The 142,532-nt window shown below is 38.4% G+C and overlaps 12 protein-coding genes and 4 pseudogenes across 17 annotated transcripts; 7 read left to right on the forward strand and 9 right to left on the reverse strand.

The window, feature by feature from the left end:
* The first annotated feature begins 2,950 nt into the window (after window positions 1-2,950).
* LOC121770541 (protein EXORDIUM-like 7) lies at window positions 2,951-4,112 on the forward strand. Its single transcript, XM_042167265.1, has one exon. The coding sequence runs from the start codon at window positions 3,036-3,038 to the stop codon at window positions 4,038-4,040; it is 1,005 nt and encodes a 334-aa protein (XP_042023199.1). The 5' UTR covers window positions 2,951-3,035; the 3' UTR covers window positions 4,041-4,112.
* A 106-nt stretch (window positions 4,113-4,218) lies between these two features.
* Window positions 4,219-7,920, reverse strand: LOC121770540 (annotated as a pseudogene).
* Window positions 7,921-9,550: 1,630 nt separating this feature from the next.
* On the reverse strand, window positions 9,551-14,724 carry LOC121772677. 2 transcript variants are annotated; one of them, XM_042169870.1, is made up of 3 exons: window positions 14,517-14,724; window positions 13,294-13,706; window positions 9,551-13,189 (listed from the first exon to the last, which is right to left on the reverse strand). In XM_042169870.1, exons 2-3 carry the CDS (start codon window positions 13,696-13,698, stop codon window positions 10,034-10,036), a joined length of 3,561 nt encoding a protein of 1,186 aa, XP_042025804.1. In that variant the 5' UTR covers window positions 13,699-13,706; window positions 14,517-14,724; the 3' UTR covers window positions 9,551-10,033. The 2 variants fall into 2 exon arrangements, with proteins under 2 accessions (XP_042025804.1, XP_042025803.1); XM_042169869.1 differs by having other exon boundaries at window positions 13,294-13,770.
* Window positions 14,725-19,903: 5,179 nt separating this feature from the next.
* Window positions 19,904-22,181, forward strand: LOC121769988 (annotated as a pseudogene).
* Window positions 22,182-23,194: 1,013 nt separating this feature from the next.
* LOC121770648 (chaperonin 60 subunit alpha 2, chloroplastic-like) lies at window positions 23,195-27,238 on the forward strand. Its single transcript, XM_042167406.1, has 8 exons — window positions 23,195-23,334; window positions 23,424-23,601; window positions 23,962-24,083; window positions 24,171-24,378; window positions 24,459-24,604; window positions 24,877-25,183; window positions 25,435-25,886; window positions 26,043-27,238. The coding sequence occupies exons 1-8, from the start codon at window positions 23,281-23,283 to the stop codon at window positions 26,328-26,330; spliced, it is 1,755 nt and encodes a 584-aa protein (XP_042023340.1). The 5' UTR covers window positions 23,195-23,280; the 3' UTR covers window positions 26,331-27,238.
* A 1,443-nt stretch (window positions 27,239-28,681) lies between these two features.
* Window positions 28,682-37,588, forward strand: LOC121771197 (protein NAP1-like). Its single transcript, XM_042167978.1, has 24 exons — window positions 28,682-28,914; window positions 29,270-29,719; window positions 29,824-29,898; window positions 30,047-30,127; window positions 30,362-30,442; window positions 30,542-30,624; window positions 30,886-30,970; window positions 31,134-31,259; window positions 31,410-31,517; window positions 31,675-31,719; window positions 32,241-32,383; window positions 32,923-33,055; window positions 33,225-33,335; window positions 33,492-33,570; window positions 33,875-34,068; window positions 34,195-34,340; window positions 34,527-34,608; window positions 34,723-34,833; window positions 34,960-35,085; window positions 35,174-35,313; window positions 35,395-35,491; window positions 35,572-36,563; window positions 36,629-36,841; window positions 36,920-37,588. Exons 2-24 carry the CDS (start codon window positions 29,315-29,317, stop codon window positions 37,407-37,409), a joined length of 4,146 nt encoding a protein of 1,381 aa, XP_042023912.1. The 5' UTR covers window positions 28,682-28,914; window positions 29,270-29,314; the 3' UTR covers window positions 37,410-37,588.
* A 481-nt stretch (window positions 37,589-38,069) lies between these two features.
* On the reverse strand, window positions 38,070-39,607 carry LOC121771198 (annotated as a pseudogene).
* A 401-nt stretch (window positions 39,608-40,008) lies between these two features.
* On the reverse strand, window positions 40,009-48,675 carry LOC121772397 (ankyrin repeat-containing protein At5g02620-like). Its single transcript, XM_042169485.1, has 6 exons — window positions 48,514-48,675; window positions 48,298-48,391; window positions 42,002-42,472; window positions 41,758-41,907; window positions 40,992-41,455; window positions 40,009-40,839 (listed from the first exon to the last, which is right to left on the reverse strand). The coding sequence occupies exons 2-6, from the start codon at window positions 48,380-48,382 to the stop codon at window positions 40,234-40,236; spliced, it is 1,776 nt and encodes a 591-aa protein (XP_042025419.1). The 5' UTR covers window positions 48,383-48,391; window positions 48,514-48,675; the 3' UTR covers window positions 40,009-40,233.
* An 11,094-nt stretch (window positions 48,676-59,769) lies between these two features.
* On the forward strand, window positions 59,770-65,716 carry LOC121771567 (probable serine/threonine-protein kinase mkcC). 2 transcript variants are annotated; one of them, XM_042168385.1, is made up of 9 exons: window positions 59,770-59,887; window positions 60,737-63,749; window positions 63,822-63,902; window positions 64,141-64,293; window positions 64,395-64,558; window positions 64,627-64,774; window positions 64,900-65,022; window positions 65,166-65,253; window positions 65,324-65,716. In XM_042168385.1, the coding sequence occupies exons 2-9, from the start codon at window positions 60,888-60,890 to the stop codon at window positions 65,521-65,523; spliced, it is 3,819 nt and encodes a 1,272-aa protein (XP_042024319.1). In that variant the 5' UTR covers window positions 59,770-59,887; window positions 60,737-60,887; the 3' UTR covers window positions 65,524-65,716. The 2 variants fall into 2 exon arrangements, with proteins under 2 accessions (XP_042024319.1, XP_042024320.1); XM_042168386.1 differs by lacking the exon at window positions 59,770-59,887 and adding an exon at window positions 59,920-59,966.
* Window positions 65,717-65,941: 225 nt separating this feature from the next.
* Window positions 65,942-70,328, reverse strand: LOC121771568 (potassium transporter 10-like). Its single transcript, XM_042168387.1, has 8 exons — window positions 69,566-70,328; window positions 68,717-68,942; window positions 68,356-68,601; window positions 68,209-68,259; window positions 67,871-68,131; window positions 67,615-67,782; window positions 67,164-67,418; window positions 65,942-67,012 (listed from the first exon to the last, which is right to left on the reverse strand). The coding sequence occupies exons 1-8, from the start codon at window positions 69,689-69,691 to the stop codon at window positions 65,985-65,987; spliced, it is 2,361 nt and encodes a 786-aa protein (XP_042024321.1). The 5' UTR covers window positions 69,692-70,328; the 3' UTR covers window positions 65,942-65,984.
* Window positions 70,329-81,839: 11,511 nt separating this feature from the next.
* On the reverse strand, window positions 81,840-83,634 carry LOC121772326. Of its 3 annotated transcripts, none has more exons than XM_042169380.1 (2): window positions 82,462-83,634; window positions 81,840-82,094 (listed from the first exon to the last, which is right to left on the reverse strand). In XM_042169380.1, exon 1 carries the CDS (start codon window positions 83,418-83,420, stop codon window positions 82,467-82,469), a length of 954 nt encoding a protein of 317 aa, XP_042025314.1. In that variant the 5' UTR covers window positions 83,421-83,634; the 3' UTR covers window positions 81,840-82,094; window positions 82,462-82,466. The 3 variants fall into 3 exon arrangements, with proteins under 3 accessions (XP_042025314.1, XP_042025313.1, XP_042025312.1); XM_042169379.1 differs by having other exon boundaries at window positions 81,840-82,118; XM_042169378.1 differs by having other exon boundaries at window positions 81,840-82,115; window positions 82,462-83,633.
* Window positions 83,635-84,317: 683 nt separating this feature from the next.
* Window positions 84,318-85,381, reverse strand: LOC121771321 (annotated as a pseudogene).
* Window positions 85,382-87,595: 2,214 nt separating this feature from the next.
* Window positions 87,596-88,579, forward strand: LOC121771936 (serine/threonine-protein phosphatase 7 long form homolog). Its single transcript, XM_042168836.1, has one exon. The coding sequence runs from the start codon at window positions 87,596-87,598 to the stop codon at window positions 88,577-88,579; it is 984 nt and encodes a 327-aa protein (XP_042024770.1).
* A 2,137-nt stretch (window positions 88,580-90,716) lies between these two features.
* Window positions 90,717-95,273, reverse strand: LOC121769693 (UDP-N-acetylglucosamine diphosphorylase 1-like). Its single transcript, XM_042166428.1, has 15 exons — window positions 94,988-95,273; window positions 94,653-94,707; window positions 94,412-94,563; window positions 93,674-93,713; window positions 93,285-93,377; window positions 93,100-93,209; window positions 92,950-93,024; window positions 92,649-92,688; window positions 92,461-92,543; window positions 92,290-92,367; window positions 92,056-92,199; window positions 91,567-91,634; window positions 91,377-91,491; window positions 91,120-91,276; window positions 90,717-91,030 (listed from the first exon to the last, which is right to left on the reverse strand). The coding sequence occupies exons 1-15, from the start codon at window positions 95,129-95,131 to the stop codon at window positions 90,933-90,935; spliced, it is 1,452 nt and encodes a 483-aa protein (XP_042022362.1). The 5' UTR covers window positions 95,132-95,273; the 3' UTR covers window positions 90,717-90,932.
* A 1,850-nt stretch (window positions 95,274-97,123) lies between these two features.
* LOC121769694 (protein RGF1 INDUCIBLE TRANSCRIPTION FACTOR 1-like) lies at window positions 97,124-100,649 on the forward strand. The gene is made up of 4 exons (XM_042166429.1): window positions 97,124-97,398; window positions 99,494-99,568; window positions 100,032-100,172; window positions 100,262-100,649. Exons 1-4 carry the CDS (start codon window positions 97,231-97,233, stop codon window positions 100,499-100,501), a joined length of 624 nt encoding a protein of 207 aa, XP_042022363.1. The 5' UTR covers window positions 97,124-97,230; the 3' UTR covers window positions 100,502-100,649.
* Window positions 100,650-124,601: 23,952 nt separating this feature from the next.
* LOC121772132 (thioredoxin O2, mitochondrial-like) lies at window positions 124,602-128,846 on the reverse strand. Of its 2 annotated transcripts, none has more exons than XM_042169123.1 (7): window positions 128,495-128,846; window positions 127,869-127,934; window positions 127,742-127,792; window positions 127,593-127,672; window positions 126,179-127,494; window positions 125,843-125,987; window positions 124,602-125,717 (listed from the first exon to the last, which is right to left on the reverse strand). In XM_042169123.1, exons 1-5 carry the CDS (start codon window positions 128,745-128,747, stop codon window positions 127,399-127,401), a joined length of 546 nt encoding a protein of 181 aa, XP_042025057.1. In that variant the 5' UTR covers window positions 128,748-128,846; the 3' UTR covers window positions 124,602-125,717; window positions 125,843-125,987; window positions 126,179-127,398. The 2 variants fall into 2 exon arrangements, with proteins under 2 accessions (XP_042025057.1, XP_042025058.1); XM_042169124.1 differs by having other exon boundaries at window positions 125,843-126,001.
* Window positions 128,847-142,532: the final 13,686 nt, after the last annotated feature.

The raw sequence follows: 142,532 nt of genomic DNA on the forward strand, positions 1-142,532 counted from the left end.
ATATGGATAATATCAATATCGATATCGTATCGAATACCTGTATATCGAAAATTATAATTTTAAATATGTTTCGATATATACGATATATTCGAATATTCGATATAAAACGTTATATCGAAAATATCGATATATTTCGTATATTCGATATAAAACGATATATCGCGATATAATGAAATTCATATCGTTATCGTATCGAAAACTTACGATACGGTATCGTTTCGTATCGAAAATTACGATATATCGAAAATCCGATAATTTTTTGATGTTTTTCAATACGATGCTAGCGATATATCATTTTTTCGATATTTTTCCCTAGCCATAGTAAAACCACTAAACTGTAAAATAGCTAAGCTAGATTATAATTATCTTTTCGATGTTCAGAATTATATGCAAGATAAAAATAACGGAAGTTCTTGGGCCTGCTAGATTCAACCCATCCGAACCTTGCAATCGGTCCCTGATTCCCGAAGGCCCAATAATATTTCAGATAGAGCCCAATATTAGCCGGCCCATATTTAGGACCAATTTTAATTTTATAGGAATAATTTAGAATCTTAGATCAATATACAAATAAGATATAGAGTATAGACATCAATTTATAACAGGATGATTAATTATTTGTACCAATTTACCGATTTGTATATTTTTGAAGACGTTAGCTAGACTTAAAAATAAATAAAAAATTATTTCTTTTGGCAAAATGGGTTGTATACCTATTAGACTATTACTCGAAATGAGGCTTTTCTTCAACATATTCTATTAAGTATTAACATTGCAGGAGTATCAGTTATTACTGAAATTCCCAAATAACTGAGTTTTTTTTTCTTTCTATTTTGTAAATTTTGGAAGAGGAAAAGAAACAAAGGAAAAATAATCATCACGGATTAAGGAATCACATGCAGCGGCGCTGAATGCTGTTTGTTAATTAGTTACGTTTCCATAAAATATTATCACAAGAAGATATTTTTTAGATCCTCTAACTAATTCAAATAATTGATGTTTTTCTAAATTGTTTGGTTGTTTCTTAATATTCTCTCATTCTCGTCTGAATTGTAACGCGATTTGGGTTAATATTTATAACTAGACAAATTGATAGTTCAAACAATACATTGATCAAGCCGTTTATGCACACAAATCATATACTTATAAGAAACGAAGATCAACGCAAATAAATTGTATGTATTAATGTATAATTAATACGGATGTATTTTAAATCAAACTGGATCGATTTTATTTAAACCAATTTGATTATTTCCTCGTCAAATTAGCTTCATTATAAATATATCATTAAAATTTAGTTTTAAAATTGGTTGTCACACTCGTCTAAATTATTATAAGGAGTAATTTATTTAAGAACCACTTTGTAAAGTAAAATATCTAAAATAACATCATTCATGTGAATCACAGACGCAAAATGCGGGGAGTGGTCCATTTATTTCTCTCATTTTGTCTCTTTTTTTCTTTATATAATAAAAATCTCACATGATTGAGCATTTACCTTTCCTCACTTGGAGCATTTTCAGCCATCTTCACTTTTTTGTTCTCACTGTGTCTGTCATTAAATATCCTAATTTTGACAAGAATATTAAGCATAATAAATGGAATAATTAAAAAACTGATCCACTAAAAAATAATAGAAACTGAACCACAATAAATAAAAAACTATAGAAATGGTCAAGAATTTATAAATCTAGATATAGAATCATTTCTCATGAAAAAAGGGAAGATTTATGGGAAAAAAGTAAGTAACTTTTGCTTAACCATCATTTAGATATACTAGTAGTATTACTCCCTATTTAACGCTTTTTCAACGCTTCTATAATTATTTATTTCTTTCTTAGACATATCTCATCAACTTTGCTAAATTGTTTTGCCTAAAAGCATGTCTTTTTTTATTTGATATTTTTACATATAAATTGTATTTAGTACTTATAGAAACGAACCAATATAAAATAAAATAAAAAAGAACAAAAATTAGATCTGTGCATGTCGATGTTTTATTTGATATTTTTATGAAGAATGTATAATTATCCATAAGTGCTAGATCACTGGTGTTAAGTAAATTAACAATTTCTGGTAATTGTTCATTGCTACTCCTTAATTACTTATTAGTTATTACTGGTGTCGGATAGTACTATCTAGGTATTTACCGTTGGTAATTAAATATTTTTATTGATGATCTACCAACCCCATTGATTAATTGATTAATTAAAGTAGGAGTATTAATTTTATGGGAATTTACACCCTGTCTAATTTTTGGACACTTATTACATCTCTCAACCGACAAGTTGTTGACTAACTGTTTATTCTTTATGCTATCAAAATCAAACTGATAAAATAATTGATAGATTTTTAATTGCCTTAGCGTCTTGACATGTGTAGTATCTATCATTGTCTTAAAAAATACTACTTGTTCTTGCAAAAGTATGCTTTAGGACAAAATATATCGAATCAATTTAGGTCAAATAATTCAATAGTTTTTTTTCAAGGAAAAGAACACTTATAAACACAATTAAATTATGTAGTCCTTTTCAACAAAAACCCTAATCTCAATATATTTTGTCTCGACAAAATTTGGTGGAGAAATAATGATTAGGTTTAGTCTGACAAATACCTTAATTTTGTTCATGAGGTCAAAATTACCATTTAATCATTACTTCATTAATCATGAAAATTTCTACGACTTCAATCTAAATAAATTTCATTTTCATACAATATAATAACTCTTCGAATCACATGATCACAAGTTTAACAACTCCTAAATCACCTCAAATTAGTGAAGTTTAAAATTCCCACTTTACCATTATTTCAACTGTGGTGAAAGGAATAATTAAAGGTGAAAAAAGTGTAACATGGTCATCAATTAAAAGTAGGTAATGATGAAATATGATTTATGTTGAACATGCTCCCATTAGCCCACCAAAAGAAATGGAAGAATCCTTTTTCACCACCCTGTATTTATATGAGATATTTGTAGCATAATTTAAGCCTCAATCTCTTTATTCCCCTAAAAAAATTTCAAGAAGAAGAAAGAAATGATGCAAAGCCTACATCTCCTAACCCTAGTGTTCTACACCTCTCTCTTCCATTTTCTTGCAATTTCAAGAAGCCAAAACCAACCAAATTATTTGTACAACCAACAAAAGAACTATGAGGGATCATCAGACCTCATAGACCTAAAATATCACATGGGACCAGTTCTTGCATCCCCAATCAACCTCTATATAATATGGTATGGGAGATGGGATCCCAACCATCAATCCACCATAACTGATTTTATATCCTCTATTTCATCTCCAGCCCCATATCCATCCGTCGCTGATTGGTGGCGCGCTGTCACCCTCTATACCGACCAAACGAGCGCAAATGTGACGAGAAACGTGGCCCTCTCCGGCCACTTCCATGACGCGTACTCCCACGGAAGATACCTAACACGGCTATCCATGCAGTCCATAATCAAGAACGCTGTCACATCGAGTAATAAAAGGCGCGCACTCCCCCTCAACTACAGTAACGGTCTGTACCTGGTGTTGACCTCGCACGACGTGCAGGTTCAGGAATTTTGCAGGGCAGTCTGTGGGTTCCACTACTTCACTTTCCCGTCCGTGGCCAGGGTCACTGTGCCCTACGCGTGGATAGGCCACAGTGGGGCCCAGTGCCCTGGGATGTGTGCCTATCCGTTCGCGTGGCCCGGGGGCGGGACTCCCCCTAGAGGAAGTGGAATTATGGGCCCGCCCAACGGGGATCCTGGGACGGACGGGATGATCAGTGTGATTGCGCACGAACTTGCTGAGGTGTCGAGCAATCCGCTGATCAACGCGTGGTACGCCGGGGACGACCCTGTCGCACCGACCGAGATAGCTGACCTGTGCTTGGGTGTGTATGGGAGTGGTGGTGGTGGAGGTTATGTGGGAGTTGTGAGTAAGGACTCATGGGGGAATGGCTACAATTTGAATGGGGTGAAGGGGAGGAAGTACCTTGTGCAGTGGGTGTGGAACCCTGTGAGGAGGAGGTGCTTTGGACCTAATGCATTAGATTAGATCATTTTTATTTTCGGCCAACTTTTGGTAATAATTAAGTTTGTTGAATATTAATGATTTTTAATGGTGTTAGGTGTTTATGTTGAATAGTTGTACTTGTTATAGAGTAGTAGGTTTATGTATCCATTTTGTTTCTAAAGCATTAATCTGATTCACTGAGGGTTCGTAGGTGGAAAACTATGACTCAGAAAAATCACACACATTCCAAAATTGTTATTAGGGTTCTTGAATATATACACACAGACATCAATATGCCAAAAGAGAACAGTAGATCATCATAATGCATCAGTGCAATGGATACAAAACTGATTAAGCAGCCTGAAAACAAGGCTGCCGGACTCTGGTATCAGAGCAGACGTCGGGCTGTTCCATAGATGAACGGTGACTGATTGATGCATAATTTTGTTGAAGAGATCATCTTGGTCGTGTTTTTCTATCTCTGTCCGCGGAGCAGTGAAGTATCTGAGAATAGGTTCCGAGATGTTAAGAAGTAGCAGCGTGCAATGGAAAACTCTGAATAGCTAGTGTGAGAAGATTAAAACAGCAAAGAGCTCAAACTAAAGGATAAGATTCGCATCTGGATAAATGCAAAATGGAATATATTCTTACTAGAGAGCGTGTCATCTCAATATGGGGATTACTAAAGGAAATGTTGAACACTTAGTTTTCTGGCATTTCGACACCTTATGCAACTCATCAGCTTTAATAACGATACAAAGAAACAGATTTTCCACACTTACGCAGAGCTGAATCTAATCAAAAGACGTGTTTCAGAAAAGATCATAAGAAGCGATGTTGGCAAGTAGGATGAAGTCTGAAGTAAAAGCAGTGCACAAGATAACGTATATACCTTGAGATTGTATTACTGTCGAAAGGGAAGAAGACAGAAGCTGGTTGCAACAGGAGTTCATCATTCACATCAGCAATGCCTTCGTTACTGAAAAATTGGTTGGCCACTCTTGTCAGAAGATCAGCTCCATTCCACCTCAGCTGAGCATCATCGTATGATGTGTAAAACTCCTCCAAGCACGATAAAACAAAAGGACTGTAGAAATAAGAATGTCAATTAAGAATCTATGCACACAAGTGAGAGTTTCAATTAAGGGCCTTCTATGCAATCTAGTGTTGACCATATAGTCCTTTATTCTTATTAATTTGAAGTACCAACTTTATACAGAGGATGCCAATATAAGAAATAGATATGCTGTGAATGACAGTTGAGACTAAGATACATAAGGAGCCGGAGCAAGATGAAAACTCAAACGCATAGAAGCAGAACCTGTGCTTTCTGAACACCATTACTGCACCATTCAAAGTTTTGCCACTAAGCCCGTCCTCATATACAACAGTGTTGTTGAGTTCAGGTAGAGGTTTCAACATTACAATGTCTGAATCAAGATAGATTCCACCATATCTGAAGTTCATAAAAAAACAAGATATAAGTACAGTGGCATATCATGATCTTATCAGAATAGTTGGCATGCTCCATATTCTTGTTGTCTAATATTATGTGGATAATTGTCAACCATTAAACAAACACAGGTATAATATCAAAAGTATTAAGATCATAGCACCAATTACAGGTCTTCATAATACTACATACATCTTGAAAGAGTGATCTATGAGAAAAGCAAGTGAACTTGCTCAAGATAGTATAGTTAAACGTATGCTTTGGAGAAAATAAATCCCATGACCCTAACATGTCATTAATAAGACCCAGAATTTCAAACGGATTAGGCTGAACAGTTCACTTCATCCACATTTATCAAGAAACCATCATGCACAAATTCAAGATCTATATCTTTCTTCATACGCATATTTAATTTAAGCAGCATTATTGAACAGGGAATTTAACCTAATTCCTCATCCTAGCAATTCAATCGAACTAGTTAACTTTACATACATGATTCAGTCTCAAATCCAATTCAGTCACTCACTTGTAGATGGCCGCGAGCCTGATAAGTTCACTGTAGTGAACTGGGTAAAATTTTGTCTTCTTCCACTCATGCCAAACTGAAGCGGATATATGTGTTGGTGTATCTCTCAGCAGCTCGTCGAGATTTGGCATCACAACAGACACTTTATATCTTCAAAGATTTGAAAAAAAAACTTTAAATTACACGACAGAGGAAAGAAAGGCGAAGCTGCACACTTGACCAGTAAGAATATGTTTTAAGATAAACATGCCACAGACAAGTAGAAGCTTGAAATATTAAGGACTTACCCATCTTTCACAAATCCATTAAAGAAATTGAGTTCTATTGTTTCAGAGAACACCACGACGCATGCATCTGGGTGATGATGTAGAAGACTCTCCAGACCCCTCTGCTGCCGAATACCAAACATCCATGGAGGCGAATTCCACACCATGAATACTCTCATATTGCATCTCCCCCTTCTGAAAAACGCATCCATAAAATTCCCAAACGACAGCCTTTCATCCAAACCTGGATAGTAACCCCACCTCTTGCCATCTGCATAGTAATCTCTCTCTAAACCCTCATTCCTCCTCACAATGCAAATATTGTCATTGGTCAAAGCCCTTCTCCCCACTCGACTGACCTCCGTATCATGGTCAGCGCCTTTTTTTGCCTACAATGACATCTTGTGATTCAGAAACAGCCAATGGCTTCTTAGCCAAGAACGGAGTTCGCTTAAATTTGTTCAGTAAACCCTTAAAGAAAATCCTATCGCCTCTAGTTAATCCGGTTACACCAGTTCCATCAGGATCCTGCAAAATTGGGTTATTCAATGGATTCAGAATCTCAAAATTTGGCTTGTACATCCTGTCCCTCCTCAAAAAACACCCTTCTTTTCGAACCAATCTCCCCACCCTTCCCTCAACACAGACCCCTTCAACAGCAATGCATCCTCAATTTTCCTAACTTGACTCAATTTCGTTCTCAATTTATGGTCCACCAAAACATCGTCCGATCCAAACAAAGGTTTAGACTCACCAACGACAAATCCTAATTCAGACCTATGCTTCAAATCAAAAGGAACATAGTCTTCCCATTCATCAATAGAACGCCGATTGAAAGATCTCCGAACCACGCCGCTCACATGGTCAAAAAAGTAACTAGACTTACTGGCGGAGCCCTGATTCTGCGCGGTGGAGTCCTCATCCTCTTCGTCGGCGAGGATTTCCTCGTTACTGTTGCTCCCGCCCTCTTCCAGAACGGCGTCATCGTGCTCGTCGATGCGATCGTCGTTGGGATTGGTGGTGGCGAGGGCTTCGGAGTCGAGATCGTCACGGAGAGGGCTGAAGGAATTGTCGAGTGAGTGATGGAGGGAGTGTTGCACTTGTGGTTGCGAACTGAAGAAGGACAGGCGGCTGTAGAGGAGAGACACCGAGAGGAAGAGGAGAACCGCCGCGATCAGGGCGCAGATGTGCGCGCCGTAGCGCTGGCGCCGCTGCGTGCGGAGTTGACGAAGCATATCGATTTTTCTGTTCCGTGAATTTCATGTGAAATGGGACATGATTATCATCAAACTGGAACAGAAACAGAGAAATGCAAAACAAAATACTAGTAGAAAATAAGTGACCTTGAGCTTTGTGCTTGTTGGTTGAGCCTTCTGAGCTGATCCGATGCCTTTGGATCCGGAGAGAGAGGACAGAGCGTTTTTTCTGTGAATGGAATTGAGAAAGTGAATAGGTAGAGAGTGAGACAGATAACGAGAATGAGGTAGAGAAAGGACGAAAGCGGCGATGAAAGCAAAATCGGCTTCCCGGCGATCGATTACGGCGAGGATGTCGCCGGAATCTGAGACGAAGTAATCAGAATTTGTTTTTCTGCTTGTATCGGAGAGAGATGAGTTGGGCTCAAACTTGGGCCATTTGAAAGTTTGGGTCATTTTATTGGGCTTCAATAGTTAAAGTGATTAGATCAGTTTAGAAGCTCACATAATTGAATTTTCATGGCCTATATGGAAATTGATTTACTTCATTAGAAGGGTGTAATTATTTGGATGTTTATTTCAGTTAAATTAATTTGTTTTGTTGAATAATTAACATACAACTTTAGTTATTCCATCTGGTGTTGACTGATCTGTTTAGTCTAGGGATGCCACCTGGTTTGGAACTTGTAGTTAGGGCATCTGCAGTGGTGGACATCCATTCCCAAAAACACCTCCTACCATATCATACGGACTTTTCAATGCGGATGCCACGTCATACGGACATCCCACTGCACAGTGGCGGACATCCCCAAGGACATCCCGACGGACTTCCCATATTAAAAAAATTCACAAATTCACCAATTTAACAATTTGCGGAATTAAGCAATTTACGGAACGAAAGTAAAATTTCGACACAAATATGGAGAAAATGAGAACACTTTATTTTAAAAAAAACATACTTAATTAAAAAAATATATAAAAAAATTACATAAATATAAAAAAAACCGTCTTCTCTCTCCTCGGATTCCCCGCCGCTGATAGCCTCGTCGTCGTCGTCGCCGCCGCCACCCCCCTCGCCGTCGCTATCCGACATCTCGTCGAACCCCAAATCGCGCCGCATACTGTTGAGGAGGGGTTTAAGCTTCCGCTTGTAATGGGGGTCGGTCACTTGGCGCCATTCAACCATCGCACCGTACGTAACAAGATTTCATGTGCCGCAATGCGGGCGAATGAGAGGTTCTCGGGATCGTTTTGGGTGGGTGCTGCCGATTGGGCCTCGGCGGATCCGCTGCCGCTTCCCCTCGGAGTCCCCGCCGCGGCCTTTTGCCCAACCGGGCGACGGCGGCGGTTCGACGATGTGGGTGTGGGGAACTCTGCCTCGGCGGGGGGAGCTCGTAGGAACCAGCACTGCTACTATACTCCCCGGAGGTGCTGATCCTCGTTCGCTACGGCCAGCCAGATTCAATGCCCGCAGTGAACTTGGCCGAATCCTGCACCACGAGATAGACATCCCAATACTTGAATTCCCCGAACCACGGGAAAAAAGGCGACGGTGAGTTGCTCGAAGCGGGGGAATCGTAGTGCTCCATTGTTCTTCGAAAGAAAAAGTGTGTTAGAGAGAGAGAGACTTGTTAAAACAAGTGGTGCGATTGAAATGAAGTGTAACGAGACGTATTTATAGAATTTTTTTAAAAAAATTAATGCAAAAATCGGGAATTCCGTGCCGACGTCCGTGGAAGTCAACGCAATGGCGGACGTCCCAACGGACGTCGGCAAAAAGGTGCGGACATGCGGTGTCCGTATCCGTTGAACAGTTGCACAAGCGCGGACGTCCCGCGCGGACGTCGCGCACGCCGGTCTGACATCCGCGCGAAAGTCCGCCATTGCGGATGCTCTTACGATTTCACTTGTAGTTCTGTTTTAAAAAAAATCACGTCAAAAATCGTTGCATACTGTTTTAAAATATCTGACCGGAATCAAACCGGTATGACAATTCGATTTTCGATTCAGCGCATGAGAGGCCGTTACAAAGAATTATTACCATCTCTTCACATATCTCTCTCTCCTATTTGCACACACAAATGATCAACGGACACGGCGCCAACATTATGTAACAAAAACATCTAAATTATAAAAAACTTAGCTTAAACCTTGGCCGATGAGGTAACTACACAGTTATCCACTGTAATAAACAGGGAATGTTGAATTGTGCGTTTCACAGCCAATTCTGGCAAATTCACCATTAACACGAAATGAATGACAAGATGATTATGCGGAGAGATGCATATAATCAATCCCACCTCATCTCACCAAAATCATTCAAAAAACAAAAAAAGTGAAAGAAAAGAATGCAAGAGCAAAACCATCTAGCAAGGCAAGATGAGCGTGGCAGTGGAAGAAGCCTGACCAATCAGCTGCAGTGCCGGAGTAGCTTTCAAGAGAAACAAATGACATAGCTTCCATCACTGGCACATCCATAAATAGATGCTTAGTACACGGATTCTGCACACAGATGAAGGAACGGGAACCATAGCAAACAGGGGGCGGGGGTTGTTGGATTTAAAAAAGCAATTTCCAAGGAACATGTGTGGGCTTCACTGAGAAGAAGCAGCCTTCACATCTTTCTTAGGAGTTAGTATGATTTTCATTGTCTTTAGATGTTTCTCCCTGTTGTTCTTGCAACCAGAAGAACCAAGTTCGACCCCTTCAAAAGATGGTTCTGGAAGGTCCAAGCTGGTGATAGTAGTACCATCATTATCTTTGGCTAGACCACCTTCAACAGAAGTTTGAATATCAGAAATCATCTGTTGAGATGTTTCCCTTGGAACCTCCTCGTTGTTCTTGCAAACCGAACCAAGTCCGACCCCTTGAAAAGATGGTTCTGGAAGGTCCAAGCTGGTGATGCTAGTACCATCAGTATCTTTGGCTAAACCACCTTCAACAGAAATTTGAATCATCTGTAGAGATGTTTCCCATGGAACCTTGGAACAACCCACAAGGATGTCATCTTTTACATGCTCAACACTTGGAGTTGGCAATACAGGAGCGAATGCATCTTTTTGCTCCTCAGAATATGGGGGTTCTTTATTACAATCCATAACTTGACAAGTGTGTGGAGCCAGCACATGGGTACTGTCACGGGGAATCTCAGATTCAAGTACGTTAGTGGCTGTCTCACTACTCTGTTTGTCATCCTTTTCGAGGATTGGAGCATGAGGCTGTGATGTTTCATTGCCACATGTAGCAGCATTACTAGCAGTATCAGTTTTACTGAAAGCAGGTCTAACCAGCTTTTTGCGTCTTGAAGTTGAATTAGTGGAGTTTTTTACCACTTCTCTAGCATCCGTGGGACTACTATGAGAGGCTGAACCAGAACTAATCCCGACCAATTTCTTTCTTTCACTACGACGCTTGAAATTTAAAGTTCGAGTCTCTTTAGGGATTTCATCCATGCTATCTGCAGTAGCTTGAGTTGCGCTGTTCAGCCTTTTCTTCTCCATTGAACAATGCTCTGTTTCCAGATGACGCTGGGTTTCCTTTTCATGGACTGCACTTTCTTTAGGTTGTCCAACAACTCCAGATTTCCTGAGCTTTCTTGGTGACAGATTATCATCCTGCTTCAACATCTCCATGAGTTCATCAGCTGTAGCATCAATATAGCAGTCTTGATGATTAAGATCAATATCATTTCTCTCTTCACTAAACCGTGATGGCTTAGAAGACAAACGGCTAAAAACACTTCTCCTGTTAAGGGTGGAATTAGCTCCAGAACTCTTGTGGAGTTCCCTGGGATCCATATTTCTAGAGAATCTGAAGTGCTGATTCCCATAAATTGCCAAGTTTTTTTCTCGCAGACAAATATCCGTGCCCAAATCTTGTGATTCGGAACAATTGGAATATTTGCCAGCCGACATGCCTATCCCATGCTTTCTCCAATTTTCTGATGCCTCAGGAAGATATCCATCAAATGCAAAATCATGGTCTCTTGATTTGGGGTAACAAGCTAACAACCCTCTTTGGCCTTCAAAGTTTTCAGGATCAGTGCAGTGTGGAGAGAGCTTTGAAGACAATGAACCTCTGTAATTAACAGGAGCAGAGGTATTCAGATCCATGTCAGTAGAAAAGTCCGGGTTTAAGAATGAATTGGAAGATTCCCGAAGCAAAGAACTCCGGAGGCATGATGTGCTCATTTCAAAACCATTATTCCTATATTCACGTGTGGCATCTTGAGATCTGCCAAAATTTTTCGACTCCGAAGGATATTGCTGCAATCTATTTCTAGATAGAGGATACAAGTTCTCTAAAGAGCTATCACGCAGGTGGTTCATATGCATTGAAGTGGAATTTTGGTTAGCTTCCTTTGATGAAGAGCATCCATGAGAAAGGTTAGGGTGGTCAGGCGAGTAAGGGACAGTCCTTGTAATAGTTGCATCTTCATAAATGGATGGCAAGAGGTGGAAACCATGAGAGACGGTAAACTGAGAGAACTGTTCCTCCGGAAACTTGTCAGGAAATGAAGATAAATTTTGTTCCGACTGGGAGAATAAAGGGTACTTCATCGACATGACGGGATCAGTATGTGTTTGACTAGGGTCTCTATAATCTACTCTATCACTCTTTCTATACCTTGCACTATCTAGTATTTGAATGTCTTCATCCGCAACATATCCAGCATTTGTGGCCACTGTAGGTGACACTTTGTCCACCATATTTTCAGTTGATCTTCCTTCCACAATTGGGTACTTCCTACCCTCGATAATCCTGTAACCACAATGCCTAGGATGTAAAACAGTTTTAGAAGAGAAGCCTTCGGCTGAACATGTTCCAAAACGAGGTTCATTCCCGTCGATTTGAAACCTCCCAGTTGCATCTGTTTTTCTTATTTTATATAAATGGCTAGCAGGGGGATCAATGGCACTAATAGTGCTACCAAGACAGTCCAAATGATATCTATTTTCCAATTTCCTCTCATTCAACCACTCACGATCGTTTACCATTTCTCTTTCTTGCCTACATAAATTCAGGTGGTGATCATTAATAGCCACAGATTTATCCACATTAATAACACAGTCTCTTATCACGCAATCATCTAACAAGAACCTATTATCATCACTCAGATGTTTGCTTTGAGCCATGGAACTCTCATAGTTATCACTTGCAAATGCCTGTTGGTGACCACTGTGTATGTTATAGTCATCCCGCAATGTGCTCCTCTGCAAATAAGTATAATCACCATGGGCTCTCACATCCAAAGGCTCTATAGAATTCTCAGGGTATTGAGCACGGGTTTGCATCTTATTCACTTGATCTTCATTTCCCATTTGAACGGACAAAAACCTGCCAGCATTGGCTGATGTTCTTACCTCATCCAAGGAATCTTTAGGGGAACCAGTGCGAAAGGCACTTTGGTAACCATGGCAATATAAAGCATTTCCTGCGATATCATTGGTTGTGAACCTGCCTTCTTTTCCTATTCTTCTCCTTTTAGCCAGAAAATCATCGCGAGTAAAAGGATATATGTTCCCTTCAGCATTGGCCATATTATCTATCCAGAATTCATCTTCTTTGCCTCTAGTCAATGAGCTCACATGGTTATCATATTCCAAAGGTGCCATGTACCGTTCATGTCTGTCATCACCTAGCAGTCTGCTCTCCTTAGCAGATACTTCAACAATAGCTTCAGATCGTGGCTCAGCAGGCATCTTACTTTTGATCTTTCTTGAACTGAACAAATAAAGAAGACTGCGAACCTACAAAAAATTGAAGGAAATTAAACAAACTAACATGCAGCTGCTTTAATCTCCTTGGTAAGTTTAATACTATAACATTATCGTAGGATAGCTGCTTTCCAAACCTGATCTTTAGACAGGCCGATGTTGAATTTCCTTGCAGAAAAGTAATTCTCTATGATAGCATCTTTAAATTCATTCTCGGAGATTGGATCACAATGCCATATTTGTCTGAAACGAACCTGTGCGGGGAAATGCTGCCCTGAATAACTAAATGCATGGGGATTAATGTCCACTGCGCCATCAGAGGATGCCTGATAAACTCCAAAGAGTTCTCTCTTCCTAGTTTCAAACAGGAACAAAACCATTCCCTCTTTGACATGTGTCACAAATTCAGTATGGGAAGATGGTAGTGCAAATATATTCCGTTGCAAGCACTCTTTCTTGATCTCAATGTTTGAAAAAAAGATTGCACCAAATTCAGGAATATTCCCAGAAGCCACCACATTATCATGTTCATGGTAGTCCATTTTTCCACCTGCAAGTGGATTTGCAATTGTTGTAGAAATTAGCATACACGGAAGGGGCTAGTTAGTATTTATCTGCATTAGAAAATAAAGTCTCAGTTTTCTTTTGAGGACTCGGGAAATTGAGGTTGAAAAGTTGAGAAATCCAAGACGAAAAATCAACAAACATGAAGAAAAATGGTGATATCAAGTCTAGCGAAGAGTATTTCTACAGGTTCAATGAAATATCAATCTATTTAATGGAACTTCAAGCAAAGCACATAAGCAAAAATTGATTACATTCTAAAGTTTAAAGCACTATATTAAACCAGTTTTGCTGATAGACATAACTTTTTATGTGTTACGATTACTTTTCCAATTGCCAAAGAATCACAGATGTATGTTTTCTTATAACCTACCAACTAAAACCACTGATCTAGATACAAGGAAACGAGAAATCACTGAACCACACGAATCATATGGAATGGAGAAACACAGTACTATAGCTGCTATTAAATTGTGAAAATTCTCCATGCTACGCAATACAGGAAAAATCTCCCTCCAAATCAAACAGAATGTTGCAGCAATGTAGCAATATCCAATCAACACCACAAAATAAACTTCAACAACTTCATAACTGCGATAATGAAAGTCGCACTATGACGATTAAAACACACTACCGAACAGCAATAAACAACAATTCTATGCAAAAAAATAAAAACAATAACATCCAATGCATATAATACTTCACGAATTCCAGAACTGCCAAAATGCATATTGCATAGACGATTCAAAGATTAAATTATAAACCACAAAACAACAAATATCACAACAACGCTTACTTAAAAGAGAATCTCTTTACTCTTTCAACCAAAAAAATAACGATACGGAGAAATTTCACCAACTCGCTAGGGTTATTGAGATATCATATAACCGGCAGAGGATTTCGTCAAAACTATCCCTCTTTTTCAGCGCGTTGGCAGCCAAATCGTTAGATTTATAATCAGCTGCAAAATCCTTTTCTTCTTTCTAATCAAGTTTTTAGCATACATAAATAGATGGAGTGAGCGTAAAGAAGAAAAAACTTGGGAAGCGCCTATACATATATATGTGTATAGGTTGGTGGGGATGGGAACAGCGGAGTGGGGCCCGTTTGGATAGCAGTGATATTATTTTATCTTACTTTTTAGGCGCCGTTTAGAGCATCTCCAATGCTGGCGGACGTCAAATAGCCGTCAAATAGCCTTCACACTGCCACATCATCAGCACTACAATTCTCCTGCCACATCAGCTTGCCACATCAACTGGACATCAAATAGCCATCAAATAGCCTTCACACTACCTATCCACATCACTAATAACAATTATATAATTTAATTTACAATTGTATCAACATACATAATTTAATTTACGAGACAAATACGGAAAATTCGAATAATAATATTAAAATTTAAAAAGTACATTACTTTTAAAAAAAGTACAACAATTTAAAAAAATTACAAAAAGTAAAAAGTACATTAATTTAAAAAAGTAAAACAAAATCACTCATCGCCGCCGTCCTCGTCTCCGTCGTCGCCCAACGCTTCTTCACTGCCGTCGCCGCCGCCTCCGTCGCCACCTACGCCGCGGCTATTCCCGTCGGTGTCCCTCCTCATCGCCTCCAGTTCTTCACGCTGGCTCTGGAGCAATACGCGAAGAAAATCCTTCACCTCGGGGTCCACCGCCGCTTGGAAGTCGGCTAAGGTCTTCACCATTTGAGCGCGCGTTTGTTGGCGCGCGAAGAATTTGAGCTCCTCGGTAGACCTGCCGAGGGGGGATGCCGAATGGACATCCTGGGAACTCGGTGTGCCCCCCCTCGCAACCTGCTGCGCCCGCCTTTGCCCAACCGGGCGAGGTCGGCGACCGAACGACCGAGGAGTCGGGACCTCCTGGGCCGTCTCGGGGAGGTCTGACGAACCACCGCTGCTGCCGCTATAATCTCCGGTATAGTTCAGTCTCTGCCTCTTCGGCCAGCCAGCGTCGACGCCTGCCCGGAATTTCTCCGACTCGTTGAGCACAACGTAGCAGTTCCAGTAGGTGAACTCATAGTACTTCTTATCCGGATCGGGGTAGGCTCTTTCCGCAATCCTCCTGCAGTCTTCCTCTGTTTGGCCACTGGTCTGCATGCGGAGGGCGTTGGCGTACAAACCCGAAAATCGAGAGACGCCAGCCCTGATTCGGTCCCAGCACTTCCGGACCTCCTCCCCGGTGCACGGTCTCCCTTCAGGGCAAAATGCCCTGTAGGCTGCAGCTATCTTCGCCCACAAGTTGACGATCCTCTGGTTGTTTGAAACGAGAGGATCGTCGCAAACACTCACCCACGCCTTGGCAACCGCAACGTTCTCCGCGTCCGTCCACTTCCTCCGGCCCCGGATTTCGGCGCGGGGCTGCGACGACTCGCCGACCTTCTTCGCCTTGCCCTTCTTCTTACCCCGCCCTACTCCCTGGCTTTGAATGAGAGTTTCAGAAACGTCGTTAATATCAAAACCCAAGTCCGCTAAGGAGAAGGTCTCCGAATACTGTGCATCCGTTGGGGTCGATGTGTGCGAAGAACCGGTGGAAAAATCAAAAGTCGGCCGATAGGCGTTGTCCCCCCCGTGCGTCGCCTGCGACTGTGGAATCATATGTTGCGCCGGTGGCATCATCTGCTGCGCCGGTGGCTGCATGCCGGGTGCCCACCCCGGCATCATCTGCATAGGGGGCTGCATGCCGGGTGCCCACCCCGGAATCATCTGCTGCCACGGGTACACGTTGTAGTACCCGCTCATTGGAGGCCAACCACCTCCCCCAGGAGCCGGGGAAGTATGGGACCCTGCCCCGGGAGTCGGGGGCGTCTGAGACCCTACACCGGGAGGCGGGGGAGTCTGAGACCATCCCCCGGGATTAACTGGAGTACCTTCGTAGTTGTTCTCCATTGCTCGTTATTGATCTTGTACAGAAAGTAAGGTAGAGAGAGAGTACTCGTTAAAACAAGTGGTGCGAATGAAAATGAGGTTCAACGCGCGTATATATTGTGTTTTGCGAAAAAAAAAAAAAATATTTAAATCCGACGCCGGTTTGGCGCCGATCCGGGAGCCACAATGGCGCCCGTGAGGATCGGCGTGGGAACCGGCGTCAGCGCGGGAATCGGCATGGCGACGCCGATTTTGACGCCGATTTCGCCCACGCCGGTTCCAATGGTTCGGCGTCAAACCGGCGTGGGCGAAAAATCGGCGCTCCGGTGGTGACGCCGACCATTGGAGATGCTCTTAGAGCATCTCTAATAGTTTTACGCCTAGTCATAAGCTAGCCATAACTCCTCCTACCATATCATCAACACTAAAAACTTTTCCTGCCACATTATCAGGATAAGTAACTGGACAAACAATGACTAGCCACAATAAACAAAATTATAAAAAATAAATAATTAATAATCACACAAAATACAGAATTAAATTTACGATACAGATATGGGAAAATTCAATAATAAAATTTAAATTTAAAAAAGTACATTAATTAAAAAAAATTACATTAATTAAAAAAAATCTAACGACGTGCATTCCTCCGTGCCCACAACTCTTCAATTAAATCCTTTTGTAGTCGAATATGAGCATCCACTTGACGCAAGTCGGCATGTGCCTTGAGGCGGCCGACTTCATCGTGAGGTACCCCCTTTCGTACGTTGGGGGCGGCCACGCCGTGGCTTGGGCCGGCTTCATTAGCATCGTCATTGGCCCAACTAGTCAGTTGTACAACTTCATCTTCGACAATCATGTTGTGCAGGATAATACAGACGTACATTATATCAGCAATGCAGTCGACATGTCACAAACGCGTTGGACCCCTAATTGTCGCCCATCGAGACTGGAGCACACCAAATGCGCGCTCCAAGTCCTTGCGTGCTGACTCCTGCCGTTCCACAAAGTAGGCCTTCCTCTCATCTGATGCGCATCTGGTCGTCTTCACAAAGACGGGCCACCTAGGGTATATCCCATCCGCCAAGTAGTAGCCCATATCATGCTGGTTCCTGTTGGCGATAAAACTGGTGGCCGGACCGACGCCCTGGCACTGCTAGTTGAAAATGGGCGACGAGTTGAAGACGTTGAGGTCGTTGTTCGACCCGGCAAATCGCGTATATAAAGTGTTTCGAAAATTAAAAAAAAATGTGATGGCCGATCGCCGCCGATCGCCAGCCTACAATGGCGGCCAGCCGACCGGCGAGCGGATCGGCAGCACCCGAGAATCGGCGTCCGCTAGCCGACCCCAATGGTTCGGCGAGCGGACCGGTCAGTGCTGGGAATCGGCTGGCCGGTCCGCTGGCCGCCATTGGAGATGCTCTTAGCCATGACTATCCATCTAGGATTAAGTTTTGGATTATTTTAGTTGGAGGGGGAGACATTGAGACTATCTACATCTAGGAATAAGTTATAATAAGTTATAGGGTTCAATCTAATCAATCAAATATGATACATATTTAATCATGAGATTTAATCTTGTTAACTGAACACCCCACAGTATTATTTTATCTTACTAAGTATCCGAACTTTGATAATTTTAGTATATATTTTTGGACTTTAATAGTAGTACTAGTAGTAGTATTTATCTCAATGATTTTTATTTTTATATCAATTTTATCTCGATCTTTCAATTTGTATTAATTTAATCAACTATTTTTAAATAGTTTCTGAAGATAACAACAAAACAGTAATTCTCCTGTGCAAACTATTGATGGAAGAAAAGTAATTCTAGATCTCTTTTGACGATTCTAATGCATAAACTAAAATTTATTAATTAATCAATTACATTTAAATAATTTCCGAGATAATAATAAAATAGTAATATTCTCCTATATAATCTATTGTTGGAAAAAAAAATCTCTTTTGACGATTCTGATTACAAAATTTTATATAAGTTAAAAATATTAAGAAATACTCCCTCAGTCCTGTCACGCTTTAGCGGTCCCAGTTACTTTTGAATACTCATTTTATAAAAATAATAATAAATAGTAAAAGTTGATAAATGGTAAAGTAAGAGGGAGAATAATTATCATTTATCCACTTTAACTATTTATTATCATGTTTATAAAACGAGTGTTCAAAAGTAACTGAGATTGCTAAAGCGGGGCGGAGGAAATAGTAATTGGTAAGTTAACAAATTTGAATATAATTGACATATTTATTAAAAAACGGAGATAAATTTAATGGAATTCTAAAATTGAGATAACATGTGATTCATCGTTGGCCATGCTTGAATTAAATTTGGATATACTTTCCAGCCTTGATTCTTTGAGCACGTTCGATTTGTAAAATTATATCACATGATTGTATATATATTGGTGTCGTTCGGTAATCTTAAATGGATACTCATATGATAATAGTAAGTCATAGGCACCCCTCCATAAAATAATATCACAACTCAATTTTAGGTGAATAATCTTTCCTCTTTAACTAAAATAATTTAACCACTTATTCTTAGGGTGCCGCTTGGTTGCTACGATTCATTATTATATGACTATCCATCTATAATTAAATTATGAAATTCAATTCTATAAACAAAATATAATACACACTCAGTCATGAGATAGTATGATATTTAAACAAAATCATTAGATGGATACATATAATAATAAGTTATAGCAAACGGATGACATTTTTAGCGATAAACATACTATCGATAAATTTGATGGATTTCTATACTGCTATAAATTCTGATTTCACCGTGGGTTAATTTGTTTGATTTTTTACCAACTGATTGAGGTTATCTCCTTTAATCGAACACTAGAACATCCAATTATTATTGTTGTGTATATTTTGTTAAGTATTTTATATTTTGGGTTCATGGTAGGTGATTTAATTCACTTCCCCACCGCACTTAGATTAGGTGAGGTTTAGCATAATGTAGTTTCACCGAGGCCGTCTTAAAATATGGAAAATTTAATTATGTACACACTACTTTCTCACTTAAAAATAAAGTTATTTCCTCTATTTCTCACTTAAAAATAAAAACTTTTAATTTAAGGAATTTTTTTTAATGAGATAAGACTTATTTTCCAAATATACACTTTTCTTTCTCTGATTCACTAAAAAAAACTAAAACAGTAAATATCTGAAAATAATTAAATTAGAAAATGCAATTCCAATATCGGCGGGGACCGGTGGATAAATGTAATTTCTTTTTTGATTAATAAAGGTCGTTTTAGTGTAAACTCAAATAGAGCTCGATTTTACCCTACCAACCTTCCATTAGAGTGCAATTTTTCCTAAAAAATCGTGATTAGAAGGAATATTCCACCGAAAAACACACACTAAGAGCTGCGAAGCGGTGATTTCAGGTGTTTGTGTTTGAAAATGGCGACGAGTTTGTGGCCAACTAGAGCTGCTTCGTACCTAAGGATCAATGTTCCTTGCAGAGGCTTTGCTACCGGTAAGAGTGTGCGTGTATTGATGTGTACTTTGATTTCGCTTTTTGACTGTATTAAATCCGTGTGCTCTATGTGTTTGGTTAATTAATGGAAACATTGTGATCTGTTGTTCTATGAAGGATCTGATCTTCCAATATGCGGTTTGGTGGTATATTGTTACGAGATCGCTGCTGCTTTTATTAATTGCTGTTTATGTGTATAGTGAAACGTCTTGCTCTCTGGAATTTCTACCGGATATGCATTTCTAAATATATGCTAAATTACTTGATATGCTTGTTTGATATTTGTAAATTAGATTGAGGAGCTAGGACTAATTAGAGCTGCAGTGTGGCTTATCGAAATGTGGAGTAATGTTTTTGATAGTTTTTCTTCATCGTTAGGCACTCATGTAGGTAGGGTGAGCATTGGGGATGGACCATACAGATTTCATTGCAATTTATGCTGATTTTCCAGTTGTTTAGTGATGTGTGTGACATTCCAAATTTATCTTCTATATGTGAATTGTGAAAACGATTTTCTTTCAATTAATGCAGTTCTCAAGGATCTAAAGTATGCGACTCTCATGAATGGGTGATAGTGGAAGGTAAATCGGCTACCGTAAGACCAACTAGGTGAAATTGTCTACGTTGAACTACCCGAGGAGGGGAGTAAGGTAGAGCAAGGTGCAAGTTTTGGTGCTGTTGAAGTGTCAAAGCTACTAGCTATGTGAAATCGCCTGTTTCAGGGAAAGTGGTCGAAGTTAACAAAAAGCTCAGTGATTCTCCTGGTTTGGTGAGCTTTTTTAGATCAAATTCTTGTTCTAGGCTTAACTTGATTGTCACATTGTTAACACGATTGCATATTAGTCATAGATTGTTCCCACTCCCCCAATTCTCGCAAAGGTACTATTCATTTGTTTCATGACAACTATTTAGGTTCTATGAAACACGATTTTTCTAGATACGGAACTGAAACTCTGTGGTTACAATTCTTCCTTCTATCCTATTATTGGAGCTTCATCTTATTATCTTGGTAGTTCGATTATTACCATTTCCCGACTCCTTCCCTTTTGTGGCAAAGACTATTCAATGGCTGACTAAAATGAGAGCTGGAAAGAGAAGTAGCTCATGTAGCTAATAAGAAAGGAATGCGATACCCTGAAGTGGAATTTGCAATTGATTCCTTTCAATCCTCCTAACTAGCCTTGTATATTTTATTACTTTACTGGTTAGAACTACGGAGTAGCACCAAACAAGTGGAAATTAATCTTTCTACTTTCTCATGAGTCTTGAAGAGGACCAACAGTAATTGGAATCCAAAACTAGGGTTGCAGTTATCAGAGTTCATGGTTAAATCCGAGTTCATTTTGCGGATACTTATTAGGAATTTAGGATATCATGCTCCTTAGGTCCATAAAATGATTAAGGAAACGATATGACAGTTATATGCTTCTTGTCAGCCATGTGTTGCCGCATTTTTTGTGTTGTTGTTGCATCATCCACATATTCGTTTCTCTAACACACTATCTTTCTGGAAGTGCTTCACCTTGATAAAATCTTTATTTCACCATTGGTAAAAACAAACATATCTTGCACTTGCTTCTGAGATCCTACTTCTTTATCATGTCTCGATTTTGCTCTGATGGTAGTTTATATATCCGTTTCTTGAATTCTTGATGAACGGTGCAAAAGAATTATGCATATATGCAGCTCCCTGCGCTATATTGTCTCCACTTTCTATTCAGTCCTCATACTTGTGTAAACATCTTCACCTCTTATCTTCATTCAGGTCAATTCGAGCCCTTACGAAGATGGATGGATCATAAAGGTAGAGCTGGAGGATGACAGTGACGACCCCTGTTTAATGGACCCTGGACGCTACACCAAGTTCTGTGAAGAAGAAGATGCTAGCCACTGAGAAATATTATTGCCACAACAATAATCACTTTCTTTGAAGGAATTTTTGGATTTCTACATTTTATTCCCTCTTTTCAATTTCCGTGTTTATTATGTATGCACATTATTTGGATGAGGGTGATAAATGGTTGCAGTTATTACCCTTTTGTTATGCAAAATATTTCATTGAGTGATACTGGCTAGTTTTAGAATAAATGTGTTATGCCGCATTTATATCATGCTTGAATTCCAGTCAGCAAGTTAGTTTTTTGAGCACCTAGTTATTTCTAGGGCTGACAAAATATACCGTAATACCGAAATACCGCACTTATCGTACCGAAAAAATACCGAATTTGCGGTATACCGCAAGTTGCGATACGGTATGATACCGTACCGATAGATTTCGGTACGGTAAAGGTATAGATTTTCCTATACCGCGGTATACCGCAATCTACCGCATTTACACTATTTGCCAAAAATTTGATATATATGTTGTATTTAAAATTTATATAAAAAATAGTTAATATGCTAAAATTCCTAACCCTACTTTCATATTTTAGTTCAACCGCTCCCAACCCCAAACACACAGATACAAAGATGCAAATCAAGTCTCCTGTATAGATTTGCTTATGGTGTAGCTTTAATCTTTTGGATATTATTTAAATAAGTGAAATTTTATTTTAAATATTTGGCTATAATAGAATTTTTTGGGTATGAAACACAAGTATTACGGTATGTCATACCTTATTTTGGTATACCGTACTCGGTATGCCATACGATATTTCGGTATAATGTAAAAGTACGGTATACCGCATAGACGGTATGGTAACGGTATCGAAAATAATCATACCGAATCTTGCGGTATACCGCAATGAGGTATACCGAAAAATTCGGTAAGATATAAGTATGACATTTTCTCATACCGCAATTTACGGTACGGTATGCGGTATGACATTTTGAGTGCGGTATACCGTACCGTGCCACCCCTAGTTATTTCTTGTTTAAATAGAAGGAATACAGATATATATTTGGATATGAAACATGAATATTAGATTTATTTTTCATCTAAAAATTGTAATGCTGGGAAAATATTGATATTCATAATTAAAACATGAGTTAAAAGAGTATAATTATTTTCTTTGAATATCTTCAAAATATAACAAAGAAAGATGGACCGACGTTCTAAAAATCTACAAATAATCACTCACGAATTTTTGCGTTATCAATAAAAATAGAAATTAGAAAACCCTCTCCAAAACCCTACTGCTGTTTACAAGCATCAAATTCGAAACTATGTCGTTGCCATTTTCTTCCCCGATGTTCTTGCATTCTGGTGTTTCGTTCACCGTAAGTTATACGTATTTCGTTTTCGCTTAATTTTGGTAGGTTAAATTTCTGCAGAATATCAGCTCAAGCTGCTTTCAATTTTTGTTTAGGGATTACGTGGAAAATCAAATCCAAATGGATTGTGGCAGAGAAACAGCGTGAGGAAGGTGATGGTAGTGGTGAGAGCAGGTCCGAAGAGAATTGAATATGACAAAAAATGCAGAGATGCTTTACTTTCGGGGATCAATAAGCTTGCCGATGCTGTTTCTGTGACTTTGGGGCCGAAAGGTTTACTTCTTCGTTTTTTTTTCGATTTTTGAAATATCTAATTTGGATATTTTGTGCTGGTAATGCCTTTTCCTAGCTGTTTGGAGCTGGATTTTTGAACTATTCGTTGTTAAAAATGTCGCCGTGAAGTTATGGAGATGCTTTTGCCCAGTAACATAATTTCATGTGTTTCTTCAGTATTTTCGAAATGCAAGTCCGCAGTAATCGATCCTATAACTCTGTTTTTGTTGACTGATTTTTTTTCGTGAAATTATGCCTTATGCCTTTTTTATTACTTAGTGAATTATCCCCATTTTATGGAGGGTTGCTGATAGTTGGTATTGATTTACTTCTTATTTGCATTGTTGTGTTAAACAACAGGCCGGAATGTGGTCCTTTCAGAGTCCGAGAAACTCAAAGTGATAAATGATGGTGTAACTATTGCCCGGGCCATAGAGCTTCCTGACACAATTGAGAATGCTGGAGTGCTGCTAATCCAAGAGGTCAATCTCAGTGTCCTTGCTAATGTCACGCGATAGAATATGTTGCACCCGATCTTCTGGCTATCACATTCGTTGTGGGTTTTGCAGGTTGCAACCAAAACAAATGGGTCGGCGGGTGATGGCACGACAACTGCGATTTTGTTGGCCCGAGAAATGATTAGATATGGGTTATTGGCTATCACCAATGGGGCTAACCCCGTATCCTTAAAGAAAGGAATGGAGAGGACAGTGGAAGAATTGGTTAAGGTATTGAGTGAGAAAAGTTATGCTGTAAGGGGCAGTGATGAAATTAAAGGTTTGATTTGTCTTCTTCTATCCAACACATATGTCATTGACTCATTATGCATCTCTGAATTGTTATTCCCTTTTATACAGCCATAGCTTCATTGTCTGCTGGAAATGATGAATATATTGGAAACTTAATTGCTGAAGCCATTGAGAAAATTGGCCCTGATGGTGTGATATCAATTGAATCGTCTTCATCATCTGAAACTTCTGTGACAGTCGATGAAGGAATGAAGGTATTCTGCATAAACTGACTTGTCCATAACGCATTAATCTTGAAGACATTGGGAACCTAGAATTCCTTGCTTCCTCTTACTGCAGACGTAAACCGACCACTTTAACATTATTTCTTCTTTTGGTCTTTTTTTCTTCTTCTTCTTCTTGAAAGAATCTGAATATAAGTTTTAGTGAATTAATGTCCAGTTGTTTTCGTTGTACACATAGCATTATCTTTTGCCTTAGTTTTCATTATTTCTTTAATTTTTGTTTAGGCAGTCTTTTCTTGCAGATAGATAAAGGATACATGTCGCCGCACTTTGTCACAAATAAGGATAAATCGATAGTGGAATTCGAGAATGCCAGAGTTCTGGTGACTGATCTAAAGATATCCAGCCTGAAGGAGATTGTTCCGTTACTGGAGAAGTCTACACAATTGAGTGTCCCTCTACTGATTTTTGCTGAAGATATATCTCGGCAAGTGCTGGAAACTCTGGTCTTGAACAAAATGCAAGGTGTGCTTAACGTAGCCGTTGTAAAATGTCCAGGTCTTGGAGAAGGAAAGAAAGCTATATTGCAGGATATTGCTCTTATGACAGGTATGTTTAAATGTTAATATTCTAGTTACAAATTAAAAAAAATCTCAGCCAAAAGGAATTATGAAAATTGATGGAGCAATTTTCCATGCCTGCTTTGTAGTTTCTCGAAACTTTTACAAAAGATATAAGTTGAAGTTTCAAAGTAATCTAGAAGATGGGAACTTCAAATTCCTGTGCTTCTTCTTGTAATGTTTATGTCTACGTCGTTTCTAACTACTACTTTCATTTTGGTATCAATTATCTGAAATCAGGAGCTGACTTTATATCGGGAGATTTTGGGGTGGCTCTTGAAACAGCAACTTCTGATCAGCTTGGAATTGCTCGGAAAGTAACAATTACTTGCAATTTTACCACTATAGTGGCGGATCCGTCCACTAAAGCTGAAATTCAGGGCAGAATAATGCAGATAAAAAAGGATCTAGCTGAAACTGATAGCAAATATCTAGCAGAAAAGCTAAGTGGGCGGATTGCAAAGCTCTGTGGTGGGGTCGCTGTTATTAAGGTTGGGGCTCATACAGAAGTTGAACTTGAAGACCGAAAACTACGAATAGAAGATGCAAAAAATGCCACATTTGCGGCCATGGCTGAAGGAGTGGTTCCTGGTGGTGGAGCCACATACATACATCTCTCAAAGCAAATACCTGTTATGAAGGATGCCTTTGAAGACCCAGATGAGCAGATTGGTGCAGACATTGTTGGAAAGGTTTGTGACCTTTGCTAGTAACTTCAATTGGAGACGAGAATGCTATTTCGGTCCTTGGAGTCATACACTAATTTTGCTTTTGTAGTAAATGAGATTTGTATATCTTGCGTTAGTTTGTTTACAGTTCTAAACATTGTTCTTTGGAATAAATTTCAGGCACTTCTTGCACCAGCAAAAGTAATTGCAGCAAATGCAGGGGTTGATGGAGATGTGGTTCTGGAAAAAATTAGAGCTTTTGATTCGAATTTCGGGTATAATGCAATGACTGGGAGATACGAAGATCTGATTGCTGTTGGTGTCATCGACCCTTGCCGGGTTTCAAGATGTGCGCTTCAAAATGCCGTCTCTGTTGCTGGTATGATCCTCACCACTCAGGCCATACTAGTTGAGAAAATCAAGAAGCCCAAGCCACTTGTTCCCCAGATTCCCGGTATATCCCCCTGAAGGAAGACCAAGGTTGTAAGAAATCACGACATACACTAGAAAATCAAAGATCAGCCAAACTGATTAGATTATTCACCATTCTTTGAGACAAATGCCCTTCCTTTAGTGTCAACGAGAGGAGATCGTACAATGTTGGATGGTTGAAATACCAGCGTTCCATATTAGAAGCCAACAAGGTCAGGTCTGTCACTAGCTCTTTTCCAGTTAAAGATGATACGTATAATTTATATGGCTTATCCTTGTTGAAAGTGTTGAAGATGCTTCTTTGAGTGCCACTGATGATGAAGTGTTGATCTGTTGTGCCACGATGATTCATAGCCAACGTGGCACTCGAGAAACCTGGGCAGTACCTAGGATTTGAATCTGAGACAGTGGGAATGCAATTTTTGTTTCATTAGATTATTAGTACCAAATTGCAATGAGTCAAGAAGAAAGTGACTCTTCCTCACTTTCTAAGAATTTAAATATTATCATATGCTAACCAACTCCATACCAATTATGATGATGAAACTGTGGACTTTTCTGGGTCAGGTAGAACAACCATCTACATAACAACTTATATATAGTATACTTTTGCCAATGCATTCCTTTTCCAGGTGAATAAAGTCATACTACTTCCTGTCCATTTCTTACACATGTTACATCTGATCAACTTAATCAAAATTCCAATTGATCATCTTTGGACCATAATCATTCTCTTAGCCGTTTTTGTATGTCGTAGAATGTTAGCAATCTTCATATTAAACACCCATTTTAAATTTGTAATTATTGTTCGCAATCTTCATCAAGTAGTCATTATTTCTTGTTTATATCTCTTGCAACTTTTGAAAAGAAAGTTGTAAGTATAATTTTTTTTTGCGTGTGTAAACAAATATAGGCGCTTTTTTGGCTATAATACTTTTGATCAAGCCTAGTATGCTATCTAATTTTTGCTGTGTGTGACAGTAAATATATAATGATTCAGGCTTGATGTCAAAGTTAAGTATGTTGTCCACAATTTGGCTTAGGCACCTTATTCGGCACGCATGAAACCCCACTTTCTAATTTAGAATTATGATAATGTTATTGGCATCATTTTTACGTCATTGTTTTTTATTCATCCAAGCATTTATCGAAGGGTGACGTAATTTGGTTCGAAATTAGTATACTTAGCTATTTGAATATTTTGGAACATCATAATAGTGCTATTAATGCAGTATTGATTAGGTATAATCATTCAACGGCTAAAAATTAATAGAATGAGAGCTACCTTTACGAGTGTGATCAACGACGTGATTATATGGTTGTTAAGGCTTCAGCTTCGCGATTCCTCTGATTAATTGAGTGGTAACTAATTTAAATATAGAATTAAATGACTTACAAAATTTAGTTACATCCAGGTGTGTTCTGTTTCTGTATACATGAAATTGTAGAAATTCACAATTGTCTCATCATAAATTTTTTCTGGGTGAATGCAATGAATGTGTAAATTTTTAATACTCCTGGATGAATAGTAGCGCAATTTTTTGAGTCAGAGCACGTCACAGTGTTTAAAAAACCAGACCGGACCGGCCGGTTCAACCGGTTCTGTCGCGAATCGGTGTGCTGTCCGGTCCGGTTGAGCATGTTAAACTGTGTTGACGTTGAGCCGCCTGCTTTGGCCGGAAATCGGTTCAACCAGTACACTTATGAATTTGCTGCACTCCTGTAAGCTGCTCCAGCCCCGGATACGATCGCCAGCCCGCTCCAGCACCGTCGGTCTGCTCATCGGTTCGGTTTTTAAAACATGACTGAGATGTGAACCGTGAACCGATAATTTCACCGGTTCGCTCATCGGTTCGGTTTTTAAAACATGGCTGAGATGTGATAAATGAAACTTTTTGACAATTTTTTGATTTATTATTTAAAATATGATAAAAAGTAAGATAAATCATAATTGATCTATTTTTAATGATTTTATAGAGTACTTCCATTTATAAATAGAGTTACTACTATTTTCATAACTAAATTTTAGTATTGTTAAGTATTTTGCACACCTTTTTTATTCTTTTAGCTACTCAAAATACTAGTATAAAATTCAATTGTAAAAAAAATAGGCAAAAATATAATATAAATTCATAGTATAACCTACGTCGTCTGAATTTATTTATCATTAAAAAATATTAGTAATAATAAGAAAATACTAGGAGTAATAAAGAGAGAGAAGCACCAAAATTTAAATACCCAGTAGTACTACTAAGAAAATAAAATTAGTCTGAATTTATTCATCATAAAAAAAATATTAGTAATAATAAGAAAATAATAAGGATAGAGAAAGAGAAAGAAGCACCAAAATAAATACAGTCATTACTAAGAAAATAAAATTACAACAGAGAGCATCCTGTTTCTCGCTCATTGGCAACTTGTCTCTATTTCTCTCTCATCGTATTGGAGCGTCTGTAAATTCAATACTCTACTATATAGTTGGAGTAATTTCTGCTACTACCGCCATTTATAGCGTAGAGAGTAATGGTCGAAGTTGCAGTAGCTAGATCTGAACTCGACGGACTCGCGCTCAATTTTTGTAGCGGAGCTCCTCTAACTTCCTCATTTCAACTTATTAATGGTATTGTTATCGTCTCTCTCTGTACACCTAAATTACTATACGATACGCGCAGAGACAGAGAGATTTAGTAGTAACTTATTGTTTGTGTAGAATTACCAAATGCGTTTGTTTGTGGTTGACGGCGAGGACCGGTCAATTGCTTCCCGTGATCGGGAATTAGGTGTTCGTTTATACTTTTTTATTGTTTGTTTCATGCGCCATTTAACAATGAGAATTGGCGGATGTTTAATTGTTCCAAATTTCTAATTGAGCATTGGAAATTAGGAATTCGAGATATTTTTATGCTGAAGCTAGTTCTTATGCAATGTGAGGTTTAATGAGAGTTTATTTTGTTCTTCTTTGAGAAATTTGGCAGGAAGCAGAGTTGTTTCTTGCTGAGAATTCTGATTGAGTGATAGAGATGGCAAAGTCGAGGCTGAATTTCCCAGCTCAGGATGTTTTATCAGCTGGACAAGGTTCAGTGAGGTCGAGAGAATGGGAGGGTCCAACTAGGTGGACTGAGTACTTGGGTCCTGACGCGGCAGCCAGGAGTAATGGCGGAGCTGAGGGAGCGACTAGTCAAAGCGCGAGCAGTTCTTCGCAGAAGGGTTTGAACATGCAATGGGTTTATCAGCTCACTCATGTAGCTGAAGGGCTAATGGCGAAAATGTATAGACTTAATCAGATTTTGGATTATCCTGATTTGGTCAATCATGCCTACTCTGAAGCGTTTTGGAAAGCCGGTCTGTTCCCTAACCAACCGAAGATTTGTATTTTGCTAGAGAAGAAGTTTCCTGAACATCACAGCAAGCTGCAGCTGGAACGGGTAGCACTTTAAGATCCTTTTAGTTTGTCTGGAAAACATTTTATGCAATTTTCTGCCATTTGAATCGGCTTTAAAGTGTCAGTGTTACATGGAATTCTGCGTAGGTTGATAAGCTTGCTTTGGATGCTATGAATGATAGTGCTGAGGTTCATTTACAGAGTATGGAGCCATGGATTCAGGTAAGAGATTGCTATTGTTGCCTTTTATTTCTTAGTCACTTGAATGTTATTACAAGAGACTTCAGAAGTATTTTTATCGTGTTAGCTTGTCTAATATCAACTTACTGCACATTACTTAATTCATGGTTATTTCCATTTTCTGGATCAGCTACTTCTTGACCTGATGGCATTCCGAGAACAATCTTTGCGGCTTATTCTGGACCTAAGCAGTACTGTGATTACGTTGTTGGTATGGAATGGAAACAGTATTAGTTTTCTTGTTTAAAAGCTGGAGATGTATGAATGTTATATTACTCATGTGATGGTTATGTATATTTTATTGATTACTAGACAATATATTTATAGAAAATATCTTTTCTCTACAAAATGATAAACTCATGATGATAATCTCCAAAAATTATTATTATTGACACTGTATTATTACCAATAAATATTTTTAACTGTTTGCCCACTTTCCTTGCAGCCAAACCAAAACTCTCTCATACTACATGCTTTTATGGATCTCTTTTGCTCGTTTGTTCGTGTTAATCTATTTTCTGAGAAGGCAAGTCTGTGGAAGGCATAATGATCAGTTTCCTTTCATATTTTCAGCTGAAAATTAAGTTGATTTTATCTCTTACATGAAAAAATATTTTCACTACAGATACCAAGGAAAATGATGCTGCAAACATACAATCTTTTGTACTCCATGGCACGGAATGATCGTGATTGTGACTTTTACCATAGGTGAGATAACTTCTGATCTAATATACGATTTTTTGGGGTGGCCTTCGTGACATGCTTTAGGTGTTTTCCCACCTCTAGATGTTTGATAACATATTCTTTATGAATATATATGCTATTGTAGATGATGTATGATTAATCGTACTACATAAACGTACATGTTCTTATAAAAGGTCTTACAAACTGCTAATCTGTTTTCTTTCTTGAATGCCAGGTTTTTCATATTACATCTCTGCTAATCTTATTTTCCTTTTCCACTTCCAGATTAATTCAATTTGTTGATTCTTATGATCCACCATTTAAGGGGTTACATGAAGATCTTAATTTTGTCAGTCCTAGGATTGGAGAGGTTATATTCTCTTTCTCAGCCTACATTTCTTCCTTTGAAGATTAAATTTCATCCTTAGAGCCTTTCTTAGCTCTTCAAGGAGTGTTCATTAATTATCTTCATTGCACTCTCAGTAATAAAGAGTTTGATTGTGCTGTTTTTGATTCTGTAATTCTTATATCAGGTTTTAGAGGCTGTGGGCCCAATTATCTTTTTATCTACAGATACACGGAAGCTGCGGAATGAGGGTTTTCTAAGCCCATTTCATCCTAGATACCCTGACATACTTACGAATTCTGCACATCCTATGGTAACAAGCCATCTTTTTTTAATGCTGATTCATTATTGCAAGGTCCAAAAGGTTGCAGAATGACTTAACATGGAATCAACGAATCATTTCTACAAAGAAAGCTTTTTAATAAACACAACTGATTTTTTATGTCTTTTGCAATAAACGCAGAGAGCTCAGGACCTTGCACATGTTACTTCATATCGTGAGTGGGTGCTCTTTGGATATTTGGTTTGTCCAGATGAGCTTCTTAGAGTAACCAGCATAGACATTGCTTTGGTACGCTATGTTTCTATCCTCTTTAATTTTTTTTAAGGTACTATTATGTTCTCTGATATTTTGGTTGCGTGGTACAATTCCCATACTTTTGATTTACTGTATACAGTCCTCTATTTGTAGCTAAAGTCCTTCATGTTGTTTCTCATTCTCATATCAGGTTGTGCTGAAGGAAAACTTAGTTCTTACACTATTCAGGGATGAAGTAAGTCTTATCTCTCCTACATTTAGACATATTTATGTCTTTGTATTTTGTTGCATTCTGCAATTTGCTAGTAATATAATGACGTTGTAAACTATGGGAGCCTAGTCCTTCAAACCTATTTCCATTAGCCATTCCTAATGAAACTAAATGTTCTATAATTTCTATATTCGTTGCTTCGAACCTGCTTATCCCCGACGCTTAAAGGTTTGCATTACGGTGGCTAGTTCTATTCTGTGTTGGTAAGGAGGCTTTTTTGGTCAAAGTAATTATCAAGTTGGGTTTGAGCTGCTAATTTTAATTAAACTTTAAGCAATGCAAATTTTTGTTGTTTTGCTGGTAATGTGGTGAAGAGGATTTTACAACTGGGTTTCTCTGTACCTCCCATGGGCCATGACCAGCTATATAAAAAATTACCAATCTTGTCATCTATTTTAAATCCCAAACTAGGCAATCATGATTGCTTTCTTTCTTTAGGATTAGTAAGAACAGCTTCTCTAAATCTTCTGTTTTGTTTGTGACAGTATATATTATTGCATGAGGACTATCAATTATATGTTTTACCACGAATATTGGAATCGAAAAAGATGGCAAAGTTTGGACGGACAAAGCAAAAAGAAGCAGATCTAGAATATAGTGTTGCAAAGCAGGTAGAGAAAATGATCAGGTATTACATGCAGACAGGGGCGAATCTACTTAATGTATATAAGGGGCAATTGCCCCACCTCAATTTATTTTATGTATACTAATTTCTTATTTAATTTCTATTTTTTTTAATTTCCTTTATAAATGCCCCACCTCAAATTTTAAAAAAAAATTAATATATTTTTTTTTGCCCCCGTTGAACTAAATTCCTAGCTCCGCCCATGCATGCAGACTTTCTTATTTAACTCGTTGAATCTGCCTATTCGGGGAGAAGCATAATCTGATTCTTTGCATATAAAGAGTTGAAAAAATGCCAACATTGCATCTCTAGTATCCAACCTATATCCCATATCGCTGGAAAATCTGCATATAACACATAGAAAGACGCACTGGCAAGTACTTGTGTTTAGAAACATCTACAAGTAGCTTCATTACATTCTCAGCACGAACAATTTTCTTGTTTGGACATAGGTTCAGCTCAATTTTATTGTTTGGAACTTTTATGAATTATGACTTATAGCTCTTCAAATTACCTTTTGATGTGGTTTTTGACTGTGCCAGTGAGGTACATGAGCAAGCACTTTACTCCTGTGATTCCATACACCATGAAAGGAGAATAATGTTGAAGCAGGAAATAGGAAGGATGGTCCTGTTTTTTACCGACCAACCCAGTTTATTGGCTCCTAATATCCAGGTGTGCATGTTTATGGCATTATGAATTTTCTTTTTACCCATTCCTACCATTTGCTTGTTTGAGGAAGTAAGGATCAGGGAAAGAAAGGAGCAACTAATTCACTTACATTATGCTAGATGGCAGTGGATCAATGGTATATATTAAGTTCTATCTGCTGCTGGTTGTGCAGATGGTTTTTTCTGCCTTAGCTTTTGCACAGAGTGAGGTTCTATGGTACTTTCAGCACGTTGGAGTAGCATCTTCTAAATCCAAAACAGCTCGAGTTGTGTCAGTAGAAAATGTAAGAGAAGTTTCTTTGAATTGTATTTTTGTTATGGGATAGTTCTTTATTTGATCGTTCTTTGTATTAAAAATATAAATATATTATCTTTCTCCTTTTTTAGCAATTGGTCTGCACCTAAATGCTTCAACTTTGTCACCTGCTTTACAATTGCAGGATCCAAATGACCCAACCATTGGTTTCTTATTGGACGGGATGGACCGGCTTTGCTGTCTGGTCCGCAAATATATTGCAGGTTAGGTTCCTTGCCAAGGAAGTCTTCAGACCTTGAACCCTATGTTGGATTTGCATGAGACTGTAAATATTTTGTCCGTGTCTGCTGTGACCTACCCCATTGAATTTTTACAGCAGAATGGGACTGATAATACCTTCAACTTACATTAGATTGTAGCTTTCCAGAGCCCTCTTGAGACTTAAAACATGTATTGCAGCAATAGTTTTGTCAATGCTAACACTGTTTGCTGGAAAACAAAGTGGCATAATCTGAATATCTTTTTTATTTGAGTTATTACTGAACTCTGGAACTTTATTTCTCTCAGCCATTAGAGGCTATGCCTTATCATACCTATCATCCTGTGCTGGTAGAATCCGTTTCCTGCTTGGCACTCCTGGAATGGTTGCACTTGACCTGGATGCTACCTTGAAGGGACTTTTCCAGAGGATTGTTCTGCATCTAGAGAACATACCAAAACCCCAGGGAGAAAATATTTCCGCAATCTCATGTGATTTATCAGTAAGTTGTTTAGTCCTGTGTTGCACAGTGTATCAACCTACATTTTTCTCGAGTTCAGTTCTAGAATACTGTTACTTCACCACTTCTCTTACATCATCTAATTACTGGTTGTTTTCTGACATTCAGGACTTGCGCAAAGATTGGTTAACCATGTTAATGATTGTCACTTCTGCGCGTTCATCAATCAACATTAGACATTTAGAGAAAGCTACTGTATCCACCGGCAAAGAGGGGTTACTGTCAGAAGGCAATGCCGCATACAATTGGTCCAGGTTCTCAATTTAGCCAAACTTCTCCTGAAAGAATATTGTACATGCAATTTGATCACTCTATAATTTAAACAAATTTGTCGTAGTTGTGCTGGCAACTTCTTAGGTTTGATTCTCTAGTTTCTTCATACATAGTACAGTATTCCAAGGTTGTGCATGTAAAAATTGACACATTTTGCACGTATGCAGATGTGTGGATGAGCTAGAAGCTCAATTATCAAAATTCGGGGGTCTGAAAAAACTTTACTTCAACCATCAGCATCTTACAACTGTAAGTTGCACAGTGTACAGATTTTATAGTACAAGAGACTAAGCTAGACTATGTCACATAACCGATGGAATATATATGTAGTATAATACTAACATGACTCAACTGGTACTGTAGGTTTTCCGCAACACCATGTTTGGGCCTGAGGGCCGTCCCCAGCATTGCTGTGCTTGGCTTGGTGTTGCTAGCAGTTTTCCAGAATGTGCCTCTCCAATTGTTCCAGAGGAGGTATCTTCAAAACTCAATGCCTCACATTAGTTAAAGTTGAAGTCATCAAGTGTTGTTATTTTCTTACAGTGTTCTTAGTGCAAGAAAACCCATCAGAATCCATAACTTCAACTCTTTTATATATAGGTGACTAAAATAGGCCGCGATGCAGTCCTATATGTTGAGTCCCTAATTGAATCTATAATGGGAGGATTGGAAGGTTTGATAAATATACTTGACTCAGATGGAGGATTTGGTTCCCTGGAGATGCAGGTTGCTACTTCTTCTCTGTTTGCTTTTGAGCTACGAACCATAGTTTTAGCATATTGTTCTTCGTGTATTAATTCGGCGTAAGTTTCAGCTTCTCCCAGACCAAGCAGCGAATGTCATGAACTTGACATCCAGATTATCCATTCCTTCAGCAAAGTCTCCAAAAGCTTCGCATGGTTTTCATTTGCCAGGCTATGAGAGCTATCCCGAAAATAACAGCTCTATCAAAATGTGAGTTTCTTCTTGTTTTTCTCCTCTTTTCTTTTTTTACCATCTAGGTGCCGAATTTTCAATTTTCTGTTTTAATGACAGGTTAGAAGCTGCAATGCAGAGGTTGACAAATCTCTGTTCTGTCCTGAATGACATGGAGCCTATATGTGTATTAAACCATGTTTTTGTTCTCAGAGAGGTAACCGTCCCGTTTCGGTTGTATAAGTTGCTCAATGGATACTCCTCTCAATCCTCAATTCATTTTCATTTGTGATGCAGTATATGAGAGAATGCATCCTAGGGAATTTCAAAAGGAGATTGCTCACTGTCCTGAAAACTGATTCTGATCTTCAGAGACCTTCTGTCTTGGAGTCACTTATTCGTAGACATACTTCCATAGTTCATCTCGCAGAGCAACACGTAAGCATGGACCTCACCAATGGCATTCGTGAAATCCTCCTGGCAGAGACCTACTCAGGTCCTGTTTCTTCTCTACAGTTGTTTGAAAAACCCGCTGAACAGCAGACAGGCTCAGCTACCGAAGCTGTATGCAATTGGTACATCGAAAACATTGTTAAGGATGTGGCTGGTGCCGGAATCCTCTTTGCACCTCTTCATCGATGCTTCAAGAGTACAAGGCCAGTTGGTGGATACTTTGCCGAGTCAGTAACCGACCTCATGGAACTGAAAGCATTTGTTCGAACTTTTGGGAGCTACGGAGTTGACCGGTTAGATCGGATGCTAAAAGAGTACACAGCAGCTCTCCTGAACTGCATTGACACAACGTTGCGTGCAAATCGTGAGAATCTGGAGGCAGTTGCAGGGAGTATGCATTCTGGTGATAGGATGGAAACTGAAGCAAATATCAAGCAGATAGTCGATATGGATACGATGGTCAGGTTCTGTATTCAGGCGGGGCAAGCCATTGCTTTTGATTCCCTTTTAGCCGAAGCTTCAGGCATTGTGCTAAAAGAAGGCGCTCCTCTGATTCATTCACTGCTAACGGGCGTTGCAAAACACTTACCTGATGAGATACCGGAAACCAAGGAGATCAGGAGAATGAGAAGAGTGGCAAACTCTGTAAACGTGTTTGGTGATCACGACTTCGCATGGATTAGATTGATTCTGGAAGAGGTTGGGGGTGCCACTGATGGATCATGGAGCTTGCTACCTTATCTCTTTGCAACTTTTATGACATCTAACATCTGGTATACAACTGCTTTTAACGTCGAAACTGGAGGCTTCAGCAACAACGTTCATTGTTTAGCCAGGTATGCAATAATCAATCACATATGAATGATCTTGGAATCTTGGGACTAAAAAATCTTTTTATCAGGTGCATATGTGCAGTATTCGCGGGAAGTGAACTTGTAAGACTCGAACGAGAGTATCGACAGAAGCACTCTCTTTCTAATGGCCACATTAGTGAACCCTTGGACCCTGAGGCACCAAACTACTCTTCCATAGATGCAAGCATAAAATCCACAATGCTGCTTTTCATCAAGTTCTCTGCAGGAATAATTCTGAATTCTTGGAGTGAAAGCAATAGGTAATTTGAAAATGTCATAATTTGAGAGGAGAGAGAGAGCTCTGCATATGCTTATCTCGATTATACTGGTTTCTGCAGGTCTCACCTCGTGGCGAAGCTGATCTTTCTCGACCAAATCTGCGAAATCTCGCCACACATTCCGCGGAGCACGTTGGAGTCAAACGTGCCTTACACCATTCTCCGCTCCATCTACAGCCAATACTACTCGAATTCTGCCACTCCCTTTGCACCAATAAGTGGTTCGCCAAGGCATTCTCCGGCCATGTCCCTGGCCCACGCCTCCCCTTCGCTGAGGCAACCACGTGGTGAATCAACTCCACAATCCAACACACGCGACTCGGGCTATCCCAAACCGTCGTCCACCCATGGCCAAGATCAGTACGAGATGGACAATTTCAGCATGAGAAGCATTGACAGCAGAAATCGAAATGTCAGGCGATCCGGGCCCTTGGACTACAACCTAAGCCGCAAGTCAAAATTCGCCGAAGGGTCCACGTCAACTAGCACTGGTCCTAGTCCCTTGCCAAGATTCGTTGTGTCAAGATCTGGTCCTTTATCATATAAATGAAGATTGATGATTCGTAAAGCAATTTTGTATATTTGGTTCAACTCAGATCATCATTATTATTCCTATTTCAAGGATGTAATAACATTGTTTATCTTATTCGGCCTATGTAAAAATCACAGTAGTAGTGTTCAGACTTCAGAGAGATAACTAATACTAGTAGTCTGTTTTTTTACTACAAATAACGCAGTGAAAAAGTAAGGATTTTAACTTCTTTTGAATTTAATTCTTCATAGTAGTAGTATTGGAATAGGCGTAGTAACAATTATGATTGCACATGCATTTTAGAATTTTCAAAACAATTAACTCATAATGTGGTAATACCATAATTCTACTACTGCTGCTGCTACTACTTCCGCCGCCACCACCACCACACCACTAGAGCGGCAGTCGGAGCTCACACTCGGGGCGGCTCCGCCTCTGCCTCTGCCTCTGTCTCCACAGTCGTGGCTACGTCTTAATTTAGCAAATGTTGTAGCCTGTCAAGATTGATGAAAAGGCTCTATAAACGCAACGCCCCGCACCCGCACAACTCACTCTTAGAGCTCGTGGCTGCTTAATTTGGTACTCCTATAGTTAAGATGGAATTTCCGTTTTTGTTTTATTTTCTGGGATAAAAATCAATTTGATTATTTCACTATCTATCTTCTTTTGGTTTCAAAGTTGAGAAAGAGAACTATATTATTCTACTACAACATAAGATGACATCTGGTTATAGTTTACATCCCACCATAACAGTGAAAACACTTTACATTACTATCGAATTTGTGCCGTCAGCGAAGGTGATGCCTAAAACATAAAAATGAAGCAGGATTAAATGATACCAACAAGTTGAATGATCGATAGAGAATACCAAAACTCAGGAGTACCTTAGTGTTTCCTTTGTCCCACGTCGAACTTTGCAACGTATGGTCGGCAGCCCTAGCCGCTGGTGAGCTTCATACCGATGGCAGCCGGAAAAACCTCCAGAGATACAAATAATCACAGGTGAATAGCTAAGGCCATAACAAAATATCTTGAGCGAATGCAATACATACCATAATATTCACCATCTACCTGAAGCACATCTATCTGCACATGAGGTAGAAAGATTATAATCTAATGAGATGCCTATACCCCCAAAATCCACAAGCCCTACTTGAACAAAAACTCGTCTTCCTCATCGTGGAATGTGGATACGAAACTACTACTACTAAGATGCCTATATATGAGTATTATCTCTAAGGCTACACTACCATCGAGCAAGATCTTTTAGCATAGCCTCAACGTGGCATGCTAAGGCGTAAAAAGGGGGAGATATCGAGCTTACAGGTACTTGAAGCCCGATTTCACTAATGCTATCCATGAGTTCCTTCACCTTTCGAGGGTCGTTGGATCTCGTACGCATGAGGGGTCTCCGGATTTTATCCAGAGGAAGTTCAAGAATCACTGGCCCTCCCTGTTGAGGCACACTAGGAGGTGATCCTAGAATCCACAAATCACCGACAAATTAGATTCACAACACTTAATTTATTACACAACAAATCAATAATCCCATTTTTCTACCATATGATAAACCAACTAACTAGCATTGCATTGACCTCAATTTCCAGTGCAATGTGAAATACAACTATACCTAGAGACTGCAAAAATATGAAATTGTTTCCCTTGCTGAAGTCATAATAAAGGAACAAAGAATAGTTTTTTTTGCAAAACTAATGTAACAATATGAAACAAAATTCAGCAGCTCATGAGTCACTAGAGAACATCAATGCAAGCACTTCACCCCAAAATTGAAAAAGTATGTAATTCTGGCTAAATCAAATTAAGGGAATCCCTAGATTTAGATGACTACAATCTTGCAATTAGGATATTAAAAAAATTTATGGGTCTAGACAGACAAGTTGCCCAGAATCTAAAATGTGAAAATCGAGAAATCCTTTATCTAAGAGTCAAGAGATGAGAAAATCGATTGGGGATGATAATGTGAGATGAGAGTTACCATTAGAGGAAGTAGAGGCTGAAACGAAAGTGCTCTGAAATTGTTTGGAAGATTGAGTAGAAAATTTGCCATTGTTTCTCTGCTTGATCTTTACATACACAAGTTGTAATATTTTTGATTCTATGTATGTATATGAGTGAGTGGATACGATTAGCTACAACTTTGAAAAGGAATCTTTAATTTAGATATGAGAGAGAGAAAACGATTTAAGTATTTAACGCTTGGCTAATTACTGTGTTTCCATCCCATTCCTAAACCTCAAAATCAATGGATTAAGTTATTTTATTTTAATCTTTTTAATATTATTTTAAAAAATCAAAGGAACAGATTTCGACATTAAAAAGCAAAATAATTAAAAAAACAATTATAACCCCCCGACAAAAGAAAAATCTAACCGCCACAATTCATTGATCGGTTGAGGATCTATTTCTTTTCTTTTTCGTTTTATTTTATTCTAGGTCGTTTTTGTTTTCACATAAAGAGTGAAGACCATTTTAGTAGGAGAGAGATTTAAGAAAAAAGTACTAGTTGAAGTATAATTAGCTTAGTAGAAAATGAAGCTTACCTTAAAGAGAAAAATGTTATCAAAAATAAAAATATCTAGTAATAAATATAGTAGTGTAATCTAATTAAGTGCAGGGAGCTAGTAGTATTATTTAATTATCTAATGCATACAATTACAAACACACATGTATACATCTTCAACATCTGGAATGCCGAGTTTATGTTATACACACACTTACATTATGCTGAGCTTCATAAACCATAATCTATCACGTGCCCTAATGTAACGACCGGCCGTACGGTCAAAACAACCACGTGCGCCGCCAACGCACCAAGATATACCTACGAGTGCAGCCGTCCGTCCGAGCGAAACAACCACGTGCAGCTATACGTGCACCTGAAGATAGTCCTCAACAAAGGATACTTCAACACCACAAACATCGCCGGCACGATCCCGAAAAACAGCAGCAGCAGCGCCACCGCCACCCACCCGTGCTCGAAAAACAGCAGGCACGAGCAGAACGCCACCATCATCGCCACGATCGAGAAGAAGAGCGTCGCCACCCCTACCACCATCCAGAACGGCAGCTTCACCAGGAAGTCCTTGTCCGAGTATCGCGACGTCAGGATGGACAAAAACATGAGCATCGACGTCAGCGACGACAGCGTCGCCACCGCCTCCGAGACAGGGAACACCACGAACATTTTCCTGTTCTCCAGGGTCGGGGCGCCCCTGCCGTCGTACCCGCCGGGGACCGTGAAGGCTGCCGTGAACACCACCGTCGCGATCAGCATCGTCACCAGCATGCACGATTTCGCAGTCTGCTTCATGTATTTCTCCGCTTCTTCCCGGAGCTTTTTGTGCTCAGACATGAATAGCTCGTGGGGCGTTTGGTTCGCCGAGTTCTTCTTGTGTCGGAATGCGGGCTGGACGAGCTTCTCCACGACCTGACAAGTATGAACCACCGAAATATCATGAACTGATATTAATGTATTTACGAACTGATATGATTTTCAATTTTCATTTAAAAAAAATCGTAATTACTAGAACTACCCCCTATATATATGTATATAAATTAATGTAACGAAAAATCTCGTACCTTGAACCACAGCACTTCCCGCTGCATCTGCCAAGGTGCACCGGGAATGCTGTCGAGCTGATTTTGAGGTGCTAATTTTCCAGCCAAGTGCAATATGTTGTTACCTTCGGCATCTATGTATGAGGCTAGCAAATCTTTGGTACCACCCAACTCAAACATCAAGCTGAACACTTTGTTATAGCGACGCCGAACCGCAACATGAAATATGCTATGCGAATCTTCATTTACTTTGTATAGTAAATTATGGTCCTTCTTGAATAGCTCCACCAAGAATTCATCATTTCCTGCTTCCGCCGCTATAAAAAATAATTGCGCAGAATCTGCAGCATCTACACCTACACCTGCTTCAACATCTTCTTTACATGATTCCACAGCATCCCACAAAACATCCATTAATGTGTAGGCAATATCCCACTTTTCTACATTCACGTCGTTGGTCTTTGACATATTCATATACTTCAGTACTGAAAACATTAGGTAAGCAACATCTTGTTAGAAAACTGAAGAAAAAAAGACAAAAATACTCTCTCTGCCTCAATTAATTTTGCTCATATTTCTCTTTGGTCCATTCAGGAAAAGTTGTTTTTCACCCAGAATTACACACAAAAGTTAGCATTTTTGGAAGCAGATTTTTTAGTTCGTGCACAAGATCAAAATTATATTTAGTTAAAATTTGTGTATTCCACACAATAATGCATTTATACTACTAGTACATAAATATTATCTACGTCAACTATGCAAGGATATTAATAAATTAAACACTGACCATTTCTTGTAATGTTGTCCCAAAATCCTTGGCCATTGTCACTAGAAAATGCCACGGGTTTTCGCGCAAGCACTTCCAACGGTGTCAAGCCATTTGCATCCTTAGCCAAAGCTAACGTTTTATCACCGACCACAATTTTTATAGCCAAATCTAATTAATAAACACAAATAATATTATATAATTATTTAAAAAATAAAAAAAACTAAGAATTACCCACGATCACTACTCGTTTAGTGAACGTTACCATATAGCCCCGAGTCGATTGCTGACGTTAGCAAGTCAGCCTTTTCTAGTTGGGTCCAAGATACAATATCAGAGGGAATGAGGAGAAGTTCAGCCATTTCACCAAATCCTTGCAATGCAGCCATGTAGAGGGGCCAAACTCCTTCATCACCCTTAACTTTTGCCAAATTTGGATCTTTTTCCAACATTAATTGAGCAATTTCAATGTGGCCACCAGCTGCAGCAAAGCATAGTGCAGTGCACCCTTTCGCATTCTGAATTGCCAAGTCTTCTCTTTCCATAACCTCTAACAATTTTGAGACGAAATCTTGACGGCCTTCTATAGCAGCTATGTGCAGTGCGATTTCACCTCCTTCTGTTATGGGATGTTTGATCAAGTTTTCGTCTCCGAAGTGATCTTCGGCGGCAGCGTAGTCACCCTTGCGTGCGGCTTCGTGCAACAAAACTTCCGGGCTCAGTGGTTTTCTTCTGCCTGCTCAAATATTTGAGAAGGATTTGTTAAATTACATGAGATTTTAGGTGCTTGTTGAGTATGAAAAAATAAATATATATTTTAATGAGGAAATAGAATCGACTAATTAACAATTAAAAAAAAGGGAGCATCCTTTCCATATTTAGAATAAATAAATATTTTACATGAGATTATTCTAAATATGGAAAGGAAGCATCTTGGTTGAAACTAATTAACAATTAAAAAAGAGGTGATGCTAAATGGCCATAATGTGGCCGGCCATAAAGAGTTAATTTAGGTCATTTACATGTATAAAAAAATTAGAATTACCAATATAAACTTATATGTGTGTAAATGGACTTGTGGGTTGATACTTATCTTTGAATTCCATTACGTAAAACACATTAATATCACGAATTACTGTATACGTTGAGCAACAATCAAGAAATGACAGTAGTAATAAGTTGAGCAAAAACTACGAAAGAACAACACTAACATGTTGAGCAATATATAATAAAGATTATATAAAAGTAAAATAAAGTAGTATTAAACTAAAAATTTGAAAAAAAAATCAATTTTTTTTGTTATTTAATTAATTTATGGCTAGCCATAATGTGGCCGTGTTAAGAGTGCACCACTCTTAACGAAGAATCTCCGTCCAACGATCGAACAACACACAAATCCGGCGCCCCTAACGTTGGGGTCGGCGGTAAATCAAACGAGCGGCTGGCGCGGAGAAACTCTCTCCGTCGGCAGCAAGAAGGTTCAATTTCGTATTGCTCAAGTTTTGTGGCAAAATAATTCTTCATTCAATTCCTCGATGGATTTTCCCATACAATGATATAATCTCTCCTATTTATAATACTAGATACTAATACCCTAACTTAATGACCAAGAAAATAATATAAGAAAAGAAGATATGCAAATCCCTACTATATCTAAACTAAATAATAATAGGCTCGTAACAACTCCCCCACGGTTAAAATCCACCTTGTCCTCAAGGTGGGAACCACGACACAATGACGATCTTCGCGAAAATATGCTTTGGTGAGGCGTCTTCTCCTGGATCAAACACATATCGAACAACTAAACGTTTCCCTTCATCACCTCCATCAAAAATCAACAAAGGAGACCCCATGTAGTCCGCAAAATTCCATCCCAAAACGAAAAGCTCGTCCATGCTTCCAAGAATGCTCAAACATAGCGTGTCATTGCGCGGAGGGATCAACCTAGCATCGGTGTCGAGTGATGTTGATCGAGGATTCAGCCGTGTAGGATCCCTAACATGCAAATTCCCACAGATAAAGACAATCTCCTTCAAACGTATTGGAAAGGACGGTGCAACTTTGTTTCCAACTAATGCACATCGATAAGCACCACAATTTTTGCTTAAACAATTCTCAACAACATCGTTAGATGTCATTCGAGCAGCATCGAGAGATGCGACGACCTTCTTCACTTTCTCAATGGAATCAACCTCCTCGTCGTCATCTAACAATGTTTCTTCCTCTCCACTGATATAGGGGCAGCATGGCGGAGAGATCACAGCGGGTGGGGGCAGTTCATCTAACAATCCGCTCTCCTCTCCGCTATCGTCGTCGGGGATGCAAGATGGAACTGTTGGGGGATGATTCGAAGATGGGACAGCAGCTACAGCGGGTAGTGGCGCTGCCGAATGGCCATGGCTTGTCATGCTCAAGCAAGATGGTGAGCGTTGTGGTGGTGGCGGCGGGACAACAATGACAGTTAGTTGTGAGTTGCTAGATGGGTCATGGTCGACATCAACGTCTTCATCATATCCCTCAGAGTCACCATCATAATCAGGGTAATATATAGAAGCGTTGTCTTCATAATCCCGATTACCCATCGACACCCGAGCACCCGGCAGGTCCCAACAGGATGGTTGGCGAGAAGGCCCGTGCTGCGGCTCCAGAAATTGACGACGCGGGAACCCCCTGTACGTGGGCGGCGGCCCGTAACGAGTTTGGTGGAGGTGGTGCGGCCGGCGTCTATCCGGTTGATATGGAGGCGGCGGTGGGTACCTATCCGGCTGGTGGTGTTGTGGCCGTCGGTACGTAGGCTGGGTGTAAAGCCGACGCTGCTTGTCCCAATCAGTGCCGCCACGATCAGGAAGACCGTTAGGTGGTTCTGGATCAGGCCGTTGTGGTGGTTGAAGCTTCCCCCGTCGTCGGTCCTTCGCGTCCAAAAGCGACTCCAATTTGTCGAATCTAGCCATGATCTTCTCAAACCCAAGGGACAAGGGGTCGCCCGACCACGCCACGTCGATGCAGTTGTGTGACATGATAATGGAAAAAATTGGATGTTGATGTCCTTCCACGTAGAAATTGACCTCTAATTAGGGTGAATGGATGCGGAGGGTGAGAACCGATGAAAGCACCAGTTGTTAAGAGTGCACCACTCTTAACGAAGAATCTCCGTCCAACGATCGAACAACACACAAATCCGGCGCCCCTAACGTTGGGGTCGGCGGTAAATCAAACGAGCGGCTGGCGCGGAGAAACTCTCTCCGTCGGCAGCAAGAAGGTTCAATTTCGTATCAACTCCCCCACGGTTAAAATTCACCTTGTCCTCAAGGTGGGAACCACGAAGCAAAAAGGAGAGTTGAAATCAGAAGCTTCGGCGTGGCAACTCCTCCTGGATCAAACACACATCGAACAGCTGAACGTCTCCCTTCTTCACCTCCATAAAAAATCAACAAAGGTAGACTAATGTGGTCGTCCAAATTCAACGCTAAAATGGAAAGTTCTGCCACACAGTCATGAATGCTCAAACACGGCGTGTTATTTCGCAAAGGAATCAACCTTGGATCGGCGTCGAGCGATGTTGATCGTTGATTCAGACTTGTAACATCACCAACATTCAAATCCTTATAGACACAAGCACTTTCGTGGAAAACAGTGTAATCACCAATAGAACCATCCTCCTCTTTATCTTCTAGCAATGTCTCCTCCTTTTCACCAATCTTCTCATCATATACCCCAACGAGCACTTGCAGTGACTTGTTGTCGTTCATGACAATCCCTTTGTTCGTGACGAACTCTCCAGGGGACTCGTTGTTTGGAACATCAAGAGGAGCGCCATCATTGTGAACATCGGTAATGTCATTGGGAACATCATCACCGAATCCTATCGTGGGAGTACTATTAGTTTTCTCTTCGGCAAAATTCTCATCTTGAATGTTCTCCTCAAACTCCTCCCCATCATCCGCATAACAGAGAATGCGTTGTTTACACACATGTCCCATCACCCATTTCTCGGGACAGTGCCAGCATAGACCCAACCTGGACCGTTCTGACTTCTCCGCCTGGGAGACCCGTATTAGCGGTAGGCGTGGCTGCTCCGGAGTTTGACTGGTCACACGTGCGGGCTGACTGTACAGGTCCCGCGTTGGCTTTTCGGTGAAGTAGCGGGGCTGGTGGGAGGCGGGCTGGACTCGCGCTCTTACCTCCTCCCGAGGGCGAGGTCGGTCCCAGCACGTCTCCGAGCGTCGGGCCCGGTCAACGGTCGGGTAGCCGTGGTCTTGCTGTTGCGCTGGTGGGTCCCAGCACGTTGGGCGGTGCCGCTGCGTTGCGGTTGTCGGGTAGCGATCAAACCCTAATTGGGTGTGATGATCTCCGCGATCAGATAGGCGGCCACCCCCCTCGACGTAGCCACCGCGGTGTCGGGGCCAAGCGTCTTGCGTGCGATCGCGGCACCCGATGGCCTGGTATCTCGGCCGTGGGCGATGATCAGGTGGATCCAAGTGGTGTGATACGTAGGGTAATTCTGGATCAGGCCACGACGGCGGGCGGAGTACTTTCACCCGGCTGCTCGGAGGGTCCCAACTGGTTACACGGCGAGGTTGGGCCTGCTGGTAGGGACGGAATGGCTGTGTGGCCTGAGGGAAGTCGTATTGACGACGGCGATAGCCGGCGTAGTCGTATGACATGTTGACGGACTGAATCGTGGTTGCGGTAGAAATGGTGGTGATTTATTTGGGGATATGGATGAACGCAGACGGAGGATGCTGAGCTCTCAATGAAAGCACCAGTTGTTAAGAGTGCACCACTCTTAACGAAGAATCTCCGTCCAACGATCGAACAACACACAAATCTGGCGCCCCTAACGTTGGGGTCGGCGGTAAATCAAACGAGCGGCTGGCGCGGAGAAACTCTCTCCGTCGGCAGCAAGAAGGTTCAATTTCGTATTGCTCAAGTTTTGTGGCAAAATAATTCTTCATTCAATTCCTCGATGGATTTTCCCATACAATGATATAATCTCTCCTATTTATAATACTAGATACTAATACCCTAACTTAATGACCAAGAAAATAATATAAGAAAAGAAGATATGCAAATCCCTACTATATCTAAACTAAATAATAATAGGCTCGTAACAGGCCGCATAGCATTATTCATTAAAAAAAGGCAGACCTGAATGAGACGAATGGAGTAATAGACAAGGGGCATTGTCCGTCTCCACATAATGAAAGTGTTGTTAGAAATAATAATTTCACATGGTTATAAGAATGAAAAGCCAAATAACATGGCTTTTCATAAACACAACTTTCCAGTAAATGTCTTATCCTATGTGGTGAAGTCGTAAATCTTTGAAAACGAGTTATTATAATTTAGGATTTGGAATTGGGATATTATATGTATGAGCTTTTTCTTTATCATTGCAAATATGCCACTTAAGTTAAGGGGGTCCATGTGTAGGGTTTGTTCATTTGCAAAGGTGCATACTTTTTTATTTTATTTTATTTATTAAATATACAAATTTAATTTTTCCGATTCAAAGTTGTTCAGAATAAAGATATACGCTTGTCCCTGTTTAAATTAACATGTGGTTGTAATGAAATCGCTACCTTTCAACAAGATATTATTCACTATTTTATTTAATTCTCAACTTGTGGAAGTCTACTTTAACATGAAAATATAACCAGAAATGAACTTTTTTTAATTATGCTACGTGAGTTTGCATACAACAGAAAAAGAATTAGATTATCTTATAAATTCCAATAAAAATTAAAACTTTACCAAGTTGTACTTTGACTATATATATCAAGTGAATTATGAATGGAATCTTATTTATCAACTTTTTGAAACAATGAACTCAAATAATCATTTTAACTATAATATATCGCAAATACTAATTCATGGAGTATTATATAATTGTAAGAATAAACTACAAAGTTGAGTGATCAAATATAATTGGTTTTACGGTACCCATATATATAACCTTTTTTCTTAAAAAAAGATCAACATCATTCAATCATTTACGATAAAGTCTGCGTAAATCCGATTTGCAGAGTAAAAAATTAGTTAAATTATGCTTGAAATTTTCCATTCAGAACCAACCAGAACATGGAATTTAATTTTCAATAACGGCGAATCAACTTAGAAAGAATAAATATAGTTAGTTCAGTTTTACTACCTCGAATTTCCAACAACCAGAATAAAAATCAGTGTATGTTGTTGACTCCCAGTCTAAGTTACCATAATAATTCCACTAGAAAATGTCGACAACTATATGCAATGACAAATCCATGACATGAAAAAATATCGTCATGCGTAGATTCGTAATCAACTTGTCACTTTAAAAAATAATTATATATAAATAAATAAGTATATTTTTGTAGGTACAGTCGATATACACACACATAAATAACTACTACTACTAGTACATATTTTTACTGCTATCATATTTTAAATTTGTCATGAATTGGAAAGCAGATTTCGCGGTTAAAACTAGTTACCAGAGATCAAATTATGTGCTTTAAGAATATGCACATAGTAGATGAAAATTATGCGTGGAAATACCATAAATCATGTTAAACTACTTACCACGAGACGAGGAATAACCATTTTGATTCAGATTTATTCCGTCGTGTCTCGATCTTCTCCGGGTTTTGGAGACAAAATTACCCATGGATTCGATCTACAAAAGGTTGAAGGGGGAAATTAATTCTTATATAATAAAATAATTCACAATTAATGCATAAAACCTAAATTATTCTTTGAAAATTTCTCTATCAAGAAGAAAAGAGAGAAACTGCGTACTGCTTTCAAGAGAGAGAGGAATTCAAGAGGGTTTTGAATTGAAGTTTACTTGAGAAGAAGGTGGAAAACTTCTCACTAGTGAGTAGTGAGATGAGATGAAGTATTGTTGCAAAACCCTATTAATTATAAATAGTGGAAAAATTCATTTATCTTTTTTAATATTTTCGAGTGAGCTGAACTGAAATCTCCTCGTAGTTTCTCACTTTTGTCGAGATATTCATTTTTCATTTTTCCACAGGGTGTGGAAAAATCGTAAGTTAGCAAAAAGACGATTCCAATAGAAATATAGTGATAATAAATCAATAATTAATTTTGCGTTCATTGACCAATGCTATAATGCGTTCGTAGACTTTGTGAATTAGTTTAATTGCATCAACTTTTGTCGATTATTTGATCAAATTAAGGGTAATTTACAATTTTACATACACTTCTGATCAGTTCTAAGGTCTATGATTGATCTACTGCCAATTAATTAATATGTCCTCAGAAAATTAAAACAAAGGGATTCATTAAAGTATAATTTGTGTCCTAATTTTTAATTTTCCAATCAAACTTCCTTCTTTTTAAAAAAAACTCTATACTCAATATTTTGAAAAATGTCCCAAAGTCGAGAATACGACACCATATTCTCGATTTTGGTATAATTTTCAAATATTGCAAGAGATTGTAGCATTCAAAAAAATAAACAAAAATAAAAAAATATATATATTCATGAATTTTTAAAAACAATAACATCATCCCCTAAAATCTAGTATTTCAAAGAAGAAAAGGAAAGGTTTTCATGCAGAATCTTTTTTCTTTCTCTATCTACTAAACCCACTACTCGGGATTGCCAGCCTCTCTTTCCATTATATACCACCTTTCCTGTTTTTCCAAGGACAAAAGTAAGTCAAAAAATTACCTAAATTTGTTAATTAATACTCCCTCCGTCAGCCATTAAGCTTCTCATTGGCTTTTCTGCACTCGTTTTGTAAAAATGATAATAAATAGTTAAAGTGGAGAAATAGTAAAATAAGAGAGAGAATAACGTAGAGAAAAAAAACTTAGACTTCTAATGGCGGAATATATTTATTCTAATTTCTTGTTTATTTAATATGGTAGATAAATGACCGGAGATTAATGATTACAAATCTCCTTTTTCATATTTCGTGGAGACTATAGAAATGACTATATAGAATGATTCATTGACTCCTAGGTCTTTAACTAACAATACATTACTAGATGTCATTAGCATCTTGTTGTCACTTATCTATTAAATAAAACTATAGGTGGAATTCGGCTTGTAATTCAAATTCGATCATTGGTGAGATGCATATATCTTCATTTCGATATGATATTTCAATATTTTAAGTCTAGATTTAATCAGCTGTATAGACAAAATAGGGATACTATATCAACCACTGGTGGTGGACATTGCACAATATGATATTTCAATATTTAATTTGAGTAATTATATACTCCCTCTGTCCCACGTTACTTGAGGCGTTTCTTTTCGGCAGAGGATTTAAGAGCATCATTAACCCCGGCCCGGTTTCAGGCCCCAAGTCCCCTCCACGTCATCATTCCTCTACAATTGCGGCCCAGACCCCAACTGCTCTAACACTGCAGGCCACAACCCGAGTCGCAACTAATAAATGACACTATTCACAACTTCGACCTATTTTACGTGTAAAAATTGAAAACGTTGAACAATTATAACACGAGAAATTCATTCTTAATTCAAAAATAATAAATTATAAACTAAAAAACTAAAAATTATAATATAAAAAATGCAAAAAAATTTAAAAATTAGAAAACTGATGTCGTCCCTCTCCATCTTCCTCCCTCTTCTTCCTCTCCCCCTCCCTCTTCTTCCTCTTCCGAACTGTAAAAAATCAGAAATTGGTGAACAGTAGCGGCCCGAACCCCCTCCAACCGGAAGCTCCATCGCTCACCAGGCCGGACCCCGGGATCGTCCCCAGGCAGCAACTGCGGCCCCGGGACCGGCCTGGGCCGGAACTCCGTCGCCTCCAACGCGAGTCTCGGGTCGGGACTCGCGATTTGCGGCCCGGCCCCTTGCGTTAACGATGCCCTAAGAAAGTTGTGTTTAGTGAATTAAATAAAGTAGATGAGGGAATAAAGTAAGAGAAAGAAGAGAGAGTAAAGTAAAGGAAAGAATAAAGTATGTGTGATTAGATGTTTTGTTTTTAGTCAAAAAAGAGAAATGACTCAAGTAACTTGGGACAACCCAAAAAGGAATACGACTCAAGTAATTTGGGACGGAGAGAGTACTACTACTGTATTATTTAGGTCATCAGACTCGTCAGCAAAAAAAAAAGTTAATTTCTCTAAAGAGCGCCAAGTACAAGCGTGCATGGAGTATTTTCTACTTATCCAATCAATAAATATATATGTGGACCAAAGTAAAATTAACAATAATACCGACCAAATAAAATCAATTTCAACCAAGAGGCAAGTATTTTTTGATGGAAGGGGGGAGGAAATTGCATATATGTACGATTTGTCGATCAAGAAAATATCGATTTGAATTAGTGATTCTGTAATTATTTGAGTGGCCCCAGCGATTTTTATTGCGAAGGGGATGGTGCACTGGGTCTCATTAAGTCACAATGACTTAATTCAAAAATTAAGATTAGCTTTAAGTAGTTTGGTGTCGATTTAGCAATGAAAGCAGATAGATTGTTGTTAGAATGTCTCGAATTCGAATCTCATCAAGGTTTTATATGTCGGAGTTTGTCATACATACATGATTTTAATTTCTTAGTAGTTTTTTTCCCCTCTTTAGTGATTTGCATGGTATAACAAAGTATATACTCCAACGACGATACTAATATTAATAGGGCATCCGCAGTGGTGCGGATGTCCCGGCGGAATTCCCACTGCCAGTCATAAGGACTTCTCACTGCTCTGCCACGTCATAAGGACTTCCCACTGCACCACTGTCACGTCATAAGGACTTCTCATTGCTCTGCCACGTCATAAGGACTTCCCACTGCACGGTGGCGGAATTCCCCTGCGGAATTCCGGAAGGAATTCCCACATTAAAAAAATTCACAAATTCACAAATTAACCAATTTCGGGAAGTAAATAATTTACGGAATTAAAATTTCGACGCGAATACTGAGAAAACGAACACACTTTATTTAAAAAAACATACTTCATTAAAAAAATACATAATTAATTTAAAAAAAGTACATTGTTTTTAAATGCAAAAAATCAAGTTCCGTGCAAAAAAATTAAATGCAAAAAACGAATACGTATTTATAGAAAATAAAAAAAATTAAATGCAAAAATCGGAATTCCGTGCGGAATTCCGTGACAGTCCACGCAATGGCGGACGTCAGGACCGAAGGGCGCGGACCTGCGACGTCCTCATGCGAATTCCGTATCCGCGCGTGTGTGGCCTAATAGCGGACGTCCGCCACGGAATTCCGCCAAATCCGTGGGAATTCCGCGTCGAAGTCAGCCATTGCGGATGCTCTAAGTGAACTATGAGTAATCCAATTTTGTTAAATTAAAATGCAAGGAAGACATGACGTGGACGGTTGAGGATTTCTTGCCATGGTTGATTTTCACTCGTATATAGGGGCCCTCTCTATATTTTGATGTCTCACCAATTATTTGTCTATATATTCTTTAATTTTGGAATTATTTTTTACCCTCTCGATATTTTGATGTCTCGCCAATTATTTGTCGATATATTCTTTAATTTTGGAATTATTTTTTAGATGCTTGTCATTAGGTAGATCACTCTTGTCTACACAAATTAACTGTATTTGAAATTGGGAAACTAAAAATCATAAACCCAGCATTAATCTATCGTAGATTTATTTACCAGTACATAAATGTTTAACACAATAGTGAACAATACTGAGACACTATTTACAGAGACACTAGAATTACGATAGTACTCCACAAATGCGGACCTTTTTTAAGATCTAAATTTTAGCTATTTTTAAAAATATTTCTAACACAAATAATTGTCTTTAATTTTATTTCCTTATATGATTAATTTGTTGTAGTATCACAACACTAAGCAGACTCTTACAAATAGAGTAGAAATCAGTAGCTACAATATTACATGAAAATAGAAAAAAAAATAAAAAAATAGTAACAGTTACAAGAAGCCATTTTTGTTATATCAAGAAAGTGGCGGTTGAAACGGTACAAAATGTTGGTATGTATGTATTGTGTGCGTGAATTGGAGAAAGTGGCAGTTGAGACGGTTATTCCCACTTCCCCCACCAAGACAAAACTACTCTACAAAGTCTCATTTAAATTTTGGGCTTTACCAAATTGGGCCTTACAACTTTGATCCGTCTGAGCACCACCACCAACATCAACACCGACATCGACACCTACCTCTTCTCCGATTTCCCCATCAGCTGCGGCGGCGGCGCCCCCAAAAACCCTAGAAAGAAACGCCACAAGCTCCTTCTCCCGCCGCCCAAACCCGCCGCTAAAATGACGCCGCCGCTTCTGGTCCGACAAGGCACATGCTCTGCCACCCCGAGCGCAAGTGGCGCGGCATCATCCCTCCGCCCGGCCCCGACCCCGTGACCTCCCTCACCGAGGAGGATCGCGACGTCGCTGTTTGCTTGCTCATGCTCGCCAACGCCCCTCCGCCTCCGATACTTATGCAATTACCAACAATGATGAAGAGGAGTGACAAATTTTACGGGGCTGGCTACGGTCTAATCGTTTCTTAGCTATTTGCTTTGATATATTTTAATTAGTTGACGATGGGGTATTGCTGAATTTATACAGTACTACCTCATTCCCACGTTAAGTGTCCATATTTGACTCGGCCCGAATTTTAAGAAATGTAAATGAAAGTGGATTGAAAAAGTTAGTGGAGTAAAGGGTCTGGTTCCACTTTATATATTAGTTTTATAATGAAATGTGGGTGGAATGAGTTAGATCATCCACAATAGTAAGGACTTCCCCGCAGACTAACACTAGGACTTCCCAAAAACACTCTCAGCCACATCACTAGGACTTCCCACCACACTGCCACATCACTAGGACATCCCACTATACAATAGTGGACAAGCACTAGGACATCCCGGCGGACAAACACAATAATAAAAATTCACAAATTCACAAATACGCAATTACGGAATTAAAATTTCGACACGAATACGGGCGGAGAAAGTGCAATAATAATTTTATTAAATAAAAAAATTAAAATAATACAATTCAACAAAAAAAACAACAATTTAAACAAAATTTAGTATGCCTTGAATCTTTATAGTTTGCCGCTAGCCGAATGGGGGTCTCGCTGTGCATGATATGAAGTGCAAATGAAATGAAGTGCAACGAGTAGGATATATAAAGTTGAAATTAAAAATAAAAAATAAAAAGTCAAAAAAAAATCCAAAAAATGCTCTCGTCCGTCGAGGACCCACAATAGCGGACGAGCGGGCGTCCGAGACGACGGACGACCGAGAAATCCGACAGACGAGAGGCCGTCCGTCTGGCTCGTTCTTCACGCGCTCGTCCGCCCCAATAGTGGACGTCCTGGACGGACGACCCGCTCCCCGATCGGACGTCTGTCGGGACGTCCACTATTGTGGATGCTCTTAGTGGAATGTGGGGTCTATTTACCATTTATAGTGAAAGTGGACTCTTATTGTGGGATAAACTAAAATGGCAAATGTGGACATTTAATGTGGGACGGAGGTAGTACATATTTTTGACTGGTCTTTCATTTCTTTTATTATGGGAAAGAACTTACATAAACTAGCTGCTCACTATTATTTCTCAATTTGTTGTTGTTGCATGTTAATAGCTAATCTCTGAATGTTAATATAGTATGATTTGGTGTTGTATATATGCTTGTACTCATATTTCAAGATATAATTGTTTTGTTGATTCAAGAACTAATTCATGTCTTGGACTCAATGGTTCAACATTCAATTCAACTAATTAATTTAAACTGATTCTCTCTCACACATTTTCATTTTTAAAAAAGCCATCATATTTCTCTACCCACAAACTGCACTATAGATCTAACTTTTAGTGGGCACTCATTTTCTGAGACTAAAGGAGTATAAAAAAGTTTCTGATTAAATTGTTTTTCATTCATTGTCTATAAATTTATTGGCTTCAAACACTTGGAAAACAATTAACTTTATTATATTTATTAATAATTTACCTTTTCGATTTGTGTTACCTCATGATCATACAAGTGTATCGAAATATTAAGTACATGCAATATTACTTGATTCATGGAGTAGGAAACAATTTCATCAAAATCCAAACCTTTAGTGCTCCTAAAATTGAGGACACGGTCGTAAAAGTTAGTGCTAGCAAATGATGGAGTAACATTGATTCAACTTAAACTCACAACTCAAGAAATAGATCACAAGTGCACAAATTACTAACAATTAAAGTACCAATACATCATAAAAGAAGTGAACTCATGACATTCAATGAATTAAATAATACAAATAAATTTTTTATCAAAGCTGACACTTTGTATTAGAAAGTAAAAGAATCAATAACATTAACTAAATATATTCTAATGATAAATTAAACTAAAATTCATATGAATTAATAAATTTTAATTAGAACAATATTGAAATCTTAACAATCCCTACAAATTAAAAGCCAAAAGTAGTTATAAACCAAAATATATACTCCCTCCGTCTCAATGTAGTTTGGGGTTTTCACAAGATAGTTGAGTCATTTTCTTTTTTGACAAAAACTTTATTCTCGCTTATACTTTACCCTCTCCATATTTCTATCATTATTCTGTCTCTTACTTTACGCTCTCTACCTTAACCTTTAATACATTAATTTCTTAAATTTTGTGATTAAAAGAAATGACTCAACTAACTTGAAACATACGAGAGACGGAGTATATAAAAAGAAATCAACATAGAAAAAGGTAAATAAAAGGCAAAAAACCGTCAACGACATAAGGTAACTGGACACTTCCGTCAAAGTCGAGTTTCATGAACGTCCAATAGAATTCATTGACAAGTAGTATGCTACTCCAATCAGTCGCACTCATAATGTGGTTGGCCATAAAATGATATTTTAGTAAATATATCAATTAGATGATATTTATTTTATTATCTCAGTTAATGCTCAAATATTTTTACATTACTACCATTTCTTTTTCAAAAGCAACCGCTTTTTTGTTTCAGTTCTCTACTTGAATTTTATTATGTTCTTTATCTTTTAATAATAATTTTTTTCACCATTTATTTTTATTTGTTTCGCATTGTATAGTTTCAATAACAATTTATATAATTAAAGTGTGAGAATTTAGATAAGAATGAAATATAATAGTTATTATCTCATTTTTTAAATAAACGGATTCAACATTCACTTTTCCATACTTAATAAATATTACTAGTATGACTTAGATTGATCAAATTTCCGAGTCATCCATTGAATTCATAGTTATTCCCCTTTTACATTTAATCGATTAAACATCAAATACTCTTTAAATAATCAAATGAACCTCCATTTGATAATTGAGAATTCTATTCAATTAATGATACTAGTCATGTAACTATTCTTCATATTAAATTGTGACACAACGTTATATAAATTCCACAATACCTGAATATAGATTAAAATATATCATACTATTACTTAAATAATTTGATATTTCAAATTATCTAAAATTCAACTAATATATTTTTGTATGTATGGTATGGGATGTGATCAATTTTGGTCTTGATTTTAGATTATGATGCTATAAGATTTAATCTCATCCACTCATTTTAAAATCTAAGGGTGAAGATTTGATCTTGATTTTAGATTATGATGCTATAAGCAATATAAGAGAACTATATAGTACTACCCCATCTGTCTCACTAATTATTACTACTATATAGTAAATTGTTATATTATGGCATCACTATATATTTACTACTTAATACTCCATTTGTCTCACAGACTCATTATTACTTTTATATGATTAAAATTTTAATTATCAAAGAATTTCAAGAATTATTTTGAATTCAAATTAATTTATATCATAATTGTTCAGTGGAACCTAATATCAAATAAAATTACTTTTAAATCTTCAATTATTTTGAATTCAAACTAATATAGATCTCAATTATTCAATTGAACTTAAGATTAAATAATTTTCCAATTGATCCATGATCAAACCGAATTTTAAGAACAACTGAAATTTCCAATCCAAACATTAAATTATTCAACTACATATTGATTTAAAACTAATTCAAAATACTAAGCTATTTAATTAAATCTAAAATTTATTTGAATTTCTGAATATTCAATGAATTTACAATTAAATTAATTCTCCATTTATAAAATTGAATCATACTATATCAATTAACCATGCAATTGTAAAATTATTAGTGTAGTGTACGATAATTTGTTATGATATAAAAATATAGAATTGATATGCTACATATCTTATATGAGCATCATCTTTAAAGTATACCATCCTTGTCCTATATTTTAAGCAGAACACATCTAGAGGTTCTTATAGTAATATTATTTCGTGTTATTAGGTCTTTCTACAAATTTTTTATTTATTAGGTTCTTGTACAAATATATTTTGTTTCATTATGTCTTTTACAATTTTTTTGTTTCATAAGTTTATTTTTTATAATTTTCCATTTTCAACAAATTTTTAGTAAACATTATATTTGGATTAAAAACCAACGAATAAAGTAAATTTAACTATTTTTAATATTCAAAATATGATAGAGTAACTGAGCATTCTAATATGTTTTATATTTAATTAAATAATTTGATATTTCAAATTATCTAAAATTCAACTGAATAATTGGTTATATTAATCTATCTTATACTATAATAGTATTAATATTATTGTTGCTGTAAATTTTTATTGATTTGCAATTTCAACCGTTCACTCTATTCACACTAGTATTTTTTATTCGCAAATTATCTAAGTATTATTAAATTTAATTTTATATCCCTCAATTTTCCGCCATCATGAACTGACATACACCGTCGCCGGTTTCCACACATTGTTGATTAAATAAGAATGAATGTTAATTTTCAGATATATTGGCTCATATAATTATATTTTACATAAAATATTTATTATTATTTAAGGGTACAATAGTCATAAAAGAAAGCGTATACTTCTAAGGCCAGCTGATTTCATTAAATGAGCATTAATTATACCATTTTTATTAATATTTTAATATTAAATATTATATAATATGACCATTTAGCATCAGCTAAAAATAAATCAACATAGAAAAAGGTAAATAAAGGGCAAAAAAGCGTCAACGACAGAAGGTAACCGGACACTTCCGTCAAAGTCGAGTTTCATGAACGTCCAATAGAATTCATTGACAAGCAGTATGTTACTCCAATCAGTCGCACTCGACCAATAGGATTAATGCGTGGTTTACACGTACACTAAACTGCGCCTGCAATTTAAAAAATTACGAACATTCGATGCAAATAGATGCAGTAATATTTGTCGAGCGAATTATATTAAAATATTCGTGTGGTTGAAAAGAAATTTGATTGGTTCCATCAAATGACGAAACTACCCCTTCCATCCTGTGATTTTTTTCCAGTAATCGTTCTATAATTGCGATTCTGATATTACTGACCCGAGTTTAGCCTGCACTGGTGACCTTTCAGTAATTTAGGCTTCAATTCGCTGACCTTTCAGAATATGAGATCGATACATGCGAATTTTTCAGAATAAGGGATTTTTTATTTTTTATTATTTTTCTCTAATTTTTTCTTATTATTTCTCTTCCACCATTTATCAAGTGACTAAACTACCCCTTCAAATTTTTACCTAAATTCTAAAAATCAGCCGCTTCTGTGAGGGGGGACTCCCAAGCTATCCGTCTCTTTATTCCAACTGATTCGGAGACCAGATTTCAAATTAAACTCATGAAATACTTAGGGGTGAGCAAAAAAACCGGAAACCGAATATCCGAACCGAACCAAACCGAAATTTTGAAATTCGGTTCGGTTTTTCAGTTTTTCGGTTCGGTTCGGTTTTAAAAATAAAAAAAATCAGTTTTTCGGTTCGGTTCGGTTCGGGCGAAGAAAAAACCGAAAAACCGAATTATATATATATTCTATTAATTTAATATATTATATTATATTATATATATATTCTTTTAATATATTCTACTATATAATATATATTATATGTATTATTAATTTTATATTATGTATAAATATTCTATTAGTATATATAAAATAAAATAAAATAAAATACACATATATAAATATATATTTATATTATATTTGTTTTTTTCAGGTTTTTCGGTTTTTTAAGTTCGGTTTTCGGTTTTTTCGGTTTCGGTTTTTCGGTTTTTTCGGGTTCGTTTCGGTTTGGATTTTGAATTAAATTCGGTTTTTCGGTTTTGGTTCGGTTTTGGCAAAAAACCGAACCGAAACCCGAATGCACACCCCTAGAAATACTTATCTGAACCAGAAACAATCTGAATTCTAGGTTATTTGGAGAAAATTGCTAAATGATATTAGGAGAAAATTGCTATATGGGTTAGGTATAATTAATCAAACAAAGAATCATCCCAATATGTGTTTTGAGTTTGGATTCGATCTGCAAGGTTGGATTTAGTGTGGGGAAAGGAAGATTAGTTGTTCATTTACACCATTAATTTGGAAGTTGGAACTATCTCTGATTTTGCAATTGCAGATGTGACTTTGAGATAAATTGATTCAATGTGCAAAATCAATAAATTATTGACTGTAGGATGGCAGACTCTTCTTGATCAAGATATCCAAAACTATTGATTGCACTTCTTCAATCATTTATGGCACTGGCATAATTGGTGGATTGAAGGGGCACAAAATTCAATTTTAAAAAGCGATGAAAGTTTAATTGATGGTTGGAAATCTATATTGATTAAGCAAGAACAAAGGATAAGGTTGTAAGAAGTGAATTTGATAACTGAAAAATGGTGGAGCAAAGATGAAGTTGTGGAATAGAGATGGAGCTAAAATAGATAGTACATAAAGAAAAATGTGGAATAGAGAACACAGAAGTGTGGAGAGAGGAAATATACCGCTGAAAATTTAGAGATGGTAGTTTAGTCGCTTCATAAATTGTAGGAGATAAATTACAAGAAAAAAGTAGAGAAAAATGACAAAAAAAAAATCCGAAATCCCTTATTTTGAAAATTTCACATACCTAGATCCCATATTTTGAAAGGTCAGCGAATTGAAGCCTAAATTACGAAAGGTCAGCAAAATTAATTCATTTTTCCGAAATTTCTCTTCTATAAATAATTGTTTTTATATAGAGAGAAGACTAGAGCGAGAAAGAAAAAGACTTTTTGGTGACGATCCACCACTTTATAGTTTATACTGCTATTAACGGAGGTGAGGGAAAACCTTCACTTTACGCTTGTCGCAGGTATATTTTTCTTAATCAGCTAACTTTTTTGCGAAATTTAGGAATTTCAGCTGATCTGTCTCGATTCTGTGCGAACTGTGTATGATCTATTATTTCGCTTCTCTCTTTTTTCACAAGTTGTGTGGATCAGTTAATTTTCTGATTGCGAACTTCTAAGAGGAAGTTGCGATTGATTTTGTTGTTGTTGAGAAAATGAGCTTGCTAGTGTGTTTCAGATCCTTGTTTTTGTATGGATGATATCTGGATTGTGATCATTGGCTTTTTATATGACGTGATTTATTTTCTGTATTTGACTGTGAATTGGATGGTTGGATTGGTTATACTACTAGTTATGGAGCTGCGGCTAGGTTGGTACTGCAAAGAAGTTTTGCTGTATTCGTTAATGTAATAGTTTAAAAACCTCTCATTAGGAATGGCGAACAAATGTGAAATAGGCGATTTAGGTTGATGTTTTGTATTTCAATGCATTTATGTGAGAACTATTCTTCTGAATGCATATGCTCAGAATCCTATACCACTATTTAATCTATAAAGTTAAAGTAGAATTTCTGAATGTTTTGCTGAACTTTGTAGTCAGTTACAAAAGGCAAGTTATCTTTGAGGTGCGTCGTGCTGGGCCTAAGCTGCAAGTTAGTTGTTTAATATACTCCTACTGCTTTATTGATTGTTTGGGAATCTGCTAGATCAAGGAATAGCGAGAGGTGGCTCAAAGTATCTTAGTCTCTCCTTTAAATTTGTAAATCTTGTTGTAGTACATCTCTGAATGTTATTTGTCATTTTTCTTAACTTCCTTGTCTTTTACTAGTTTTTATTTCTCGTGGTCTTCTGAAGGATCTATAAATTTTGCAGGGTTACATCCGGTACGCCATTGTTCTGTTTCAGTTTGAAAACTGAACTGAGAAATGAATAATAGTGTAGTTCTTATTATGGAGCCGGATTAAGAACTATAAGTTCATTGATTGGGGTAGTTTCCTGCCCCGTTAAGTAGAAGGAATTGAGAATGGAACAAATGAAAGGAAATTTCCTCAAGGACCAGCAGCAGATGCCTGAACATATTAGTTATAATTCTGTGGGGAATAGGAATGAAGGTGTGGGTAACCAGAGATATAGTCAGGATCCTTCCAACTATATGAATATGAATATAAGACCTGCCAATCTTAATTCAAGTACTGGTGCAACACCTGTTCACTACTCCTTTCAGACTGGTGAGGAGTTTTCTCTTGAATTTATGTGGGAAAGGGTGAATCCCAGGCAGCAGTATATTCTGAATCCACCTGTTGAGGCTAATACTGAAAGTAGACCTCTTGATCTTCAAAGCATGCATGGATCATCTCGTATTGGAGGTGCTGAGCGGGGACCCGAGGCTTCCTTGTTACCATCTATCGAAAAGGGTGAAAATCCTTCAAGCAATCCTCCCATTAGTGAAGAAAAAGCTATTGGCCAGCTGCCACAATCAATGAGTAGAAACTCATTGAAATATTCGAGGTCTCAAAGTTTCCGTAGTCGTTCTTCTTTGGGATCGTCTAGTGGCTCATCCAGGAGACTGAAGCTGCTTTGCAGTTTTGGGGGTACAATTATGCCTCGACCAAGTGATAGAAAACTTAGATATGTTGGAGGCGAAACACGCATTCTCCGGATTGACAAGGATATTTCATGGGAGGAACTTAAACAGAAAGCATCTGCAATGTATAATGAACCTCATTCTATTAAATATCAGCTTCCTGGTGAGGATCTTGATGCATTGGTATCAGTATCCTCTGATGAGGACCTACAGAATATGATGGAAGAATGTAAGGCTTTTGGTGATGGTGGATCCCAGAAATTAAGGGTTTTTCTCATTTCAAACAATGACTTGGATGATTCTCAGCTTGCTCTTGAAAGCACAGAAGGTGACTCTGAGATTCAATACGTTGTTGCAGTAAATGGTATGGATTTCGGTTCAAGAAGAAACTCAATTGCTGTGGACTTAGGAAACAATTTGGATGAGTTACTGAGTTCAAGTGTTGTAAGAGAATCCGGACAAAGTGGGGCCAGCTTGGCTACAGGAAGTACTGTACTTCCAGAGCGCGTCTCATCTTTACCAGATCCAACTTCCAGAGTAGAGCTGCCACGTTCATCATATGCTTTCGAGGCTAACGCAGGAGGTCACCACATGCATACTGTCAAGCCTGAGCAGCAGCCTGAATGGAATTTATCACGTGGTTTCCAGCAAATTAACATCCTTCCTACTGCAGAAGAGAAAATCAGAGTTCCACCCTCTGCCACATTACATTATGATTATGGTTTTTCTACTTCAAATCATGCACCACTTGCGGAGAACACACTCCAAAGTTCTACCATTGGCCACATGGGTCCTCAGAAGGCACTTAATATGGAGGAGCTCTATGGGAGTTATAACGCTAAGGCACCAGGAGTACCAGGGACGGAGAAAAACATGGATTATAAAAGTGCTCTCCAGAAAAAAACTGAATCTCAGAAAGATCCAGATGTCTCTCTGATGGAAACACAGATGAACAGAGGGAGTGCAATCAGCAGAAGTAGTGATTTCACTAAAGTTCAGTCTCCTGATGATGGGAAGACAGCGTCTTCAGCTGAAATATCTGTTCCTAGTGCAGCTGCAGACAACGGTACTTCAATGATGCTAACAAAAGGCAATGAAGAGAACCATGATAACACAAAGAACTACATGCCTTCAAATACTGTGCAGTACTCAAAGATGAATAAGCTTCAAAATGATGATAATGCTTACCCATCTGCTGCAGTGTCTGGTCATGGCGAACATGAGGCATATACAAAAGACATCAGCCACGATCCAGATGTTCTTCCTCAACGCATCTTCCATTCAGAAAGAATACACAGGGAACTATCAGGACCTAACCGGTTGTTCAAATCAGACGATTCTTTGGATCCACAACTCCTGGTGAGTCGACCAGATGTGTCACATCAGATCATTGAATCAGTTGATAAGTTGACTGATTGGAATGTGACAGCCAATTCAGGAACAGTTGGTGGTGTTGGAAACTCGTCATTTGTGGATTCTCTAGCTGTTGAGGGGAAAGTTAACGGGTCTCCAAATTTGGCAGATAATGGCTGTGGCATCAGTGCGACAGCTTCTTCTGTTTATGATAAAAATGTACCAGAAAACAAGGCTGAGGTAAGTGCAGCAGTATCTCCTATTGGTGTTACTTCTACGACAACTCCCATAACAAAGCAAGGAACTTCTGAATATCCCCAAAATGAATCTGCTGAGACATCAATGGAATTTCATCAGAACAGGTTCGATAAAAATGCCAATGACGAAAAATTGCAGGATTTGGGCAGGGAAGATGTTTCTTCTGCGGCTACCCAAAGTAATACTCATCTTGGTGCTGGAACTTCAGTGCATGAAAGCATCCTCATCGACATTAATGATCGGTTTCCACATGATTTTTTATCTGATATATTTTCTCAGGCTAGAATAGCGGACGGTTCTGCTGGCATTACAGCACTTCATAACTATGCTCCTGGTTTGAGTGTGAACGTGACTAATCATGAACCTCAACATTGGTCATTCTTCCAGAATTTGGCACGAGACCATCCTAGAAAAGATACTTCTCTTATGGATCAGGATCATCCAGCATTCTCATCTTCTCAAGTAAACATTGGAGAAGCGTCTGGAAATTATGGTTATGCGGGTCAAGTTACAGCAGAGAACGTAGATTCCAGTAGAAATCCTGATGCTGAAAATCAGAAGCAATCATCTATCCCTGCAAAACCTGATGCCATAAATTTGCCTTTGCCTTCGGATTATGATATATCTCAGGCTACTGGTGTTGAATTTAATCAACCAATGAATCCAAGTACAGCTGGGTCTAACCATGAGGTATTACCGACTGATTGATTTTGAGATATTATTATCTTTGAGCCTATCATTTAATCTGTTTATCTATTCAAGGATGCGAAACAAGCAACTCAGCCTTCAGGATTCCCAGTCGTTGACCTCTCCCGTGGAGAGTTCGATTCCAGTAGCCTGCAGGTATGGAGACTCTTTTCATATACTACAGCCACTGAACTTAAGTGTATCTTCTGCTGCTTAAAAATGAAAGGAACCTTTTCAGTTTCACCAGTTTTTACTATATTGTTCCTGAAATAGAACTCTGTTCCTGTATGAACTACATAAAATCTTACCCATCACCAAGAACTAAATGTATCCTATATTTATTTGATGCCATGTGCCCTTTTCTGAAAGTAGATGCTCTTTTAATCTGATTCAGATAATTCAAAACATAGATCTTGAAGAGTTGAGAGAATTGGGTTCTGGAACTTATGGGACCGTGTATCATGGTAAATGGAGAGGAACAGATGTTGCTATTAAGAGAATCAAGAAATCCTGCTTCATGGGCCGGTCATCTGAGCAGGAAAGATTGGTAAGTCTCTTCAAATCCAAAGTACTTAAAAATTCTCACTTTGCTATATCTATTTGCAACAATTAGGTGATGACTTCCATCTTCTTTTGATATTTCTGTAGTCATCTGAGTTTTGGCATGAAGCTAAAATTCTGTCGAACCTTCACCATCCAAACGTGGTGGCCTTTTATGGCGTCGTGCAAGATGGCCCTGGAGGGACACTGGCAACTGTCACAGAATTCATGGTCAATGGGTCCCTGAGGCATGCTTTGGTTTCCAAGGAGAGGTACTATTCTGATATATACGGACCCTGCTTTTCTTGTATGGGCGCTTTTTCACATGGGATTTGTGTAGGCATCTTGATCGTCGCAAGCGGCTCATCATAGCAATGGATGCAGCTTTCGGAATGGAATATTTGCACTCGAGGAACATTGTGCACTTTGATCTGAAATGTGACAACCTGCTCGTCAACTTGAAGGATTCATCCCGACCCATATGCAAGGTCCATTCACTAGCATCGTTTGGCCCCATGATAAATATGATATTGTTGTTTGAAAAATATAGCTAAAGTAGGAGGAATGAGAGATTATAACTATGCTTGAGACAAGTTTATATCAAAATTTTCAGGTCGGTGATTTTGGTTTGTCGAAAATCAAAAGAAATACACTGGTCACCGGTGGTGTGCGTGGCACCCTTCCATGGATGGCTCCCGAGTTGTTGAACGGTAGCAGCAGTAAGGTTTCAGAAAAGGTAAGATCTCAACAAAACTAACTTCAGTCTCCTACTAAACATAGCTACAAAAAGAATGGGATAAACTTCATTCACCATAGTTGATGCCTTGCTAGGCTCTGCTGCTTCATCTGTATGAATCCCACCTATATCTCTTTATGCAGGTTGACGTCTTCTCTTTCGGAATCGTGCTTTGGGAAATTCTCACGGGTGAGGAGCCCTACGCCAATATGCATTATGGAGCCATCATCGGTTAGTTTTCTCACTTGCATTTTTCCCCCTAAAAAAGGAATTAATAATGACATAGTAATATTATGCACAGGTGGTATAGTGAACAACACGCTGCGTCCACCGGTGCCAAACTTCTGTGACGCAGAGTGGAGGCTGCTGATGGAGCTGTGCTGGGCTCCGGATCCGTTGGTCCGACCGACATTCACAGAGATCGCGAGTCGCCTGCGTATAATGTCGGCAGCCTGCGCCACCAAGACTCCTGCGTTTGCAGCTCAGAAACCAGTTGTCTAAGTGATTTTTGTGTTTATAAGAGTTTTTCCATAATTTGGGGATATAATACACATGTTACTTTTAAATGTTTACCTATGATCAAAAAAAGAAAATCGAGTTATTTCACCCCATATTTTTCCTTGCAGATAATGTAAAAGAACAATGTTTTGTGTGTGTGTAAAATATGAAATAAAATTTACGGGTTCGTTATGCATTTTTCAGAGTTTTCTACTGTTACTACATTTTAATGTTTATTCTATTTGCACTGAATTTTCAGTATATAATATAAATATACAATATAATTTTGTACAAATTTAATACTCCACGTTTTAGCAAACAATAGTTTTATACTAGTATATTACTACAAATATTTTAAATTTTAATACACCTCATAAAATATGGCATTAATATGTTAAACAAAGGTTGAAAATGAATAAAATTAAACAAAAATTCCCTTTTTATTACTAATAGTAACAAAAATATTACACAAAGAAAACCTGGCCAACGTTCAAAAGGCTTTCATGAGGCACATTAAAAATCACACTATTCTCCCTACAAATCTTCCTAAGAAAAGCATATATATAATCAATAGCTATTTTCTTGTAAAACCTCGATTCCCTCCTTGCCATAACCACAGTATTCCCCAGAATGTGAACCACCCCAGCATCCCTACAACTCTTCATAAACTCCAACTCATCCCCCTCCGTCTGCCCGCTTTCCCGGCCTGACGACGTGTGCGTCGTGTTCACGTGCATCGGCGACCTAGCGGGGACGATGGAGTCAACCGAGGAGATCGTAAAATCAAGATTCGAAGTAGACGTCTCGCCGTTGTCCCTCGACTGCACTGTCTGCTGCCCGTAGAGGCTGTACTCGTCTGAGTCCGAGCACCCCTCCATCATCGCCTCGAGCCTCACAAACGTGAAGAGGTTCGCGAACAGCTTGTTCTCGAAGTTGTCGTCCTTCTTATGGAGGTCCTTGTAGCCATACCTCGCCACGCACCGGAACATGTGGAAGTTCTTCGGCCCGATCCGCTTCACAAGGAACCGCTCGTCCTCGGGCACCGTGTAGACGGGGAGGTACTTCACGCAGACGAAGACGACCACGGAGTGGATGGCGGGGAGGTTGGTGATGAAGTGGGAGAAGATGTGAGGCACTCCGCTGGCTAGCTCGGTGTACACGAGCCCGATCCCGGGGACACGGACGAGACCTAAGCTCGGGCCAAGGCCTAGGATCCAAGCTAGCGAAACCTTGCTATGCATCTCGAACTCGTAGCGCTTCAGGGTCCCGTAGTGCCAGACGTACATGATGAGGAGGAAGGCGGCAGCTATCACAAGCGGGACCCAACCACCTTGGTCGACCTTGAAAAGCACGGCCGAGAAATACGTGCATTCCACCACGAGCGACAGAAATGTAAACAACAGGACGAGGATCCAGTGGCAGTGCCAGACTAGCAACATTATCAGAGTCATAAGAAGCGTGGTGACGAGCATGACCACGACGACAGCGGTGCCTGTTAGCCTCACAGGTTGTAGAAACGATGAAATCGGAGAAAAAATATCATCATTATCAATGTTTTTTCATACAAGAACCAACATACATTATATTGGAAAAAGAGAAACTCGAACGAAAACAATATATACGAGTCGAGCATGAACGCGTACCGTAAGCATTGCCAATTTGGCTCTGGTTTTGGAATCCAGCAGTAACAGCAATGCAAAGAACCATGAGAATCCAATTCATGTCAGGGATATAAATCTGGCCGAGAAACGTCTTTGATGTATGTACAACTTTGACTCTCGGGAAACAGCCAAGAGCGTGCGCCTGCTTGATGATCGAAAACGTAGCAGATATAGTGGCCTGGCTAGCAACAATCGCTGCTAGAGTCGCAATGATGAAAACCGGCCAGTATATTCTTTCTACAAAAGATGTTCGAATCGACTAAGTCAGGAACTAAAACGACTTCTGATCTTACAATGATCTAAGTACGATAAAGTAGTGTTTCATAACTAAGCTTCCTATCTTATTTAACATGGCACGTTCGATTCTTGGATTCTATACTCGTTTTCTGAGTCTACAAGAGCAAAGACATGATAATTTAAGGTTGAGCCATACCTGGGATTGATCGATAAAATGCATCATAAACGTGATCTTGATTTTGCGTGAGGTATGCTGCTTGCCCCGAGTAGGCTAGAAGAAGACAAGGAAAAACTACAACGGTAAAAGCAAGCTGCACAGCAGAAACTGGAAAATGAGCAAGATCAGCAAAGAGTGCTTCAGTTCCTGCAGTGTCGAGCAGTCAAAATTAGTTTATGTGTGAGAAAGAGACAGCGACAGAGACGGAGAGGTATACAGAGGAAGTCATCTGTACCTGTGATACTGAGCATGATTCCGCCAAGAGACGTCCAACCTTTCTTCTTTCCATTTCTAAGATATCGATATATGTACAAGGGCGAAAAGGCTCTCAGAACCGAGCTATCGTAGCTATATATGTTGTAGATACCAATGCCTCCAATAATCAGAAACCAAAGCAATACAATCGGAGCAAAAAGCCAACCGACTCTATCCGTGCCATAATGCTGCATGCTGAACAATCCAACCAAAATGATCACGGCTACAATCACCACAACATCTGCATCAAATAATAGAAGCTCAATCTCGTGACAATACAACAAACCAAGATACAAGAACAAGACAACCATTGCATACCATTGCTCATCTTTGGGTGGTCCACCTTGATCCCGCCCGAAGCAGAAAGAACTGTGATATATATGTTCATTTTGGTCATTGATGAGTTCGGTAAATTGTAGAATAGCAATGCAAACATTAAAAGTTATGAACGAACATAAAAGTTACCGGATATGGCAGGGGTGAGAATCCCATCGCCAATCACCATGCACGTCCCGACAAGTACTAGTATAAGAAGGGAAGTTTTTCTAAACGCGTTTGCCTCCAGCCACGCCTTCGTCTTGGCAGCAAAAGAACGCTCATGGACTGTGTTTCGGCTATAAGTTGTCAGCTCCTCATCAGTCCTGTGTTGATTGGGGATTGTTCGCACTTTAGCATGCCGGCAAAGTAAAGAATAAAGCGCAAAAGTCCCCCCTGCACAAGCCGAAGAAGAACGATCAATTATCACTATTTCCATTCTTAACCTTTTCTACATTGTAAATACAGAAACAAAGCCACAACAAATCATTATCCGACAAGGGAACCTTACCTTGACCATTGTCGTTTGCTCTACACACGATGAAAACATACTTGAGGAGAGGAATAAGCGTGAGTGAGTATATAATCAACGAAAGAGCACCAATAATGTCTTCCGTATCATCTACTCCATGTGGAAAAGTATTGTAGAACACATACAACGGAGACGTTCCTAAGTCTCCATATACCACTCCCAGGCTCTGAAATGCAAGCCGCAAGAGCAAAAGCGACGAGAATTTCTGTTTAAGCACAAGTCATTACTTAAGTGTTAGCTCCATATCTCATTTCTTTAAACAAAATAACAGACAGAAGCTCACATAAGTCCCAAAATAATTCAATCTCATGCCTACTTATCAATATTTTGAAGATTGATAAGATACATGATTGATTATTTTTATCCTCTTTACTAGGATTTTCTTCAATTCTAGCCATGTAATGAGATAGAAATCAAGCAAAAGTAGCTCAAATGATAGGAATTATCAAAGGCCTTGAAATACCCCAAAATTCTAATCCATCTTAGTAAGAGATAGATTAGTATATTCTACACTTTTTATCTGCCTATACTAATCCAACAGGAATCTTTTCAAGCAACAAATAAACACCACAGAATTTTATTCAGATGACCAATAACTACAGCAAATCAGTACAACTCCACAGTAAACATTTGATTTTAAGAGCTAAAAAGTGAATATCAAAAGATACAGATACCAATCATAAAGATTCTATGTCAACTAAATGGCAAAGTGAAGAGGATGGAAAAGCTGAACAAATTCCAAATACTGTTACAATCATGTGCTTCACATCCTCACTAAACCAGACTACATCAAAAAGCAAAACAACTTTAAGCTTCTTTTTTTATTACCTTTTCTCTATACATATTTTTAAGCCTACCAGCCTCTTCATCCATGGGCTGATCAAGCTTCTGGTCCAAATCCCACATCTCCCCTTTTGTTTCACACTCTTCATCAAAATCCATTCCAGATGCCATCTTTATTCAACCTATGATTTCAAGAAAAGATTCTCTCAAATTGATTCCAAGTCCAACCCACCTTCCACCCCAGAAAAGCTCAAATTCCTTGGTTTCAAGAATCCCAACTTTCCCAGATTCAAGATTCAATCTTGCAAAGAGAAATCCAACCCTTGATCAAGATACTATGGGGACAAAGGGGTGTGGAACAAAACAAGAACAAAAAAAGAGAGGAGTAAAAAGAATTAATGTTTCTAGGCTGGCAAAGGGAATTCTGGTGTGGGGACAACTAAATATCAGCCACATAGGCCTTGAATTCAATCATTGAGACCCAAAAAAAGAAAAAAAAACTCATCATCTCCAAACACAAATGAGACACAACTCTCTAAGCTTCACATGTGATGCACAACTGAATTGGGCTGCCTTCAAAATTTCAACTTGAGTCAGGTAGCAAAAGCCAACTTCTTCTTCTCATCAGCTGACAACATAATCATCTTGATTTTCACCAGACAAAGTTGCTGTAAATCAAACCAGAATATTTTCTTGAACCAATTCTCTCTCTCTGAATTTTGATTGAGCTTTTAAGTATGTCTAGAAACAGAGCACCCTCAGCTCTCTCTCTCTCTCTTTGGAAGTCTTGCTCTCTATCATTACATTGACACCATTGATTACTGTGTGTGTATGTGTAGCTTGTTTTGTGAGTGCCACGTGGATTTTAAATATTATCGATTTTTTTTAATGACTGTATAATACTACAAATGCTAAATCTTGAGGGTTGAATCGCAAGAATCGAATATTAAACAATAAAAACGCAACAAAATCTTGACTTGCGTGTTGAATTTAATTAGCGCTTTATTTTCTCGTGGTACAACTATTAAAACGGCGATCCCAACTCTGCAAAAGCGCCAGAGATTTAATTAATCGGCAGAAAATATCAATCTAGTAATCAGAGAATATTAGTAATAAATTATCTTTCGTTTTTCTTAGTTCAAGTTATCCACTTTTTTTCCAAAATGAAATTTCTAAAAAAATAAGAGTATTTATTAAGATAAATGAAGAGAAAATTAAATTAAAAAAATAAATGAAGAAAATTAGAATAAGAGAAAGTAAATGTGATGTTTTTAATATTAAAAATATTAAATTACTTTTAATGGTACGATTACAAAAATAAATATCAGTCACTTATCGGATATATTTTCAGTATGGACCAGTTATGGATTTATGACATGGACATTATGAATTAATCTGAATCATGCTCGATAAAGGATTTGATTCGCAATTTTATTTAAGAAAAAACAGTGGGGATTAGTTACCTAATAGTATCTCATACATAAGAAAGATTATTATTCGATATTTTACTTTGTCGTTATATTTTAAATTTTTAATTAATCAATAAATTACAGATAAAAAAATAATGCTAGCTTTTTCGTTTTCTCAAATTTTGAACATGTAATTATTAACCATGTTAATCTTATTTTTCGATGTCCGAAATATAAATAGATGTGAATTATTAGGGCACCCGCAACGCTGTGCCGTTGCGGTTCCTATGCCGTTCCGGCGGAACGGTTCCGCGGCGGCACGCGTTGCGGGATGCGTTCCGTCGCCGTTCCGTGCCGTCGCCATTCCTATGCCGTGCCGCGTTCCGTTCCGGAGGAACACGGAACGGAACGTTCCGCCACGCGCCGAGGCGACGTGGCGGCCTCCCATTCGACCCGTGAAGCCCACTCGCTGCCCCGCGAGTGGGCTTCGTCCGGTGACGCAATAATTCATTTTTTTTAAAATTCGAATTTAATAATAAAAAAAAATTGCAATGGTAATGAGGCCGTTTTTTTTATATCCGTTTTTTATTTTTTTTATTTTTATTTTATTTATTTACTCTATAAATACTCCTATTTCATACTCATTTCAATCACAAACACACATCTATTCCTCTCTATTTACACCCCAATTTTCATCTCAAATCAACTCTATTTTCCTTCTCCCAAATTTAATCAAACTAATGGATCCTTATGAACAAATGTGTCAAATATTGGAACAATCACTTGAAGAAGATCGACGACGGGAGGCGGAAGAAGCCGCGCCGCCCCAACGACGCTCCCGCACGTACATCCATCGTAACCGGGATGAAGCCGCCGCAAGGTTAGTACGCGACTACTTCTGCGATAACCCGGTTTGGGGAGATACGTACTTCCGTCGCCGTTTCCGCATGGGGAAACCGCTATTTCTCCACATCGCGAATACTTTGGCAGCCCGGGAAGAGTTCTTCCAGGAAGGGTTCGACGCGGTCGGCCGTCCCAGCCACACGACGCTGCAGAAATGTACTGCAGCAATCCGCCAGCTTGCGACGGGACAAACGGCCGACATGTTCGACGAATACCTCCACATCGGAGACAGCACTGGGCGAATGTGCTTGCTCAAATTCTGCAAAGGCGTTCGGGCAGCCTTCAGCGACGAATTTCTCCGGAGGCCAAGCACGGCCGATTGTCAGTTCCTGCTCGACCTTCACGAAACAGTGCACGGATTCCCCAGGATGCTCGGCAGCGTCGATTGCATGCACTGGCAATGGAAGAATTGCCCGGTGGCGTGGAAGGGGTCCTACACGAGCGGCCACAAAGGCACCCACCCAACGTTATACTCGAGGCCGTTGCCGACTACCGACTTTGGATCTGGCACGCGTACTTCGGGGTCCCCGGGTCGAACAACGACGTAAACGTGCTCCACCAGTCCGACCTCTTGACCGAAGTTTTGGATGGTAAAGCGCCGGCCATCAACTTCGTCGCCAATAACCGGCTTTATAAAATGGGGTACTATCTCGTCGATGGCATCTACCCGAAGTGGCCTACCTTCGTGAAGACGTGCAGTGGGTCTGCGAACCCAAAGCAGGCTCTTTTTGCGCAGAAGCAGGAGGCTGCTCGCAAGGATGTGGAGAGGGCGTTCGGGGTTCTCCAAGCGCGCTTCAACATCATCAAAGCCCCGGCTCGTACGTGGTTCATGGAAAACATGGTCGACATCATGTATACGTGCATAATCTTGCACAACATGATTTTCCAAGACAAAGGACCCGAGGCGGGAAATTGGTTCGACGACGAATCCCCCGGAAGCTCAACCGCAAGTAGTCCGCCTCGAAGTGGAGCGCATCCGTCTATACAAGAACGGTTATCTATTCGTGCAAGGACACGCGACTCTAGTGCCCACACCCAACTCCAACAGGATCTAATTGAGCACATTTGGGCAAATTTTGGCGGATGAAATTATTAAAATTGTGTACTTTTATTTTTTAAGGATTTTTATTGTGTGCTTTTTATTTTTTTAGGATTTTAATTGTGTGCTTTTTATTTTTTAAAGTTTAAGTTGTAATTTTTTTTAATGTTGTGTGTTTTTTAGTAAAGTGTGTTTATTTTTTAATAAAGTGTGTTTATTTAAATTGAATTGGGTTGGAAATAAAAAAAATGAAATTGAATGAATAGTAATTTAAGGAACGGTTAAGGAACGGAGGGTTGCAGGTTCCGTTCCTTAGTTAAGGAATGGAGTAAAAAAGTACAGTGGGGCCCTCAAATAGTGGTTTAAGGAACGGTATAGGAACAGCGTTGTGGATGGCCTTATTGCGTTTTGAACATGTAATTATTAACCATGTTAATCTTATTTTTCGATGTCCGAAATATAAATAGATGTGAATTATTATTGCCGAAAATGTTACTACTACTATATTCAATCAATTATTAGATAATTTTATTTCATGTCGAAGTAGAATATGTAATTTATTTTGCCTTCCATGATATGTACTTATATTAGTAATATGTATAACAAAATCAGTAGCTGCTTTGACAAATAATTCAAAAACATACTCCATGCAAGTTGTAGTTTGCTATAACAAGTTGTAGTAATAGGTTTTCTTTTTAAGACGACTTACCAATTACATTTAAATATGTATAGGTGTGGCGTCACGATCTAAAAATTCAAACCAATCTAACAATAAATTGCTAGCATTAATGTTTTTAATAGCTTTAAAATGAAAAGTACGTGTCAGAAGAAAAGTTAGACTTTTCGACTGATATTTATAAGTACTATTAAACCAATTAAATTTATTATTCTTTTATCTACGAGACTATTTAAAGGAAAATATATATAACTGGAAAAAGGTAAAGGTAAAAAATAATTAAATCAGAAATAGTATGAAAATTGATTGGTGTTTAATTCCATTATCTGGGGAAAGTTATATATGAAGTCTAAATCAATACTAATTAGTCAGAATTAGGGTCCTACATTCGCTCCAATAATTATCATTAATGATAAAATAAAATGCTACCAAGTTTTTATCTGGGGAAAGTTATATATGAAGTCTAAATCAATACGACTTAGGGTCCTACATTTGCTCCAATAATTATCATTAATTATTATATATAATGCTAACAAGTTTTTGAAAAATCAATTTCAGATATGGTTACGAAAAATAGTTTTTTTTGGTACAGTCAGATAATTTCTGGCCAAATGTCAATTTTTGTTCTAAACATATAAGTCAAAACATGAATTTAGTAAAAAATATTCGCTTTTTAAAAAATAGGTCCGTAACAAAGAAATCCTTGTCGGAGTGGTCCTTTTTTTACGGTTCCTTCAAAAAACTCACAGTCATGTCAATGTGCAATTAGCGTTGACCTTTTTTGACGAACCGTAAAAAAAGAGTGAACTTCAAAAACAGTCACTGGACTATGCATTTATCTCGCCCTTAGTCCGTTGTTTGTTTCATTTGTAGCCATTATCGTGGGTTTGAGCAAGTAGGTTTGTAGACACATTGCAGTTTGTGAGTTTTGGGGAAATTTGTGATTGACGTGAATTTTATTTGATTATTCGTGGTGGCGGCGGTGGATGCGGATGCCAACGACGAGCCGCAATGACGGATCTAGGTGGGGTCGGAGGGGGTCTGCCGACCCCACCGCCGGCCAACGTGGGCCGAGAAACTCCATTAGTTCCGATCTTTGAAATCGTCGCCGACCCCACGGTGTGTCGGGCGGAGAAGATAGCAGATGCAGTGTTTGGTGTATATAAGTTTGACGAGAAATCGAGAGAGAGGAACACCTTGAACATTTCCGAGAAGAAATTTGAAAAATGAGTTGCAGAAAGTGAAAAGATGAGTTGAGAAGAAGAAGAGAGGTATATTGCGGGACCCACTTTTAGTCGGTGGGCTGAAAAAATAAGGCATTTAATATTAGTAGTATTAAATTAATCATTATAAATGTAATTTATATTTTAAAAGAAATACTAATGGATTCGTAGCTATGGATATATCTTTGATGGAAAATAATAAAATAGATTATTGCAAAATATTAAAAATTAATAGTGTAGTATTTTCATAAAACTTTAGTTAGTTATGTGAAGTGATTGGATAATTTGATTTTAGAATTAAATTTAATTTTCAGTGTTAATAAATTTATTTATTTTGTCATTTTTTTAAGGAAAAGACTTCTTATTTATATGATTTTACTTCATTGGAGTTTGGGTTCTCATTGGATAAGGGTAAGATGGGTATTTTTGCAGATGTGTTTAACAAAAGCCTTATCCTTAAGACCATCCACAATAGGCGCCCAGCGACCGCCCAGCCGAGCGCCGGCGCTGGGCGGTTCACTGGGCGGTCTATTGCAGCCGCCCAGCGGCTGAGTGGAGAGAGAAACCGCGCAGCGCTGGGCGGTCGGCTGGGCGGTCCGTTCGGCGCTATTGCAGCGCCCGGATCGCCCAGCGCACCGCCTATCGCGAAAATTAATTTTTTTTTTCCGAAACACTATATATACGCGCTTTGCTCGTCATTTTCATTCGCACCACTTGTTTTAACGGAGACGAGGAGTGAATTGTCACTCTTTTTTGTTAATGTATTTTTTTTAAAATTAATGTACTTTTTTTAAATTATTGTACTTTTTTAAATTTTAATAGTATTATTAAACTTTTCCCGTATATGTCTCGTAAATTAAATTCCGTATATTGTGTGATTGTTAATTATGTCATTTTATATAATTGTTATTAGTGATGTGGCTATTGATGTGGCTGGGCTATTTATGATGTGGCTAGGCTATGGCTGAGCTATTTATGATGTGGCAGGAGGATTTTTAGTGCTGATGATGTGGCAGTGGCTAGGCTATGGCTGGGCTATTGCTGGGCTATTCCTATTGTGGATGGCCTAATAGTAGCAATTTGTAATTGGGTGAATTGTCGATAAACTCAACTTGGTTTTCCAATTCGTAATTTGCAATTATTCTATATATGATTCGTTCGAAAGTCCGAAATCGAGAAAAAAACCGATGGTACCTAGTAAGGAGTAATACAGTGGTTGGGTACTTAAATGAATCTCATTAAAATGTTACTCAAATGAAAAAGATGTTGAAATAATATCAGATGTAGTATAAGGCTAAATCAACTACAAAAAATAATATCAAATTGGCTCCCTGATAGTAATGTACGATGTAATACAAAAAATAATATCATATCGGGTATTTAAAGAAATATCAGATGTAGTACTTAGCAGAGTATTGGGCAATTTTTACTTATAAAGAGAAGAGAGATAGAAGCGAGAAGGTGTTTAAAAGAGAGGCAAGAGAGAGAATTATAAAGTGATAAATCTATGACACAACTTGCACAAAATAAAATAACGAGTTGACACACTGCCACACTCAAAAGTAAAAATATGGAAATGACGGAATTGCCCAAACCCTAAAAATGTATTTTCGACACAAAACAGTGAAAAATGACCATTTTCGAGATAAACGCTTAGTCCAGGGTTGTCTGGGGATATTTTGAAAGTCCAGGGACTAAGGGCGAGATAAACGCATAGTCCAGGAACTGTTTTTGAAATTCACTAAAAAAAACTACTTCGGCGACATTTTCATTTGTTATGGACTCGTTTTCAAAAAGTGAATGTTTTAGCTAAATTCGTATTTTAGCCATATATTTAAGATTCAAATTGACTATTACTCTTGCATAAAAACACAAAGTTAAACACAAAAATATACAAATGTACTTTTTAATGAACATGCTTTAAAATATTACACGAGGAAATTATGAATTGCTTGAGCAAATATAAATATATCAGTAATTCATACTAAATGAAAACATGATTGCAACTTGCAATTGATTTCCTTTTTTGAAAGGGATATATAACTACTCGTATATAAATGATAGGAAGTATATTTTTATTTTTTCCATCATTTTTTTACTGCTGTTACGATGTCGTGAACACGTGTACCATACTTTTCCCGTGCAGTTTTAGATTAATAGCACATGTTTTAGATCAATACCGTACATGAGTCACATGACCACGTTAATTATACTATTATCTATACTATTAATTGTCATTAAAAATGACGTAATAGATTTATTTCTTACCAATTATTTACATGGCTTATTTTCAAAGTATATTAGATTCTGTATCGTATACTATATCATTGTGCAATACGAAGATTATACTCCTAGTATTTAATAATTTCACCAACATCTTGTGTATTGGAGAAAAGAAAGATGGTGAGGTTTGATTTGAATCCTTGATTTCATTTTCAGAAAAAATGGAATATCCCAAAAAAATTCCTCTAGAGTTTGAATATATAGGGTTTCACTTTCTAATGTGTCCATTCGTTGTCTGAACTCCTTGTGGAAATCTCATACTACATGAGATTTACTATCCAAACTTGTTGATCGTGTTATGCAAAATTTTTGTATTAATGAAATGTTATATTTTCTAAATTCAGTACTTTAGTGGATGTAGATCATACATAGTGATTTGCACAAAATCCATATTAACAGGTTTATAAGAACTAAAGAGTTTTTAAAATAATAGTACAGCTTTGTGGGGGCTTATAACATAATCAAATATGAAACCTTACATTTTTCACTTAGAAAATATTATAAGAGCCTATGGCCCCATTTATTTGACAAAAAATACTATGAATATTCTCAATTAGTAAACTTTTATAATCAAGCAAGTGTAGACATATTTTATTGATTGCGGAGTTGTAAAACCTAGGATAAATACGAATATTGGATGATTGCTTAGTTGATTAGGAAAATAATTAGTAGTACTAAAATTGTAAAGCAATCATTAAAGATTAAATTATAAGGTTTCTTATCCCTAAGATTAAAAAACTTACATTATTAGGGCGATGCCTATTTAAATACTAATGGTTATTAAACTGGATCATCCTCGGACACAAAAAGTGTTTATGTCCAAACGAGTAAGACGGCGGCGCAACTAAATATATCATTCAAATTAACTATCCAAGACTGACGATAAAAAAATTATCATCTCAATTTAAACTCAAAATTTATCACTTCACCACGAAATCTATTGTAAATAAATATTAATATTAGGTAAAAGAGGTGGTGCAAATACAATGGAACAAGATTCGACCGATATAACATGCTCAATTATTTTGCTGCTGACCAAACTTCGACTTAATGGTGTCCACATCTGAAATTTTCATCAGATTTTTAGGATAATCTAATTTATAATTATGTTACCTAACACCTTGAGATATTGGATTCAATTGGCCTATAATGCTGTCTTGTTTGTGCAACCCTACAAAGACCACACTGAAGTGGTTTGGTGCATTATTTAAAATCACATCAATCTGTTTGTGGATTACTTCTCAGTTTTACCAAATTCTACTTTAACATATTTACTGATTTAAAAATGTGTAGTGATTCTGAATTTAATTTTACTAAGACCATCCACAATAGGCACCCAGCGACCGCCCAGCCGAGCACCGGCGCTGGGCGGTTCGCTGGGCGGTCTATTGCAGCCGCCCAGCGGCTGAGTGGAGAGAGAAACCGCGCAGCGCTGGGCGGTTATGTGGCGCTGGGCGGTCGGCTGGGCGGTCCGTTCGGCGCTATTGCAGCGCCCGGATTGCCCAGCGCACCGCCTAGCGCGAAAATTAATTTTTTTTTCCGAAACACTATATATACGCGCTTTGCTCGTCATTTTCATTCGCACTACTTGTTTTAACGAGTACTCTCTCTATCTTAATTTCTGTTCAAGATCAACAACGGGAAATGGATCTCAACAACGAGCCTAGTTCCGGGAGTAGCGGGTCACAAACTCCGACGATCCCTGTGGGAAGTGGATGGGGTCAGGTGCCCGGGTACTACAACATGTACCCGTGGCAGCAGATGATGCCCGGTGCCCCAATGGGGGGGAGTCCGCCGGGGGGGTTTCCGCCGATACCGGGGTGGGTACCCGGGATGCAGATGATGCCCGGGGGAGCACCGGCGACACAGTGGACTCCGGGGGAGCACCGGCGACGACGACGGAGACGATGAGTGAATTGTCACTCTTTTTTATTAATGTATTTTTAAAAAAAATTAATGTACTTTTTTTAAATTATTGTACTTTTTTAAATTTTAATAGTATTATTAAACTTTTCCCGTATATGTCTCGTAAATTAAAGTTCGCATATTGTGTGATTGTTAATTATTTCATTTTGTATATATTTGTTAATAGTGATGTGGATATTATGTGGCTAGGCTATTGCTGGGCTATTTGCTTGTTTTGATGATGTGGCAGGAGGATTTTTAGTGCTGCTGATGTGGCAGTGGCTAGGCTATGGCTGGGCTATTGCTGGGCTATTCCTATTGTGGATGGCCTAATGAGACCGGATCCTGGCAAGATCAGAAAATGACATGTCACTAACGTGACGACAAAAGCGTCTGAGTAATAGTAAAATAGTGCAAATAACTTGGGACGCTCAGAAAGGAAATACGTGCAAGTAACACGGGACGGAGGGAGTAGTACTACTATAAATATTAAATTTTAATTATTTTTTTATGCTGCACAACAACTTTAAAAACTTCTATATGATTTCACATCAACTTAAAATAGGCTATTTTCCCTCATGACGACATTAACTGCATATGAAAAATGACATGTTCACAATTTAGATTTTTGGATTTAAAATAATTTAGGGTAGAGCAGAAAAATAGATATAGAGAAAGATCATTTTCTCCAACATCTTCATCCCCGTTTAAGCGTTTTCTGTCAAATTGATTGTTAAATTCGTGTGCGAAATTGGACAGTTTTAAAAATTGTACACAACACCAAAATTTAAATAAATTTCAATATTTTATAGGCTATTATTCGTAACCGACGTTCACATAAATAATTAAAATATTTGTCAACTCAAAAATTAAATCTCATCACTCAATTATAAAATTTCACATGAATATATAGTTTTGTACACCAATAAATCGATCAGCATTATTGGAGAGCTGAACATTTATTTGTTTTTAATTCTAGAAACTATCATCGCTCATATAATTGAAACAAGACAAACTTCAACAAAATAAGCTTAGAGCATCCACAACGGTGGTGGCCCAACCCACGTCCGTCCGCGCCCTGGCACGGACGTGTCTCGCCGCTGCTGGCACGGCGCTGCTCGATGCATCAAGCAGCGCCGTGCCAGCGAACAGGACATGTGGCGCGCGGCGATTGGGCAACGACATAGCCGTTGCCTTTGAATATTTTTTTAATTAAAAATCAGTTTTTAATTAAAAAAACCGATTTAAAAAAAAATTCACTTCCCCAAAAAAATATATCCATTTATTACCGTTTTTTACCACTTTTTAATTTTTTTTCCCCCAAAAATACACACTTTCATCTATAAATACCCCCACTTTCACACCCAAAAATTCACATCAAACTACATAATTCTCATCCCCCACGCAACCCTATGCACCACCTCCACCCCCGAACAACTCGCTGTGGATGCTCTTAGGCCAACTCAATATGACCGATAGGTCAACTATGACCCCCACGCAACTTCAAACGCACGAGACCATGATATTGGGTCTCCAAAAACAATTGGGGTTAGTGCCGCCGGATGAGTAGCTACCTCGGGTAATATTAGTCAATAATTATGTAATTTTTAATTTTTAGGAGTTTAATTATGTAATTTTTAATTTTTAGTATTTTAATTATGTAATTTTTAATTTTTAGGATTTTAATTATGTCTTTTTTATTTTATTTGTAATATTTATTGTGATTTTTTAATGAATTTTAATATTATGGAAATGTTTTTGTTTAATTGAATTGTGCTCTTGCCAGAGAGCATGCATGAATAGTGGCGCCGGGCCCACAACCGTGCTCGCTGGCAAGAGCACGGTTGTGGATGCTCCTAAACTCATCTAGCAATTTCGTTGCTACACATAGTTGTATACGAACTAATAATGCATAAAATATCTATAAGTCGCTCCAAAAATTCGAGTTGGCATTTTTATGATTAGAATCGTATAAAGAAACATATGGAAACTAATCGAAAATATTTGGACCTCATAGCTATATGAATAAACGAGAAAATGACCCATCAAATTTTGGTTAGGCAAGTGAGTCTATCAATGAGAAAAAAGCCTTTTAAGGAACATCAAATAGCAACTTCTATTTCCTAATTCAACTATACATGCCACCTTGAGCGGACAAACTTGGCAAACAAATCGACCGTGTAGTTAAAAGGTCGTGAATTCAGATCCCGTCAATACCTTTCAGGTCGAGCTCACGATCTCCAACCACATTCGAAGACAGAAAAAGATGTACAACAGGAAAATGGTGAAGATAAAGACCCAAGATGGGGATTCATGTGTGAAATATTAAGCCTAATTTCAACCACAAGAAAATTTGGCCCACAGTTCTGAAAATCATTATCCACCTTAAATATTTGAAGTCACATATACTATCAGAATGATGGATAACTTGATGAAAGAAGATAGGGGAACTCAAATTAACCAACTTGTTGACTTATGTTCTGTAAAAATCTCTAATTTTCATGATTTGGGAAATCCAAAACCTGCAACACAACCCTAAGCCAATAGTTCATTTGGCATCTTTTGGAAACAGCCTATTCATAGGCGAGAAACGGGAAAAGTACTTGCGCCACCTTCTCTTCAAGGTGGACGAACATCCATGACACTAGTTTTTTAAGCTACTGGGGGGTTCTTGAGCTCCTCTAATAAGTAATAACTATGTATACTTTATCATATACTGAGAAGTGTATATATCTATGTGATTTAATCGATCAAACTCCCAACATCATAGTACGATATACCTATCATGCAGTGATGATCGGGGCTAGCCTAAAGCAAAATAATTCAGCAGGCTAACGACGCATGAAGATGGTGCACAAATGCTGCAGTATAACAATAAGGATGGAAAAATATAATGCGGAGATCTTTCAAATATTAACATTACAAATACAGAAAATATAGAGAGAAAACTGTCAATTTTGAATTTTAAGCTCCCATATCCTCTTGACTAATTCAGTGTACAAAAATGCAGTCCACCAGCAACATCAAAATAGACACAAAGCGAACCAACTTACTTTTTTCCAACTGCTTTACATTCACCACGGTTAATACAAGGCGAGCCGTGTCCCTCTTTAGTTTAATGGTTTTGATTTTTCTTCTGCCATAGTAGATGATAGAGCTACTAGTTCATTTGGCAAACAAAGTAAACACATTAAGTAGTCAACTATAGTTTAACTAGGTTTGGCAACTTAGAACCAAATTAAACCAAGAAAGCATAAGATGCATCTACACATGCTTTTTCTAGGCTATGTATAGGTAACAAAGTCAATAATCTTACCAAAGACTAACGAAAACAAGCATTCAACACCAAAGAATATTTATTAAAAGGCAGACACAAACAACACAACTTCAATTGAAAAGCATCCCAAACAGACATTCACACAAACTTCTTCAAATGTTTTCAACTTTTTACGAATTTCATTCTCAAATCTAAGGTATTTCACATCCCTAGCACATAGCCATACCGGATTCAAGCATCCAAGTTTTCCATCTGAATGCTGCTCTTAAGCGGCACATATTCCCCAAGATATCCTCCAAGATGATCGTACAACACACTCTTATCGATTGTCTGGTGATGGTAGCTCTTGCAGACATAGTAAAACACACTCTGCGCCAACAACCCGATCAAGTTCACTATCACCAACACCCCAACCAGGAATCCACCCACCATAATCCTCGTAAACACGCCGTAATCATCCCCTCCGTGCACCACAATGGATGCGAAGATGCCATTGATCACTCCACATATAGTCAGATAACCGAACACAATCGAGAAACCAATGTAAGTCCTCCCCCTGAGCAACTCATAGCTCTTTTTCATGGCGGTAAATCCATAAACGGGCTCAAGAACTGAAACAACGCTGGCTAGATGCCACAATGCGCTTATGTAGACATGAACCCCCAAAAACAATGTGAAAACCACCAGAATCGAGAACACAAACAGCCCTACATTCTGCGTGTCGACGGAGTAGACTAGGAGCACCAGAAACCCAAGGAAAACGATGTAGTACCCGACCATCAACAAGGCGATCCACAGAAATGTGAGGAAGAGGCGCTTGAACACGCTGGGGACGGCGGCGACGGTGGAGGAGTAGGAAACGGGCTTGTTGGTGTAGAGCGAGGCGACGGTGAAGACGACGGCGGCGGTGGAGAGGAGCGAGAACGTGAAGAGGAAGATGAGGTAGAAGAATTGGAAAATCAGGAGGCGCGACCAGTCCGATGCGGCTGCGGCGGGGGAGTCGGATTGGAGCTGCGAGATGATCGGGTGCGTGAAGAGCGAGTGAGCGAGGATCGCGAAGGAGAGGGGGAAAATTAGGGTTAGGGTTATGAGGTAGAAAGTTTTGGGGGATTGCTTGGGGATCGAAATTGATTCCTTGAGGATGTCGGAAACGCTGAGGCTTTGAAGCTCCTCCGCCAGATCCATTGCTGAAGAATTCGAGCTGGCGAATTGAACGAGAACTGGAGATTGTTAGCTGTGGGAAAAGAGGGGAGGATAGACACGCGGCAGTAGAGCGGCGGTGACGGTGGCGGTGATAACGGGAGCCGCCGCCTGTTTCTTGGATTAGTCGTTAAGTTTAGTTGTAAAGTTGTTACTGATTTTCTTCAGAAGTAAACCCGATTTCTTCGACACCCAAAATCGTGTCGGCTAGTGGGCTCTAGTTACTGATGTGGCCCAATACGTCTGGCCCAATATTATAGCAATTGCTTTTTTTACTTCTTTTTTTTGGTGTTTTTTATGAGCATAATATGTAAGGATCTATTCATAATTTTCTTTTTATATCAACATTTATTTTTACTTCTTTATTTTTTTTTGGTGTTTTTTATGGGATCTATTCATAATTTTCTTTTTATATCAACATTTATTTTTATTTTAGATCACAATCATGAACTAACATCCATTCTAGGAGTGAGCATTCAGACTTCAAATCGAATTTTGCGAAGTCTGGTTGATCAAAAATTTTGAAATTTTATGAAAAATGAATTCAAATTTGATCCGAATTGTCCGAAATCTGAATCCTAAAATCTGAAATCCTAGTTATAAAATCTGATCTCATCTATAAAATCAAAATTGCATAAAATATATAAATATCTGAAAATCCTATACCAAAAATCTGAAAATTTAAAAATCCTATACCAAAATCCCAAAATCTAATTCTCCAAATATCGTTAAAATGCCATAATATACTTTCATTATATTACGTAATACTACTACTCAAAAGAGGATAAGGATCTGTCCAGTATCAATTCGAAGTCATAAGAAATCTATTTGGACACTGAACATACATGAAACCTCCACTATTGTTACTAAATCCAAATCAAACAATGGAACTATATTGTTTTCTCAATATCCCAATAACTGGACTTAGAGAAAATGTCTAAAGAGCAAAAAAACCAAGACCAAAACGATCATTCCATGACCAATTTTGCCCCAACTGCTTTCATCTTCTCAATAATTTGCTCTGCTTCTTGTTTCGGGACTCCCTTCTTAAGCACGGCCGGTGACTTCTCGACCAACTCCTTAGCCTCCTTCAGCCCCAAGTCTGTAAAACTCTGTATCTCTTTAATCACCTTGAGCTTCGAAGCTGCATCAAAAGATTCGATCTTCAGCTCAAAGGCCGTCTATTCAGGCTTTATGTCTGCCTTTGCTGCTGCTCCAGCCGCCTTTGTCGCTCCTCCAGCAACCCCAGCAGCGCCCGGTTTCATGACCCCAACAACTACATCCTCCTTCATCGACAACCTCCTCATTATAAGAGAGAGCTCTGCAGCTTCAGCAAGAGTGAGCGCAGCCATTTCATCAACGAGCCTCCAGACCGTAGCTGATGGAGGACTCCGGTGCTCTGTGGGGGAAAATTCAAAGGATCGTAATCAGCAGGAAGCCTCCTTTGGTCTATCTCTATTTCTTCTTCCTCGTCATTCTCGGACCTTGCAGCTTGAGCATAGTGTCTGGTTACGGACTTATCAGATGCAACGACCTGGGAGTATATGTGTTTACTGAAAGATCCATTGCATAAACGATGCCTGGCTCGAACAAGCAAACTCATTTCCAATTTCCAGTTGTAAATTGATTGATTTTAACTCACCAATATGTCATTTAGAGTCTGAAGAAAAAGGGAAATGCCACAAATAAACAACGATCTCGAGTAATTAGATGAGCAAAAGCATCCAAAGGTAGAACAAATTACAATCGACAAAAGATCTTGATCACAAAAAGGCAAATAACCCAAATTCATGGAGATTCAAATTGCACCATTCTATACTAAATAAAATTCCTTTTTTGCAGAAAAATCGATAGGATCCAAAACCTCGAGCTAAAACGCATATGAATCAGAAATCCACCACCTTCCAAACAGAAAATCCCTAGTAAACATAAAACTAAGAGGGGAGGGTAAGTTTGAACAATCTTATTCCATTTCAACCCAGTACTAGCCCGATGATAGTAAACAAATTCCGGATTGAAATTAATGCAGGAATACTTTCAAAAGTCGCTAAATCTTACGAATGTCTGCTACATTGCTGAGCATTAGAGCATCCACAACCGTGCTCTTGCCAGCGGCACGGTTGTGGGCCCGGGCGGTACTATTCATGCCTGCTCTCTGGCAAGAGCACAACACCCACAACTGTGCTCTTCCGCAAGGACGAGCACAATTAATATAAAATTCAATTACACAAAAACATTTTCATAATACTAAAATTCATTAAAAAAACCACAATAAAAATAACAAACTACAAATAAAATAAAAAGACATAATTAAAATCCTAAAAATTAAAAATTACATAATTAAAATACTAAAAATTAAAAATTACATAATTAAACTCCTAAAAATTAAAAATTACATAATTATTGGCTAATATAACCCGAGGAAGACTACGCATCCGGCGGCACCAACCCCAATTGTTTTTGGAGACCCAAGTACGCCTTGAACAATCTTTCCATCTCCGCCGGTGAGTACGGTGTGCGGACACCGGCGCGAGATGGAGGATTCGGCATTTGGCAAGGGGCGCGAGGCCTAGGCTCCGGTGTCCACCCGTAGCACCCATCGGAGGCACCTTGATCGTCGATTGGGTATGGCCGGTAGCCACTCGGAACGCCCGAATCTTGGGTGAGAGGAGGGGCCGAATATTCCGTTTCCGGACTATGAAACGGTTGCGAACCGAACCATTCGGGGTTCCAACCGTGAGAGCCGCTTGGGTTGTCGTCGTTACCGGACATAGTGGTGTTGTAGGGTGTGAGAGGAAGATGAAAATGGATATGAGAGATTGATGATGAGAATTGTGTAGTGAAAGTGTGAATTTTTTGGAGTGAAATTGGGGGTATTTATAGATGAAAGTGTGTATTTTTTGGGTAAAAAAAATAAAAAAAAAAATTAAAAAGTGGGGAAAAACGGTTATAAACGGATATAATTTTTTGGGGAAGTGAAAAAATTTTTTTTTTAATTTTTTATCGATTTTTTTAATAAAAATCCGATTTTTTTTAAAAAAAAATAAAAAAATGTTTGAAACCAACGGCTATGCCGTTGGCGAATGGGAGACCGCCACATGTGCGTCCGCTGGCACGGACGTGCTCGATACATCGAGCAGCGCCGTGCCAGCGGCGCGGTTGCAGCGGTGGCGGTCCTTCGCCTTGCCGCTGGCACGGACGGCGGTGGCGCCAACCGCCACCGCTGCGGATGCTCTTAGAAGAGATCGAGAGGAGAGAGATCGAATACACACCTTGCGTAGAGAGAGGGAGAGGGGTTTTTTCTTCTTTTGTTCTAGACTAGAGATATAATTCCGTGTTTATACTAGACTTTTTTTTTATTCCGATTTAAGGAGAGACGCATGACGATAATGCGTCTTTCATAAAGTCGCATGAGGGTCATGCGTCTCTCTTTTTTTTTTCTTTTTTTTAACGACACATGAGGGTCATGCGTCTTAGGTAGAGACGCATCTCCCTCATGCGTTTCTTATTTTTTTAAAATTTTCACGGACGACGTATGAGCGTCATGCGTCTTATGGAGAGACGCATGATGCCCATGCGTCTTTAATTCGAATTAAATCAGTCGACCGAGAGGCAGAAGGCTCATTCAAACGCGGCAGAAAGAGTCTAAGGCGAATTTGGCGATTTTTCCTTTGCAAATCCGGCGAATCCGACGATTTCCCCTTGTGTTCCGGTAAGTTTCGTTCAATCCTTCAACATTCCTTCCTTATTTGTTGTTAATTTGCATAGTTTGTTTAGATTTCCCCTAATTTTTGTAAATTAGGGTTTATAACAAATTGCTTAATTTTGGCCGATTTTTTGTTGTGTAGTTAATTGTAATGGAGTTTAGTGGTTAAATTCATTCTATTGTATAGTTATTGATATGTTTGAGATGCTTGGTGTTGTGATTTTGGTTGTTATTGGAGAATAGAGTATAGGTTGAAATGCATCTTTTAATTTAACCTTCTAATTTAGTAGTTATATGTAAATTAGGCCGTATAAATCATGAATTGTGTTGAATTGGAGTGAATCATTTGGTTTATGATGTGTTGTTATTTTGCCGATGAATTTGAATGTATATGTTATTTGTATTGCAATTGTGAGTTTGTAATTGTTGTTTTGTGAATATGTACTTAGATTAGATGGAGACTTCAAGTTCTAGCGGACAATTATTATATGGACCTGAAGACCCGTCCGTGCTAAATATGCAGAAACATCATATTTCAAATAAACTCATGAAAGAGGGCACAACACAAGTATTTAAAGTCCGAAGGATAGAAAGTAAGACTTGGGACATCGACATTCATGAGAATGTTAGATATTGGCTTGACGCCTTTGGTTTCAAAGGCGTGATGGATTGTGAGAGGCCCATGAAGGTCGACAATGAGCTGATCACGGCTTTGATTGAGTGTTGGAGGCCGGAGACGCACACTTTCCATCTACCGATCGGTGAGGCGACGATCACCTTGGAAGATGTGCAAGCCATTTGGGGCTTGAGGGCGGATGGTCGCGTTTTCACAGGGCGTGACTATCATGTCAACTTTCCAGATTGGACCAGCAAGTGCCGCGATCTGTTGGGATGGATACCAGATACTTCCACAGAGACAAAGCAAGGCGGTTTGCTGATGACCGCGTTGATCAACCAGACAAGGATGCCTCTGGGTGATGACCTACTTACGTACGTATACATCCAAAGGGCTAGTATCCATGCCCTAATTTTATTAGGAGGTCTCATTCTACCAGACACCACGGGGTGTAAGGTTCCATTTATGTGGTTAAATGCGCTTGGGGATCCGGAAGAGGTGAAGACTATTAGTTGGGGAAGTGCGGCATTGGCCTACCTTTATCATTATCTGTGCGAGGCTTCCATAGATAAGAGGAAAGAGTTGGGCGGGCCTATGATCCTTCTGCAGCTATGGGCGTGGGAAAGAATGCCCACATTGAGGCCACTCGGCAGGTACTGTGTTCTTCATCCCAGTACATGGTACTGCGTTCATTACCAACTTCAGGTACCTCAGAAGGACCACTCGGCAGTCTGCGAAAATATTTCTACCCAGTGTAAACGTATTCTGGAAGTGGTTGTTCACCTTGCACGACGGGTTTATACACTACCTTCTCATCACTAGAGTCAGCACCGGAATCATCACTTAAAATATCATCAGACGATGATGACGACAATGGTGGATCGAGTTCTCCTCGTACAACATGAACATCGGCATGCTCTTGTACATTCTCTTGAGTATTCAATCCAACATCAGCAGCATCTGCAACATCTGTTTGCTCATTCATATCGCAATTCATACCGCAATCAATGCTCATAGGTTCAAACCTCGTAGATGATCCAACACCATGATCAACAATTGGTGGGTTGAAGGCATTTCCAACAGACGAATACTCAACAAATAATTCAATATGCCGAGTAGAATTTAGAGCCGCATTGAACATAAAAAACACACTTTCATCACTGTCAACCCCAGTACATACATAACTCATACAGGTAACCAAGAAACAATGCCTCCAAGATATTTCGATGGAGTGTTGGTTTGAATCTATTCTTATCTTAGCACATATCATTGCAACTAATTCACATAATGAAACACATGAATTCAATACGATGGAAGCTCTCGCACGAGGAGGATCATAACAAATGCTCACTTGAGGAAGTTGAAATATTCTACCACCCCAATATAAACTCACGAATACTTGCATGATTTCTGCAATAATATATATACAAACCAACAACAATTAAAGACAATTTTTTCAATAAACCCTAATTTAGTAAGTTTAAAATAAATTTATCAAAAACCCTAATAATATGCAAATAAACAACAAATAAGGGAACAATGTTGAAAGATTGAAGGAAACATACCGAAATATGAAGGGAATCGCCAAGGAAATCGCCAAGTTTTGTCTCCCTCTCTTTCTCGGGCAAATTCTGCCTCGCTGGGCACTGATTTTAGCAAGTTAGAGACGCATGAGCCTCATGTGTCTCTCCCTAAGACGCATGACGCTCATGCGTCGTCCGTGAAATTAAAAAAAAATAAAAGACGCATGAGGGAGATGCGTCTCTACCTAAAACGCATGATCCTCATGCGTCGTTTAAAAAAATGAAAAAAAACAGAGACGCATGACCCTCATGCGTCTTTATAAAAGACGCATAATCGTCATGCGTCTCATTAAAAGGAGACGCATGAGGGTCATGCGTCTCTCCCAAACGCGGAATAAAAAAAAAGTTCAGTACAAACACGGAATCTAAGTTCTATTCTAGAACAAAATAGAAAAAACCCGGAGGGAGAGCCTTGAACCCTAATTGGGGTTTTTCAATGTAAAGGATTTTAATTCATTTGCGGTTTTTTTATTGCATTTCTATTTATTTTACTGTGAAGTACAAAAGTAATAACTAGCACCCGAAATGGAGGTTCATACTTTTTTTAATACCCAATATTTACAAATCCCAGAGTTAGTCCTTATTTTTATTATTCTACTCTTTAATCCTTGAGGGTAATATTTGTCCAGTTAGTTTAATTTGAGGACCAAACTTGTAATTTTTGAATGTTTATTTATGTGATTTTTGAAGGACCAAAAATCTTTATCGTATTATTAAATTTTTGTATATTATCTTTAAAAAAAATTCTTTAAATCTTTGTAGTGTTATCTAAAAATGAATTACTTAAATCATTATGGTATTATTTAAATTATTGCATTACAATCGGAAATTAATACTATATATTTGTAATTTTATTTAATAAAGATTGAATAGTTTATTTTTAAAGGATTCATTTTCAGTTAATGCTTGATTGCAACAATAATTTAAATAATATTATTTAAATAAAATAAACTACAACTCAATTCAATTTAAGCTAAAAAAATTACAATTTGATTGAGGTAGAAATTCATTTTTAGTATCTTTATTAGTATTATTGCAATTCAATTTTTAGTATTATTGTATTGCTAAAAATGGAATGTCCACTACTGGCATAAGTAGCTAAACACCAGCAATAATCTGAGATAGTAATCAACTCTTCCACATCGTATCTTCATTTAATTGTTACTCCTTACTATATTGCAGGTGTTAAATCTAAATTCTAAAATTCCTTTGTGAATTTGGTTTCCTTTAGATTTGGTGTAAATTGTAATTAAGCCATACACAAATATACAAGCAACAATCACTAAAATAGAAGTGAAACAATTTTTAAGTTTTCATATGGAGTATACAAAAAATACATAAATGGAGTGCTTGGTGCTGGACCCAAGTCCATTTTGTTGAAAAAACGAATCGAATGTAATTTTGTGTACGAATCCCATTCAACAAATCATTCTTTTACACAAAGATGATTTGTGAAAAAATATGACAAATAAAGCTAAAAGAGAGTGTGTTTAAGCATTCTAAATCTCATTCTCACTGACAATTTACAAAGCCTCAAATAGAAGACAAAAATCACACACACTGCTAAAATCAGATACATAATCTCTGAAAAACTAAAATGCAATCTCACAAGGAGCGTGAAATGTTCTTCCACGGCAGATGGCCTCAAGGTTTTCTCCTGCATACGAACACCGAGGAGAAACTTCCACGCCTAATTCATCATCCAAACAAACCCGTTTTTAGTTCATAAACCTGAGGTCTTGATTTGATAAGTAAAGTTGGTTATATTTAAAGTAGTACCAGTAGCATATAGGGGCACTGAATGAGTCAAGAAGCCACCAGCAGCAACCACCCAACGAGTATGCAGGCGAAGGACAAGCAGCCGAGCACTGTCTGGGGTGTCGAAATTTGATCCATTCGCGTTTTTTACTGGCGCAAATTCTTCTTCACGCAATGCCTATAAAAGTTAATGGATGAATTCATTTCCTTAACTATAGTGCGTATATGGAGAGGACATAACATTTGGTATATGTGAGAAGGAGTAGAGGTGTGTGTACCTCAAAAAGTGCTGTGGAAGGGGCATACGGAAATGCGTCAAATATGAACTGCTCCAGCTTGTACCCTGGCGTGTGTCCATGAATTGAAGGGATATTCTTTTCGGCTAGATGATAGCTGCACTCAAGAAAGTAATATTGAGATGGCGGCAAAAAACACATACACACGAATAGACACATAGACGATACTGACATGCTGTCTTTCTCAAGGCCATTTGCTACTTGATTCAGGAAGTCTAAGGTGAACATGTGTAGGCAGACCTGAAATAGGAAGGATACATTAGAAAAGGAAATAAAAATGACAAGTTACATGTTTTGATATAAGACAACAAAGCATGTCATAGGAAATATCTACACCCATTAGCAAAAGAGTCGTTTTTTGAACCGACTATCTCCTACTTGATAGAATCTGCAAGCACGAACTAACAGCAGTTAAGCTTGACCTGCGGATATAAATTTGATCAAATTTATGCTCTTTCAATTATATTATGTCCCTACATATTTTAATCAGGGTCAAAATGCATGATTATACTGTAAACAGCATCTCCGTACTACATAACATTTTGAGTAATTTATGAAATCCTTGAATGCATTTGACAATACTGAAGCAGAATGGCCATTGCAATATTCAAGGGAAGCAAGGAACTTGGAGGGTTGAGAAAGAGTAGGGTGTGGGTAGTACATTACTCCAGCAATAGCGAAGGCGACCAGTTTCCTGATTGATTGCACTAGCCATTGATGAGTCCAGTTCACTGTACTCAACCACAGACACTGGTCCACCTTTCCCTCGGCGAACAAATACACCAACCTTTTCTTGTGGGTATGCCTTCATCCAATAAATAAACAGGATACAATAAATATGGCGTATAGCAATCACAGTTGGATTTTCTTGTACAAAAAACTGAAATTGGCATACCTTTCGGACAACCTTAGCAGCAGCTGCCACACCTGTATCAACGAAATAACCCAAGAAAGTTGGATCTCCAACACGCACCTGCTTACAAGACATTCATTTTTGGTTATGTTTGGAACATATCTCAAAGTAAACTCCACCTGAAACTAAAAATAAAGGAAAAAAGCCACTAACCAGAGCATTATCAACTCCATAACAGTCCAAGTATTTGATCCCTCGTGAAGCCATATCTTCCAACAGCTTTGCTGATTTCAAAGCTGTCAATTTATGTTTTCTTGTTAGCTCAATATATACCACTAATCCTACAAGGGTCACAACAAAAGATACTGTAAAATGCAAGCAGGTTGCGTGATGTACTTTACCTGAATAGACTCCTCCATTCCCATCAGGAGACTTTGCAACCTGGCTTTAGAAATTTAGATGTGTTTAGGTATATACTAGCAATTAGTACTGCATATATTAGAGAAATGACAACAAAGACAAAACTTAAGCATAATTTTAGAGATTTTCTGAAAACATATTTTCAAGAATACATGCTGATGCCTAATTAAACTAATCATAATAAGTATTATGCAGGTTCAAACAGTGAAAACGCTACTTATCAGTTATCAAGAAATAGTAAAAGTATGGAAGTATAATAAGGTAATTGCCAACGAATCTTACTCTGTACGGAGTTTCCATTATGAATCTACCATCTCTTGCCACACAAGGAATTATTCCCTGCTGGAAGAACGTGACCTGTAGTCCACTTTCACTGAGTCATTGTTGTTCAAAATCACAAAACTCACAACTAGATAGCCAGAATGTTCTTACTTGATCTGCTTCGAGGCCAAAATACTTGCAGCTTTCAAAATATTTGCGGATAGGTTCATCAGTGAATGGACTGGTCATTATGTACCAATGTATATGGGGGACATTTGTACCTGCACATTTCAGAGTGATCAAGGCTGCAGGTCAAACAAATGAAAAGAGTTTGTGATATAGGAGCACTCACTCACCTTCATTAACAGATTGAGTTGCCAATCTTTGAAGACACAAAATTCGCTCAGCTTGAAGTTGGAAAAGTGATTTCCCAGAGGGAAGTCCGATGTCTGAAAGGATAAGAAATGTGATAATAGTAACTTTTCAAGGACAAGAAGTTGTGTAAAACAGGACATTTTCTCTTGCATAAAACAATTAATGCATCACAATAATGACTGAAACGTGAGTTTACAACTAATAATGAAATGATCTTATTTTTTCTGTGACCACTGGATTTATATTTATTGTCGAGGAGTTTATGCAGGCAAGCAAGGAAATAACCACATGTCATGAAATTTTTCTCATCTAGTTTTGCTTATTGCTTAAGCACACTTTATCTAAATCAAGCAATGGCAACTATACTTACTGAAGCATCCTTTTGGATCTGAGCTTCCAAGACGAGTTCCCTACATTCAGAACATTCAGAACATTCAGAAATCAGAATGGGAAAGTGAAGAACCACTACCGAGCTAGGAGCTAAATATCACCACAGAGAAGAGTAACGTGCATGCAATAAAGTTCGCAATGGAACAATTCCATGTATACAAACTTACAAGTGAACACAACAATTTACATGCACAGAAAAGTAGCAACATATTGTTGCATGTAAATGACCCAGAATGGCATATCAATTATCTTACTGGCATATTAAGCAGTATAGTGTGGAGAAAACTAGTAATCATCACTGAGCAAAGTTAAGTTATGCTCTACACTTTTACTATTTGTTAAAAAATATATATCTCGATCTAAGTATTCTCAACTAAGTCATGCATTAGTATGTACTTCCCATACATATGTGGCAAATGCAATTCAATTAGAGATGAAGTACGGTATTTACTAGGCCTAGAAGCATACTTTTCTTATCCTAAATACCAATAAGTCAAGAATTGCATCATCAGAAGTCATCTTGCACTAGCATAAATCGTGAAATTTCACCAAACAATAACCATCTTTTTCCACCCATCAACCAATAACAATGCCCTCAAGTAAACACTCTGGTTCAAAGTGTTGGCCTATCTCTGAAACTCATCCCAAAACAAAATTCTACAATAACAAAAAAAATGAACTTTATCATCAATGGTGATTGGCGAATGATCAAACAAACCTGTCCACCAGATAAAAGTAGCACGCCCAATTTTCCATCTGATATGGCCTTTAATCCCATTTTCCACCACCTCTCCCTTTCTTCCATTGTCCGCTTCTCTACCATAGAAACGTTACTCTCTGGAACTGGCTCTATTGCTGCTGCAGGTAGCCCTACACAATCAATCCAGTATCCTTAATTACACATACAAAACCAGTATATCTACACATGTAAATATGGAAAGTGCCATTTATGAAAATACCTTGAGACCGAAATGAGCACCGAATAATCCGATCAACTCTCGGAAGATCTAAACCCTGCAGCATTGCAAACTTAACTTTAAGATCCTAAAAGAATCAGACACACTCAAACAATAAAATCAGCTACTCAAACGATGCAATCTCACAAACACATTTCAAAATTCAAAAATTAAACCACGCAACAAACTCATCAACTTCACATTAAACATTGATCTCAAAATCATTCCGAATCACCAACTCCTGACGCATTAACGTGATCGAACAGGAAATCCGACACCGCGAAACGCAAATCTCTCAATCCGATTTCCTCCACACGGAATTAAAACGAGCAACTGACCTCGATATCCTTGACGAGAACGTCTCGCTCCTCGGGAGACAGCTCATCCCACAGCGCAAACACGTCTTCCTGGCCGTAATCCTTAACCCTCTCGAGCAGCGACTGCGGCGGCAGCGCATTATTCTCCGACGCCGGTTCCCTCATCGCGTGATTCTCAAATCTCCTCTAGATCTCCGCCAGATATATCGGCTAAATTGGCAGTATAGATAGAGCGAGATTGAGTTTCTATATATGCAACGAAATGAAGAGAGAGAATTTTGTTGTTTCAGTTTGGTGGTTAAATAAGAGAGAAAGCAGCTGCGAAGCAAGAATCAGTTTGAAGGTTTTGAAATGACGAAAGTACTCCCCTTCCGAAGCTGCGGAATTACAAAACTATCCGGCTCTGTGGTGCGGTGGGTCGAGGGTAATCTCGGGAATTTAATGCGACTTAATCCGATCACTAATGAAGGATTTGGGACACGAGTGGTTATACGGTTTTAATCACCTGCCTTTTTTTAACAATAATGTTTTTTCATAAAAAATTATGCAAAAAACTCTAAAAATAGAATGCTTTTTCCCACTAATCATCGATCTAATCATAGGGTGGGTGTCCCTAAATTTTATTAAATACAAAAAGTTAGTACAATTTCCCTTTCCTGTGTAGTTGTGGAATATTTAATATGTCAAATGAGTTTTCGGTTTGCAAGACTGTATCTCGGATTAAATTTGTAGTGTGTTTGGTTCATCCGATTCAACCCCACAATTCAATCATAGATGAATAATCATGGGATAATTAGTCATAGCTAACCCCTATGACTAAAATAATCTCACAACTCAATCCTAGATTGTATCCTTGTATTATTTTATCTTGGAAACCGAACACCACCTAAGTATATTTTCTTTTCATAGATTAATTTTGAAAAACCATCATTTTAGTAAGAATAAAAAGAATTCAAACAAACTTGGGGCATTAGATTACAATTGTAACTTGGTATAACGACTTCCTATTTTAGGAGAATCAGATTACAAATAAAATAAATCCAATATAAAGAGTACTATCCAAGCAAGGTATGAACTATGAAGTACTATCAAGTAGTATGAACTATGAAAACCAACGTGGGAATCTGCCGATATTTAATATTGGATTTAATAAATACAATTAAAACTGTTAAAACTTATTTAAAGCTTTTTTCTTGTTTGATTTATATGATTATAAAATTTTCATGCAAAAAATAATTATTTTAGGTGACCTGTTGTGTTTGAAATCACCCGACAGTTGTTATGAAGATGTAGCCATTGTACCTTAATCAATAATTGCATATTAAATTTAAAAAAACAAAATAATAGTACTGATACTACTTTTTAGTGCCATAATTTTATGACCCGTGAAGTCCCAACTCATAAATCGAAGGGTGATCTCTTCTATTCACTTTTATGTAAACTTAGTATAACTATAATAATTCAACAATATTCAGAATTAAACCTCATAATATAAGATGTTGGATAGGTCATTAAATTGAATATAGTTTCTAAAGGCCCATTACCTTATACGTTAAAAGCCCAATATTTTAATAAATGCTATTATATGGACTTTAATAGAAATTGGCCCAAGTTAAATACTCCGTTTCTTGATATTTCCTATTTTAATCATGCGGCTACGACAGCCTTTTGAGATAATCAAAATAGAACCACAGTATTAATTAATTTAGTTTCTCAATGCGCTTTTAATTAACCGACAATGTTTTGTTAATTTAATTAAATTTCACCATCCATCTTGTTCGGACACATTTGAATATGACATATTCAACTATGGATTTCCTAAAGTTGTAAAAATTAAATTAATAAAGTTATGATAATCAAATACTCCATAAATAAATGCAGGGTGACTTTATTGAGAGCGACTAAGAAAGGGAATAAATAGTCAGTGGATATGTAGCCTCATATCATATAAACTGACCTCAAATATAATACACTATAATATCATAAATTTGTTAATAAAATCGTAAATTTAACTAAAATTTTATAATATTTCCGACAAATTTTCTTCCACCCAAAAATTAATTAATAATAGAACTAGTGTGGAAAAATAAATAAATAAATAAACACAGAGACAGAGTAGCTTACCATATGCACACACGTACTAGTATATAATTAGGCTATTTGAGCACACACCCCAGTCACCAACTCTCTTTCATTTCATTTCCCCTCATTTTAATTAATTTGCTCTCATTCTTCAAAGAAGAAGAAGAAGAGGAGTAGTAGCGATGAAGCCTGCATGGCTTGAAGGTTTAATGGCGGAATCATTCTTCGCTGCTTGCGGGGTCCACCAGAAATGCAGGAAAAACGAGAAGAACATTTTCTGCTTGAATTGTTGCCAGAGTTTTTGCCCTCACTGCCTTCTCTCTCATCACCCCTCCCACCCTCTCCTTCAGGTACTTATTCATTTCCTCTCTTTCTCTCTCTCTCTCTCTACATACACATATATACACTACAATTATAATCAACAAATATAAATACAAAAGTGTGTGTGTGTGTGTGTGTGTGTGTGTGAGTGTTAATAGCTTCATTATTCACACATCATCTTGCACAATTTCTCATTTTTGGAGACAAAAATCTCCCAAATTAATCTATCTGATTCTTCTAATTTCCAATTGGTCTTTAAGTTAACTCAGCAAAATGAATTTCGGAAAATATTGATAAGTTTCAAAATCAAATATTTAGAAAAAAAAACTCAACTACTTTAAATTGAGAAATTTTCAATTATGCAAGATCATTTTGTGGTGCTATTAAGTTGGAAATTGAAAAACCCAGCATAATTGAGCTGAATATATGCACTACAATTATACATATAGAGATGTGTGTGTGTGTGTGTGTGTGTGTTAATTAGCATACACATTAAGCATCATCTTGCATAATTTCTCACTTTGTTTTCGAAACAAAAACTTCTCAAATTAATCATATGTTTTTCCTCATTCTGCTTAATTTCCAATTGGTCTCAGCTCAACCATGAATTAAAAAAAACAGTCATGAATTCAGGAAAATATTGATTAATTTCAAAAATTAAATTGAGAATTTTTCGATTGGGAACATTGATAAATTTTCGAAAATTAAAGTAAACTTAATTACTTTTAATTGAGATTTTTTCGATGTTGCAAGATTATGTATAGTAGTAGTAGTAGTAGTTAATTTATTTAAGCTTGGAAATGGAAAAAATAAGCATAATTGATTAATTGAGCTGAATAAATACAATTCTTCAGTTTCATGCACATATACATATTCAATTTGCAAAATTCGAGAAAATTAGGTAGTAACAAATGATATTATTAGGTCAATAATTCGTGACAAGAACGTAAGGTTGAAATAGAAGATAAAGATGAACAAATTGGGAATAGAGGGTGTGACTAAATTGAGTGTACTATTCTATAATACTCCCTCCGTCCCCGAATGAGAGTCGCTAATTTCCTTTTTGGGCCGTCCCCCATTAAGAGTCACTCTTCATTTTTACCATAAATGGTAGTAGGTCCCACATTTCACTAACTCACTCCAGTCACATTTTATTATAAAATCAATATAAAAAAGTGGGTCTCATATTCCACTAACTTTTTCAACCAACTTTTCTTTACATTTCTTAAAACTCGTGCCCGGTTAAACAACGACTCCTATTAGGGGACATAGGGAGTATGCTTTTGATAAGTTAGGAACAAACATTTGTCGTAACAATGAATAGAATTAAGAGTACGGAATTTAGGTTAGTGAGAGTACTCTTTTGTTATTACATGTGTTAATTAGGGTTGTCATAAATGAGTTGTAAGAAGATTACTATAGGACATGTTGGCAACGACTTTAAACACTTGTTTTTATAGCCATATTTAGATGGGTTGTATACTATCCAATTTCTTCACATGTTGCTTTCATTCAAAACCCACAGTTTGACCCCTTTGTCTATTTTGTCCACACTTCCCCATATTATTTTTTATTTTTCCCAAGAATGTTAGTTGTCAACATTTAATGTTTATTTGACTTTTGTTTATAGTTGGGTAATAATAGTGCTAAACTAGTGAACTTTTGATCGAATTCTGATTATTTATACCACGAATTTTAAAGTTTGTTTGATAATTATTGAACTTTCAGCTTAATTTGAGTTAATCATATTTAATTTTGGTTGAAAATAACGATATTTTGATAAGTAACAATTTTGTTACCTCAAGACTTTGATGCAAAAGCATAAATTATCACAAATTGAGTAAGTCACCCTATATTATCCGTTATGGGAATGTTTATTTGTCATGAATACTCATTCTAGAGTTCATGTCTATTCTTGTCTTTCATTCAATTGTTTTTTTTCTCGAAAGCTCGGCCAACCCGTTTCTACAATATCAAGATTACAAAATCACAGTGTATCTCACAATTACACCCCCATACCATCACCACCAAATCATTAATTAATCCTAGACAAATTCAATTTATTATCTTGTCTAACGAATTTAACGTCGATTGAGAATGATATAATTGCAATGATGGGGGCAGGTAAGGAGATATGTATACCAAGATGTGATCAGATTGGACGACCTCGAAAAGCTCATCGACTGTTCATACATTCAGGTATTCAAATTATTGTTATCACAAAACCTTACCAACTTCTTTTATTTCAAATTCTTTTGGTGGAAACGTGGGTACCATGTTATTTCCCAGTAGAGCCATAATTTTATGCTTGTTGTGACAATCTTTGTTTTTTGAATTTACGATTCTTGAATTACATAATGCTAACATATGAGAGTAAGTTAGAATTGTAATTACATTGACAAGGTGTTTTCATTTGCATGAAAACTAATTAAAGTACGATTGTATCTTATTTAGGTTGAAAAGTTGTTAGGTTTGAATCCATCTTAATAAAATTCATTCACCTATAAGTAGTTTTACAGTTCAATGCTATTGCCACAATTTTGGCTTCATTAAATGAAATGTCATGACATTATGTGACTGATGCTATTGCCATGATTTTGGTTTCATTAAATGAAATGATGTGTATTGTGATGGTCTTATTTTTTGTAACAAATTGTTGCAGCCCTACACGATAAATAGTGCCAAAGTGATATTCTTGAATCAAAGGGCGCAATCGAGATCTTGCAAGGGCTCTGCAAATTCTTGTTACACATGTGACAGAATTCTTCAGGACCCATTCCATTTCTGTTCCCTCTCTTGCAAGGTTAAATTACTTTACTTAATTCTCCCACTTTTATTGGAGATAGGATCGATCTCGTATTTTATTTCACCAGTAAATATAAATTAATACAGGTCGACTACATGGTTTACCAAGGCGAGAACCTTTCACGAATCCTGTACAATTTCGACCACTCGGACTTTCCCATCTCTCAATTCGAAGACCTGACGGTTGACGTGGCAGATGAGGGTGGCCACGTCACCCCTAGCTCCTTTTTGGAGGGATATGGAGGATCCAAGAAAAAGAGGGGATTTCTAATGCTATCTTTTGGCAATAGAAGAAAAGGGGCGCCACATAGGTCTCCACTTTCTTGATAAACCTTAGTGATAATAATAATAATAAGAGAATATAGTTTTTTATTAATTGTGATGAATCATAAATAAAGCATAGTGCTTCCATGTTAAATGCAATGGATTGTATTAATGCTTAATATTGAAAAAAATATTAAAATAGTTGCGGATATAAGCTTCAGTGTCAGCCAGGATGGTAATTGTTAGCTTAATTTTGTGCCTGGGAATGGCCACAATTAAGCTTTTTCTTACTACCGATTTTTCAACGGTTGATGGAGCTTAATATATAAAGAAAAATGGAGATGTTGTGATATTAATTAGCCTTCATTTTTGTTCATTTTATTTTATGTTTGATTGGACAAATTACTTACTAGTAATAAATATTGGTGTGTGACACGCTCGAAACCCAATGCAGTTTTACAATTGATAATTCTAGGTCTATAAATTTATTATACTTGCACAAATAAGAGTAATTTCATAGAAAAATGAAATTCTTTCCCCTACCAATATGTTCGACGTTTGAGTATCCATGTGATAAATGGATAATTATTATCAATTCGTTTCATAAAGAGAAATTTCATAAGTATGTTGTAGGAGTAGTAGTAATATTGTTATTTTCCTCATAGTGATGGAATAAATCACGACAGAAATGTAAATTCAATTGAATCTACTATATCATCGCGAATGTATTCGGCAAAACTAATAATTTGATTGGAATATTAGATACTTTTTGGCTTAGGGTAGAAAAATATATACTACTACTACAATTTATAATACTACTAACTTTTTGCATGGCAGATAAAATACTTTATTTATCCTATTATTGTATACATTCACACAAGTAAAATTGGAAAAGAAAATGTAAAACAACTCAAAAAATAATGAAATTTAATTGTTTTGCAATATTCTTCAGATATTATAGGTTGTTTTTTTAAGGAAGATAGCATGTGATATATCTGATTGAAATATCACTATAGCATGTTATTCTATGGAAATTTGGCATTGGGCTTGGATTAGGACCACAAAAGAAAAGATCTAAACACAGCATCATACATACACGTACAGTTACATATAAACTGTGTGTTTGTGTGTGAGAGAGAGAGACTGAGGAGTTCACATGGTGGCGGAGGGGTGGGCCCGATATCCAACCGACTCATAATTCATCTCTACAAATTATAATCAGGCTACCGTGTCTGAAGAGGGATGGGGATCCCCTGCTGTGGTGGGAGCACAGCAGGGGCTGCTGCCCTCACACAACCAAATTTTTTAATAATAAATTTATATTATAAAAAAAAAAAAATTTTAATATAAAAAATTTGTTTGAGTGAGGGCAGCAGCCCCTGCTGTGCTCCCACCACAGCAGGGGATCCCATCCCGTCTGAAGAGCCAAAACGGATTAACGGGGAAGTGCCACGTGGCGACTACTCCATGGCCAACCATATTAACCTGCCTTTTTTTCAACCATATTAACGCAAGAGGCCGGGCCGCAAATCGCGAGTCCCGGCCCGTCCTGCGCATTGGAGGGAGAGGAGTTGCAGCCTAGGCCGCTCCCGGGGTCCGGCCTGTGCTCGCGATGGTTCGGGACGGGACGTAACGCGGCCCGGCCTAGGGTTATTTCGTGTTCGGGCCGGGCCGCAGCAGAATTTTTAATTTTTTTTAATTTCAAAATTTTTTATGGTTTTTATTTTGTATTTTAAAATTTCTATGTTGTAATTTTCAATCTTCGATCGAAATTAACTTTTTCATGTTATAAATTTCTGACATTTTTTATTTTACGTATAAAATAGGTTGAAGTTGTGAATAGTGTCATAAATTAGTTGCAGTCCGGATTGTGACCTGCAGGGTTAGAGCAGTTGGGGCCTAGACTGCAATTGTAGAGGAATGATGACATGAATGGGAGTAGGGGCCTAATGATGCCCTAAGAGATAACTATGGGGTATTAAATTACTCTCTCCGTCCAATATAATTTGATCTAGTTTTCCATTTCGAGACGTCCCACATAATTTGACCCATTTCACTTTTACCATTTTTGGTAGTGGACCCCACATTCCACTAACTCATTCCTACTCACATTTAATTATAAAACTAATATATAAAAGTAGGACCCACATTCCAATAACTTTTTCAACTCACTTTTTATTACATTTCTTAAAACCCGTATCCGGTCAAAGTGTCCCAAATTACGTGGGAGGATGTTGTATTAGTGTATGGAGGAGTAGTAGTGGTGGTATTATTTTAAAACATAGGTGTAGCTCGTTATTTGAGTTTTAATATAAACAATGTAGGCTGCCTGGATTACTAGCAGTAGCACTATCGTTTTCCTACATGGAGTCTCTATTATTCATAAATGTGAGCCTACCAACACTTCGAATGGGGAGAAGGTTGTATTCTCTATTTTATGTGCTCCTATTTTTCTTCTTTACTTTCACAATTTTCTTTTATTTTTATTTTATCTACTTTATCCATTTACAGTATTTCTTAAACTCCATGGGAAAAAAAAGAATTGAAGGGAGTATTAATTCAATAGACATTAATTAATTGAGTACAGAGAAATTAAAAGAGAATTCATGTCATAAATAAACAAATAAAATAAAATAAAATAAAATAAAATAAAATAAAATCTAATTGATTGCTACTTTTGGCAGAGGGTACTGAATTTTACGCAGGAGAGCCAGAAAAGTAAAAGAGTGGTGGCTCTCCGATATCCAACGGACTCCATAATTCATCTCGGTTTTGTTCTTTCATGAATTCAGAGCATTCCCAACGGTGGTGGGAGTGTGCTCGTCCGTCCGTGCCGCTGGCAAAGACGCGCTCCGCCGCCGCTGCGCTCTTGCCGCTGGCACGGACGTGCTCTTAGAGCATGCGCAGCGGTGGCGTCTGTAGCCACCGCCGTCCGCGCCGCTGGCACGGACGCCATCCGCCGATGGCACGGCGCTACTCGATGTATCGAGCACGTCCGTGCCAGCGGACGCATACATGGCGCGCTCCCATTCGTCAACGGCATAGCCGTTGTGTTTAAACATTTTTTATTTTTTTAAAAAAATCGGTATTTAATTATAAATAATGCTAAAAAATAAAAAAAATATATTTTCCAAATCCAAAAAATATGGCCTTTTTTCCCGTTTTCTGAATTTTTTTGATTTTTTTTTCCCAAAATCATCTATAAATACACACATTCATCACTTATTTATCACATCAATTCATCTCTCATTCATAATTCTTATACAAACCACATGTGGGCGAAATTCGGCAACGAGTATTGGTTTTTTTAATTTTTAGGATTTTAATTATGTAATTTTTAATTTTTAGGATTTTAATTATGTAATTTTTAATTTTTAGGATTTTAATTATGTAATTTTCATTTTTAGGATTTTAATTATGTAATGTTTAATTTTATTTGTCATATGTAATATTTATTGTGGTTTTTAAATGAATTTTAATATTATGGAAATGTTATTGTTTAATTGAATTTTAAATTAATTGTGCTCGTCCTTGCGGAAGAGCACAGTTGTGGGTGTTGTGCTCTTGCCAGAGAGCAGGCATGAATAGTACCGCCCGGGCCCACAACCGTGCCGCTGGCAAGAGCACGGTTGTGGATGCTCTTAGCTAAGAGCATGGCCGTGCCAGCGGCAAGAGCACGGGGCGGCGACGTGGCATGCTCTGATTGGCCGGTTGATTTATCATTTTTTATTATTTTTTAAAAAAATTGAAAAATTCTGAAAAATTCAAAATTAATAAAAAAAATATTTTCCCACTTTCTAATAAAATATATCCAATTTTCCACACTTTTAATTTATTTTTTCATTATTTTACCCCAAAATTCATACTTTCATCTATAAATACTCTCATTTCAAACACAAAAAAATGACACTATACCAAACAACTCTCTCAATCTCAAATTTTAGGATTTTAATTATGTAATTTTACATTTTTAGGAGTCTAATTATGTAATTTTTATTTTTTAGGAGTTTAATTATGTAATTTTTATTATTTTTATAATTTGTAATATTATTCGGCAACGAGTAGTGATTTTTTTAATTTTTAGGATTTTAATTATGTAATTTTTAATTTTAGGCTTTTAATTATGTCTTTTTAAATTTATTTATAACTTGTAATGTTATTTCGGTTTTTTTAATGAATTTTCATATTATGGAAATGTTTTTGTTTAATTGAATTTTAAATTGAATTGTGCTCGTCCTTGCGGAAGAGCACAGCTGTGGGTGTTGTGGTCTTGCCAGAGAGCAGGCAGAAAAAGTGGGACCGGGCCCACAACCGTGCCGCTGGCAAGAACACGGTTGTGGATGCTCTCAAAGAGCTCAATTTGTTGAAATTTGGTGGAGTAGTAAAACTGGATAAATGCAATTTTGAGTATAACGATGTTATACTCAAAGGAATTTGGAAAGCTAGAAATAACGACGTTATTTTCAAAGGAATCAAATCAAAGGAGACAATGTAGTGGAAGGACTAAAGGAGTCAAAATTTTTAACTAAGTGTATTCGACGGAATTTGGGAATTAAGGCCGAATTTCTCTCCGTGGGTGACAGATTTTGAACTCTTAACCTCAAAGTTATCACGGCTCTGCCCTGCAATCCATTGATAATAAGCTTCTCATTTATATTAGTGCATCTTATCCTTGACTCTCAATACTTAAACCCCATTTTTTTCAAGTATATCTCACATTTTTTACTAATTATTTATTAAAACTATTATTATCAGTATTGATAGTAAGAATTAAATTATTTAAGTGGTAAAGCAAATGTAGAAATGTGGTGCAACAAAAGGGTGCGGGCACCCTGCAGGAGGTTGTATCAAAGTTATGGGAGATTGCAGAAGCACTCCTAGGAATCTGATTACAGTATAAAATAGTACTCCTTCCAAAGCAGCATAAATTCCAAAAAGTCTTAAAGAAGAATACCAATAATGTTTGACATGATTAAGGTTCTTGTTCTCTAGCACCAAAGAATAATACTCACCAGCAACATGGTTCACTCTCTGAAATCTGTTTTTACACATATATAAAGCAATGATGATTGATAGCCATGAAGCCTCGTGATTTTCAAATTCGGAGCAGTTTAGATACCTTGTTACAAGAACTACTAAATACGGTTTAACATAGCACTCTCTCGTCCAATCATAAATAATCTCATAATTTATGGACACGGCACATGTTTTAACACAAAATTTGTAAGGTATGAAAGAGAAAGGTAAAAAGTGAATAAAGTGGGAGACAGAGATTAAAAAAAGTAATCCATTTGTCTTAACTAAGTTGAGTCGAATTTTCTTTTGAGATGTCTCAACTAAATTAAGTCATTTGTTTTATTGATAAAAAAACAAAATATCCAATCATTCTTATTTTATTCCATCACATAATTTACTCTTTTTATCTTTCCTACTTTATTCTTCCCTCTTACTACTTTTTAACATAAATTCTTAATTTTCATGCCCAAAAGTTTTGACTCAACTTAGTTGAGACAAATGAAGTAATAAATTAAAAATGACTTTTCATTTTTAGCATAAGACTAATTTTGATTGACATACAGAAATGAAAATATAAAATATTTTTTAATAAAGAGGGAGTACTATTTTCACATATTATATCCAACAACAATAAGTATAGTATTTAAGTTCTTAATACAGTATTTCATCCTGAATCAATAGTCATATTTTTTTTCATGCTACTCCTGTATTTCAAAATTTAGCAATGGGGCGCCCTAAGGCGCATCCTATCACCGCCACATCATTATTTTTTATCCTCCTATCCTCCCACCTGCAGTGAGGCGCCCTAAGGGATGCCTTAAGGCGCGCCCTATATGTTTTACTATTATTTAGTTAATTAATTTAAATGTTTTAAATATATAATGCAAACTAATTAAAAAACACAACAAGTAGCTAAAAAACGGCGAAGACTGCATTGATTAACAAAAGTTACACGATTCAAGTTGGCTAACCTACGCAATTCCCAACTCCCGGCGCAACTCATCGTTGGCTAATCCATTTCGTAGTAAATATGAATTTCGAGAGTGGAATCGTGAAATGAAATGTTACAAATGAAGCCGGGGTATGGGGTATTTATACAAATTTTTCGAATTTAACATTTAAAAAAAATAAAAAATGCGTGCCATCGTCCGCGGAGCCCACAATGGTGCCCGATGGCGCGGACGATAGGCCATCGTCCGCGCTTCTTCCGCGCCCGAAGCTTAGGGCGTGCTATCAGGCGGGCACCCACAATGGAGCCATCGGGCGCGCCCGAGGACGATGGCACGCGTCTGGTGTGCCATCGGACGCCCCATTGTGGGTGCTCTTAGTCACCTTTCATTTAAGTTTTTCTTTCCAATAAGGTAAACCTCATTATTGACTAATAGTTCTATCACCAATTTTTATCTCTAAATCTCTATTACCTTTACCATTTCTACGTTAAAATGCATGTCATCCACGACGAAACAATAAAAATATCACAATAACACAAGAACATCCAACAATGTTATGATTGAGAAAAAGCACGGTCAGAATAATGAAGGAGAAGACCAACACATGTCATATAATTGCAAGGGATAACTATACTCTAAGGAATCAACCAAGATTGAAATAGTAGTTAGAGATGTTGGGATTAGAAAGAGAAAAAAGCACAAAATACAGCTCTATAATGGGAGAGAAGGAACTGGCCATTTTTCTGAGAGACAACTTGGTATACACATGATATGTTTCGTCCCTGTCATAGAAAATGGTAAAGAGTTCAAAATCGAAATGAAAAGAGCAAGATGGACAAGGGTAAATCTAGCAATAGAAGCCAGTCATTGGTCAAAGTAATTGAGGATGATTCCATAATTGGATGTGGTGAAGGACTAGGACCAAAATTGTACAATTATTGGTCCAACTTTCATCCAGAGGCATTATTCTCGGATTATTCAATTATGTCGTTGATGGGGTACGAACTAAACCCTAATGGCAAGCCCAATAACAGTGACGGCCCATCAGCCCAGAGCCCAAGAAAGAGTATCTGTTCGGCATCAAAGAGTTCGGCACGACCAAAGAGTTCGGCACGACCAAAGAGTTCGGACTCAGCCTACAGCTCGGTAAAAGCCGACCAGTCAAGCTCTCCTCTCAGATCGGCAAGAGCTGATCGGTAAAGTCCAGCAGTTCGGTCTCAGCATTCGACCGAACTAGGAGTTGGTGGACTCACGAAAGGCCTCCACGACCTCCACTATACCCACGATCTATTTAGTGGTATGAAGCAGTTATTGAGCAGTTATTGCTCACCCACGATCTTGTTAGTGGGGCTGCAAACCACGATCCTAGTTCAATGTATAAATAGAACTTAGATCTGATAGAAAAGGGTTAAGCTCTCTAGAGATAAAATAGCATATAGCAAGTCTGTATTGTAAGCTGTATTTTCGCAGATCAAGCAATACAAACCTGCCCTCATTTCTCCCCGTGGACGTAGATTTACCTCAGTAAATCGAACCACGTAAATTCATTGTGTCATAATTCTCTACCAGCATTTACTAACATCAATAATTCGCGGATCCATCACTGGCGCCGTCTGTGGGAAGCAGAGAACAAAATTTGTGATAAAGCGAATTTTTGATCCATTTTTTCCACCCAAAAAATGCATACCAGATCGCAGAATACCCGTATTCCAGCCCGTGAGAACCAGGAGGAAGCCAATCCATCCCATAGGTCGGGAAAACAGCCTAGGGATAAATCCACCACCAGTTCTCATGGCGAAGGAACAAGCCGCTCCAAAAATCGTCCCACTGAGTCTTCCCAGCAGCCCGATTTGAATGAGGCTGTTAAGCAGTTTTTGGCTGAAAAGCAGGAGGAATTCTTAACCTTCCTGCGAAAAAGCCAAAAGCAGCCGGAGACGAAAACGACGGATTCTCCTTCTCCCTCCGCACAAGAAAGTCACTACCGCAGTAGTGTCGCATCTCCCAGGAGAAAGAATCCTCAACCCCGACATATTCCAGCTCCTCCTCGGTACCGGAATCACAGGAGAACTCAATCTCCTCCATACCGACGAGATATCGGATTCGCCGTGTACGGAGCACTGAAGACTCCGTTCTCGGACGACATCACCCGAACTCCCCTACCACAGAACTACCGAACTCCGTCGATGACTTACGACGGGCTCGTGGACCCTCACGATTTCTTGGGGCGCTATCAATATAACATGGCGAACCAGGGTCTCAACGAGGTCCACATGTGCAAGCTGTTTCCCGAGCTGCTCATCGGGAACGCGAGAAGGTGGTTCGATAGCCTCCCCCAGGGCAGCATCAGATCTTACCGAGATCTAATGGATGCCTTCCACAGGAGGTTCTTTCAGAAAGCGGAAGCCCGAATCACTTCGGCTCAGCTGCTTTCCATTCGTCAAGGTCGCGACGAAAAAATTAGCGACTTTATGACAAGATTCCACAAGGAATGCCTGCAAGTAGACGATCTCAACGATCTGCTTGTCATCTCGGCATTCCAAAATGGAATCCTGCCCGGAGCTCTCTACAGGAAGCTCGTTGAGTGCGGTCCGCAGACAGCTCAGGAAATGTGGGACATTGCGGACCAGTACTCCCGGGCCGATGAGGCAGACCGTCGTAAACGGTCGTTAGACAGCTCATCGTCCCGAGGAGACAGAAGGAAGCCCGATCATAGCGATCAGGGGCATCCTCGCCGGACTCCATTTGAAAGAATTCAAAGGGCTCCGGTGCAAGACAGATTGGGACCTCGTCTCAATCCCGAGAAGCCGCCCGCTCAGTTCGTACCGCTGAACAAGCCGAGGGCGGAAATTTTCGAACTGCACTCTGACCTATTCGAAAAGCCAAAGCGGATGACGAAATCAGCCGCGCGCCGACCACAGGATAACTACTGCTCCTACCATCAAGACCACGGTCACGATACTGAGGAGTGCAGAAACTTGGCTGCAGGTATCGATGTTCTTGTGAAGGCAGGGACATTGAAAAAATACCGAAGTAAGCAGCCAAAGAAGAATAAAAAGCAGAGTGGTGCGAACTGCGCCCCTCAGGATCCGAAAAGGCAGCCGGATCCCGAAGACGATGACGAGCCGCAATATGATGGAGTAATCCAGACTATTGACGCGCTCCCTGCCGGGAAGACCAAGTCGTCCCTAAAGTCAGAACGCAGAGGCTCCAATCGAGAGGAGCCAACGCATAAAAGGCTGAAGCAGGACGAAGTGATTACGTTCTCGGCTGCTGATCCCGTCCCGGCCATCTCTCCTCACCAAGACGCCATTGTCATCCAAGCCGGAGTGGCAAACAAACTGATCCACAGGGTGTTTGTGGATACAGGAGCGTCGGTTAGCATTCTTTTTAAAGAGTGCTTCGACAAACTAGAAGTGGACCCAGCTCGGCTCAGTCCGGCTCCGCTTCCCCTGAAGAGCTTCACCCAGGAGGACACCCGCCCTGAAGGTATTATCAGCCTTCCGATCACGGTGGGGAAAGCGCCTACTAGCTCCAGTACGATGATTGAGTTTTTCGTGGTGAAAGCTCGGTCCCCGTACAACGTCATCCTGGGAAGAGACTGGCTCAACACAGTTCGGGCCGTTTGCTCCACCTATCACCTCACCATCAAGATCCCCACTAAAGGAGGGATAGCGGTCATCCGAGGTGACCAAAAGAGAGCAAAGGAATGTCTGCAAATTGCGCTTAGAAGTGCCGAGCAGTCAGATCGGCACCACCAAGCATAGCAATCACAGCAGCCGGAGTCAGAGGCGATGACCGAAGTCATACCGGAGCCGAACTCGATGACAGTTCAGCTGTACGAAGACGATCCATCCCGAACGGTTAAGATCGGCTTCGCGGGAACGCCCCTACTTCGGGAAAAAACCATCCAGCTCCTCAAGGAGTATAAAGACGTCTTTGCATGGTCTCCGTTGGACATGACCGGAGTGCCCCCCGAGGTAATCACTCATCGGTTAAATATTGATCCTTCAGTCCGGCCGATAAAACAGAAGCAAAGACTCTTTGCGGCAGAACGAAATCAAGTCATCCATGACGAAGTCCGTCAATTATTGAAGGCGGATGTGTTATTCGAAGTGAAGTACCCTTCGTGGGTAGCCAATCCTGTCATGATCAAGAAAAAGGAAGGAGGATGGCGGATGTGCATAGATTTCACCGATCTAAATAAGCACTGTCCCAAAGACTGCTATCCCCTTCCGAACATAGATAAAAAAGTAGAAGCTTTGATAGGCTTTGAAATTTTTTGTTTTCTTGATCTGTACAAAGGATACCATCAAGTTTTAATGGATGAGATTGACGCTTCAAAAACGGCCTTCATTACTGATTTCGGCATTTTCGCTTATAAAAAGATGCCATTCGGTTTAAAGAATGCCGGAGCCACTTATCAAAGGATGGTAGACAAGCTTTTTCGGCACCTGATTGGAAAGGAGGTCGAAGTGTATGTTGACGATATAGTCGTCAAAAGCAAAAGCACTTCGGAGTACGAGCACAACCTCAAGTCCACTCTCAACGTGCTCAAGAAAGCCAACCTCAAACTTAATCCCCAAAAGTGTACCTTTTTGGTAGATTCGGGAAAGTTTCTGGGTTGTTGGGTTTCAAAGGACGGACTCAAGGCAAACCCCTCAAAAGTTCAAGTCGTTCAAAACATGGCAATGCCGAAGTCCATACATGACGTGCAAAGGCTAACCGGATGCCTAGCCGCACTGAATCGATTCCTTTCTCAAGCAGCCGAAAAGCAACTGCCGTTCTTCACGGTGTTGAAAAAGGCACCAAAGTTCGAGTGGGGAGCCGAGCAGAAAAAGGCCTTTGACGAGCTCAAAAGTTATCTAGCCGAGCTTCCTATGCTCTCTGCTCCAACCGAAGCCGAAGTAATATTCTTATACTTAGCGGCATCGGATCAAACCATCAGCGCGGTGCTTGTACGAGAAGAAGGCCTAAAGCAGCTTCCCATCTACTTTACAAGCCGAGCATTAAGAGGTCCAGAAACAAGGTATCAACCACTGGAAAAGATTGCTCTGGCATTAGTAAATGCAGCAAGGAGACTGCGGCCATACTTCTATGCTCACAAGGTATGCGTCTTAACTGATCTGCCACTTCGGCAAGTGTTGACCAAACCGGAAGCATCAGGCAGAATCGCCAAGTGGGCTATAGAGTTGGGAGAGCACACAATTGAATATCTACCTCGGAAAGCCATCAAGGGACAAGCCTTGGCAGATTTTCTTGCAGAAGCAAAGTTCGATCAAGCAAGTCCTGTTATTGCCGAACAGAAGAATTCTGCCAATGCCGAACTAGCACAGCCCTTGGAATCCGAAGTAGAACCGCCGGACTGTTGGAGCGGATTCGTAGATGGAGCTTCAAACAAGATGGGAAGTGGAGCTGGTATTCTACTTGTCGCTCCCGACGGACACGAGGTAACCTACTCACTTCGGTTCCTATTCCCCACTACTAATAATGAAGCCGAGTACGAAGCCCTCCTGGCCGGACTCCAGTTAGCGCAAAGTCTGCTCGTCAAATCTCTCAAAGTCCATTGTGATTCACAAGTCATAGTAAATCACATGTTGGGTACAAGTGAAGCCCGTGACGAGAGAATGAAGAAGTATTTGGACAAAGCGCAAAGCATCAGCCGAAGTTTCTCCTATTTTCGGATAATCCGTATTCCCAGAGCGGAAAATAGCCGAGCAGATATCTTAAGTAAGTTGGCCTCAGATCCGAGCTCAAAGGCGGAAGAATTAATGCATCGAAGCATTGATGAAGCCGAGGTACATTCAGTATCCAGCTCGCCGAACTGGATGACGCCGATCTTGCAGTATCTGGATCAAGGACAATTGCCCGAGGATAAGAGAGAAGCTCGGAAGATCACGTGCCGAGCTCTTCGGTACGAACTTCATGAAGGAGTCCTCTTTAGAAAGTCTTACCTCCAGCCGTTATTGCGGTGCGTAGGACCAGAAGAGACGGACTACATCCTCAGAGAAGTTCATGAAGGATCGTGCGGTAGCCACATCGGAGCCAGAGCTTTAGCTAAAAAAGTTCTGAGATGGGGATATTATTGGCCAACCATGGTACAAGAGGCAGTGCAGCTCGTCAAGAAGTGTACGAAGTGCCAAATTCATGCAAATGTCCCAAGGATGCCGCAGACCGATCTGTACACTATGCAAAGCCCTTGGCCTTTCATGCAATGGGGCATAGACATAGTGGGACCACTTCCTCAAGCTCCTCGGCAAATGAAATTCCTTATCGTTGCCGTGGACTACTTCACGAAGTGGGTGGAGGCTGAACCATTAGCTACGATAACGAGCTCAAAGGCATTGGACTTCGTCTGGAAGAACATAGTGTGCCGATTTGGCATACCCCACATCCTCATCTCGGATAATGGGACTCAGTTCACCGACAAGACGTTCAAGAATTGGTGCCAAGAGCTAAACATTCAACAGCGGTTCACTTCGGTCTCCCATCCCCAAGCAAACGGACAAGCGGAAGTAACGAACCGGATTCTGGTGAAAGGGTTAAAAGCTCGGTTAGAACAAGCCAAAGGACAATGGGTAGAAAATCTCCCTCAAGTCCTATGGTCCTACCGAACTACACCCAAAACCTCCAACGGTGAAACTCCGTATAGTCTGGTGTACGGCACTGAAGCCGTAATCCCGGTGGAGATCGGCGTACCCAGTCCCCGAACTCTAAATTTCTCCTCAGAAATGAATGACGACGGACTGAGAGCAGAACTAGATCTCGCCGAAGAAAGAAGAGAATTGGCGTGCATAAAAGCAGCCAAGTATAAGGAGCAAGTAGCCCGGTACTATAACCAAAGGGTGAAAAAGCTTCAATTTCAAGTGGGAGATCTCGTCTTGAGAAACAACGAAGTAAGCCGAGCAGAAAAGCTGGGCAAACTCGAGCCCACATGGGAGGGTCCATATCGGGTGTCAGAAGTCCTCGGCAAAGGGTCTTATAAATTGACTCACATGTCAGGAGAACAAGTACCCCGAACATGGCACGTCTCCAACCTCAAGAAGTTCCACTTGTAAGAGACAAAGTCCGGTCAGTCTGTCTTGTGTCTAGTTCGGTCATAGGGGTACATGTTTTTATTTGTTTGTTTTTTTTTTACTTGTATCTTTTACTTGTCGTTTTATAAAAGTTTAAAGTTTTTTTTTCTTTCGTCTTTTTCTTTTTTTCTCTATGTGTTTTGTCTCTATGTGCTTGTCGTCTCTTACAAATGGTACCAAGGTATATCGTTCTTTAAAGACTGATCCCCTTTTTAGATCGATTATTAAAGACTATTGTGAGTCCAAGCTTCTAAGGAGGATATAAGACCACAATTCAGCTTAACAAGCAGTCCGTCTGAAACGAACTGCAATAAGCCAACGATTGTGCGTCCAAGCTTCCAAGGAGGATACAAGACCGCAATTCAGCTTAATAAGCACTTCGTCTGAAACGAACTGCAATAAGGGAAAGTCCGATCCACGCGATAAACCTCGCCGAATTAGGACGACTGAGTTCGGTCAAAGAAGTTTACCTCATAAGACCGAGGACGACCATGTCTAGTCAAAGAGGTTTACTGCATAAGACCACTTCGGTTAACTGGGAAAGTCCGATCCACGCGATAAAACTCGCCGAATTAGGACAAGGGAAAGTTCGATCCCGGCGACAAAAATCGCCAAATTAGAACACAAACCAAGTCCGGTCAAAGATGTTTATTTCATCAGACCAAAGACGAGTCCGGTCAAAGATGTTTATTTCATCAGACCAAAGACGAGTCCGGTCAAAGATGTTTATTTCATCAGACCAATGACGAGTCCGGTCAAAGAAGTTTATTTCATAAGACCAAGGACCAAGTCCGATCAAAGAAGTATACTTCATAAGACCGAGGACAAGTACGATGAAATTTTTTCGCTAAGCTGTAAATACAGTGTTAGAGGTGGAGACAAAATTTCATTTTTCAAATCTTGTTCAGCATACAACTCCGCTACCCTACTATTACAAAGGACTATTCTACTGTCCGGGGTTGCTAAAGTTGAGCCACCTATTCACAAAATCCTCTGGAAGCCGAGTTCGGTCGTTCCGAGCAGATGAAGAATAAGCAGGTCGACGAGATGCTATCCTCGACCCAACGCCTCTTCCCCGAGCCCGAGAAGTCCTAACACCTCGGCGATGAAGAGTCTCTGCAATAAGCATCTGCTGATCTTGCTCGCTCATAGTCACAACTCCTCGGCGAATTTCAGTCCGTCCCTGTCTTGACGATTCCGGTTGCTCCTGAGCCCGTTCTCGTCTAGACGTTTCCGGCTGTTCCGGAGTTCGTTGTTGACTTGGAGTAGGATTTTGAACAAGGGAACCAGAGGTTTGATCTGGAGTGCGAGCATCTGTTGGCACGATATGCCGAAGGAATCTTTCTATGGAGGGGCGCCGAGAAAGAACAATGTTGTACCGAGAAGCCCAACGCCGTAGTGATTTCACAACTTGTTGGCAAGCCGAGCTCTCCAGCGCATTGTTCCTCCGGAGTACAAGATATTCCTCCCACAGTTCGTCAACTCGACTCTGAACATCTGATATGGTCAATCCCCCGCGCACACGGATGTAATCCTCGTACGCAGTCCTCTCAGCAATGGTCGTATTCAGCTCGGCCTCCAGATCTTTCTTATCGGACTCTAAGTCCTTGATATCGGCCTCCAGCTTCACTAAACGAGCCAGAAGCTCGTCATTCTTCGTCTGATCGGCTATAGCTCTTCTCTCAGCTTCGTCTAAAGCCGAAGAGTACAGCCGTTTCCAGTGAAGTATCTCCATCTCCTTGAGTACAAAGCAGCTATTAGTTCGGCAGCTATACCAAGCAGATAGTAAAATACAACAGGAGTAAAGGCGAGTACGAAAAGCTATACGAAGACAAATGTAGAGAATTTTTCATTCACAAGGAAAATTTTTTACACTAGGGCTTCAAGGCCATTTTACAAGGAAGAAACTAGACTAAGAGAAGGGAGACGAAATCATACTCCGCCTGCTTCGTCTCCGGCTCCTCGGTCTGGTACAGCTTCCTTCTCCTGGGCTACCTCAGCCTCGGCCTCGCCTCCTGCCGGCCTCGCCTCCGCCTCCTGATCGGCCTCCTTCTCCGGATGCCCGGCCTGATCGACTTCGGCCTCCCGCTCCAGCGGCTCGGCCTCACCCTCTCCGTTGTAAGTCGAAGCGGGTGAAACGGGTCCCACGGAGGCAAAGATAGCCTCCAGGTTCTCGTCCCGATCAGCTCGACAACTCCGGACTCGGTCTGCAGAAAGCAGGACCGAAGATGAAGCGAGCTCCTCAAGGAGCGGCAGATTCTGAAGCCGAGCTGCTATCTCTCGGCTGTACAGAGGCAGCACGGCGTCGGCCCCCTGCTCGCCCTTATCGGCAATTAGCCTTACCAGGCTACCGACAAAGGCCGAGAACTGGCTGCTCAAAAAGAGTTTCTCCGTGTAAACACGGAGAGCCTCCCCTTGGGCAACCACGGCAGCAGCATCGCTCCGCTTCGCCTGCTCTCGCTGGATGACGAGCTGGTTTTTGGCAAACTGAGCTTCATCCTGGGCCGAAATCCTAGCAGCTCTGGCCTTCTCAAATTTAGCCTCAGCCTGTTCGGCCCGATGACAAGCAGCCGCCAACTTCCTCTGCATCTCGGCATAGTCATTGGACGCTTTGGAGAGTTCGACGGCGACGAGCTTGGAGAGCATATCATTCCTCTGAAAATGGATAAGGAAAAAAGTTAACAGAGGGCACCAAAAATACAGGACAGAAGCCAAGCCAAGGAATCAAGAAGACAATTCACCTCGGCGAAGTCCGTGGGCCATAGAAATGGCTCACAGATATGCTCCGAAGGAGGCGCCAAGACCATGTCTTTCTCTGGCGCTCTCGGGGGCTTCTGGGTCTTCCCCTTCCTATTTGCCGAAGTCGACTCCGGCTTCTTTGGACCCGAAGAGGTCTTTTGCCTCTTCGGATTCTTCTCGGCATCAGGCGCCGAGCTGGTAGCCTTCTCTCTCTCCGGCTCCACAAGCTCGGAGGACTTTCTGATAGCCTTATTCAACATGAACACTGCCAAAAAGCAAGAAAGCAAAGTCAGATTTTCTTCGTTAAAGCAGTAGAGCATAAAGATAAAGAGAAATCCTCACCCTCGGCCTCTTCGTCCGAAGACGAGATGTCGAACACGACGTCGCCCTTGACGAGCTCAGACTCCGTGTATTGTTTCCTAACTAGGGGAATCTTGTTGAGCTCGCCGTCGAGCTCGTCCAACGGTTCAGGCCGAGGGTGACGGATAACGGACTCCGGCCCTCTCCAGGGAAAACTAGGAGCCGCGGTCCTATCATAGTAGAAGAAGCGATTTTGCCACTTCGGCCACTTCGTTTTACAAAAGGCCCTAAAAGGCTGTAAAGGGATCAAGTAAAACCAAGACCCCTTCCTCTTAAATTGAAAGAATTTAAGGATCGCCTTCAAAGACAAATCCCTTCCTAACCTACGGAGTTCGGCAGCGAAGGCCGACAAGTGCCTCCAAGAGTTCGGAGTCACCTGGCCTAAAGGAAGCTGAAAAAAATCTAGTAAATCTATAAAGGCAGAAGGGAGGGGGAAACGAAGCCCGCATTCTAAGCAGGCCTCGTACACGGTGACGTAACCCTCCGGCGGGGAGTCAGCCCTGTGATCACCGTCAGGTACCACCGCCTTCCCCCCAGGAAAAGAGTATTTTTCGTAAAGGGATATCACAGTATCCTTACTCAAGATACTGTGAAAATACTCTACGGTCTTCTCCCCGGATTCTTTCCGGCTAGAAGACCCCTTACCCCCTTTCCTAACGCTACCCGACTCCGAAGAAGAAGAAGAAGACATTTTTCTTACTTTTGAAGGTGAAGATAGTCTGAAAAAAATTCTTGAAAGCGGAGAGAGAATTTTCGCAAGAAAGAGAGTATAGAAGACGCAACAGCAAAAGTGCTTCAATGATGAAGAAAGAGCGTATTTATCAGATACGGGAAAGATTTCGAAATCGTTGCGCCGTTTCGAATCCCACCTTTTCAGGAATCAACGGCCGGATTTTACTGTCGCATTTAATGCAGGCATGCGCTAGGCACGTCCCCTGACGTCAGCCTCCCCCTTACCGTTATCCAGAATGCCGAAGTGACTCGCCTCGCCGAAGTGATTCACTTCGCTTTTCGGGGGGGGGTAGTGATGGGGTACGAACTAAACCCTAATGGCAAGCCCAATAACAGTGACGGCCCATCAGCCCAGAGCCCAAGAAAGAGTATCTGTTCGGCATCAAAGAGTTCGGCACGACCAAAGAGTTCGGCACGACCAAAGAGTTCGGACTCAGCCTACAGCTCGGTAAAAGCCGACCAGTCAAGCTCTCCTCTCAGATCGGCAAGAGCTGATCGGTAAAGTCCAGCAGTTCGGTCTCAGCATTCGACCGAACTAGGAGTTGGTGGACTCACGAAAGGCCTCCACGACCTCCACTATACCCACGATCTATTTAGTGGTATGAAGCAGTTATTGAGCAGTTATTGCTCACCCACGATCTTGTTAGTGGGGCTGCAAACCACGATCCTAGTTCAATGTATAAATAGAACTTAGATCTGATAGAAAAGGGTTAAGCTCTCTAGAGATAAAATAGCATATAGCAAGTCTGTATTGTAAGCTGTATTTTCGCAGATCAAGCAATACAAACCTGCCCTCATTTCTCCCCGTGGACGTAGATTTACCTCAGTAAATCGAACCACGTAAATTCATTGTGTCATAATTCTCTACCAGCATTTACTAACATCAATAATTCGCGGATCCATCAGTCGTATACATATATACCTTGTCAAAATATATATTGTACAGTACACACCCTATGCAAAAATGAATTTTGGCAGTTAACGTATACTTTGTTAGTGGGGGTAATACATAGTTGTGTACAAAACTGTGTGCTAGCGACATGTGATAAAAACCCTCTATATTAACTCCCATTTTGAACTCTTTTGTTTTCTATTGATTTGGGCCACTTACGCTTTACACCATCTAAACTCCCAAAGCTAATGTTATCAAGCAAGAAAATCAAATAATGAAAAATTAGAAACCTTCATTCTCTTTAGATATAAATTCTATATGATTCATGTGCAACTATGTTAAGAGTCTAGATTCTCATAAATAAGATTTATATTGAATACATGCACATATTACAGAAGGGTAATGCATTACTAACGATCAAACCTCAACTATTATGGAGTATCAAACTCTTATGAGGGGCATAAACTCTTATGAACTAAAACAATCTAAAAATGGCATCCTTGTTATGAGCTAAATCAACCTAAAAATGTCTTTATTAGTTTCAGTTATTTGGTTATGCACTAGGATTTTATTACTTTTTTTAACACTATCCTAGTATTACACAGGAGTACTATACTACTCTCTCTGTCCCCACTATAAGTGAGACATTTCTTTTTCGTCATTTTGCGAAGATTTAATAAATAGTTAAAGTGGAAAGAAAGTAAAATAAGAGAGAATAATATATAAGAGAGGCATATCTTCATTATTATCTTATTTTCTTTACATTCACTCCACTCTAACTATTTATTACTATAATTTTAAAAAAACAACATCCGAAAAGAAACGCTATTCTTATAATGAGACTGGAACTGGAACTGGAACTGGAACGGAAGTAGTATGTGTGTGTGAATGTGAATACTACAAGCAACTCTCTTTAGTGATTCTCTGTCTAGTGTCTACTTGGCAAAACCAATTCGGAGTTGTCCAACTTAACTCTAAAAAGTGCCATAAAATTAGAATTAAATGAGGTCTCTTGAATTCATAGCAACAAGAGAGAAATTTTCTTACTAATATTGCAGGCACAAAACTCTAAGCCATGCATTAATTTGAAGTTTGAGTATGTGAATTAATGCGTGTGTAAGAGCGTCCACTATGGAGTGGACGCGGCGGACGCCGCGAAGGGGGGCGGTGGGGGGCGGTAGGCGCGGCGGTCATAGTGGGGGGTGTCCGCCGCGAGGGTGGACGCGGCTGGTGGGGGGAGGGCGGCGGACGAGGCTTCGCCGCGAGTGGGGCGAGGACGCGGCGGTGGGGGGTATAGGCGCGGCTATTATAGTAGCGGATATCCGCCGCGGAGGTTGCATGCGATTTTTAAATTTTTTTTACACTTCAATTCACCTATAAATACACCCCACTCCATTCATTATTTTCACACCATTCAAACACAACATGTCAACATCTATACAAATTTTAATTTTAATGTAGTGTGTGATTTTAATTTTAATTTAGTGTGTAATTCTAATTTTAATTTTAATTTGTATTTTATTTTATTTTTACTTTTAATTCGTATAGTCGGCTTCTTCTAATCCACTAAGAGCCCGATAAATTTGTTCATAATTACTTGAAATATTATAAAATGAAAGTTGATTATAAAATTTGGGGGCTATTGGAGGTGTCCACTATAGTGGCGGACACAAAATTTTGGGGCTATGGACAATAAAATTGGGGCTATAGACAAAAACTGGGGCGGGGCTATTGGGCGTGTCCGCCTTAGGGTGTCCACAATGGGGGAGTCGCGGCCCGCGGCTCAGCACGCCGCCCCCCATTGCAAAGGCCGAGAGGCGCGGCCCAGAGGCGAGAGACGTGGCTCAGCAGCGGCCGCGCCCTTCACGCGGCTGAGCCGTGTGAGGCGCGGCCCTCCCATTGCAAAGGCCGCGAATCGCGGCTGGGCCGCGAAATTTTGATTTTTTTTTTTAATTTCTAAATTTTTTTTATAAATATACACTTCCATTTTCATTTTTTCACTTCTTTATACATTTCCAATCCTTTCATTTTACACTTCCAATCCATACAAAAAAATATTTGTTGTGTTTTTTATCTTTTTATTATTATGTTGTGTTTTTAAAATATTTTCGTTGTAGAATTTTCCCCTATTAATAGTACGACGAAAATTTGTCTCTACTTATCTCTTTATTAAATTATTTTTATTATCCAAATTATTAATCTACTAAAATTTAATAACATTAAATTAAATTAAAAAATAACATTAAAAAAAAGCAAAAAAAATTAACATTTTAGAGGGCCATATTTGGTGGTCCTTTGAATTTGCATTGACCTTTTTACATTGCCATTACAAAGGCCACATGAGAGCCACAATTGATGGCCGGGCCACAAATAATGGCCTTTAAAGGCCACTATTGTGGACACTCTGATAGGGGACACCCTAAGAGAGACCAGAGTGATTAGTAAGTGAGTGAGAGATTTGGTATTCGTCGTCTCATCGCATCCATCCCTATCAAGGTCAGGCTTTTAGCGACTAGCATCTCCTTTCTGTTTTCTAATTTGGCGGCTTACTGGATTAGTGAAGTCTCTTTAACACCTTCACTTACCTATCAACCTCTGCTATTGTCAGGTCAAATCAAAGCCATGCCTCTTCTCTCCCCATTTATTTTCCTTCTACTAATTTCCTTCCCAATACTGCTACCATATATTTTCAGCTTCTTCAACATTATTACTCTAAATCATTTATACCAATGGAAAATAGCCATTTCCAAATGAAAAGAGGATTGGGACGGGACAGGACAGGAATAGCTGACGGCACCCACGTTGGGGCGGACAATGACGTGCCCGATCAAATGAAAAGAGGATTGGGACAGGACAAGAATAGCTGAGGGCACCCACCGTGGGGCGGACAATAAGCTGTCCAATTAGGCATGCACAAGGGTCGGGAACTGCCGGTTCCGGGCCCGAACCGGCGGGTCAAGGGTCGAGAAATCCATAAACCTGAACTGGCCCGCCTAGCTCCCGGCGGTTTACGCGGCGGTTCAAAACCGCCGGTTTTCGGCTTGAACAGCCGGTTCCGGGCCGATTCGACGGTTCGACGATTTTTTTTTTTTTGCATTTTTCAACTTTTCAATTTTAATCAAATTACATTACACTTTTCAAGTTTGTTTTTGTATGAAATGTGAGTAAATAAAATTGAAATAAATAAGGCTAAAGTTGCAATTTTATTGAAATTGCATGTTTACAAATTACACGTTACAAGTTACAACAATTACAAATTGAAAACATATGGCGGTCTTGAAGTCTTAAACAAAATTTAAATACAAATGAGACTACTAGTGAAGAACTAATTACAAATGACAATAAACGACGTTGAAGTTCTTAAACGTATAAGTGTATTATATATATACTCTTAACCGTCGAATAAGATCTTTCTACATAACTAAATTAAGAACATCTTTAGCAATTCAACTTTAAATGTTGAGTTTCGTCTAACAATCAACAATTATAGTAGAATTGTCAAAAATTTCCCTCATTTAGCAGTATAGAGAAATATACTTCATCGACTAGAGTATATACAAATACAATTATGTAATTGTATTTGCATATTTTTAAAGTAGGAATTAATGGGAAAAAAAAGAAATAAAAGAAAATGGACTTGAGCTCAACTTAAATTAAAAATTTAAGTTGAGGTGCCTACGTATCCCAATTGACCATTTGCATTAGGGAATCAAAGTCCACGTAGTTCTCTTACCTTACTTACCTATTTGGCTTGGCCGGCGGCGGTTGACGGTTGGCCTAATCTTCATCCCCGGTGAATTCATCTTGTGATCCCTCTTGACGATCATTCCAATCATTTTCTTGTTTTCGGACGTCAGCTTTGGCCCAATCATCAAGTAACATCACGGCTTCCATATTTTTCGCCGAGAGCTTACTTCTTGATTCATCCAAAACGCGCGAGCCAACACTAAAAGCGGACTCGACGGCGACGGTAGAAGCCGGAACAGAAAAAATCTCCTTGGCCATTGAAGCAAGGATGGGAAAATCTTTCTCGTGGGTTCCCCACCAATCGAGGACGTCGATTTGGGCGGGAGGAGTAGGACCTTCATTACTTACTTGCATGCGTTCGACTGCCAATCGGAAAACCTCTTCCATAACATCTCGACGACTAGGTCGTCGAGATTTTGAGGGACGCGTAATGCTTTGATCTTGGGCTATTCCCTTGCCCCGATCACCACGTCCCGATCCACCACGAGAAGAAGACATATTGAATATATTGATAAATGAAAAGTAATATGGACTTGGAATGAAATATGTATGAAGTATAAAAGAAGTGGTAAATTATGAGCACAACAAATATAGTAGTGAGTAGAAAGTGTAGAATTAAACTTGCGCAATTAGAGAGAATGGGGAGAGAATAGATAAATGGAGATTGAGAATGAAATTCCGAAAATTCAAGGAATGGGGCAAGGAATAATGAAGGAGAAGTGGGGTATTTATAGGAGTAAAATTGGATGAAATTTTTTTTTTTTGAAATTTTGAAATCTGCCGTGAACCGCCGGTTTACCGCCGAAACCGGCGGTTCAACCCTAAACCGGCGGGTTCGCCACGGTTTGCGTCAGAAAACCGCCGGTTTCTGACCGAAAACCGGTGGTTTATGACCGGTTTTGCAGGCCTAAACATTGACCCTACGACCTAGCCTCTGAAAAGTTGCCGGAACCGTCGGAAACCGGCTCCCGAACCGCCGGTTTACCCCGACAACCCGGCGGTTAACCCCTCAACCCGGCGGTTTACCCCGCAAACCGCCGGTTCCAACGGCTTTCCTAAACCCCTACGCGAACACTACGAACCCCTAACCTACGAAACACTGTTCGATCCTTTGAACCGGCGGTTCGAATCGCCAAACCGCCGGTTCACGGTTCAATAAATTACCGAACCTGAACCGGCCCTTCCGACCCTTCAACCCGCCTGCCGGTTCAAACCGCCGGTTCCGGGCCTGGTTCCGGTTCATGAACTGCGGGCCGAACGGGCGGTTAACCGGCGGGCCGGGCCGGTTTGTGCATGCCTACGTCCGATGCCTCAGGCGCACCATCGTCCGCCACTGTGGGTGTGCGGACGATGGACGATGCGTCGTCCTCACCCGATAGATAATCTGCGGAGGAAGCGCGTACGATATGGCATCGTCCGCGCCATCGTCTGCCCACTGTGGGCGAAGCGGACAATGGTGCGGACGATGCAACGCGTTTTTGTTTTTTTATTTTTGAATTTTGTCTATTTATTAAACCTCGTTTCTCATTCTATTTTTCATACGAACATTTATCGCATCTCTAATTCTCTCATCTCTCACATGAAATGAAGGTTGCGTAACCGTGGGCCCGTAATTGTCGTCGCTGAGTTTGCATTTTTTTAATTCGTAGTGTAATGTATTAATTTTATAAATTAAATGAAGATTTTTTTTCCAATTTTTGTATTTATTTAAATAAAAGAAAATGCTTAGACCTCTTCTCCACTGTAAGTGAAAGGATAGAAGGATAAAATGGTGATGTGGCGATGCATAGAACGGGCTTTAGGGTGCGGCTTAAGGCGCCTAATAATGATGGCCTGAATGATTTTTCTATCTCTATTTTGACAGATGGCTTTATGTAATTTGTATCATTTCATATATGCTTTTTATTTCAGTCTTGCTGACGCAGAGGCCTAGGTATTGCATTTATAGGTATAATAGACCTCTGTCCAACCAACTGAATCATCCTCTTCTTTTCAAAGTGCAATTTATTGAAATGACTAGCGCAATATCTTCTATATGTGCCAAGTCAAGAAGTGACAGCTAGTGCTGTAAATATGTACTCCCACCGTTCAAAAAATGTTATCCAAGTTTGACAATTTTAAGAAATATAAAAAAATAAGAGAAAAAAATAAGAGAATATAAATCTTACATTTATATATTATTTTTATAATAAAATTTGAGTGTAATGAGTTAATTAAAAATAGGGTCCATTTACTAAAAATGGAGGGAAAAAAACAAAAAAACAAAGTGGAGAACATTTCACGAATAAACCGAAGTGATAAAATTGGACAACAGTTCACAGACGGAGGAAGTAATTAGATACTCCCTCGATCCCAGCCTAAGCGAGACGTTTCTATTTTTGCACAAGAATTTAAGTAGTGGTGTTTAGCGAATTAAATTATTAATGGTAAAGTAAGAGAGTAAAATAAGAAACAGAAAGAGAGAGAACAAAGTAACAGAGAAGATAAAATAGAAGAGATAAGAGGATAAAGTAGGAGAGCTGAGTGAGTTGATTGTTTGCCAAAAAAGAAAAATCTCACTTAGGTTGGGATGTACCAAAAAGGAATACGTCTCACTTAGGCTGAGAAAGATGGAGGATTATATAATCCATAAAAATATATGCACTTTTCATTCATAGTTTCTAAAAAATATGAGTCTATTTATAAAAAATTATCCACAACTCATTACACAAATATATTAATTTATTTACAACTTATATCACTATAATTTATAATCCACCATTACAACTTATTAAACATTAATAATAATATGAATCTCACTATTCACAATCACTACCCTAACTATCCTTCTCATCTCTTTTAATTTACTAATTATGCATTAATTTGCATATTATTTTAAATGTTTATTGTTTTAAGAGAATGAACTACGAAGAAACAAACCCACACAAATTATCATTTTCTACCCATACATAGTTTAAATTAGGTTTCAATCACATCTAAGCCAAAAAATTACTCCATCCTTGCCAATTATCCTCCGTGTCATTCGAAGTGAACCATTTTTCTTTTTGGGATGTTCCACTCTAAATAACACATTTCTACAAATAGAAACATAACTCTCTCTACTTTTTCATTTTCTCTCCACTTAACTCACAAAATAACACTACATAAAATCTCGTGCCGGAATAGAGATGCTCTACTTAAAGTGGGACGGCCAGAGTATTTTGGAATTTTTGGATATCATTTGAATTTTTTTGAAGCACTTTGAGAAAGATTATATACTTCTTGCAAGACAAATAACATACTCCCTCCGTCCCAATTAAATTGAATCAAAACTTATAAACAAGAAGATTAAGAAATTGTGTTGAAAAATGAGAGATGAATAAAGTAGGTGATGGAATATAATAAGAGTAATTAGATGTTTTGTTTTTTTTTTAAAAAATAACTCAACTTAGTTGGGAAATCAAATCCCAAGAAAAAATACTTCTACGATTCAACTTAGTTGGGATTAAGGGAGTACTATAGTTTTCAAAGTTCACACTTAAAAGGGTAACATCATAAATTTACTTGCAACAGTGATTAAATATTTTATTTTTTTCAAAAAAGAAAATAACTCAAATCAGTTGAGAAATCCTAAGAAAAAATACCTCTACGACTTAACTTAGTTGGAAAGAAGGGAGTATTATAGTTTTCAAAGTTCACACTTAAATGGGTAACATCATAAATTTACCTTGTAAGCCTAACCAAGTACGTACAAGTGTCGGTTGTACAAGTCGAACTAGAAACATTCCCCACTGCATCATAAATTTAATCAAATAGTCATATTTCTTGGACAATGAGAGTCGAATATAGCAAGGAATTAGGAGTAGTAAACAATAAAATTTAACAATAAACATAAAAATCATCTTATGTCACATACCTATAAATCAATTATCCACAAATTGTAGAGTGAATAGAATATTCTTGGAAAACAACTCCACAGCAAGTGAGTACGTCCTTCCCTGAGCTTCAATATTTTTTGGAGTTTAATTAGCAGTTGGGCCACTCCACTCAATCCAAATTCCCTGCACACCTTGGTCTAATGAATATACCAAATCTAGTTCAGACATGTTTGCAGCAAAATTGATTAAACTTTCTTGCCAATTAATAAATACTACTACTACTACTACCTTGACAATTAAATAACAGTATGAGACAATACAGCATCATAACTCATAAAATGTAGAAAATGCAAAGCAGGGAAGTGGCAGATTACCTTGGAATGCAGCCTCCAAGTTCAAGAAGTATGTAGAAACCATGCCAGTATTTTTGTGAGTCATCCAAAGGAAGAAGAGCACAACTGAAGAAACTGGCTAAAAGGCCTGGCTAGGCTATCACATTTATTTTTCATAACACGAATCACATTCCAACTCCCAAGACCACAAGTTAAAAAATCATATGCTATCAAGAATTGTTTTAAAAACAATTCAAATCATCACCCTTAATTGACAAAATGAAACCATCAAGAATTGTTTTAAAAATATATACTCCTGTAAAGGAGAATCCACTAAAATTTATTCCACAATAGGAATGGGTTCATTAATATGTTATTCTATCTTTCAGATAGTAGTAAGAAACTAAGAATATTGAAGTTTTACAAATTCATCTACAATAAATAAAGGAATTTTTTCTGGCACCGAAAAGAATTCATATAGCCCGAGACAGACCATCAATATTTAGATCTTGAGGAACACAGAACAACTTCATACAGTAAAGATAGAAATGCGAAATGACAAATGAAAGTGGATTCTGAAGAGAGAACAGCAGGGAATGCTGTCTACAGGACAAACTTCTTTTGGACAAAGGTCTTCCAGCAGAAAGTTCAAGCACAAATGAAAAGCATAATTGCTTTCACTTCACCGGCCTTTTTACCGTTCTGAAAGAAGTGCAGTGTAGGCTGCAATAGGATAACTCTTACATGCAAGAAAACTAAATTATACAAAAGACAGATTACAAAGTAGAGCTGGAAAATATTTGCAGTTACACAGCAACATGCACCTAAAACTCAGGGGGAAATCCGGAAATGCTCCCAGTTTTAGTTAACAGAAATTGTTTTGGAAGGAGTGCAGATGAGTTAGGCTTAAATTTTCTATCTAGCATAAAGGATAGAGAAATGAAAGTGTCCATGTGTCCTGATCCACAAAGTGTTTCATGCATAACTAACTATCCTACATTCTGAATCATCAACTCCTCCATGCCCATCCACGCACCATTTTTGTATTATTCCAAATACACTCAATCAACAAAATAACACAAGTTATCAGATATGTAGGAATAAGTATGTTGTTTTACTGCTTACAATCTGCAATATTTAGGGCATGAATAGCTTGTTGGAATCTGTCATTTGAGCATTTTTTTCAGTAAGGAATTTTGGGGCTTATTTATAATTACTATAAGAATTCTTTTTCAATAACTTATTTATGATAAATGCACAACTCAAATTTCACAAAACTGAATGCAATCACCAAAAAGAGATGGCAGAGTTACTACAGAGTGAATAATTGACTTGCTCACCGCATTTTCTAGCCCTTTCTGCACATTTTCAAAGTTGACAATGTCATTAGATGAAGCTACCAGATTAGCAAACTCATAAGAAATAGATGACATAAAGAGTTTGACATGCATCGAACCTTGCCAATATCTATTTTATAGGTTGTTACATGTGGGTACTTCTGAGTGAGCTGTCCGATCATGGGTGATAATAATCTACCTGCAGAATATTTGTCAGCAATTGCAATAACAATTTAACTACTAAATTGCATTTGTTAGCAAAACTTACAGGGGCCGCACCAAGCTGCTGTGAAGTAGAATATTGCAGGCTGAGATTCCTCTATATAAGATTAAAATAAGCTAGGTTACAGCACTTGCCTAAGATCATGCGGGAAAAAGGTGTTTTAGTAATATACCTTCAGCTTTGCGAATTGAATCATTAAACTGTTCCTCAGACTCGATTGATACCACCTTCGATGAATCTGTGAATCGATAATGCACATCTCACATGATTAGGTCAATTTTAGCTCCTAACTTCACGTAAAAGTAATAACACCCGGGATTGAAAACATTAAGTGGTTTCATCTCATAGGCAAATATTTTGTTCAACCATAATCGAATGTTGCATGCTAGTATTTGATCCCCCCCCCCCCCACAAAACAAACGAACCCTAAAACTTACATTTCACATGTACATATACAATGAATCTATTTCTCTATATAATCACCCTTCTCATGATTCAGAAATAGAACTGCAATAGCTTTTATCAATTCATAAATTCAACATATTCTTCACTCGACTAGTAAAGTAACCATACATTTGACATATCTCTTTAAACCTAGAATCCAAAAATAAAAATAAAATCCACTCCACGTCTAAAATCATGATCATTACTTCTAGATTACCAAGGAGTGCAACAAATTCAACACAAATTCTCAAATGAAAACTCAATTCAAATGAAAATAAACCGTACAAATCCAACAATCATAAGAAAAACAATCCTCAAGCTTGACAATAGCAACTACATAGTCAGAGAAACAACCTGACGAGCCAACAGAGGAGAAGTTCCGAGACTGATTCGTGAAAGAGAGGTGAAAAGCTGAAACGGCGGCAGAGGCAGCTATTGTAGCAAAAAGTGGTCGCGCATCCTCGGCGAGGATCAGAGTAGAATACGAAGCAGCAGCGGCGGCGGCGGAGGACACAATAAGGTCGTCGCCGATAGAAGAAGATCGAGAAGCGTGGCACGGAGCCCGACGGCCTACTAAACGGCGTAGGATCACGCTAGCTCCTCTCATTCCTTCGTTCGCCGTCGCCGGAGGGTTTTTCGACCGAATTTGCGCAAAGGTTAGAGAACTTTGTTTCGATTTTGATTTTTCTAGAGATTAGTGGAAATGATATTTCAGTAGAGCTTTGGGCTTTCTTTGAGCTACAAATTAGCTTTGCAGCCCACAATTGGAAATAATTGGATATGAAATATTTTTTGGTACTTGGACTTGATTTGGGCTTTAAGAAGCCCATTAAATGTGTGGTCATCATATATTTTTTTTAATTTTGGAGTAAATAAGTTAGGGTTACAAAATCTACTGGAATGACCTGTTATTTTGATGCGTAACATGTTCTTTGCGTCTAAATTTATTTTTATACTTTGTAGAATCGATCATCATTTCCAATTACCCAAACACACATATTTCATATGAAAATTGGCGATGTTAATTGATTTGACTTATACAAATATAAACGAGACGTATGATATGACATCTAAATCTAAACAACTAAATAAATAAGTTAAGCCATCGTAATATTCTACCTCAATAATGTGACATTTGATAATTGATTTTATTTTCTTCTAGTCAATTTGGATACTGGGACCACACTTTGTTGCAAATCACATTGTTCACACGGCACCTCCCATGATTTGAACGAGATCGTTTGTTCTATAAATTAATTTCATAATATCTTATTAATCATTTTTACTTTCAATAATATTTATTTTAAAAAATTGTACACCATGATTAATATTTATCATAAAAAAGTAAAAATTTTAAAAAGTATATGCAATAGTTTTAAAATTTTTTAATTATAAATTTTATTTTGGTAGATTATTTCGAAATGAATATATGATTTTTTTTATTATAGAGCTAATCATTAATTATGTATCATATAATAATAAATATTTTTCTTAAAACAAATATTATCAAAATGGTAAAATGGTTAATAATTTAATACTACTCAATTAATATAAAAACTGATAAGTTCCAGCAAAATCTCAGCAACCTATAATTATTTTATTGTTCCATTTTTGTCTATTTTTATTTTATTTGAATGATGTGTTTCATAAGTCAATTTCAGTGATAGGAAGTAATCTTTGACTGTTTTTTGTCTCGTTTAATTTTTAAAACAGGAATCATATTTCATAGATTGACCAATTAAAAATCTGATTATTTTGTCCATGTTATTCATGTCTGAAATTCCTAATCCCGAGATCCTATATTTGTATTCCATGTTAAATTAAAAAAAATCAGCGATAATGATCGTTGACACTAGTGATTTCATTATAAAAACTGAGGGAAATTACATTGGGATTAATATATCATGATTATAGTAATAACGTTGTGACGAATATCTTTGTTTTTGGCAATGTGATTGCAAATTTTGCATAGCTACAGGCCCGGTCCTGAGTTTTTATTGGCCCGGGGCGGAACTAAAAGAGGGGCCCCATAATAATACTATAAACTAATAGTAACAATAACAACAGTAGTAATAAAACACTTCAATACATCCAAGACAATATTTATAGCATACAATTTATATTATTACCTTAAAAGTTGCCCAGTAGCATGTATATACTCATGTATGTATTTGGATTTTGGAGGCCCCAACGTTTTGGGGGCCCGGGGCGGGGGCACTGCTCGACCCCCCCCAGGGCCGGGCCTGCATAGCTAGTTACGGGATAATACAAGACAATGTTTTCGCACTCAGCAATTATTGATACTATTTGGTCGGGGGCTTATCGTCCGTTGCGAGAGACCGAGGTGGACCGTGGAATGGGCTGCCTGCGTGAACTGCTGAGCGGACCATGCCACATTATTAAATCAGCCGATCCGAAATCCCTATGTGATCTTGATTATTCGTATTTAATCTAATGTGACTCGAGAATAATATAAATCTGATTTAGATTTGTGGCATGCATTATGATCGCTGAACCCTAAACCCTAAATAATTCTAAGATATTTGAAGCTTGATTTTCTTGGTTGATAGTCACTAAAGTAAACAGCTTTTATTTTCATGAGAATAGTCAAATCTTGAAAAGCAAACTAATGAATGAGTTGGTATATATACTTCGTAATTTTATCTAAAATATTCAAGCCGCCGCAGTTCTCATTCGTACGTGTATATAAATATATCGACATTTTTTTGTTGCAATCAAGTAGTTAATGCTAATATTCCCATATTTGACCACTCTAAGTCTATAAAATATTGGAGTATATGTTATAATTAAGCTTTGATTTTTTTCATGGCTTCCAATTTATTTTTATGTAGAGCATGTATGTCTAGTATTTATGTCAGTTTCAAAAATTTTACTAGCCCTAGCTACAATTCAACATATCTCCTTTTCTGTAATTACTCACCAGGTTTATTCTTTTGAATAAGAATATTAGAAAATAAGGTTTTGAAAATTTCTAAATTACATAAAATACAATTACAAGGTAAAGGTAGGAAAATAATTCTTTACCCAAATTTAGTGTGGAAGTAAAGTCTATATGATGGAGGAAGACTATAGCCTTAGAGCATCCACAATGGCGAGTAGGACGGCGTCCGTCTGTCCGTGCCAGCGGCACGGAGACCTTGTCAGCCGCTGGCACGGCGCTGCTCGATGCACCGAGCACGTCCGTGCCAGCGAGCAGATGACGTGGCAGACGCTGATTGGCCAACGGGTTGGCAATTTGATTTTTTTTTAAAAAAAAAACAGTTTTAATTAAAAAAACCGATTAAAAAAATATTTTCCCACTTCCCAAAAAAATTATATCCGTTTTCTACCCACTTTTAATTTATTTTTCATTTTTTCCCCAAAAAAGACACATTTTCATCTATAAATACCCCCACTTTCACACCCATAAATTCACACCACACTACACAATTCTCATCTACATTCTCTCATTTCCATTCTCATCTACATTCTCTCATTTTCATTCTCAATCTTTCTTCCACTCCTACAACATAACAATGTCCGGCCACGGCGATCAACCCCCGGGCTCCCACGGTTGGAACCTCGATTGGTTCGGTTCACAACTGTTTCCTAGTCCGGAAACGGAATATTCGGCCCCTCATCAAACCCAAAGTTCGGGAGTTCCGGGTGGCTACCGGCCTTACCCGATCGACGCCCAAGATGCCCCCGAAGGGTTATACAGGTGGACACTCGAGCCTAGAGCGAGGTCGAGCGGCCCCTCCCAAACTCCGACTCCTCCTACTAACGGTGTCCGCATACCGTACACTCCTGCGGAGATAGAGCAATTCTTCAAGGCTTTCTTGTCAATCTCCGAAGATCCGGAGGTTGGCACGAACCAATTCGGCGATCATTATTGGTGGCGTATCTGTCGCCGGTACAATGAAAACCGGCCAGCGGGAACAATCGAGCGCAACGAGAGTATGGTGCGCAACGCCATATACAAAGCCAACGAAGAAATCCAAAAGTTCCAGAGGTATTACCTCCAGGAAGAGCGGTCCGCGGGGAGCGGCCGGAGCGAGGTCAACATCATCAGTTCCGCCTTGTCGACCTACCAATCCATGAACTACAAGCCGTTCAAGTACCTCAACATTTGGCAGGAGACACGGTCGCATCCGAAGTATAGGGGAGGTATAACATCCTCCTCTAGCAGCTCCTCCAAACGGCCAAGATCGGTATCCCTATCTGACATCGGCTCCGAAGACGTGGCTAGCCAACTTGTCGTAGCTAACTTGGGTAGCCACGATGCCGGCCTGAGCGGTTCCCAACTCCGACCGCAAGGAAGGAAGAAGCCGGCGGCCAACCGCCGTCGCGCCGCGACTCCATCCGGTGATGCTCCCGAACCCGTTCCCGTTCCCGTTCCCTATGCGCCACCTCCACCCCCCACCAACTTGTTGTGGGCGATTTTGGCCCAACTCAATATGGCCGATAGGTCAACTATGACCCCGCGCAACTTCTATCGCATGAGGCCATGATATTGGGTCTCCAAAAACAATTGAGGGTAGTGCCGTCGGATGAATAGTCTTCCACGGGGGTATTTTTAGCCTTTAATTATGTAATTTTTAATTTTTATGAGTTTAATTATGTAATTTTTAATTTGTAGGAGTTTAATTATGTAATTTTTAATTTGTAGGAGTTTAATTATGTAATTTTTATTTTTTAAGATTTTAATTATGTAATTTTTATTTTTTATGATTTTAATTATGTAATTTTTATTTTATTTGTAATTTGTAATATTATTTCAATTTTTTTAACGAATTTTAATATTATGGAAATGTTTTTATTTAAATTGAATAATAGAATGGTGGGACCCTTGTGCTCGTCCTTGCGGAAGAGCACGGCTGTGGGTGATGTGCTCTTGCCTAAGAGCAGGCAAAAAAAGTGGGGCAACCGTGCTCGTTGGTAAGAGCACGGTTATGGATGCTCTCATATAAACAAAGATCCGGTTGAGGTTGACTTCTCAATACAATTATTGGTCTTTTATAGTATATATATAATTATAAATAATGATATTTGGATTTATTAGAAAATGTGATTCAAGTATTCAATTTCAACCGGTGTGCTCACTAATCATAATGAAGCCAAAGCTGTCGAAATTGACTAATTATACAAAATTTGACTGTGACCCTTTCTCCATATTGCATTTGTCATAACATATCTTTGTTTAGATTCAAACTAAATTCGGAGTATATTTGTCTATGTAGGGAATATTTTTAGTGATTATAAAATTTGAGTTTCGTGACAAATAAGTAATGGACGAGAGATAAACAAGTAAACATAAATATTCCACTTTTAATGGGATTCATATTCATGTTTATAACAAAGAAAACAAAAATCACAAAAGCAAAGATACAATACAACGGAAAAACACAACTAGACAAACGACGAGCAACCATGTGTTGCATTCATCCAGCAAATATATAGATGCATAAAGTTATTCGGGATTCTACTATGCAATTATACAGGGATCAAATTAAATATTTATTCCATAAAACTAATAGAATTTTGATACTAGTATGATTTTGTAACTAGCTAAATATTTATTCCATAAAACTATTCGTTAGAATCCTTATAAAATTATATTTAATTTGATATAAGTTGTGTAAAAAAATAATTTAAATTGAGATAGTTATAATCATTTAAAATTTTTGAATATTTTTCGAAAGTTAGTTATAACTACCTTTTGGTCAATTGACATTCATAGATGGAATGATCTTGTGCTTTAATGTATAATCTAATGTATATTATTTAGTTTTAGTTAGCAATTTAGAAATGAGTTAGCAATATAACACATTTAGCCACAATTAAATCATGATTGAAGTTCGTCAATAATTACAACTCGAGTTGCCTCAGCCAATAAGGAGTTTTGAATCTAATAGGAGTAGTTGATTTTCAATTTTCACTATTGGCTGAAAGGTATTTTAAAAGTAAAAAAAAAAAAAAGAATACATGTTTGTAACGCATCCGAACGCTTACAGGGAGTATATTAATAATATACACATTTTTTTAAAAAATTAACTCCTATATAAGGAATGAAAAATTACAAATAAACTCCTATTCTAATTTTTTTAAAAAAATTAACTCCTATAACAAAATTACAAATAAACTCCTATACTATTGATAGAGGGAAATTAGAGAGAAATTACAATAGAACATTTTTTTAAAAAAATTAACTCCTATATAAGGAAGGAAAAATTACAAATAAACTCCTATTCTAATTTTTTTAAAAAAATTAACTCCTATACTATAGATAGAGGGAAATTAGAGAGAAATTACAATACAATAGATATCAAGAGGGAAATTAGAGGGAAATTACAATAGATATCAAGAGGGCTCGAACTCGACACCTCATGCAATACTGTCTAAGTTCCTTGCCGCTAGGACAAAGGCTGTGGACTTAATATACAGCCCCGCGTCTCGTCCCGGTCTCAGCGAGCGTCTCGTCCCAGCGAGATGGTTGGCGCGTGCTGGCGCTAGGCGTGACGCCCACTCGTCGGCCCGCGAGTGGGCGTCGCTACGCTAACGCAATAAATTATTTTTTTTAAATTCGATTTTAATAAATAAAAAATACAAAAATTAATAAACGGTCATATGACCATTCAACTGTAATTTTTTAAATTTTTATTTATTTTTTCTTTTTTTACTCTATAAATAATCCTCTTTCATCCTCATTATACACACAAACACATCTATTCTTCTCAAATCATCTCCATTTCCTCTTCAATTTTCATCTCACCTCTCTAATTTTCATCACAAAATGTCCGGCGACGGAAACTCTGGCGGCTCCGGCGGCTTTGACATAAACGCGTTTGGCAACTGGGGGGCATGTACAATGTCTTGGGTGGTTCCGGTTCTGGTTCGTCGACGCCGGGCACCCAAGGCTCGTCGACGCAGGCAGCGTACCAACCACCCCATTTTGATGTGGATGCATACGCTCGTCCCTCCGCCCCGACGTATTCGCAGGGATTATCCCAAATTAGGAAGGATTATCCGGATGAACCAAATCCGGAAGGAGGACGAGGCGGTGGAAGCTCCAGGGGTCGCGCATTGGACGCCGTGGAGGAAGAGGATGAGGCGGCCGACGAGAAGGAGGATGTAGGCCGTCATCCATACAGCCGCAAGGACACGATGGCTCTGTTCAACACTTGGGTAAGCGTCTCGTTCGATCCCGTCGTTGGGAATCAACAAACCCGAAAGTATTTTTGGGAAAAGGTCACCGACGCCTACAACGAGACCAAGCCAAAGGGGTCCTGCCGCCGCACCATGAAAATGCTCCGAAGTTACTTTGACCGAGTCGATAGAGATGTCAAAAAATTCTACGGCGTCTACAAGAATGAAGCGGCACATTACCAAAGCGAAGCCATTGGAGCCGACATTATAAGAGCGGCTTTGACGACAACGACAAAGAATTCAAACATGTCGATGTTTGGGAGGCCGTCAAAGACGTTGAAAGGTTGGTCGGCGGTGTCCAGTCCAGCCAGGGCTCGAGGAATTTGCTTCTAACCTCTTTTCCCATCGATTGACTCCCTTTTTTTCATTTTTTTCTACCGACGAAAGCTCAAAAATTTAAGAGATAATGGCGGAATTTTAACCCCTAATTTGAAAATTTCGGCTCCTTTATATAACAATGCCAAGCATCAATTCAAACCGTATCCTACAGAGAGAAATCCAGAGAGAGAAAGAATGGATCAGTATTCCGACATGCAGCAATTGCAGGATTTCAATCTATGGGAGCAGGATTACTTCGCCTCCGTCGAAATGGAGATGCTTTCTAAAGGATTTCCCGATTCCGCGCCGCCGGAGAATTTCTTCGACCACAAAATCGTGTCGAACAATCCGGATGCGGCGAGGAGCGTGTCGAGCCAGGAGGCGGCGACTCCGGGGAAGGCGAAGCGGAGGAGGGCGAATGCGGCGGCGCAGTCGACGACGTTTCTGAACGCGAGCATATCGAATTTTCGGGCCTTGGTGCAGCAGCACACGGGCTGCCACAACGCGAATTCCAGCCCGAATGGCCCGATCACGCTATGCTTTGCTGCGCCGGCCAATCACGAGGCTCGTCGTCACTACTACTGCTCTTGAAATTTTATTTTCTTTTTTTTTTAAATTTAATTTCTTCTTTTGATTTTTGTAATAATAGGCTCTTCTTGCAACCTAATTAGAGTTCACATGCAGTAATTAGTGTTGATTAATGTAACATGGACGGAGTTTGTTAATGAAAATCCAGCTTTTTGGTTAATTACTACTGCTGGTTTCTATATTAGACATTACAGAGATTTCCATGATCTTAATTAATATTAATTCTATGTAATAATGTAATTAAGAGAATTCCATGATCAGATTATCTAAGCTTATATTGTTAGCACTCACAATTCCTCGTACCTGTGTGTGACAATTGAAATGGGACTCCTCCAAAGAATACGGAGTAGTGAGTACCAAAATACAATATAAATTAAAAGGAATTAACATGATTTTGCATGATGCGTAACATGATTTTCGCTCCGTACATATAACCTTTTGTTGTAAAATGTTTAGAAGTAAAATATAGAAATAAAAGATTATCACACATTTGGATGTATTTAGAGTTATTTGGCTACTATTCTAAAATTTTAATCATCCCACAAATTTTTATTAATAGTATGGTACCTTTGAGTCATCATTCAGTTATCAATATTGATGTTTAAATAATTTGTAACTACGGTTTATACTATAGTATTTTATTGGATTCAATAATTCATTTTTAAAATTATAATTTAGTAATTTATATTATGTTTTAATTTGTAATTCAATTAATTAAAATATGAAATGGATAAAGAAAAGTAAATAACTCAATTGATAAGACATTTTCCAACAATTAATAGATGGAGGTTTGAATTATTCCGAATGCTACATTGTAAATTAACCAATTATTTTTTATATAACCTGAAACAGTAAATTGCACGACTACTAATAGTTGGCCATGTTAAACTTGATTGTCCACGTCCCAACACTCCAACAGTAGGTAGAAAAAATATATAGTAACATTCTTATTGTCTCATTAGAGTTTAATATTAAATGAATTTTACCTAGTCAAACTCGTTTTTTCGCTCTTTTTTACCCTTTATCAACCTATCATCACCATTTACATAGTTATAATATAATACCACTCCTAATTTAATTCATCATCATCATCATCATCATCATCTTTTTCTTCGATCTTTGCGCCGCGTGTACATTGCCATATCTATTTTGTTTGTCTTTAATTACTTTTTTATAAATTAAATTCCAAGAAAATTAATTTATCTAGCTACTTTATACCTATATGCTATACGTATACATGTAGTAGTATTATTTGATGTCGGTCACACATCCATAGTTGAATTAGTGTGCGTTAATTTATCAAACCCTCTTTTGGGCTCAAGAAAGACAAGGTAATTGGCTCAAGGATTTAAAGATCTAATTTTGATCTAAAATAGGAGCTAATAGTGTAGATAACTTATACTCCCTTCCTACCCACGCTAAAAGATGTGTATTTTTCTTACAAAATTTAATTATTTTAATCTTTAGCACTATATTTTATTACTTCCATTGAATCGTACGGAGCATTTAATTTTCTAAACGCCATATTTCTTTTAGATATCGTGCAGAAGAAAAATATTTTGTGTTGAAGTACTTTTCTTTTATCTTTATCATAAAATATGACTAAAAAAACTCATTATTAATTGTGTCAAGCTTACTCTAGACATATTGTATATAGAAAAAGACAAGTGCCATGTAAATTCTCGAGGTGTGTGTGAATGTGAATATATTCTCGTGCCCATATATATAAATCACCGTAGAAAAAATAAATTGCACGCATCATAATACAATGGTAATTCTAGAGGTATATACTTAGGATTTTATGTTATACATTACTCCCTCCGTTCCTAAAAATTGGTCACATTTCATTTTCTGTATTTATTTTAGAAAATTGATAGTAAATAGCTAAAGTGAAGAAATAGTAAAGTAAAACTGCATTTATTTTAGAAAAATGATAGAAAATATCTAAAGTGAAAAAATAGTAAAGTAAAAGAGAGATTATTCTCTCTTATTCTCTACATTATTCTCTCTCTTACTTTATATTCTCTTCACATTGATCATTCATTATCATTTTTCCAAAATAAGTGCAGAAAATGAAATATGATAAATTTTCAGGGACGGACGAAATACTATATTACTATAGTTTCAAGGAAATTATGTGAGGGTAACCCCCAAATAAACAACAAAAATTAATGTTTGTCACCACATACATCATCTTGATGTGAAGTCAATAGTAGAGAAAGACTTGGCAACATCAAAAAGGTCAAAAAGAATTTGTCACCCCGCTCATTATTTTATAAATATAAATTTCTAGCATTTGATCTGAGGTTTGATCAAAGACTGTGTTCACATTTTCTAATGTACGTGTCACACCGTGAGAAATCTGCTGCTTCGTACACATCAATCTTCACTTAATTATTAGTACTATTCGATAGTACTCAAAATATGTCCAACATACTTTGTCCCTTGAAGAAAATGCGGCCAGAATTGCAAATACAGGAGTGTAATAAATAAGTAATCCACTGTAGTTTAAATTTATAAATTACCATCCTGAAAATGAATAAAAAATAATACTCACTCCATTTCTTTATAATTTAAATTTATAAATTACCATGAAAATGAATAAAAATAGTACTCACTCTGTTTCTTTATAATCAAGTCATTTTTCTATTTTAATAAGTTCCCTTATAGTTGAGTCATTTCTATATATATAATAATTTTTTTCTCTTTTTACCATACTTTCTCTTACTTTATTCTCTATACTTCATTTACTTTTTACTTTATTTTCTCTACTTTTTTCTCTTTCTTGTTTTTTTAGCTATTTATTTAACACACTCAACATTCATTTCTTAAACTCCGTGTTGAAAAGTTTTGCCTCAACTATGAGAGAACGGATGAAGTATTTTATTTGGTCATTTATAACCTATGCGGTAAGCTACGCCCAATATATTATAAATTTTCTTTTAAATTCTATAAAATTTTAGCTAAATTCTGCTTTTTCTTACTGCTATAATATATGAATGTGAATTTTACCGAACTACTATTTCTAATATATAATTTCACAGCATAGATGTGTTGACATGGCTTGGTGAGTAAGTCATGTGTGACGTCAAACTAAATAACATCACAAAATGTCGTTTTAGTTTACATATGATAATGTCACATAAGTAAGCCATTATACAAGTAAGCCTCAAAATCTTGATTATTTGTAAAATTAGAACAAAATTATAGTAGTAGTTCAGTAAATTACATGTAAACTTTAAAGTTGGTTTACAAAGAAAATAATTTGGTGAAACATTAAAAATTTTGGGACATAAAATGATTTTTGATTCGGTCTACACTGTGGCACCAATTGAATATGAGTATATCAGTACATTCAGAAATGTAAAAACTTTAATTTCCACATGGAATAGAGTAAATATCAACGTGGTAGCCTAGTAGGTTTTGGCAAGATGCATGCATTGAAGTTAAACAAGAGATTAGATACTCATCAGTTCCCCATATTGATTAATTCATTTAATAGCATATTTTAAGTGTTAATCAATATTATATATTAAATAAAAAATTTCATAATATTATTGTACTTCCTCCGTCCATGAATAAATATCTCAATTTTTAATGGCTCGTGTTTTAAGAAATTGTTTGACTTTGTAAAATAAAATTGTATAAAAAGTTAGTGGACCGTGGGATCCACTTGCTAAATATAGTAAAAGCGAAATATGACATCTATTGACGGACATATATTAAAAATAGAAAATGGACATTTAATGGCGGACGGTGTGAGTATTCTTTAATAGACTAATGTAAATGTTATTCATTCATATTTTTGGTCTTTATTCATTTATAATTAATAATAAGGAGTATTGTTTTAGTTCTTTATTACGTTTTGAGAAAATCTAAAAGAGAGAATAAATAAAACCCAATGGACCAGTCCACCTCAACCGGCGACACAAGCGGGCCTCAAAAGTCCGGATTCGTTTATTTCAAAGGTTTAGTCCATTTTGACATTTGTAAAAATGAAAAAATTGGTTAATTTAATAGTGATTAAGAATAATTTTAAGAAATACTAGCAATTACAGCAAGGACTTTTAACTTGTCGCATTGACCACATCTAAAGCAACGTCATTTACCAATATCATGATGCCTTTTTATATATTTCTAAGAAAATGGAAGGATTGTGTTGTACGTAAATGCAATATTTTATGACTCATGCAAATGTTTGGGTGCTACAATTAATTTTAAATAAAAGTAGGTGTTGTAGAAGATGAAACTTTCCAATGGTCATTAGTCATTACATCTAAATTATTTTCCAAATAAATAAAAGATTTTAGGTCGAATTCATGCACGAAGCTGCGTACGTAAAATTGATTAATTATTTAATAAGCTAGTTAGAAACTTATAACTATTGAATTTACATCAGAATTTAACTGTTGAGAATTTTTTTAAAGCGGTGATATAACTAGCTAGGAAATTAAAATAAACTAAATTCATTATCTTGTATACCTGGACAAATTCGACTGGATGCGTGCTTGAGTTTGATCAATTCTATACGTTTATTTTATTAATTCGATTTAACTAACATATCCTCCATCCGTATAATTGGACCAGACCTTACTTGGTCAACTTTGTATGTTAATAATTTAAACTGTTTAATTAATTGTTAATCTCATCCTAAAGCCACAATAACGTACACACACAAATCCATAAAATGTTCCCAATTCAATGGTATGATAATTTGCAATCCATATATGATCTCAATATTCGCATCAAAAGTGATTGTACAAATTTTCTAGTCATTTTAGAAAAATCTCTTGAAAGTATTTTTATTTGGTTGTTAGACCAAGAGTATTCACCGACAAACTTTTGTGACTATTCCCCAAGCTGATCTATAGGCATTTTAACGAGTGAGACAACCTGTCTAATGATTTAAGGTTGCTTCATGCCTGAAGGCAAGGAACGAATTCTACATAGTACTAATATATTTAAATCTATTTAAATTTCAGCTAAAAGCCTAAAAAGTCACCATTGAAGATCATAAACATAGATAACGATAACCCTTATAATTAATTTCATAAAATGAAATTAAATTAATCAGTCGAGATAAGCGTGGTTGTTTCTTCGATGTATCCCAACAACACCTCCACCCTCAAGTGACGTGTATCTTAGTTTCTCTCTCCCACACTCACATCATCACAGTCGTATTTAACTTAGGTTTATAGCTCCTCTCAAACCACACTCCCTAATCAGGTAATTAATCAATCCAACTTAATTAAGATTGATTAATTATCACATAATCACCAAAACTACTAAACATGCAGGGCTCCGAAGAATTATTATGGGAGCAAAGCTACGACGAAATCATCAGCACCATTCCCGACCTTATCTTCGACGATCCATTTGATCTCCCCTCCAGCGGGCCAGGCCCGAAAGCCCCGTGCAAGGGCCCGAGAGGGGGTGTGGGGAAGCCCGCGGTCAGGAGGCGGTCACGGTCGTCGAAGAAGGCCCCGACCACGCTCCTCACCGCGGACGCCAAGAATTTTCGGGCCCTCGTGCAGCAGTTCACGGGCCGCCACAGCGGAAGCCCGCTTCTCCGGGGATACAAGGGCCCGATCAACTTGAACTTCAAGCAGCGAAACTACCATCTCGCAGATAATCTGAAGCGGCGGAATCTCGAGGAATCTGACGGGAGATGCTTCCCTTTTGGCGGGAAAATTGATGATGGTGATTTGATTGTGTCAATGATCGGTCAAAACCCTAGAAGTGATGGTGCGTTGACTTGCGATGGGGATTTTGCCGACGTGTGCGGCGGCGATTGGGGGAAGGAGGTGATGGAGGGACATGGGGATTATGCTGCGGTGCTGAAGGGAGCAGTGGACCGTGAGTTTTGGGGGTATTAGGGTTGATGTAAGATGTCAATGTAGCGTTAGATTAAGATCACTATATTTTTCTTTTCTTTTCTTTTTAAAATAATTGATAATGTATCAATCAAATTATCGGATTTATCAGACTAGTATCTTTGGCTGGGTCAGGTAGGGCGGTTTCTCTTTTATGGTTAGGAGGTTTGTTACTTAATTTTAATATATTATGTCATTTGTATATATGATACTATATTGTATTTTTTTGTATTTGTGATATCATTCGTAATATTCTATAAGTGTGGTGTAAGATGGCGATGATAGCCCTGAGATGATCAAAAAGTTGTTCTAGAGCTCTATAAGGGTTGGTGTTTTTAAAAATAATGTAGCGATCGAACATAATACATTTGTTAATATTAATTTGATTATATATAGTTTAGTCGTGA

The sequence above is a fragment of the Salvia splendens genome, chromosome 16 (assembly GCF_004379255.2).
Source record: "Salvia splendens isolate huo1 chromosome 16, SspV2, whole genome shotgun sequence".
Lineage (NCBI taxonomy): Eukaryota > Viridiplantae > Streptophyta > Magnoliopsida > Lamiales > Lamiaceae > Salvia > Salvia splendens.

What these genes read in the sequence shown, in the direction of transcription:
- LOC121770541 (XM_042167265.1), top strand. Translation starts at nt 3,036, where the DNA reads ATGATGCAAAGCCTACATCTCCTAACCCTAGTGTTCTACACCTCTCTC.
- LOC121772677 (XM_042169869.1), bottom strand. Translation starts at nt 13,743, where the DNA reads ATGCTAATTTCTACAACAATTGCAAATCCACTTGCAGGTGGAAAAATG. An exon ending in TCGGCCTGTCTAAAGATCAG is followed by an intron (nt 13,190 to 13,293) that starts GTTTGGAAAGCA and finishes AATTTTTTGTAG; the next exon opens with GTTCGCAGTCTTCTTTATTT.
- LOC121770648 (XM_042167406.1), top strand. Translation starts at nt 23,281, where the DNA reads ATGTCGTTGCCATTTTCTTCCCCGATGTTCTTGCATTCTGGTGTTTCG. An exon ending in GAGTGCTGCTAATCCAAGAG is followed by an intron (nt 24,084 to 24,170) that starts GTCAATCTCAGT and finishes TGGGTTTTGCAG; the next exon opens with GTTGCAACCAAAACAAATGG. An exon ending in GTGCAGACATTGTTGGAAAG is followed by an intron (nt 25,887 to 26,042) that starts GTTTGTGACCTT and finishes AATAAATTTCAG; the next exon opens with GCACTTCTTGCACCAGCAAA.
- LOC121771197 (XM_042167978.1), top strand. Translation starts at nt 29,315, where the DNA reads ATGGCAAAGTCGAGGCTGAATTTCCCAGCTCAGGATGTTTTATCAGCT. An exon ending in ATGTTTTTGTTCTCAGAGAG is followed by an intron (nt 35,492 to 35,571) that starts GTAACCGTCCCG and finishes TTTGTGATGCAG; the next exon opens with TATATGAGAGAATGCATCCT. An exon ending in TCTTGGAGTGAAAGCAATAG is followed by an intron (nt 36,842 to 36,919) that starts GTAATTTGAAAA and finishes TGGTTTCTGCAG; the next exon opens with GTCTCACCTCGTGGCGAAGC.
- LOC121772397 (XM_042169485.1), bottom strand. Translation starts at nt 48,382, where the DNA reads ATGGGTAATTTTGTCTCCAAAACCCGGAGAAGATCGAGACACGACGGA. An exon ending in TGGTTATTCCTCGTCTCGTG is followed by an intron (nt 42,473 to 48,297) that starts GTAAGTAGTTTA and finishes ATATTTGAGCAG; the next exon opens with GCAGAAGAAAACCACTGAGC. An exon ending in AATCGACTCGGGGCTATATG is followed by an intron (nt 41,908 to 42,001) that starts GTAACGTTCACT and finishes TTTATTAATTAG; the next exon opens with ATTTGGCTATAAAAATTGTG.
- LOC121771567 (XM_042168385.1), top strand. Translation starts at nt 60,888, where the DNA reads ATGGAACAAATGAAAGGAAATTTCCTCAAGGACCAGCAGCAGATGCCT. An exon ending in CATCTGAGCAGGAAAGATTG is followed by an intron (nt 64,294 to 64,394) that starts GTAAGTCTCTTC and finishes ATATTTCTGTAG; the next exon opens with TCATCTGAGTTTTGGCATGA. An exon ending in GCTTTGGTTTCCAAGGAGAG is followed by an intron (nt 64,559 to 64,626) that starts GTACTATTCTGA and finishes GGATTTGTGTAG; the next exon opens with GCATCTTGATCGTCGCAAGC.
- LOC121771568 (XM_042168387.1), bottom strand. Translation starts at nt 69,691, where the DNA reads ATGGCATCTGGAATGGATTTTGATGAAGAGTGTGAAACAAAAGGGGAG. An exon ending in AGCAAACGACAATGGTCAAG is followed by an intron (nt 68,602 to 68,716) that starts GTAAGGTTCCCT and finishes CGGCTTGTGCAG; the next exon opens with GGGGGACTTTTGCGCTTTAT. An exon ending in CCACCCAAAGATGAGCAATG is followed by an intron (nt 68,132 to 68,208) that starts GTATGCAATGGT and finishes TATTTGATGCAG; the next exon opens with ATGTTGTGGTGATTGTAGCC.
- LOC121772326 (XM_042169380.1), bottom strand. Translation starts at nt 83,420, where the DNA reads ATGGATCTGGCGGAGGAGCTTCAAAGCCTCAGCGTTTCCGACATCCTC.
- LOC121771936 (XM_042168836.1), top strand. Translation starts at nt 87,596, where the DNA reads ATGGAGACTTCAAGTTCTAGCGGACAATTATTATATGGACCTGAAGAC.
- LOC121769693 (XM_042166428.1), bottom strand. Translation starts at nt 95,131, where the DNA reads ATGAGGGAACCGGCGTCGGAGAATAATGCGCTGCCGCCGCAGTCGCTG. An exon ending in TACTTTTATCTGGTGGACAG is followed by an intron (nt 93,714 to 94,411) that starts GTTTGTTTGATC and finishes TTCTGAATGTAG; the next exon opens with GGAACTCGTCTTGGAAGCTC. An exon ending in AGTGCCCCTATATGCTACTG is followed by an intron (nt 91,031 to 91,119) that starts GTACTACTTTAA and finishes ATGATGAATTAG; the next exon opens with GCGTGGAAGTTTCTCCTCGG.
- LOC121769694 (XM_042166429.1), top strand. Translation starts at nt 97,231, where the DNA reads ATGAAGCCTGCATGGCTTGAAGGTTTAATGGCGGAATCATTCTTCGCT. An exon ending in TCGACTGTTCATACATTCAG is followed by an intron (nt 99,569 to 100,031) that starts GTATTCAAATTA and finishes AAATTGTTGCAG; the next exon opens with CCCTACACGATAAATAGTGC. An exon ending in TCTGTTCCCTCTCTTGCAAG is followed by an intron (nt 100,173 to 100,261) that starts GTTAAATTACTT and finishes AAATTAATACAG; the next exon opens with GTCGACTACATGGTTTACCA.
- LOC121772132 (XM_042169123.1), bottom strand. Translation starts at nt 128,747, where the DNA reads ATGAGAGGAGCTAGCGTGATCCTACGCCGTTTAGTAGGCCGTCGGGCT. An exon ending in TTCAATTCGCAAAGCTGAAG is followed by an intron (nt 127,793 to 127,868) that starts GTATATTACTAA and finishes AATCTTATATAG; the next exon opens with AGGAATCTCAGCCTGCAATA. An exon ending in AGCAGCTTGGTGCGGCCCCT is followed by an intron (nt 127,673 to 127,741) that starts GTAAGTTTTGCT and finishes AATATTCTGCAG; the next exon opens with GTAGATTATTATCACCCATG.